Source organism: Urocitellus parryii, chromosome 9 (genome assembly GCF_045843805.1).
Source record: "Urocitellus parryii isolate mUroPar1 chromosome 9, mUroPar1.hap1, whole genome shotgun sequence".
Classification (NCBI taxonomy): Eukaryota; Metazoa; Chordata; class Mammalia; order Rodentia; family Sciuridae; genus Urocitellus; species Urocitellus parryii.
Window position 1 is genome coordinate 93,859,306 of NC_135539.1, and position 111,359 is coordinate 93,970,664.

General features: G+C 46.0%; 1 protein-coding gene across 4 annotated transcripts; it reads left to right on the forward strand.

The window, feature by feature from the left end:
- The first annotated feature begins 2,025 nt into the window (after positions 1–2,025).
- On the forward strand, positions 2,026–102,456 carry Itpkb (inositol-trisphosphate 3-kinase B). Of its 4 annotated transcripts, none has more exons than XM_026405748.2 (8): positions 2,026–2,284; positions 3,615–5,765; positions 86,611–86,710; positions 88,024–88,237; positions 92,992–93,196; positions 95,561–95,662; positions 97,367–97,438; positions 99,143–102,456. In XM_026405748.2, exons 2-8 carry the CDS (start codon positions 3,822–3,824, stop codon positions 99,356–99,358), a joined length of 2,853 nt encoding a protein of 950 aa, XP_026261533.1. In that variant the 5' UTR covers positions 2,026–2,284; positions 3,615–3,821; the 3' UTR covers positions 99,359–102,456. The 4 variants fall into 4 exon arrangements, with proteins under 4 accessions (XP_026261533.1, XP_077658587.1, XP_026261537.1 ...); XM_077802461.1 differs by lacking the exon at positions 2,026–2,284 and adding an exon at positions 2,329–2,388; XM_026405752.2 differs by lacking the exon at positions 2,026–2,284 and adding an exon at positions 2,984–3,096.
- Positions 102,457–111,359: the final 8,903 nt, after the last annotated feature.

A 111,359-nucleotide genomic window follows, 5' to 3' on the forward strand; every position in this document is an offset into this window, starting at 1 on the left:
AATGGCTCACCTCTTTGTACTTTTATTTATTCCTCTGTAAAATGAGGTTTGTAGTAATACCTACCTGATAGTTGTTCAGGGAATAAAAATGTGCAAATATTGATAGTGTGCCTAGAACAGTGTCTGGCAAATAATAAGCAGTATATAAAAATGTTTGTGTTCATTTAAAATCACGGAAGACAACTTGCATCCTGTTGCAGGATGCAAGCCCACCCTGCTGGCTTCCAAACATGGGTTTTGCTCCATCTTTCTCTCATCCTTTGCTGCTCTTGGTGGCACAAATAGAATTTCAGACTGGTAGAATTACCATCAAGTCCTACCTTCATACAAGGCAGAAATCCCTTGTCACACCTGACAGCTGCTGGCTGTTCTGACCAAGAATTCTTCATGCTGAGTGTACATTCAGGAAGCCTGAGTTTTTCAAGTAGACAAGCCTGAAGATGTCTGACTGTGAGGTGACAATGATTGGGAAATTTAACTGTCCAGGGGTTGGGAAGCAAAGTTTCTATGCCTCTTGTATATGTTGCTAGGTCCTTCGGTTGCTTCTACCATGACACCTGACATAGGTATTAAATTAGCCTCTCATAGGATGACAGTCCCTCAGACTGAACTCCAATAAGTGGGTATCCTGGAATCTGAAAACTCCTTTTTGTTATCATTAGAGAGCAAAATTAGGAAAAAAATGATAGGGCAAGCTTCTCTTAGGAACTTCCCAGATTTTAAGTTAACACCTAAATAAACTCAGGGCTCTTTCTTTAGCCCAGCCGAGGGTGGGAGGGGAATTAGGTTCAATCCTTTCATGGCATGTTTTTAAAAATTAGGAGGGATTCAACAGTCTCTGATTTCCTAAGAATCCTTGGCTAGAAGATTTCATGGTTTCAGCATTGCCATGAATCTTTTCCTGATTGAGCAGCAGGTTGCTTTGCTCACTTAAACAGCATTGTTACATAAACAAGTAGCAGATCTGTTTGCTTCAAGCAAAGTCAAAATTTCCATCTGAATTTTAGTTAATCAGAATATAAGGACCAATTCAGGCTTTGGATTTTTAAATCTCCTTGCAGCTGTGTTCCCTGTTTCCACTAAATGCTGTAGTTTAAGATTTAGGGAATTATGCAAAACACACTTGCAGTGCCAGGGCCTAATCAGGGTTGGATACCCTTCCCAGTAATGTTGGCTGGCAGTTCCTTCCCCTCCTTTGGCTGATGGTGGGGCAGAGATCTCTTGAAAATAATTCAGTCCTATAAGATATTGTGCAAGGGGTTTTCAGACATTGCTTAGGCCTGCTTAATTCCAGGACTATGCATTTTCTTAAAATAACCTTGAGAATTAAAGTGCAAAAGTATGCAAATATCCCATTTACTGTGTGCATCTATAGATAAAAGTGCAACATAAAGGCGAGTTTACACATCTAACAATTGCACTGCAAAGCCTTTACAGTTCACAGCCCAACCAATCTTCCAAAATACTACTGTGGTGCACTTAAAATCTGCAACTTTGCAAGGAGGTGCCCACAAAGTACCTTCTTTGCATTTGCATATTTGTGTACAAGAACACAAACCGTTTTGACAAGCTTTTAGTCCATTTTAAATGCCAAAAAGATCCTCAGGAGCTGCTTTGTTTAGAACACACACTCAATACTTTATTAAAAACATTTTTTCAAAAGTAGTTTCATAAAGCTAGCCATCAGCAAGCCTTGATAGAGGGGTGGAAAATGAATCGTATATCTTTAACCAGCAGAAGTCAAAAGGCTTTTTTTTTTTTTTTTTTGGTTAGCTAACAATGGAAACTTTTTTTTTTTAAGTGTTTCCCTCCCTCGGTCTTGCCAAGCAATAGAAAAAAAAAAAAAAAAAAAAGAAAAGAAAAACTTGTTCCGCTGAGTTCAACCCCAGACGGGCTCACAACTTCCTTCCTGCTTTCCTCCCCCTAGCCCCCGCCTTCTGCCTCCTCCCCCCACCCCCGCCACCAACTTTTTTTTTTTTTTTTTTTTTTAATCTTACATTGAACAAACACTGAAGTAGCCCGGAGCAGACACTGACAGGGGTAGTATCTCCACGGCGGAGAAGGGCGTGCAGGGCCGGCCTGGCTTCGCCACCGCCGGGATAGCCTGGCCCCTGCGCGGCGGACCTCCCCCAACCCCTCGCTCTTTCGCACTCTTTTTTTTTTTTTTGGTCTTCCATAGATTGTTGAGGAAATCATTTCTGAGCATTTCTGCTTTAAATGCATCTCGACCCTACTTGGGTGGGAGTGTAGTCCACACAGGACCCGAGAATCTGAGAAACTGCAGGTAAGCTTGGCGGCTCTTCAATGGCTCTGGCCTCTGAGCCCTCTCTCCCCTCACTACGCTCTGGAGCGGATCTGCCATTCCGGGTTCTGAAACTGCGGAAAGGGGTGCGTTAGGGAGACGGTGACGAGGTTTTGATTTTTGGAGGGAGGCGTTGGAGTGGGACCTGGGGCCGGAGAAGGAGAGACGAATTTTCGGCGTTTCTTCAGCCCGCCTTCCGGGCTCTCTCTCCGCGCCGCCTCCCCCGGCGTGCTGCAGAGCACCGGGGCTTGGGCCGCCGGGAGGCTCGGCTGGCGGCGGGCGAGGCTGCCCGGGATGAGGAGAGGCCCGGCCCTCCGCTGCACGGCTCCCGGGGCTTAGATCGCCGCCCTTAGATTGCCTTCCTCGGGGTTTGCGCACCTAGTCACCCGTCTGCAGCGACGCAAACCCCGGAGTTCCTTGGAGGGGCGCGGGTCCTGAAGCCCGCAGGCACTTCGCGTCCTCGGTAACCGGGCGCGCGGAGGGTTGAGTAGCTGTGCGCGCGCGTACACACACACACACACACACACACACACACACACACACACACACACACACCACCGCGGGGGGCGGCAACCAGAGGGGCGGTGAGTATTGGTTCCGGTACAATATACTGCAGAGTCCCCATCCCGGGCGTGCGCAGGCGCGCCCTACACTCAAAAAACACTTGTTTGGGGACAGGCGACAAGGCCAGTGCTGAAAATGCTTGGGCTGCAGCCGGGCAGCTCTCTCAGGCCTTAGCAGGCCGAGAGACACAGCCCCAAGTCCAGGGTCAGGGTCAGGAAGATAAACGGCGGGTACGCAGGCGCCCTCCAGATCCGGGCGCTGGCAGCTATTTGGGGAAGGCAGGTCTTGCTCAGGTTCCCCTGACTCGGTCTCTGATGTCCCGAGAGGGTGGAGCAGGGCTGCGCCGTTACCCTCGATAGCCAGTGGTTGCTCAGGCCGAGTGTGGCGGGTCAGCGGCGCTCCGCGCACAGTACCCTTGGGGACCAAGTATTTGCACATCCTCCCTCGCCCATCCTCACGGCTTCAAGAATTTGGAATTTGAAAGGACTTCAAAGCCGGTCCAAACCCGAGAGTAGGGGGGCGGGTTAAGCACACCGGGGAAACGCGTACCCAGAACCGCGCTGACTCTGAGGGAGCCGGGCATGGGTTCCCCCGGAGCCTCGTAGTCCCTATAGGTGAGATGTCCTATGGCACCCGGTCCCGAACAGATTGGGGTCCTAGGGCTCCCTCTGGGCTTTGCCGGCGGGCTCTCCCCACCCTCTCCTCCGCGCCCTCTGGGGTCCTGACTTTTCTCCTTGTGTCTCCACAGAAGCGCTGTTGTTTATGGAGCTTTGGGCGGGGGCCGAGCCCGCAATTGTGCCCCCAGCCCGCCGCCGAGGCCATGCAGCCCCATCGGCGAGAGGAGCTGCTGCCGCCGGACCTCCGGGACTGATCCTGGAGCCGCGGGAGGAGGAGGCGCCAGCGGCGGAGCTGGAACCCGAGTCGCGGAGGCAGGCAGCGCGGCGGACCCAGTACTATGGCTGTGTACTGCTATGCACTCAATAGCCTGGTGATCATGAATAGTGCCGACGAGGTGAAGAGCGGCGGCGGCCCGGGGCCCAGCGGCAGCGAGACGCCCCTGCCCCCTGGGAGGACTGTGCTTAGCCCAGGCAGCGTTTTCAGCCCCGGGAGAGGGGCTTCTTTCCTCTTCCCCCCCGCCGAGTCGCTGTCGCCAGAGGAGCCCCGGAGCCCCGGGAGCTGGCGGAGCGGCCGGCGCAGGCTGAATAGTAGCAGCGGCAGCGGCGGCGGCAGCAGTAGTAGCAGCAGCAGCAGTAGCATGGGCAGCCCTAGTTGGGCGGGCCGCCTGCGAGGTGATGGGCAGCAGGTGGTGGCCGCCGGTACCCTTTCTCCGCCGGGACCGGAGGAGGCCCAAAGGAAGCTGCGAATTCTGCAACGCGAATTGCAGAACGTGCAGGTGAACCAGAAAGTGGGCATTTTCGAGGCGCACATTCAGGCGCAGAGCTGTGCCATTCAGGCACCCCGAAGCCCACGTTTGAGCAGGGCTCGCTCGCCCTCCCCGAGCCCTTTCCGCAGCAGCAGCCAGCCCCCTGGAAGGGTCTTGGCTCAATGCGTCCCAAGTGAGGAACGAAGGACAAAATCTTGGGGGGAGCAATATTCAGAGGCTTCAGATGCCCACTCTGTGAGAAGAGGAGGGCTCAGTCTGTGCCCCTCAAAGGACAAGGAGGGAGTGGCACCTCTTCCTGGCCAGGCCACCACGAAAGGATCTGGGGCTCAGAGTGCAAAGGATTCCGTGAGGATGGAGAAAGGGACCCCTGCTAGTACCCCTTGTGACTCATTTTTAGCTATGGAAACTAACAAGAGGGTCGCTTCTTCGGGAATTCAGAGCTGCCAAACTCCCCCAGAGGAGCTGGTGGGAACGAGTTTAATGATGAACACAGCAGTGACTGCAACAGCCTCATCCACTGGACCACACCGTCCACACGATCCTGCTCTGGTTGAGCCAGCCTGCAAGCTTGGAAGCCAGCACCCCTGGGAGGCCCTGGTTGAGAGGCAGGGACAGTTCCTGTGCAGTGAGAGAAGCCCAACCCCAGAGCAGAGCGGGTCCCTAGGTGGAGAGCCCCCTGGGAAGTTGGGGAAGGGAAATCTGTCCTGTGTCCTGCCAGGCTCCAGAGAGCCAGAAGTCAGTGAAAGGCCAGAGGATGCGACTGTGAATGCTCAAAGCTCAGAGCCATCTGAAGCCCTGAGCTCGTCCAGGCCTTCTGGAGACCTGGGCTCTCTAGGTCCTGCAGAGACCCAAAGTGAGGTCTCAGTGATCCATGAACGCCCGCAGCTCTCTGGCAGAGTGGGGGAAGGGTCTTCAACACTGGGCCTGCTTGGTGTCAGCTGCATAGCGCAGCCAGGGACTGGAGAAGTGGAGGCGGGAATTTCTTCTGGCAGAATGCTGGAGCCTTTGCCCTGTTGGGAAATGGCAAAAGATCTGAAAGAACAGCAGCGCCTTCCTGGGGACAGGGTGGATGTGCAGCCTGGGAGCTCCAGGGCTTGGCTGGGCCCCATGGAGAAAGATGGTCTGGCTTGGACGCGTGGAACAGGGGTACACTCGGAGGGGACTTGGGAAAGTCAGCTGCAGGACAGAGATGCTCACCCCAACAGGGAGTGGCTGCCCCAGAATCAAGAGGACAAACCTTCTCTGGGAGAGACCTGCAGTGCCAGCAACATACCAGCTATACCTGCAGTCATCATTACGGATGTGGGTGCCCAGGAAGACAGGGGCTTGGAGGAGGTGCAGGAAAGCCCTCGGGGCAACCTGCCTCTGAGGAAGCTGTCCTCTTCCTCTGCCTCCTCCACGGGCTTCTCTTCTTCCTATGAAGACTCAGAAGAGGACATTTCCAGTGACCCTGAGCGCACCTTGGACCCTAATTCAGCATTCCTGCATACCCTGGACCAGCAGAAGCCCAAAGTGGTAAGTCTTGCCTTGAGATTTTTCTAGAACTCTTGCTACTTTCAGCAGACCTTTGAATCCTTATGTGTCCCCAGTTTTATTACTTTCTAATGAGTAATGACTCTGACCAAGGTCCTGTGTCAGTCACAACTAATATTTCTCTTCAAGTGTCTCTGCTGGGGAATATATAGGCAAGGATTTTATAGATTGGACTGTGAATCTGAGTCACTCCCACTGTTATTTCCATGGACATCTTAAAAAACAAGCTTTTGAGATACTTCCCATAGAACATCACTCCTCTTGGGAACATAATATTCATGTCATCCAAAACTTCCTGATTAATCCCCAAAGATAGTGAACAGAGCTGCTGAGTGTAGCTTTTGTCTGAATAAGCAAAACATTCTGTGATTCATTCAGATTGTTAAGGATGCCATCAAATTAACTCAGTACCCACCACTAGGCCAGGAAAATGAGTGATGTGATTCTATGACAAGGCTCTGAAACCTGTAGATGTGGTTGTGGCCCATTTATGTATGAGCAACCTGTGAGCCTTAGTTAGGACAGGACATTGCAATATTAGTGTGGTCAGTGTACTAAGGTGTAATTTGATGTATGAATTAAAATGAAAACCATGCTCTGGGCCAAGCAGTCAGTTTCTTTAAAAAGTTTTTTTGTTAAGTTGTTTTAAGATTTTTTTTTTAGTTGTCATTTTAATATTTTTAGTGGTTATGTGGTGCTGGGGATTGAGCCCAATGCTAGGCAAGCGCTCTACCACTGAGCCACACATGCTAGGCAAGCGCTCTACCACTGAGCCACAACTCCAGCCCCCAGACAGTTTCTTTTGTAACAATTTTATATTAGGTTGAGTTGCTTGAGATAGGCACCTGGGTGGTATCTCCAAAGGCAGGTGGGCTGGAACAGGTTCATTTCAGGTACATTTTCGTGTGTATCTCTTTGGAGTCTCATACAGGCAATCTTTGGAGTCTCATACTGGCAATGGCAATAGATAAGAATTTATTTCTATTACATGGTTAATCTCAGCTGAAGGCTGTTTTCACTTTCCAGAGGTTCAGAATATCTTTCAGAAGACATATGCATTGAAGCTAGCACTTCTGAAAAGGTCTGGCCTTTCTCTTAGCTTTTCCAGAGAGCATGAAGAATTTCCTAGCTCAGGGTGTGAGGGGTTATTGTGCTACCTTGGGTGAAAGGCTGAATGATAGGCAGCCTTCTGATTTCATCTTGAATGCCAAATGCTATTCAGTGTACCTCAATAACTTTATTCACCATAACTGGGTGCTTTATATTTCTACTCAGCAGCCTTTACTATGATTTTGGACTCCAAAACATGTGTTTCTCTTACTCCCACCTCAGAAATCACAGTATGAATTTTTGAAGACCAGGAATTTCTTTTCCTGAAACTCTGCCTTCTGCTGATGATCCAGAGGCAAATATATATGCAAACTCTGATCCCAATCAACCTGGAATTTTGTGGCCAGGACAGGTTCCCAGGCATTGTGCACCTGTTGTCAGGTGTGGGCACGTCACTTTTCGGGGGGTGGGGATCCACCTGGAGGGAATGGTGGTAAACTGCAGGTAGAAAATACTTCTTTTTGAAGGTGTGACCCAGATTTCTCTGCCCTCTTGCCCAGCAGTCAGGGCCTAGGGAATAACAGGTGGTCCTCTATCCACTCCTCCCATTTGCTTTTGAAACCCTAAAGCACTGCTGGCACACCCAAAATTGCTTTAACTTGTTCTCCAAGTTTCCATTTGCCCTTTCTAGTGGTGGATTAGCAGCTCTTGTTGGCTGGTTATTGAAACAGTTTATGTGTCCTGATGTGTGAAAAGAGGTCTTGTCTGGAAATAAGTTAAAGAGGAGACAAATAATGACAGGTGATAATTTTTTTCCCCTTTGCCAGAGGGATGCCAACTGAGAAACCAGAGGGATAAGTGGTGTTTTCAAGTTAGCTAACAGGTCCAGAGGGAAATGAGGGCGACCTGTTGTCCAAACTACCTCCCACTTTTAAACAGGTTTTCAGACATCCATGGAGTAGAACCAGGGAAAAATTCCCTACCATCTCTGCTCTCTGAATCATTTGAAGCTAATGGGGGCTGGGCAGGGGAGGAGGGAGAGGGGAGAATGTGTGTGCTTTGCAGGGAGGATGGATAACAAAGTGGAAATTATGGGATCCTAGGGGCTTTTGAGCTTTATCTGAGTTTTGCAGGATCAGCAAAGTTTTCTTGTACAGATTGTGACACTGGAACCTTATCTGTGACACCAAAACATCTGCTCATTGGGTCAAAAAGTTAACCTGATTACCTGAGATTGATATTTTGTCTACCGAAGTCCAGACATCTTTATTGACCAGGCCTGTTGGCTGGGCTTGTCAGTGTTTGGTAGATAAAACTGAGACTGCACTGTCTGTACCATAATCTACATGGAGTTCTTTTTTGCACTTGGCTGTCTCTATCGACCCTACTGTCTACACGACAGCTGGACACACTCTCACACTGCTCAGGCATGCTCATCCTCACTCTCATGATGCTTGCACCCACTCTAATACATGCTCACATGTGTTTGCACTCACACGTACCCACACTCATATTCAAATTCATTCTTGTGCACACTTTACATGCAGGTTTGAGACACATGTTCAGTGTCCCAGTCACATACCCAATTCCTGGCCCTCAGACCTATATTAGACCCTGAGAATTATTCATTTATACTGCTCTACCTTCCTACAAAGTTACCCCTCTCCTGCGTACCTCCTGTAGCACATTTTTGTTCCTGTTGAAGAATGATCCTGTGCAAGGTGGTGTGCAGGCTGGGCGTGACAGCTTCTAAAGGATCAGACTCTTGAAGTTTGCTCAGAAGTCATATCACACACCTGATCTGCAGTGGCTTAAATTCAGGCACAGTCGCACTGTTTTGAGCAGAACTTGATTGCACTGAGCAGGGATGGTTTCTCTCCTTTAGAACAACTAAGCCTAATCATCAGTTCTTTATTTTCCTTTATCACTCCATGTAAGAGTATCTGGGCCATTAAGACACCAGATGGAAAGTACTATATTAATATATGGACATTAATATAAAAATAGGTTTTATTGATTTGTTCCAAAAGTCTTCTATCAATTATGTGTAAAAACAGCAACAACAATAAAACCTGGGGGTCAGTATTAGGAAGTATACTACTGCCAACCTCCTGACTTCTTGGCATTTAACACTTTTTAAGGGCCATTGGGATTTTTTTTTTTTTTGGCGGGGGGGGGGGCTAGTTTTGCTGTTTTTTTTTTTAATACTGAAAAATTAACTCTTACACATAGCAAAAATATTCAAGCAGTTTAAAATGGCTGTGGTTTTGAAAAGTATATACAAATTTTATTTTTAGGTAAACCAAACTAAACTTTAAGGGGCACTTAAAAGGATGCATCTGGTAGTGAGTATTTTTAAGTGGAAACTTCTTTTATGGATGAGAACGTTGAAGGCCCAGATTTGTGGGATTATGAGTTCAGGCTGCACAAGACTGTTTTCTGAAGGTGGGGTAGCCCTCTCTCTGGAAAGGATTCTTCTGGCAAATCCTCAGCAGCTTCTAGATCTGGGAGGACTCAAGTCATTTATGTGAGTTTCCAGGTGTTACTGGTTAGGGATGACGAAACCAAGACCTGGGAGGCAGCAGCACCCCAGGACACTCATGGGCTCTGCCTCTCTGGCTCAGTTTTCTCCTTTTGCAGGAGTAAGATCTCCTGGGTCCATGTTGTTATAACTCTCTATTTAATTGTAGACATGCTATTTGAAACCCAGTGTACATGAAGTATGCCTCAGGGCGATAAGAGGTGTGACAAGATTGGTCTGGCCCTTGGCACCAAGGCAGAAACTGAGCACCTTTAATTTTGTGCTTTTACTTGAGATGAATTTATTGATCTACCTGTCTTCTATTTCTTTACTGGAAGAATGGTTCTTTGTAATTTCACATTTAAAAAGCATCATCAAAAGAAATCATCATAATATCTAAGGCTTTCATTAGAAATCCAACAGCTCTTAGAGACTGCTGGTAGGATGCCCAAACCATTAAACTAAAATGTATACTCTGTTTACCAAACAAACAAACAAACAAACAAAAAAAAACGGAGAGGGGATCTTTGATTCCCTCCAATGTGTAAGTTTGGAAACTGAGGCTTTGCCAACAGAGTCAAAACATCACTTCAAAGACCGAATCTCATCAAAGATGAACATATTTAGACAGCTTAAAATCCTTTCAAATAAAAAGAGGAGTTGATTCTCAGCATTTTCAGGCAAATGCTTAGATTTTTGCAAAAATATGGCTCAAGACTTATCTAGGCTTTACGTTTTATAAGAAAACATAGTAAATCATTTGGCTGCTGCTTTTAGAGAAATAGATTCCAGTTTGTAAATGCTAGTTTGAACTTTAGTTTGCTGCCGAGTCACTTTTCTAATTTTGTCAGGCTTCAAGTTACTTACCTAAAGTTAGATTTTTAAAGTATTTAATGGAAGGGATTTTATATCTTGGTAGAAAAAAAAACAACAATGCTGTAGACTTCAGATATTTAGCAGGTGATTTCAGAAGTAACTAAGGAGCTCTTCTAAATTATGTTGGGGTACACTATTGGTGTTGCTAGGTCTGTAGATTTTGATAGGAGAGGAGGTTTTGTACATTGTGCTGTCAATCCCACGAGAAGTGTGCCTATCAGTGATTTTTTTTTTCCCTCACTAGGTAAAATTGACACTGGGAATAACATATTTTTTTGTGAGTCATTGCTCATTGCCTTAAAAAAATCACACCAAGCCCAATTATGACCTCTTTGGTCATATGCAAAGTCCTTTAGAGTGCCAGCTGCCTGTTTAAGATTTTACATGACCGACCAGTTCTTCTGAGTGTTCTGTGACTGCATACTGTGACGGTATACTTACTGAACCAAGTAATGATGTTGCTGCAGATGGTTTCCGTATACAGAGCAGAAACACCCAGCATTTCCATCAGAACCATGGGGCCAGACTATGGAAGGCCACATTGGAGGGCTGGAAGAATCTGCCAACCTGGTCTCCTGACTCTAGTCAAACTTAACTTGCTGTAATACTGTCACCAACCCCAAATCTCACCACGATCCTTTCAGACTCCTTGTTATCTGCTCACTAGTCCCCCTTCCTTCACCACATCTTCCTAATGGAGATAGCAGCCCTGATCCACTTTTTCTAGGAGAAAACTCTTAGTTTAAAGAGTTCAAGTCTCTGGCTGAAAAACGTTAGACTATATATGATCTCAATAGGGATTAGACCTTTGTGCTTGCTATGAAAAAACAACAACTTTTCTAGAGTTTCCATAGTGAACATTATCTAGATCTGGCTCTGGGAGAATCTTTAGAGCTCATTTTCTCCAACATTCACATTTAAAAAAAAATACTTATTTTTAGTTGAGGTTGGACACAATACCTTTATTTTATTTATTTTTATATGGTCCTGAGGATCAAACCCATGACCTCACATGTGCTAGGCGAGCACTGTACCTCTGAGCCACAACCCCAGCCCCAACATTCACATTTTAGAGACAAAGAAAGCAAAGCCAGAAAGCATTCAGTAGAGTCACAGGACCAGTGTTTCCATTCTTTTCACTCAAGAAACTTCTTTAGTAGACAAGTTCTTTACTTACCTTGGAAGATCCACATTGGCTTTGAATACAGTGTGTACTCTTGAAACATTTGTTAGAGGAATGAGTGAATGAGTGAATGAATGAAAGAAAGTATCTCACATTACCTACCTACTAACCACCTAAAAGATGAAAAAAGAGAAGACAAAAAAAAAGTCCAGTGAAGGCAAATTCATTGCTAATTCCTATGACCTTGCTGCTATAGTAAGTATGCTGGATTTGGGTTTAGGAGACCCAGATTGAAAACCTAGTCTACACCTGGCCTGGAAGCCCTCTGAAAAAGTGGCACGAGTGAGCATGACCTCATGGGGTGGCAAGAGTTCAGTGACATAATGTTTATGAAAGTGCCTAGCAGAGCATCTGGCACATAGTAGAGGCTCAATACGTGTTAGTGTACATGGAGTTGGGAGACATTGTGAGTACCAGTGAGGCAACGTCTGTCTGGAAAACTCATTGGGCCCCTTGGAAGAAATCCTGTAGTAACCCTAGGATTTTGTTTTTAGTTCCACTTTCATCCCAATACAATCCTGGAAAATTATTCTACCTCAGCCAGAAAGGCTGGGGTGAACTCCATTTCTCAAAGACTTGTATTCACAAGCTGTTGTGGGACCATAGTTGTTTTCCTGAAATGCAATTTCATTGATTGTTTAGAATAAGGCTGGTCTTACCTTAAAATTTCTGTTTACTAGTGTCCTTTCCTTTTGTTTAGTTGCAGATTACTTTAAGGCTTGGACTCAAAGATGGGGGTGAAGGGCTTGGTCAGCAGAAGTGCCTACTGCTGTATATAAATCTCAAGGTCAAGGTCAAGCATGCTACATTATTGCAGAGTGTTTGTGCAGGGCGGACCACTCTGATATTTCTTACTTAGAGACAAGGGCCTTCCAGGCTATGGGCGAGGACAATTGACTTAGGATAATCATTTCACTGGAAAGCCAACACTCCAGCTTGTGATTAACTTGTCTGGTGTGTTTCTCAATAATTCCATTATTCTATTTTCTGTTTACTGTTAAAAATCTGATTTTCTCTCCTTTTATTGAGCTTTACTTGGGCATTTTATTGACTTGCTATCTTGTCACCGAAACCCATTCAACAAAAGGTATGTCTTTGGGCTACTAGCCAATATTGCATTTAAAAAATTTCCTGCAATTTTTATTTCTCTTGTTTTTGACCAGCCATTAGATTTTATAAGTAACCAGTGCTGGAGTGTTGCTCAGTGGTAGAGTCTTGCCTAACATGCATGAGGCTCTGGGCTCAGTCCCCAGCATGGCCAAAAGAAAAAAAAAGTGTTAAAAGTAATCCCAAAATAGGTGCTATAGATGATAAGGAAACAGAATGAACCTCTGCAAGTCATACTTGTGTATGATTCTTTCAGAACATCGGAGGACATGTTTTTATTTCCCCATCTCTGAAAAGAAAAAAAAAAATGGCTCAGTCTACTTGGGGTGGAGATGGTTAATTTTCAGCTAAAGAGGATCCTTCCTCGTGAAGCTCAGTTATCCTGTTAATCTAGCATTTTACTTTTGTGGTAAGATTCTGGGTGGAAAGGGAAAATGAAATGATAGAGGATCACAAACAAAGGCATTGAGATTATTTCCGTTGACCTGGTGACCAAGATTAACCCAGATAGGATGATATGTGTTCATGAGGCACCGGGTAAAGGCCAGACCTTGGCCAAGACTTTCCCCGAAAGGGTGGTCCATTTGCTTACTTTTTCAAGTTGTTCTCAGTGAGTTCATCCCACGAGGGCAGGAATGAGGTGTTTTGCCCTTGGCTTTGGAGAATGGGCAAAATTTTCTTTCATTACCTCTCCGCATTTGGACCCCTCCCACTCCCATCCTTTTAATCAGAATGAATAAACCAATTGTACTGTTTTCCAAGAAGAAGCTGTAATAAATTTTATATTACCAGCACTTAATAGTTTCATACACTGCAGGGAGTGTTCTGCCTACTGTGGGAGGGAGGAATTTGGTTCCCTGGTGACTGGCCATGCACCCAGCTCTGATCTGCAATCTCTCTTGGTATGCTGGTGGGACCTGGGCAATTACAAGGGAGGTCACTGCACCCCCAGGCAGTTCCCAGCAAGTGTTTTTCCAATTTCACTGACATTCTTTCCAGGCTCAGCTCAATTTGTTTTTCTCTTCTCTATGGCAATTGGTGACTGGGTGGTAAAATGTATAATTTGGCAGAATCTCCTCATGAGTGCTGCTTCTGCAGTTGTATAGAGCTGGTATTTGTCTGATCCCCTGCTTAGGCATGGATGTATACTATTTTCTGTTTACAAGTTGGCTATCTAAATACTAGATTAAAAAGAAAGAAAGAAAGAAAACAGGCCTTGTAAATGTGTGGGGAAAGGATGCCAGCTGGTATGCAGAGGAACTTGGGAGTATCACTTCTGTAATCCTTATCTAACCTGCATGTATTAGCAGGAAACTGAAAAAGCCTGTGTATGACAATGAGATAAACAGTTTAATCTCTTAACAATGTCAAGTGGAAAATCCAACCGCCTGCCAGTAGCTTAAGAAATGGCTAGGAGATTTTGTTAGGGACGAATAAGAAATTCTTACAGATTCAAAATGTGCTAGGGTCAGGGACATTTTGAATGTGTTGCAATTGATTTTTCATTCTGTATGAGGCTGGGGAAGCCTTTTCTTCTTTCTCTCATTTTCTTAACCTGTCTCATTCATCATCGTAGTCATCACACCATTAAGCACTTACTAGAACAGAGCATCTTGCTAATTCCAAGTAATTTGGGAGACTCAGGGCCTTCCTCTAAGAACTTTTCTGGATATATCCTAGGTGTGCAGTGTGCTGGAAGGACTAGTGACTCACATTCAGTGCTTGGCCTCTTTGGGCTTTGGTATCCTCATCTGTAAAATGGATATATTTTTGGACTTTATCTTCTTACCTCAAGTGGTCTTTAAGAGTCTGGAATGAATTAGTGTGTAGAGAGACATTTTGGAAGAGTGTATTTTTGCCTTCTTAGTTTTAATGATGAATATTATGATATTGCTTTTAAATTTTCCTGAAAAGAGGATGGACCAGGGCAAGCACCGCACTAGCATGAGGTAGTCTTGCCTCTGTGTGCTTAAAAGGAAATTGCAAAGGACTATATCCCAAACAACCTTTCTGCCCACAGAGAGCCAGTTTTGAAGGGTACTTGGGGTGGGGGGTAGGGGAACAGGGAAGAACAGACATTCTAGATAATACCCTGGTTCCTCTTCAGCAGAGGTATTGTCTCCTCTTGCCTAAGTGACCATTCCAGCCATTTCAGACCTTGCATGCAGCCCCCTCTAGCTGTGGTTTGCTCACTGTCAGTGGGGAGGGACACAGGGTAAGGCTGCCACAAAGCGGGTGGGAGCCACAAAGTGCAGGTCCAATCTTCCTACAACAGGGCTGTCAGCTCCTGAATAATTGAGGGGAGAGTGCACAGAGTGCCCTCTAAGTTTGTGCATACTTCATGGAACACTGATTTTTTTTCTAGTATCTTGTAGTGGTTTGCTCATCTGTGTCCTGGAATGTGAAAGAGGAATTCAGCAAAGTCTTGAGTATTTTAAAGCAAATACTACATTCAGCAACTCTATGCTGGGTGCCTTTTATGTATGGCCTGACCCTGGACTAGATCTAGAAACTTCAGTCTCTTTTTCTCATGGAGCCTGATCTTCCTTCTGGGAGCTGCCCATGTGGAGAAGTGCACATTGCACAGTGAACCCTAGCAGCTGCCTAGACAGTAGGCACTGAGGTAACATCCCTGTCTGCAGGTACCTGTGCTGAAGAGAATGTTTTAATTGATGCTGTCCCTACCCTTGGGGATCTGCCCTCGAAGGCAAAGCTGATGCCAGCAGGCATACTTGAGATTTGCAAAACTCAAGAACAAGTTGTATCACCATTGAACAAGCACATTCATTAAATATGAGTTAATAAATAATGAATTGGTGTGGGAATGTGAAATGCAGAAAATGTTGGTGTGTGTTGTGGCACAAGAAGCAGAGAATTGCATTTGGCAACAGCCATTGGGGAAGAAGTCTGGGGAAAAGGCCTTGGGGAATTTGCTACCTCTGTTAGAAGTGGTCAAACAAAGATATTATTCTGGATTCAGTGGTTCTGGGAAGTTGGCATGGAAGAAGGCTGTGTCCCCAGCAGACCTTGATACACAAATGGATGCTCAGTGGGCGGAAGATGTAGACTGTGGGCAGCTGCCCTGTTCCTTGTGAGGCTAAAATGGGCCTGAGATTGCCCTTACCTCCATTGCAGCTGATCAGAGGGACATGGTCTGGTAGTAGTGGGGCTTCTGCTCAGTAAGTGTTACTGAGTCTATGGAAGAGCACTGAGAGAAGAAGGGGTGGGAGCAGCACAATGCTGGGTAGAGAGCCTGGTCACAAAGACAGGGCAGTCCTGGAGTTGAGCTTCAACTCTGCCAATTCCTGACTGTGTGATCCTAGAGAAATGTTGTGTACCTTTCTGCCCCCAACCTCATCATCTGTAAAATGGGATGGATAATACCAGACTTATGGTTTTGTGGCTTAAATAAGATAATGTGTGAAGTGCCTAGTACACTATCTGGTCATAGTAAATGCTCAATAAACAATAACTGTGTGAACCTGACCTCCCTCAGCCTTTTTGGCTGGGCTTGCAATCTCCACTATTCTCTTCCATTTGAAAGTGAAGTAGGATACTAAGGAAGTATTCTGACTTATTTGCCTCTTCCCCTCCAAGAAATAACAGGGTCTGAGAGCTCTGATGTTGCAGGTTTTAGAAGGTCTGTGTTGGAGTAGGCTTGTTCTGCCAAGCAGAGAGGCAAGATGATCTTGCAGGAGAATGTGCAGCTGGAGCCAGAGAGACCTTCACATCCTTCACACCCTTGCTCTGTTTCAGACCTTGCAGAGACTTAACTTCTCTGAACTTCAGTTTCTTCATCTCTAACGTGAGGATAATGTCCCCATCTCATAGTCTAGGGTGGACATAAAAATGAGATAATATGGCTCAAGTACCACCTGGGAATAGAGGGAGTCCTCTTCTTCTGCCTCTTCTCTCAGTTGTGAAAAGTGCTTCTAAGTGGGTCCCTAACTTGCCTTCACCAAGTACCCTGAGTCCCTGCATGTCACCCCAAGTCCAGGATGCTGACAAAATAGGCATCAGGAATTATTTTTCCAAGGAGGTCCAGCAGGAAAGGCTCACTTTGTTACCAGGCTCAGAACTTGAAGTTTAAAAACAATCCTCGGTATTCAGCTGCTGGTAGTGGGGTGTCAGGTTACACACCCTGGGACCCACTCTTTTCAATCTGTTTTAGAGGTGGAGACTGATCAGATCATCCAGCCATAAAAGGCCCAGCATTTGGATGTGGAAGGCTCCATCTCTGCTCTCTTCCCTTAGTTCCTCTGTTTTCCTCACGGGTCTTTTAGAGTCACTATAGCCATAAGAAAGCAGGTGGCTGAGCTAGAGATTGTGTGTGTGTGTGTGTGTGTGTGTGTGTGTGTGTGTGTGTGTGTGTGCGTGCGTGTTTTAAGTGGCTTTCTCTCCTCCCTGTGTCCAGTCTGGTGGCTGGGTGGGCGTGTGCCCTTCTGAGGTTGGAGAAGCTTTATTTTCTGTAGACAAGGCCCCAACACATGTACCTTCACAGGGACTCAGGACCAGGCGGCTCTTGGGTTTTCAAAGCTCACTTTACACAAGAGAACCTGCCCAGAACTCCCCCAAGTCCCAAAGCTGTGCTTTGCCTTTGTCCTCAGATGGTAGAGTGGAGGCAAAACCCATGCAGGCGACTGGGGTGAACCCATGAACCCCGAGCTCATCATCTCACTTCTGAGTCCCCTCAAGGCCTGTGAGAATGCATGTAGACACTGCAGGAGTTGGCACTGTGTGGTGACAAGTTCCACCGGAGCAGCACAGACTGACTGCAGCCCTGGGTACCCCTGCCTGCCAAACACAGGCGTCTTCTCAGCTGTGGCTACACATGGATGTGTGATGTGGAAATCCCTCTTCAGTTTGGCCCTAGTATGAGGCAGAAAGCCTGGGGTGTTAACCCTTGGGGTTGTCCTCTTTCCTGCGCACAGGTGGTCCACTCAAGAGAGCCTGCTCCAAAGCCCATTAGGCTCATTTATCTGAGTGCGGCTTCCAGGCACTCAACATGCTGTTTGGGGCTGGAGGCTCTTCTGGAGAGAATGACTCAGGCCTGGTTACACATGCACATCTCCTAAACCCCCAGGCTCCTCCTGCCCTTTGCAGGATGGAGGGGTTGTCTTCCGGGAGGAATGAGACCATGGAAAGAGCTGGTTAGCATGTGGCCATGTGGATCTCAGAGGTGGTCTGATGGCGAGTGCACTGGCCAGTAGTTGCCTTATTGCCCCAACCTGGAAATGTACACAAAACAGCAATTAGTTTCCATCTCAGGCAAAAGCCATATGGAACAGTGTGGTGAAGCTATTTACCTTGTGGTATTATACTCTACATTACAAATTTCTCCCCAGAGCTGCTTCCTGCCTCCTGCAGACTATGGGTTAACACTGAGAAGCTACACGAAAGTCCTGCAAGTCTAGAGCTGTGGGTGTAACTCAGTAGTAGAAGACTTGCCTAGTATGCGTAAGGCCCTGGGTTCCTATCACTGAAAAAAAAGACCTGCAGGTCCTGAGGTCTTTCCAGGCAACTTTTCTTTGCTACTCTGACCTGGCCTAGAGTTTTTGGTCTCTCACCATTGGTCTCAAATGTCACAATCCCCAGGGAAGGCAGGAGAATCTCCCAGGGGTTGTTGCAGGGAACACTGAGGACCCATGTAGGTTATCCTAAAGGGAGTTGCCTGAATGGTTCAGGTGGTGGATTGCCAGGTGCCACAGTCTGTAGGCCTCTGACTGTAGTATGAGGACATGTGCCACTGACTTTGAAAAGATTTTAAGAACTTCAGAAAATAATTCAACATGTCTTCAAAGGAAATGTGAATTCTAAATACAGATTTAAAAAAAAATCATTTGCATGGAGGGACAGGATGGCAGAGACCTGTCTCATCAAATATTTCTTAGGGAAACTCCCCTGGAATTACAATTTTATTGAATTAATCTAATCATGCAGCTGTTAAAAATGCTGATCAGCCTTAGGATGCACATAAGCAGAATAATAGGAACTATGATTTTGGAAGCATTTCTTATATGCCAAGCATGCCACATAATTGCTTCATTTAGTTTTTGCAAGGTATGTATCAGTTTTCCTCCAATCACAGCAGGGAAGTTGAGCATTAGAAATTAAATTGTCAGTCCCGAATCCACAGCTGGGGTTTGAACTCATCTGTGTTTCCCAAGTGCCTGCCTGGTTCTCTCTGCCACACACTGATGGTCACTTGGAGAACAGGGGAAGGTGGCAGGCTTCTGTGCAGAGTGAGCCCTGAGTTGGTTCTGGGCTTTGTGCGTTAGCTGGACTGGGGAATAACTGTATTGAATACAAAGAGAGATGAGCAGAGTGCTGAAAGCTGAACCTTTGTGCCTGGGAGATGGTTGAGAAGAATTATAGTTGCTTTGGAAATATTAGAGCTAAGGGGGAAAGTGTGTTCAAATAGTTACCCTGGAGAGTGTTTGAGTCTGGTTAAAGATCAATTTTCTGTTCGCAGAAGTGGGACTAAGAGAGGATTCTTTTCTTTCTAAATGAATGGGCCTTTGTTTAAAAACATGGATTCCATAGATGCATCTATAGAAAAAGTGAACTTCTGGAGCTACCTCGCTGCCCCAGTACTAGTGGAAAGGAAAAGAGAACTCCTAACCCTAAAGGTCAAGAAAAGGTTAAAAGCTCCTGACTGCTGCAGAAAGAGATGCAGTGAGCTGACAGCAGGGCACACTCAGCATTGATTCTGCAGCCCTGGCCTCCAGGAGGTCAGCCTGCCTCTAAAGGGAGGCTGCAAGATGTCTGCAAAATGGGGGGCTCATCAAGTACAGAGGCAAGATAGGGGGGGTCATCAAGTACAGAGCATAGATCTTTGCATGTCCAATTGCCTCAGGCTGTGCTGAGAGAGCACCATGGGTCTCTCTATTGCACAGGGCTCCCTGGGCACTGTCATACTGTGTAGCACCCAGGCATCCTGGAGCAGGGTGGTCCAGGCCCCTTTAAATGACACTGACGTGGGTTTATAACAGTAGCACCTAAATTGGAATTGAATGCCATCCAAGTGGTTTACCTGCTTACAGGTGTCACTTACAGATGCACCACTGACTTTGAAAAGATTTTAAGAACTTCAGAAAATAATTCAATATGTCTTCAAAGGAAATGTGAATCCCAAATGCAGATTTTTAAAAAATCATTTGTATAGAGGGACAGGATGGCGGAGACCTGTCTCATCAAATATTTCTTAGGGAAACTCACCTGGAATTACAATTTTATTGAATTAATCTAATCATGCAGCTGTTAAAAATGCTGATCAGCCTTGAGACTTGGGTGATGGAAGAGAGAAAGTTTCATTCAAAGAGATCAGTAGATAGGAGACCAGGCCTTTAGTAGCCGATCACCTTGGGGTTCCTTACAAGAAGATTGGAGGGCCTGAACTCCAGGCATACCATTGGCCCCTCCTTAGAAAGGAGCATTTCAGCCAATACCATGGTGAAGCGGTGGCTTCCTTGGGGGCATTGTAAAGGCCATATGGGACAGTGAATGACCAGCCACTAGATGCAGTTAGTTCAGGTGGAGGACACCAGGAATTCCTGAATTTTAAGTTGGGTTACTCAGCCTCTGCCTTGTCTTCCTCTGAGGTTTTGATTAAACCATCACTTTTAGAAGGAGTCACCTATGTTATTTCCAGTATTTGGTTATTTTAAGTGAAGCTGCTGTGAACATTTGTGTGCTTGGTTTTGTGTAACGGTAAACTTTCATTTCTCTGTGATAAATGCCCAGGAGTGCAGATGTTGGGTCAGATGGATAGTTGCATTTTTACTTAGTTTTTAAAAGAAACTGCCAGACAATTTTCCAGAGTGGCTGTACCATTTCATATTTCTCCAGTAATATGAAATATTCTTGATCCAGGTTCTCAACATCCTCACCAGCATTTGGTGTTATTCATTTTTAAAAAAATTTTAACCATTTGACAGGCATGTATAGGTATCTCATTGTGGTATTTTTGTTTGTTTGCTGTGCTGGGGATTGAACCCGGACCCATGTTAGGCAAGCACTTTGCCACTGAGCTATATAGCTATAACCCCAGCCTCTCATTGTAGTTTTAATTTGTTTTTCTATAATGACTAATGATAGTGAATACCTTTTTTTTTTTTTTTACATTTTCACAATATATTTATAAAATACCATTAAGGAAGGATTTAAAGAAAAACTGAAACTAAAGAAATGAACTAAATTTTTGGTAAATATTTAGATACTAGTATAAGTATATAATTATGAAAGCAATGGAGAATCACCAGAGATCATAAAAAGTACTCTTTAACAACCAATGAAACTCCACATCATGTACAACCACAAGTATGGGAAGTTATACTCTATGTACGTGTAACATGTCAAAATACATTCTACTGTCATGTATAACTACCAAAAGACCAAAAAATTATGCTTTATATAAAAACTGGAAACATAACAATGAAATTTCAACTTGAATATATATGTAGTATTCCAATCAGAAAGGCAATCACCAAGAATAAAAATAATAATAAATGCTGGAGAGGATATGGAGAAAAAGAAACATTTTTACACTGTTGTAGGATTGTAAATTAGTACAACTACTAGGAAAATCTGTGAGGAATTTCCTCAAAAAACTAGGCATGGAACCACATATGACCCAGCTGTACCACTCCTCAGTATTTGCCCTGAAAAATTCAAGGCATCATACTAGAGTGATACATGCATATCCATGTTCATAGCAGTCAAACTATTGACTAGCCTAGGTGCCCATCTGCAGGTGAATGGATAAAGAAAATTTGGTGTGAACACCTTTCATTAAATAATCTGGCTTTAAAAGAAACAAAGGGCTGGGGTTGTGGCTCAGTGATAGAGAGCTTGCATGGGTACTGGGTTCGATCCTCAGCACCACATAACAATAAATAAATAAATAAAGTAAGTTAAAAAAATAGGGGATGCTTTATTAAAAACAAAAACAAAAACTAACAGACAAAAACAGTTCCATCAAGGTGCTGTGAAAACAGAAGCAGAGTGTCCAAAGCCTTGGGCCTCCAGAGTTCTGCCTCTCAGGGCTTCAGGTGAGGGTGCTTGGTCATTTATGAGGCACCTTTGTGCCCTCCCTGTCTTCAGACTCCAAAATAGAATAGTGCTCCTTGGCGGGCACCCTTGGCAGAGTACAGTGTGTAGGGAGCCAGGGTGGCGGCCCCAGCCCATGTACTGGCACTTCCCAGCCTCCACAGGATCCACCCAGGCTGATTCACAGGTATTTCAGGAAAGTTGTCTATGTATTGTCAGGCCTGGAAAGAAAAAGAAAAACAAAGAAAGGAATGTAGAGTGTCTTTCTGCTTTCTCCCTCCTTCTCCCACTGGAAGAAAACAGCCCTGGAGAGGAAGACAACACTCCTGCCACTTTAGGAAGTCACCGTGTCTCTTCATTCTTCCCTGCTTTGGTGTCTGTGGAGCCTTCTATTCCATGTACTCTCTTCCCTTTTCTCTGACTAGGTGAATTCCTCCAAAATTCAACTCAAAAGTGTAGGAGCAGGCCCCACTGTGTGTGGGGCTCCATTCCTTCCCCTGAGGCTTCCTTGAAAGTCTCTATGCTTGGGTCTGTGATTTAGGTTTAGTTTTGCCACATGGATGTGTGCTAAAAGCCCCCAGAAATGCTTCCACTCTTTCACTGTAATTAAATAGAAAAGAAAAAGTATGCATATAATTCAGAACTGCTAATAACAGTAGCTGGGGACTGAAATCATTTCAAAACCAGCATTGAACTTCAGTTTCACCATAGCCCCTATGAAGTAGTGTCCATCTCTCATCTGTCCACCTGTCTCAAGAAGGGCTGCAAGAAGTGGTCTTGGAATGGCTGCTAATTTGAGAACCAGCTGGAGGGCTTGGCTTCCCTTGGGTAACAGAGGAGATATCTTGTGTTTAAGAATGGATTTGTTTTTCTGCCTAGTCCTGTACGAGGGGCTTCATAAAGAAAAGCATCCTTAGTCCTATTTCAATGAGTCATAAGAAATGAAAAGGTATGTTGTTTGTTCCTTGGTATAATGAAGTATAATATTTGAAAGATCTCCTTTGGTGAATTTGGATAAACAGTCTATTACAGAGAAAGTATTAATTTCTATGTGGACTTAAAGGATTTTTGGAAAATGAGCAGAGGATTTTCACATGTATCCCCTGAGCCCAGGGAGTGGAAATAGTCTCATGAAGACAGATGATCACAGAGTTTCCACACAGTCCTCAGGACCCTTTAGAATTGTCCATCCCATTTTAGCAGTCAGTTGATTAGGCCCAACACCAAAGGTGCAACTGAATCAAATAACGATTTGGGTCAGAAATTTTGGTTCATTACTTTTATTTTTTTGGTCCTGGGGATTGAATGCAGGGGCACTTTAACGACTGAGCCACATCCCAGCCTTTTCATTTTTTATTTTGATTTTATCTTGCTAACTTACCTAGGGTATAGCTAAATTGCTGAGGCTGGCCTCAAACTTGCAATCCTCCTGTCTCAGCTTTCTGAGTTGCTGGGATTATAGGCATGTACCACCATGCCCAGTTCTGATTCATTACATTTTGAGGAGCTAGTTTGAGGTGCCAGTTTAATATTGCTCAATAGATTTTTAAAATTCTCTTGTTATATTCTGATTCAAATTAAAATATGGTGTTTGTGCCATATTGCATTAGGGCTGTTGGTAAGTAGCTCATTTTGATTTGAATCACTACAGATAGCATTACTGGTATAAAATTTATTTGTCATAAACTTGCTTTTTTTTTCAGGATGGTTGTGTGTGTTTATCTTCTGATTTCTTAAATATTCTTGCTGAGAATTTCTGTCCTTGAATTTGTACTTTGCAATGAACTACAAATAATAAATATACTAAAACCAGCAGAGGTTTTGCCATGACAGACTTCGTCTTTTTGGTACCTGGCAGAAGGTTTTACCTCTTCCTTGCAACTGGCTTTACTTTCAGAAAGGAGTGAATGCTTTACTTATTTAGCCTATGAACATTCATTGTGTGCTGGCAGGTAGGGATACAAATGTAAGTAAAGCTTAGTCCTCCTAGGAATTTGCATTTCAATGGAGGAGGCAAATTATAATGTTTAACATCTATTACATATTTATTATGTGGCTGGCGTTGCAAAAGTGACATGCCTCAAATCACAGTAAAACAAGAGTCAGGGTATGACCTCAGATAGTCTCACTTTAGAACAGAGTTTCTCAACCTTAGTACCACTGACATTTGGGGCCAGATAAATTTTGTTGTTGTTGTTGTGGGAGGCTGTTCTGTGTCCTATAGGCTATTTAGCAGCATTTGTGGCCAGTAGCACCTCCCACCACTGTGAAAACCAAAAAACTCCCCATGTCCAAGTGCCATGGTGCTCACTTGAAGTCCAAGCAACTCAGGAGGCTGAGGCAAGAGAGTGACTTGAGCTGTGGAGTTCAGAGGCAGCCTGGGCAACATAGTGAGGCCCTGTCTTAAAAATAAATAAATAAATAAAATTATATATATAGATATAGATATATAGATAGATAGATACAGATATATATGTACACACACATATATGTATATAAATGTATATTCACATTTACATACATATATGAATGTATATACATACATATATATGAATGTGTATATATATATGTGTGTGTGTGTGTGTGTGTGTGTGTGTGTATGTGTACACAGAGATAAGTAAGTACAGATTCCTGCTGTAAGGGGGAGAATTTTGGAATAGAAGGACTCAAATGCTCAAAAACATGAAAGCTTGAGAGAACAAAGCAGGTTCAGGGAATGGCAGGGAGTTTGCTCTGAACTCTTCTTTTTCCTCTCTATTGCCTTTCTCGTTTCCTCCTTGCAAGTAGCAAGCCAGGTTCTCAGCAGGTATATAATTATTACCTCAAATTCTGTGTCAGGATGGGTTAGGTTATATTTCAGTGATAACCAGCAAACTCCATAATCAGTGGCTATAAACAACCCAGGGTTATTTCTTGATCATAATACTGCATACCTGATCTCAGTCAACTTTGATTTTTCTACCTGTTATCCTCACTCCATGACCCAGGTTGATGGTGTTAGTCACTAAGCAGAGGGAATGAACATGGCAGATCACATCCTGGCTGGTAAAGCTGCAGCCCAGAGAATTGACAAATGTCACTTCTGCTCACATTTAGTTGACCAAACAAGACTCATGTTGTCAATTTTAAGTGAGCAGGAGAGTAGAGCCCTACCATATGCCCAGGAGAAGAATTGAAAATATTTGGGGGATAGCATTAATGTCTACCAAGATGTTAAAGTCTATACCTGGAATGTGCAAGCATGCACAACTCATTGTCTTCTCTCAGAGCCTTCTAGCTTGGCTTTCATAGATGGTCTTTTGCCAAACTTGGTGAGAAATTGCCAAACAAAAAGAGAAAATGAGACTGTCAAGATACAAAAAAACTTTGATTTTCTAAATAAGTCAGAGAAGGTCCTTGTGGGTTAAGACCAGTTCACAGGCCTCATTTTTTATTTTTTGGAGTTAGGACATTGGAGGCAGGATTGGTAGATTTTTTTTTTAACGTGAATACAGGCTGCATGCAGTAGATTGTTTTAATGAGGTAGGGTTGTTGTTCAGGACACTGGTATTTATCTGAACACCCAGGATGCATTCTTTGGCTGGGAATGTGGTAGAAAGGACAGCTTTAAAGCCCAAGCCAAGTGTTAAGTAGCAGAATGCAATTCTTTGTGAACTATAAATTTATGGGGCCGTGTCTTAGATAGAAGACATGCCAACAGTAGCGACTGAGATCGTTTTAGAAGCCTAAACAAATTCCTCATAAACCAAGGCGCTTTCTTTTTGCTAGAAACTCCTTCGAAGGACAACTCTGCCCCAGGCCCTGGCTGAGGAGATAGAGAGGGAGCCTGGCTACAGTGGATCTAAAATGGGACGAGACCGGAAACCTGTGGGGAGGGCACAGTTCTTGTCACTCCTGACAGAGGGGGCACAGAGGAGGTCTTAGAAAAACAGATAAAAATAGCAGTTGTTTCTACTTCCCTCCCCAATGAACTGTTCTCTCCAAACCTGGTTTCCACTTTATTTCTGAACTGTTTCTCACCATAATGTGAGGTGGACATGAAGTGAGGGTGTGGGACAGAGGGGACAAAGGGAGACAGAAGTAGGCATTTGAGAACTCCATGGTGTTGGGGGGGGGGGTCAGGACTGATCCAGAGATGAGAAGAACCCGAAAAAGTCAGCTGGGTCCAAAGTCTCCTCACTCTGGGGTCTTATCAGAGTGTATGTGTGTGTGTGTGTGTGTGTGTGTGTGTGTGTGTGCTTGTGTGTATGTGCATGTGGGTGTGTACATGTACGTGTAGTATATACCTGTACACATGCACATGTGGTTATGTATATGGGTGTATGCGTGTGGGGTGAATATATGTGTATGCATGTGTGTTGAATTATGTAATATGTGTGTGCATGTGACTGTGTGTATGTATATGTAGGTGTGTGGCTGTGTTTGTGCATGCACCCTTGAAAGGGGTGAGAGGGAAGCTGTGTGCAGTTGGTGAGCGTTACTGAAGGTCCTGTGGTTTGCTGATAGCTGCCTGAACTGTGTTGCATGTGTTTCCTCCCTCCTCTGCCAGACACTCTAGGGCATGTTGTGATGCACTTAGGCTCCTGCTATCTTCACACCCTCAGCCTGTACTGTTCTTTTCTCATTGAGGGCAGCAAGGCTGACATTGCCCTTTTGGTAGCTTAAGCAGGCTATATAGGACCATATAACACAAGAATTAGATGAATCTGAGAGCTGGGGGCCTGAAACAGAAGGGCCTGTGTAAGGTCACAGCTGGGGAGTGCAGGGCCAGGACAAACACCAACTCTCCCTCCTCCAGGCTAGTGCTCCCCACACCATGTTCTGGTGCCTTCAGCACCTTTGTTTTCTGCTGGAAAAGGGCATGCTGCATGCAGTGAGCAGGCAGTGTTTGCAAATGTCCAGGCTCTGGGAATTTGAGTATAAGAGGCCTGGGAGGGGTGACACGTGCAACCTCAGCTTCTTCCTCAGGTGGCCATCCAATGGCAGTGCTGTGAACACTTGCTTACCTTTGACCTATTCTCAGATTGAGGTGTGTCCATAGTGACCAGGAAGGCCAAGGAGCCAAATGGCTGGGGACCTTACTGGCACCTGACATTCCCAGGAGAAGTCTCTGGGGTGGTGGGCCAGGCTGGCAGCAGGACTCAAAAAGGGGGGTTGCCTTCCAAGCCAGCCTCCCCATGGCAGGAGGGTGGTTAAAACCCTGCTTACCCCATGCTCTGAGGTCTCCGGAAAGCACAGGTGCTATATATAAAACCACGACTGTTATCTCACCCTTGCTAAGTTTCCACCCTCGAGGCTTACTGTACACTGCTGGGGAGATTTCTTGAAGCTCTTGTCCCAGAGCTTGGGGACCAGGCTGAAGGATGCTTTCTGTGAGAAGAAAACCTTTCCTTGGGTGGGGCTAGGGGAAGCCTGATGCTGAAGTGGCTTCAGAAGAGGGAAAATAAAGGTGTCCAGGAAAACAAATGCCCCACCTTTCTCCAGTGAACTTCCTTCCCCTGAATGAGCTGGGGACCAACGCGGTGCCAGCCTGCCGGGAACCTCTCAGAGGAGGTGATGGGCAGTACTCCTGAGGAATTCTGTGCTGCATATGTCATCTTCATGACAAATGGTGGGAGGTCCAGATGGGTAGGTTTCCATTTAAACTTCGTTTACTTAAAGTTTCCCTGGGGTAGTTTTACCAAATTGGCTTGATTGGCATTTTGGGTAGGACAGATCTGGTTGTGGGGGATTGTCTAGTCACTGCAGGTTGCTTAAGGTCTTTGCTCCTTGAGTAACCATCTCAGCCATTGTGCAACTACATCTCCCCCAACCCTTCTTTCTCCCTCTTCTGAATACCCTCTAGAACTTGGGCCAGGTACTGCCTCTGATTAGCAACCACTGCAAGGAATTATTTTGGCAAAATCTCAAGATACCCAACAGATTGCAAGGATTTGGGGGGTGGAAAGGAGGTAGAAGATAGGCCCAGATATGTCCTGTTATCTTAGGGTGTTTGGCTAATTTTTTTAAGTGATAAAGATTTATTTTTCACCCAATTTATGAGCACAAGGCACCTGCAGTGAATTGGAGAATCTTTTGTTTTTTAACTTTGTTTTCATCCTTTTCTCACCTTAATAAGCACTGTGACTTCTGGGGCTGCCTTCTCGGGTATGTGACCAGTGCAGTCATGCAGGTCCTGTACTCAGAAGAAGAGCCTCACTTCTGGGGCCACATGCTCTGCAGTAGCTGACTGGAAATTCCCAGTAATTCTGTCTTTGAGTCTATGTTTCATAAGTGGTGGCCAGTGTGACAATGTAATATAAACTCCCTGGGTTGGGGGCCCAGCTGGCCTCCCTCTTCCAGTCTAGCAACTGCTGAACCTCTGACTCCATCAGGAGAGCCTGGGTAAGGATTCAGGGAGGGACACAGTTTTGTTGGTGTCCCAAGGTAAGCCCTAGCGGCCATCCTTATTCCAGGCTGGCAGGGTCACAAAATGGGTAATTTGGTGGGGCCAAACCTCCACTTCACTCCAGATCCAGATCCCAAGTACGTCCCAGTATGATGGTTGCAATCGCTTGGGTGCTGCCCATCTTCTGGTGGGTTGGTGGGGAGAGATCTCTATTCCTGGCCTGGCACCTTTTGGGAGGAAAGCTCTATAGACATCCTGAACCCTGTAGTGGCCAGAGATAAGGGATCAGCCCCTGGGTCCAGTGAGGGACTGCACTCACCCAGAGAGCATCCTGGTGCTCCAGGGAGAAAGGCATCAAGTAGCAAGTAAGAAACAGGCATCAGGTTTGGGGTGGGGGCTATGGATGTGGCAGAAAGGATTCAGTTTGATATTTTGGTTCCTTTTATAAAAGTTTTCTTGATTATTGAATGAGAGATACTGCAAATTATATAGCCAGCCTTGCTTCTTTCCTTCTTGCCTGCAGTTTCTGTTTGGTTTTCCTCTCCCATTTCTAGAAAGAAAAAAAGACAAACTATTAAAAGGCATTGCTGTGAACATAAGTACTTCCATTTTCTTTTTTTGTTTTGTTTTGTTTTTTTGCTTCTAGTCATCCAGCCCCAAATTTCATTTCCAGTGCTTCCGGTTAGCATAGCAACTTCCAGAAGAAGTGAACCGGGGAAGGAGACAGAGGCAGTGAAAACAAATTTATCTGTCACTGGCTCAATTTCTGGATCTATTGGCGGTGAAGCTTTCTGTGAGAGAGATATGTCTTCACAGGTACTTACTATGTCCTCAGTTCTGGGGTAGTGCTGATCCTGAGCAGGATGCTGTGGGGACATGAAACTGGAACCATAAAGCAGAGTTCCAGGAAATGAAGCTCTGCTCTCATCCCCAAGCTTTATTAAGGGAGTGTTTTTGAACAGGGAGCCAGTGTCACACCAAGCAAGTTAAACATTGTCCTTGGCCCCAGGGGGTCATGCTGTAAGACAAGGCCTGATGCAGAAAGACTGTGAGAACATGACCACAGATAAGGTAAGTCTATAGCCGGTGGCCAAGAGAGCACCAGAGCCCTGCCCACTGCCACTTCTCATCCCTGGTCCAAAGTCATGGATATCAAGGGATGCTCATCTCTTCTGGTTCATCTGAGAAATTCTTTTGAAAGAGGGATGGATGTCAGGAGCCACTGTGTCCCTCCCTGCTGCTCCCAGACCCGTCTTGTCTTATAGCCTGCAGCATAGTTTCCAAACCTCCCAGGACCACAGTAATGTCTGCCCCACCCTTACATTCCAAGTATCAGCTACTTCTTGTCTGTTGCTATAAAATGCACTTCAGACATTCCCAGACTCACTGGAGACCTCAAGTGAGGTCTGGTGTGTGGGCTCAGGCTTTTGTCTGTAGCCTGATGCCTGGAGAAAGCATCACACATGAGACATGCCTGCACTTGGAGGTTATTCATTGTTTATCTGAAGTTCAAGTGTAACTGTGCATCTTGCATTTTTCTGACTTCCCTACCTTAGATGATAGTTTTAGTTGCAACTTTGTGAAATGGGTAAATCCAGAAATTAGAGTATTAGTGGTCAAGAGGGGCCAGACATCTGGAGCTCTGCAGCCCAGTGTTGCTGTCTGCTTGCTATACCATCTGGTGTTGTCCTCAGGCTTGGGCATAGCTCTTTTGTATACTAAGGGTGGACATTCCAGTGTCTTTTCTTCTCCCATCTCTCTTAGGCTCTCTCCCAGGATGGGATACAATGAAGTGTCCTGGCAAAATCCTGGTCCCTTCCTGGGTTGGACTGGCCAGCCAGGCCTTCATCAGACTGCTTGGGTTCCTGCCTCATTACTTAAGATGCTTTCAGCTGTAGGGAACAGAAATCTGCAACTCTACTGATAAACTTAACAATAAAGCAAGCATATTCTTTCACCTTAATTAATAAGTCTCAGCATAGGAAGCTCCAACATTGGCTAATTCTTGGGCATAGAAAAGTTACTCAAAGACCTGTATCCTTTGCATCTCTCTGCCCTGTCCCCAGAGCATGTTGACTCTTCTCGTGGTCACAGGGTGGCTGTTGCAGGTCCTGCTGTCCTCTGGGGATATAATATGATAGCATACCATGGAGGAAAAAGAGGGGATGGCTCTTCCTGATATCTAAGGCTAGGGCATCTTTCTCAGAAGGCTCCCAGCAGGCCTATGTCTCAATGACCAGAGGGTGTCATAGGTTTGTGCCACAGTCAGCCTGTGGTGTAGGAGTGACTTATAATAATTGGTATTTATGCCTGGAGTGATTCCATGCACACACATTTTTGCCGAGTCCCTGGAGAGAGATGTAGACACCCAAACAAAATCAGGTCCCTTGTACTGTTGCCTGTCGCATTCTGGAAAATCTTTTGGGTCTCTTTCTTTATTATTTTTGGTTTATCATAGAATTTAAACATTGCAGGGTCTGAGGATACAGCTCAGTGATAGAACAACTGTTTCACATATGTGAGGCCCTCTATTCTATCCCTAGCACTTAACAAAACAAAACAAGATTGCATAAAAAGAAGCTAATGAGAACCATGACTAAATGAATGATTTAACTCATTCTAAGTACACTTTGGTCTTTGATAAACTAATTTTATAAACTAATTTTACATAATTGTAATCAGATTGTACTAGTTTTATCTGTTGATGTTATCAGTTTAACATAATTTCACATTTTCATTTTCAAGTATTGACATAGGTCATCTGTTTGCATTGTTTTTGCAGTACTGGGAAATCTGCTTGCAATTTTAAATGAACATATAATAATAAATTCAGCTAACCTTGGTCAAATACTTATGTGCCAGGCCCTGTTCTAAATGCCTTTCATGGATTATCTCATTTAATCCTCATAGCAACCCATTTTCAGGACAGGAACTGCACATTCCTCATACAGTAATGAAGCGCAGGGTGTCCAGTAATGAACTGCGATCTGATTCCTGAGTCTGAGTTTTGAATCTCTACATCATTTACATTGTCCTTTTATTGTGTGGGCACCTTCCACTTTGGGTGGCAGTGGTTGCCATAAGCAGCAAAGAGCTTATTCATAAAAATTACCTCTTTTGCTCTCCATTTGGCTCCTTTCTTGAGAAATGTTCCCTCGGGAGTAGTACTGAATCAAAGCCCAGGATCCTATAGCTTTGTTTGTTGCATCTTCCACACTGCTGTCTGGAAAGGCTGACCCAGTTCATTACAGCGGCATCTGCAAAGTCCAAGTGCTGCTCTTTCTCTGCCACCATTGGATCTTCTTTGTAGTTTGCAATTGTCTAATTATCCCTTAAAGTTTTAATTTGTAATTCTTCCGTTTTCAAGGAGGACTGTACATGTTTCCTTGTGCCAATAGCCTTTAATTACTCACGTGTTAACTGTTTATTCCCATGGAGCAACCACTGGCCGCACATGGACAGCATTTTTGTATAGTAAATTATCAGTTACATTATTTACAGTTTTTTCCCATTCAATGATAATCTCTGGAAATTGTACTTCATTTTGCAACAAAACTTTTTTATTCTGGATTACTATAATAGGGCTCCTTTTTTTCTGTCATAAATTGGTTCTAATTGGCCTGGCTTGGCCTGGAAATACAGACCATATGGTACTAGGGGGTGATGGTTTTTACTGATTTTTTTCTTTATGCAACCAACCTTGGTAAAGTGTTCTTGGAGCATTCAACTGTGCCTCACTCTGTAAAAACTGGGCTTTTTGAAACCCCCCGATGAGCCCCCAAAAGTAATTTGGCTAAGAGTTAGTCCCTAGGTGCTAGATGATTGGCTTTTGGCTAGATCCAACCACCCCAGGCCTCTGGCCATCTCTACGCTTTGCAAACAGAATGACAACTGACACACCCAAGCCCAGAAAGCCAGACAGAGTGGCGGCTGGAGACTTCACGGAATCTTGTAATTAGAAATGGAAAAGGCCTGTTGGCTCATGTGGTGTCCTCCTCCTCCTCCCACGGAGCCCCAACCAGCGTTAGAAGGTGACATATAATTTGCTCTGTCACCTGGAGCACTCAATTGAGTTTTTTGGGCACTATCTGTGAAATCCAAGAATTGAACCAGATTAGTGGTTTCAACTCCTTTGGGGTCTGGTGCCATCTTGGAAAATGCTTGAAAGCCAGACACCCTCTTCCTGGAGAGATGAGCACTTCACAGGTCATTCTGCCCTTTCAGGACATTTATAATTAGAAGCCTGTTTCCATCCCAGACCACAGTCTGCGGGTTTAGAACCCAAAGACTTACTGATTTCTGACGTCTCTCTCAGTTCCCAAAACCCACATTCTAGGTTTCCCATCAAGGAACCTAGGGATGGAAGTGGAAAAATGGGAGTCTTTTGTAATTAACTTGGAGAAAACCACTGTTCAGGTCAAAGGGTTTTACTATCAGATATTTTTTTTAATATATTTTTTTAGTTTTTTGATGGACCTTTTTATTTATTTATTTATTCATTCATTTATTTATTTATTTATTTATATGCAGTGCTGAGAATCAAACCTAGTGTCTCACATATGCTAGGCAAGTGCTCTACCACTGAGCTACAAACACAACCCACTATCAGATATGTATTGTTTTATCATTTGTTATTTTTCAGTGTTGAGTTCAACTTTTTGATACCATGCTCTTTCCCTTCAATTTATTCTTTTTAAATTTGGTACTGCTTCTGGCTGAAGCTATTGATATTTTCCAGTTTTTTTTTTTTTTTGGGGTGAGTGGGGGTAGGGGGTAGGGATGGGCTTGATGTGCCCTTTGCCTTTCACCTCACAGAAAGGGGAAACATCTGCTCAGGTGTTCCTGACAACTCCCAGAAGCCTCTGCCTGCTGACTCTTACTTAGCCTCCTCTCAAAGCCCTTTAGCAGCTTGGAGCAAGAGAGAACAGGCTGGTCAGGTTGATGTTTATATGAGCAGATGAGTGCTTAGGAATTGGAAGATGGGAGAAAAATTCCTTCCAATTGCTCCATGACTACTTTCCTAGCACTCTGGGCTTGCTTGCTTAAGAGGCTTTGCTTCAGTTCCCAGAGACTTAGAGTTGTGAATTCCTCAAGTGACCTGTCTGACAGGAATCCTAAGGAATGACTTCCGTCTCAAAGATGTGTTCACAGAGGGCAGGAGGAAACTCCCAGTGTAAGTTGATATTGTTGGAGGGAAAGATGCTTGCAGCCTCCTGCTGTGAAGACCAGCCTAACCTCCTGGCATGAATGGAGGCAGCTCTAGATATGAAGTCTTTCTAATGGGAGATTGAAGATATATGTTCCTGTGGGTGCAAATGTTTGGGTTTGAGCCAGAAATTGATAGGGTGTGGGGTGAGAAGGACAGAATAAGAACCTTTAACTGCAGTTTTATTTTTCTGGAATTTCTTCCCTCCCTCTGGTCACTAGACTATTTCTGAAAAATGTGCAGTGAAAATAAAGGAATTAGCTTTTAATATTTTATAAAATTTTAGGATGATTTTGCTAGGTGTGAGAGTGGCCTCAAATATGGGGAGCCTTTGGGTCATTGACTTTGAGCTTATTTGCTACCTATTCTGGAATTCACCTCTGAACATTTAACACTTTTGGCCAAGCAAGAGTAATGCTGTGATTCTTTTTTAAAGCACATACTTTTTTGCCAGTAATTCTTTCAAACTCTGTGTTTTATGAGGAGTTTGTTCCACAGTGCAAGAGTCTATGACTTTACAAAAGTTCATTCCAGCTCAAGATTTAAAGGAATTTGAAACTGGACAAAGTTACCGGTTTTCTCCTATGGCCTGTGAAGGTGAAAGTTTCTTACTACTAGACAGGGAACAGCATTGTTGAACCGTCCATCACTTACTGTTTAAGTAGCCAATGAACTCTGAATAAAGCTTGGCTGTCAGGTTGCCAGAATTATGCACTGCTTTGTTTCAAGCTGCTGCAAAGACTTTCCTCTGTCATTTTTACCTCCAGTGCTGTTGTCACATAGCTTTGATTGTTTCCCTAGAGAGAAAATATTACACTCTCCAGAAAAGGCAATTTTCATCTGCTACATTCAACTTATCATAATGATCCAGGAAAGGAACTAGCAGGGCTCTTCTCCATCCTCATACATCTTCATCCGGACACACACATTTCATACAGGAAATGTTCACAACATTGATCAGTTAGGTTGGCTGTTGGGGTGTGGCTGGCCTAAGGTTATATAATGTTTTTAAAAGATAAGTTGGTTTCTTGGTCATGTATAATTACATTGGGAATCTAATATAAATTATTAATAAGGGTAAATAATTTATAATTGGTACTTAATGGCATGCCCAACATTCTGAAGCGCGTTTATTCCTAATGTTTGTACTAATTAGTTTAGCGGCTTTTTTTTTTAATAATGCAAAGGTAAGTTTAATACATCTTAAGATTAAATTATCACAAGTTCTCCGCATTCTAACAAATACTGTTTAGAAACTGACTCACATAAATCTGGGGAAACAGAAACTGGGCTGAGTTGTCAGTGGCATTGGACATTGTGGCATCCGAGGAGATGAAATAGATTTTTTAAAAATCAACCCTTGCCCAAAATTACCTAATAGTGGGACCAAGAGCTGTTGCTCCTGGGGTGAAGGGATTGTAGAGAAGACTTAAGATTCAAGGGCCCGCTGACCTACAGTGTTCCTTTCACAAAAACCCTCCAAACGTATTATACCCATTTTACAAATTTACTTAAACTTATTTATTCTTCCAAGACCAGGGAGCTGGCATTAGCCTCACTGGGGTGGTTTCCCTAAGGTGCAGCGCAGGGCTGGACCCTTCTCACCAAGAGGGCGCGGAGAGACCATTCCAGGCCCCTCCCCCGTTGCCTAGGTTACCGGGCTGGGTCCCCTCCCGGCCACGTGACCGCCGCAGCCGCGGAGCATGACGGGAGGCGGTGCCTCCTCTCGGTCGCGGGCTTCCGCGCGTGGGCGGCGCGGCGGGCTGGGCCAGCGCAGGAGGCGGGGGGGGGGGGCCCCGGCCCGGCTGTGGTAGGGGAAAAGCGGCAGAAAGGCAGAGCCTGGGCTGTGCGAATCGCGCCTGAGTTGAGGGCGGAAGGCCTGCGGGTCTGTCGGTTAGTTGTAAATTGGCTAATTGTAAATAAGAGTAATGAGAGATGAAGTCCAGGCCTGTCCCCTGTGCCCGGGGTCTCCTAGTGCCGGATGCGTTTCATTTCAGAGAGGTGCAGTGCTTCACTCATGGGGTGCCGACATGCGGTCTTTCTCATGCTTAGAGGCCAGGAGTATGAGTGCAGTCAGATTTTCTAACAGTATCTGCACATTTTTTTCCCCTTCACCCACTCAGACATTCCCCGTTTTCCCTCATAATCACTTTCTCTCACTTAAACATACACACTTAGCCCTTGGCAAGCAAAGTGGAATCTCGGGTCCTTGTTAGACCTCAATGTTTAAGCTGCTGAAAACACAGGGCATATTTGGTTTAGATATTTTACTGTTATGAAAATAAACCACCTCTTGCAGTTACACCAGCTCAGATTTTTCCTCGATAGGTCAGTGTAGATTATCTATTGGGTGGTATGTGTGTAGGAGAAACGCTTAATTAGAAAGGAATAAAAGTGTAACTCCTAGTTCTTGAGGTTGGGGGAAGCTGGGTCAAGAAATAGAGATAAGCAAAGACAAAAAAACAAAAAAAACAAACCCTGGCCAGATGAACCACTACTGCAAAATCTGCTGGGGAACATGGATGGACTTTCCTTAAGCTTACTTTTTTGATCTTGGCATACTTCCTCATGTTTCCCAATTCAGACTAGTCTTGGAGGGTTCTAGATTGACAAAATGGTTAAGGCATCCTGAGAATGGGTCTTCCTTACCACCGGCTTAGTAAAGAGACTGCTAGGAGATGTGTTTCATGGGTTTCTGGGGTCAAATGCTTAGTCACTTAATTGATTGATTGAAATAGAGATAAGCAAAGACAAAAAAGAATCTAGACCCTTTGAATGCCAAGTTTAGCCCACTCCAATCATCTCTCTGTAGGCATAATGCCAGTTGTTTTGTAATAGATATAATAACTCCCTAAAAAGAGTATAGGCAGCTCAGGAAAACAGAAACTTTTTTTTCACACAGTGAAATAGGGGGAGCCATCAAATTGATCTTTCTCTTGGAACATAGTAATTCTACTCAACACAGGCCTGATCCAATCTTCTTGCTGTTTTCTGTTCTTTGGCATTTTCTCTGCTCTTAGGCAAGAATTTTCTGCCCTTTTTGGTCCCCTCCTTGTGTGTACTTGGGTGTTAGGGGAAGAAGGAGGAGGAAGGGTCTTGATAAAAGAGCTACTGGTGAGCAGGAAATGTCTATTTGGTACTGATTGTTTGGAAGAAATTAGGAGTGCCAGTGCTGGTGAGGAATCAGAAGCTGATTCCCTCTGTTCACAACTTAAGTGAGTGTCCTTTATGCATTCTCTTTCAGGCCTTGTCAGTAGCAGGCTTAGGAATAGGTCTTCCCACACCTCTCTGCTGTCTGACAGTTTACTGAGCTGATCTCTTTGGATCTTTGAAGCATTAGTGTTAAGGTCCTTGGAGCAAATGGGATAAGTAAAATTTTTGAAGTGGAGCTATTGTTAGCAAGATGTAGAGCACAGGGATCCTTAGAGGAATGCTCTAAGGATTGTATTTGTCATACTGTAGAAATGACACTCCTTCCAGAAACAGAAATTCTGGGCCTTTCCAGCAGAGAGTCTCAGTGCAACTCACACAGACCCCACATGGCTGTCTGATCAGTGTAGCTCTGGGGAGTATGTTAACAAGAACAATATCATTGGGAAACTGGGACATGGGGAGAAGTCTTATTCAAGCCCATGTTCATAAAAAGTTTCAAACTTGCTGAATTCTCATTGCAGAGTTGCCTATTGTGCCCTGTGTAACCTAAAATCCGAGTAAAAGGAAAGGTGCAGATGATGAGAAGGCCACAGGCTTTGACAAGGTAGTGAATGTTTTCAGAAGATCCCTGTGTCTCTTTTGCAATCTCCTCTCTTGCTTGAATTCTCTTGGGGAAATTGCTTCTATCTTGCTCTATTCAGGTGTGGGACTCCAAAGGTGTGGTTCAACAGTCAGGCAGTGCAGCCTTCGGGAAGAAGTAAACTTTAGGGTTGGAGGCCAAGTTTCACTCACAGCCTGGCCAATCACCAGCTTTATTTAGGTAAGATACTTACCTTCTCTAAAAACACTTCTCACATTGGTTTTTTGTAGGTACTGAGTGATATAAGTTAAGTGTGTTGCATATATAGTGAATTCTTCTTGTTTATTTTATTATTATTACTATTATTATTTTGATTAATGAGGCTGTGCTACCCTGGGTGCCCTGGAGAATATCCCAGTAAGGACTATTATAAAAAAAATTGCCTGTAGCTGGGTACAGTGACACTTGCCTATAATCCCAGCATTTTGGCAGATTGAGACAAGAGAATGGCAAGCTTGAGGCCAGCCTGGGCAACTTAGTGAGACCTTGTGTCAAAATTAAAAAAGGCTGGGGATATAGTTCAGTGGAGTACTTGCTTAGGATGTGGAAGGCCCTGGGTTCAATCCCCAGTAACACTCCCTCCCCCCCCCCAAAAAAAAGTGGAGCTTTGGGCTAGAGCTGAAGTTCAGTGACAGAGCGCTTGCCTAGCATGTATGAGGCAATGTGTTTGATCCTTAGCACCATATAAAAATAAACAAAATAAAGGTATTCTGTCCATTTACAACTACAAAAAAGAATATTTAAAAAAACAACAACCAACAAACAAAAAAATTAAAGCTGCTAGTAACGATGATACTGCCCCATGTTTCTTGAGTGCTTAATGTATGCCAGGTACTATTCTGAGCTTAATTGTATACTTTCAGTACTTTGACTTATTCAATCCTTAAACTGGCCCTGAAAGGTAAGTGCTGTTCATACGTCTATTTTTCAGATGAGGAAACTGAGACAGGTTAAATAATTTCTTAAGTGTCAGAGAAAATTCTAGAATGTGAACATAGGCTTTCTGGCTGCATAGCCTGGGTTCTTAATGGCTTTCCTCTACATTGCCTTTAGCATAAGTGATTGGGTTAGGGAAACAGTGTTTTCAGCAGCCTGAGGGGATGTCTGGTAGTGCTGAGGCCCTTAGAGATGATCCTCCAGATCCACAGCCTGAGCATTCATCCTTCCTTTCTGTCTTAGTGCTGCTTGACCAGGAGGCTGCTGCCTTTGCCATCCTACCAACAGCCCGTTTTACTTTCCTTTTGGCTGAGAGCTTTCCCTCCCTCTTGGCCCGATATGCCCTTATTATCAGCTTGTTAGAAAGCCAGGGCTGTTTCCTCATGGGAGGTGGTGGGGGCGAGAGGAGGCCAGAGGGCCATGAAGAGTTCAAGGAACCCAGGGAAAACTTAAGGCTTTGTTCCTTACCCAGCAGCTCTTCCCTGTCCTTCCCTGCAGCTGTTAGTGTCCAGATGAGACCGGTTCAATGCTGGTTTCCTAGCTTTTTCTTGGGCTGCAGTAGCTCAGTCCTCTTAATTTTAAGCAACTAGGTACAACAGGTTGGAGTGGGTACCAGCTTGAGAGATGAGCAGAGTAGCAGAGGTGGCCCTGCCCAGGACTCTTCCTGGAGACCCAGTGGACCTGTAAGTATGCAGTTAGCAGGGTGCTGGGCAGGCGAGCAGCCAGTGGGAGGGGGTTTTCCCATCTGGAATTCCACTTTCTACCACCTCCTGCACACCTTGCTTGTCCTTTTTCTGCTCTGGCTTCATTTAGCAGCTACAAAATTTGGGGATTGCCCCTTGGCTCCCTGAAAGTCTTCCATTCTTCTCCAGCCTTTGGTGATTTAGTAAGGACCCATTTATATGTAAGCGAATAATACCTGTCACCTGGGGCTCTGTCTTTTCCAAGGATGGTTTATTTAGTTCAGTCTGTTCTGAGCCTGAGGAGAGTCAAAATGAAATGTTGAGGCCTACACTTCCCAATCTTATGATTCTGAGTGGTGGATCCTCCTCTAACTGGCCCAGAGCACCTGTACTGTATGGGAGGTTTCTTAACACCTGTGTTGCTGGCTCCCTTGCCCTGCTCTTCTGGCCTCTGAGGTCAGCCCTGTTCATTCCAGAAATGAGCTGCTGCTTTGGGGATCTTAAGGAGTCAGTGACCTTTCTCATCTTTCACATCAACAGAAATTTCCTGAACATCTGCCTTATGCCAGGCACCATGCTAGGTGCTGTGGAAACAAAGGTAAATCAAACAGAACTTCTGCCCTTAAGGAACTGTCCAATTTGGGTGATTCTCTTTGGCCCCTTGACAGTTACACCCATGACACTTAGAGGACAGAAAACAAGACTTAAACTGGTAAGGCAGACACTACCAGAGCTGTTTTTCAGCCCACAGTACTGTTTTGTGCTTGGGGCAATGTTTCTTTGTCTGGACAACATGGTGCACGAGACCCTATCTCTGGGTCTGGAAGCTCCCAACCTGCAGGCAGCCCTCTGTGGTGGTGACCAAGATTTCCCCAGGAGGATTTGGCTTCTCTAGGGGACCCCTTAACACATCTGCCAGTCAAGGCAAGAGAACTGTGGCATTCCTGAGGCAGCTTGTATGAACAGTTCTGGATTCTGTGCCTAGGAAACCAGAGAATTCTTTCTTGTACTAATGCCACTTGCAGCAGGTTGCCAGTGTCTTCACCTGGAATCACCTTCCCTCTAGCTGCTGTAGTCACAGGAAAATTAACTTAAATGCCCATCAAAGTGTTAGTTTTTACCAAATGTTTTTACCAAAGTCCAGTTTTTACGTGAAAGTTGTGTTCAGCTTCAGCTTATCCTTCAGTAGAAATATGCAGCCATTGTTTGCAGAGTTGGAGAATTAGGCACAGATTCCCCCACTTAACTTCTAGGTATCCATCCTAGCATTCCAAGAGCGAGGAGAGCAGGAGCTAGGCCCCTTCATGGCTGGTGTGGAGCTATGTCTGCCTTGAATACTTGCTTGTCAAAAGGGGAAAATGTTATTTCTCATGTTTTTTGGCAGTGTGTATTTTTGATCTTTTCACATGTGCTTGTTGGTTGAGAAAGGGGAAAAACCTAAACATTTCTGGAATATTTGCCAAACACTGTACCATGCCCTTAAATACATCATGTCTTAATTATTCCTTACAACAACTATTATTACCTTCACTTTTCAGACAAGGAAACTATTTCAAGAAGATTAACCAAGTGGCAACAGGCACTGTAGCCTGATTCAGTGGATTTATTTCTGGACCTACCAACTTTATTGGATGCTTGCCCATTGAGGATTCTGGTTTGGTGGACAATACTATGTTGCACTCAGATCATAATACCTCCAGAGTAGAATGAACTAGTTTGTTTGGTGGTTGCTGGTGTGATTTGTTCCCTAAAATCCTGGAGTGATGAACTTCCTGGATGTGCCTTCTTCTTAATTACCTATTCTATGTGTAGGAAGTGGATGTTTTGATTGATTCTGGGCCTATGTGATTTTTCTTTTTCCCCTAGTAAAGCAGTGCAGGGAAGACTCAGGTCCCAGGTCAGGCCTCAGGGGAAGGCTCCAGCCAAATCACCTCTGCAGTATCTCAGTTCTGAGATGCTGGGATTTTAGCAAGAGTCATGAAGCTTAGAGCTCTAATTGGATATAAAGGTATTGTGGTGTCATTGTTTTTTCTGTTTGCTAATGCCCGTTGTGATTCTTTGGGGGAAGTCAGCCATCTTAGTTTTGTCTCCAAACCAACCCTAAGAAAAAATAGCAGCTGATATTGCTGTAAGCTAGCAATGCTCCACCTAGGAAATGGTTCCCTCAGGAAACTGTCCTCAGGGGCCAGGCCTATGCTGTTTCCTCTCTAAGACTGGGCCTTATCAGAGGTGGAAACTTGTGTTTGAGATAGTAAAATATACTGTTATTATCTACCTGCCAGTATTGTATGTTATAACTAATTCAAGCTACCAGAGAGTACTTTCTGTGTGCCAAGCACTCTGTGTACACACACATACATGGAGCTGAACAATTGTATATGTATAGATAATTTAATTCTTGTTTAATCCCATGCCCAAACCATGAGGTAGATATTATTATCCTAGCCTCACAGATGCGGAAACTACGACTAGAGAGATTAAATAATTGACCCAAATTTACACAGCTAGTAATTTGTGGAGCCAGGATTTTTTTTTATTAGTTGCTCGAAACATTACAATGATCTTGACATATCATACATTTGATTCAAATGGGGTATGAATTCTTATTTTTTCCACATGTACAGATTGCAGGATCACATTGGTCATACAGCCATACTAGTGTCTGTTGTATTCTGCTGCCCTTCCTATCCCCCCTCCCCTCCACTCCCCTCCCATCACCTCTCTCTACCCCATCTACTATAACACATTTCTTTCTCTCTCTTTTTTTTCTCCCCCCCTCACACCTTCTTATATGTAATTTTGCATAACCATGAGGGTCTCCTTCCATCTTCTGTGCAATTCCCCTTTTCTCTCCCATTCCCTCCCACCTCTCATCCCTGTTTAATGGTAATCTTCTTCTCATGCTCTTCCTCCCTGCTCTGTTTTGAGTTGCCCCCCTTAAATCAAAGAAGACATTCAGCATTTGTTTTTTAGGGATTGAGCCAGGATTTTTTACTGAGTATACTGAGTTACAGAGATTCCCAAGTTAGGGGTTTAATGCTGGGTTGTAGGCTAAGCTGGGTGCCCTGGATGAGACGCAAGAAGAAACTGGATAGGAGAAAAATAATGTGTGAATTGATGTTGGAGGGCAGAGCGGTATCAGTCTTTTCCTTCTGCTCTGCCTTTCTCTCCTCCTTTTCCCTCTCATGGTCCTAAGTCCCTTTCCTTTCTCCTGCCCTCCCTTCTTCTTTCTCTTTACCCTTGTCCTACTGTGCATTGGGGGTTTACTATGGTGTTGTAGGCTCTGCCGTAGTTACTGCATTTTCCTTCTCTTCTCCTCCCTCATTTCTCTCATCTCCTTCCTTTCCTTCTCTTCCTTCTTGCCTTCTGTCTTCTAATCCTGCCATAGGCCATGTGCTGCTGCCACCAGAAGGGCCAGGTTAGGATGGTCAATGCCCCATTCTGTAGGAGAGGTGGAAGACTTCATGGGAGGTGTCAGGGTCTGCTGCTATGGGTGAGAAGAGATAAGAGGTGGTAAGAAATGCCTGTGACTAGCCTGGGTTGGAGTATGGGAGATGCCAGGGTGCTTTCTTCATCAGGATAGCCCAAGGTAATGTTGGCATCTGCAGAGTCATATGGGGCTGCTGCTTATGGAGCTGAGGTTCACTGGATCCCCCACCCCATACATAATTGCTGTGAAACCAGTACCAGCCTCCCTTTGCCCACTTGATCTTCTTAAAACCAGAATATGAGCCTTTGCACTCTTCTGTGGCTGATTTTGGCCTTGCATTTCCATCAAGACAATTTTGACTCTTGCTTCTGTGATTTATTGTATTCACTGTCCCTCCCAGCTTCTTGCAAGGGAAGGAAACATAAGGAGCCTATGGTCAAATACTGCCCTGGCAACGTTTTAATCCTGGACCTTGATCAAGGCTTGATTAACCCAGTGGCTTTCACTTGATAAAATCACTTGATTAATCCAGTGGTTTTCAACTGGGAGTGATGTGGGCCCCTAGAGCATGTTCAGCAATATTTGGCGACATTTTTGGTTGTCACAACTATAAAGGTAGTGCTACTGGTCAATAACAGGTGGAGGCCAGGGATGCTACTACCCATCATACAGTGCACAGGACAGCAGAGAATTATCCAGAATGTCAGTATTATGGAAGCTGAGAAATTCTTGTGGCTGAACTTGAGTGTCTTCAGTTGTAACGTGCGCATAATGATTCCTGGCTCTGTGACTAAACAGGCCCACACGAGATAAGATGTAGAAGTACTTGATGCAACTGTACGGTGTCACCCACTCATCACTTTTTGTTGAGAGCATTCTATGCCAATTAATACTGTTACTCTTCACAAATTAAAGTCATTGATAAACAGGTTGACTAGGATTAGACTCAGGAAGGAACCTTCTAGGTCCCATTAGAAAAGTCTTCAAGGTTCTTAAGGCCTTGGGAGTATAGGTTTTCAAACAATTTTAAAGTTACTCAACTACATTTTGATACAGATTTTATTTTTTCAGTCTTTTATGCAGTTTGATGAAATCTGAACACATCTTGAAGCCTGCAACAGAAGAAGAAATGAGATTGGCTTATTGAGATTTTCTCAGTGAAACCATGAAGACTGTTAGTGATTTCTACCTTTCCCTGTAAATGCTCACAAATCACTTGTTGTATAATCATGTCCTATGTTTGCCAATCTGCTAGAATCCAGTTTGACAAAACATTAGGCAAATATTTACCCATCTTTAACATTTTGACCCTTCTCATATTCTCTATGGTATCTTAAAATTTATTAGCAACAGCAGGGTGCAGTGGCACATGGCTATAATCCCAGCATCTTGAGAGGACAGGCAGAATTCAAGGCCAGCCTGGGCAACCTAATGAGTGTTGAGGGCTAAGGGTGTAGCTCAGTGGTAGAACACCCCTGGATTCAATCCCTAGTACTGGGGGGGGGGGAGGAAATAAGATTGTTAGCAATGGTTTTGTGAACATAAATTCTTTTAGGGCTGCCCTTGGTAAGGTCTCTTTGTGGCTAGGACCACTGGATAAGATGAATTCTCTTAAAAGCATTGGTGGGGAACTTTTGGATAAAGTTGAATTATCCAGGACAGGAAAAGATACAAATCAACCTTCTGTCTGGCCCATGATGTCAGCACAGACCTTTAACTCAAAAAGGTCTCTGCTCCCTCCCTTACCTTCCTTTTGGCTCTCCTTAGATAGTATATTTAGGACATTAATGATTCTACATTTGAAGACTAAATCCTTTGAACAGTGTGCTGCCCTTAGCTATCACTCTTGGGAGCAAACAGGCTGGTGGTTTGCTGTGACTTTTCCTTACAAAAATAGCCAGCACAATTATCACCCAGACCACAAGGCTGTGCGGGTAGGACATAAACACTGGGACACAAGTGCAGCCTCAGCTGCTCTGTGGTAATGGAGGGTGAGAACTGGAAGTGTGTTATGGTGAGGAGCCCAGAGCTATAGACGGGAGAGGGCTTTCTTTAGATGCTTATTCCATTACAGAGGATTTCCACTTTACTATCTGTTTAAGGAGGCTTTGGGACTTGTATTTTTGGAATCTCTTCTTACTATTTCATGTGACTTGAGAGGCAGCAGCTGGGATGATGCTCTTTTTACCCAGATGGAAAATTGGGCTGGGCTGGGGCCTATGGAAAACTTGGAGAAGCCGAGAAGCCAGGCAAACAGGATTAAAAAGAAAAATTCATTCTGAGAAGTAGCCTCATGTAATGGAAAGAGTCAGATGACTTAAGGTTGAATCTTAGCTCTGCTTCTTGGGCACATTGCTGAATTCTTCCATTTTCTCATTTATAGTACTCAAACATTATAGGATTTTAAAGGTCCAATGAAAATATAGTTTCATACACATAATAGACTGTCAGTAAACACTGATTGACTTGCAGATGTATCCTTGTTTCCCCAGGGCTATTATTTTTCATCCTGGCTTATAGGTCACTTGTTTAGGGTTCAGCAGGTACCTGGGAATCTGCAGACTCCTGGGGAGCTCTGGGCCTGAGCCTGGTGACCCTGTGTGTTCGTGATTAGGGCCATGCAACACAATGCTGCTTCCTGAGCTCTTATTGGCTTATTTTTGGTCTGGGGTAGTTTATAATTGAACCCATTAAGTACGATTATGAGGTGAGAAGGGGTAAATGGCAACATAAACAATCTCTGGAGGCAAAGTCAAATTGTTGAGATGTCATGACCGACTACTTAGCATTAGTATAGTATTGTGTTTTTATTAGGAAAAGTTGAAATTGGCCAGAGAACCAAGTTCTTCTAGAAGAGAGAATTTTAGGACTACCAGTTTCTTTTCATTGTTTCTTCATTTTTTTTTTTTTTTTTTTTTGCTCTGCTCTATATTGGGCCAACTGCATTAGCCAGACTACTGTTTTGCAAATTTGGGGGTAGAGGGGGATGTTTGCTAATTCTAGTTCCTCTCTTTCCTGCTACTGATTCAGGCTCAGGCTAAGGAGTCCATATATATTTGGGGGATTTTCTGGGGTGATTTTAGAAAACCTGCTTACTGTGTGTGTGCAGAGATCACCTAGGACTGCCTCTGCCCAGCCTGGTTCTTTTCTCTTTCATTTAAAGCCTCAGGTTGAAAAGAGAATAGAAGAAGCTGGTTGAATGTGTCTGAAGTTCTTTTGAAGAAAAGAAACATTTTTTTTAAGCTATGGTAAAATAAAGAATAAAATTCACCATTTTATGAGTATAGTTCAGTAACATTAAGTCCATTCATATATAACTATCGATCCTACTATTCATAACTCATTTAATGGTACAAAACTGAAACCCTGGGGGCTGAGGGCATATTTTAGTGGTAGAGTATTTCCTAGCATGCATGGCCCTGGGTTTAATCCCCAGCACTGCAAACAAACAAAAACCTGTACCTTTAGTTAATAACTCCCATTCCCCATTCTACTTTCTGTCTCTATGAATTTGATTACTCTAGGTACCTGCACAAGTGGAATCATGCAGTATTTGTCCTTTTCTGTCTGGCTTATTTCGCTTAGCATGTCCTCAAGGTCCATCCATGTTGTAGCATGTGTCAGAATTTTGTTCCTTGTGAGAAGGCAGAATCATATTCCCGTGTATGTATGTACCGCATTTTGTTTATCCATTTGCCTGTCAGATGACACTTGGGTTGCTTCCACCCTTGGGCTATTGTAAGGAACTAGTTTTGACGTGTAGAAACAAAGGCCTGATGTCCCTGCCTCCTTGTATGGTGGGCAAGCTGAATAGACAAACCGTCCTCTGTGTGAGTGAGGTATGTTTGTAAATGTGTCTGTGTGTCCAGCTCTTTCTCAGCTGACGTAAATAGTAGGAGTATAAAAAGCTCTGTTTTTTATCTGAAGAAACTCTCCCTTCCCACTAGGCTTGTCAAAGACTCTTGATGAAAGGTAAACAGGAGGCGAGTGCTTGACGCAGGACGAGACACGTGGCAAGCGACCCAGATCGGGTTGCTCTGCTCTGAGGCCTCTCCTGAGTCAGCCTCCTGCTTGGAAGATCTGTTTATTGCTGGGTGCTGCCCTGGTGTGGTGACAGCACCAGCATTCCTATGACAGCCAGGTCCAGGACCAGTCCTGTAATTTTCTGGTTGTGAAACTTTGGCTAAGTCATTTTAGCCTCTCCAGATCTCAGTCTTTGCTTTTAAGATTTTGGGATGCATATTAAATATAACTTATCAAAATATGTTTCCCAGGACCTGGCTTATGGTATATGTTCCAAAATCCCTTGTTTTCTTTTTCCTCCATCCACTATTAGACAGCCATTGCCTTGTAGGAGAAATCTTGTTTCATTCCCTTGTGGGAGCCCTCCACCCCAGGCCTACTACAGAGCCTGGTACGCAGAAGCTCCTGCCAGTTGAATGCTTGTTAACTGTATCCTACACAATGCTATGGGAAGCAAATATTGTTCCATAACAGGACTTTCCAAAAACATTCTAAGTAACTACAGCCCCAGGGGAATAAGTACATTCTCATAAGCGGAGACCACTTTGAAGAAAACCTTATTTTTTGGATGGATAAATTCTGGCTTGTATGAGAAACAAAAACCTAATACTGGCCCATTAATTTTTGGTCATTCATTGCCTCTTTGTGTGTAGAGTGCTTTTAAGAGATCATTGGTTAGGACTTTAAAAATAGGCCAGTTGTCAGTTTTGGCAAGAGAACATATCCCAGTGGCTTTAGGAATTTTTGTAAAGCTAAACATATCTCCTTAGAGAGAACTGTTTTGAACACTAGTTGTTGAATACCCTGAGGAGGTCACAGAACAAACTCAGTCCCAAGTGAGGGGTATAGACTCTAGATGTCAGTAAAGTGGGGGGAAATTTGAATGTTGGGGGAAACTGAATGGTTATTAATGGAAGCAAGGAGATGTTTAAATAATTTTTTATGGCCCCCTGACCCCCTTCCCTATCCTCATGCATCTGTCTGTGGTTTGGCCAATGAGAGGACCAGCCTCCTTGGGTAGTTTGTGGCTCAGGTAGAGAAAAGGGAACAAAGATTGTTGATGTGGTTCCAAATAGGAAGGCTGAAGAGAAAGCTCTAGCATCAAAACTCTGCTCCAGCACATCTGAATGTCACACCAACCCTGTGGTCTGGGCTGCCCCTGATGCGCCTACTAATTTTGATGGGCATCATTATTAGCATTGGGCAGCCTCTGCCTGCTTGCAGTTGCCTTGGTGATGGAGACTTTCTTGCCTCTCTTGGCTCACATTATTGTGCATTGCCACACAGCAGAGTTAGGGTGACTCTTCTCTTGGCTTACATGGGACCCTAAACAAATGGGCAGTCCTGGCCGACTTGGAGGTTTACATCCTGGGTCTCTAGAAACAGCTCTATTAAAGCAGCTCCCCAAGGGATGTTGTCTGATTTCGTCTTTGCATTACCAGTGCCAGCATGTCACCTGTCACATACAGGGAAATGCAATTAAGAACATTCTTTACTTTTCTGGAACTATCAAGGGCTATAGAGATCTTTTATTACAATAACACCACCAGCCTGGTTTGTCATTTCAGAGGGACTCAGAACACTCTCAGGGTGTTAATGCTTTCAGAAATAAATACTATATCCTTTTTTTCCCCCTTTATTTTCGGCTTAAGACTGAGACTTGGTATTTTCCCTAAGGAAAACAAACTTAGGACCACTTTCTTGTTTAAAATAGGAGAAACTTATAGAAATGTACATTTCAAAAAGCTGGAGGAAAGAATTTTGAAAGTTTTTACCAAGAAGAAATAATACATGTTTGAGGAGACAGATATGTTTAATATGATTTAAGCATTACACAATGCACCTATGTATTGAAACATCTCATGGTAGGTAGCCCATTAAAATGTACAATTTTTATGTACCAATTAAAAATAAACTTGATTTTAAAACACAGAACTCATTCTCTGTGAATGTTATTTGTATGACATTCACATAAAACATACAGTAAAACAGAGAGTAAACATGTAACGTGTACAAAAATAGGGGGCAGGGAAGTTGTTGTAAAGTATGCCTTGGCTAGACTTGGCAAAGAGCCCTGAGGTCTAATGAGCAGCCCTATGTCCCTCCAAAAGTCTGTGGGACTCATAAGCTTGGTGGGTGTCTTTTTACTTCCATCTCTGTTGTTTAGGGAAGAGGACCATATGTAGGTGACCCCTTGAAAATTAGGAGCAATTATGGTGTTGCCCAGGCTGGAGGATTTGCCCCCTCCTTGCCATTGGCATCTGTGTGGTCCTGTGTGTACCAGGAAGGTCCAAGGGAGTGGAGGTGTCTCTGGGTAGGTGCCCAATATGGTGTGGAAGCTGCTGGAACTGGGATTTTACGGAATTTTTCAATCTTCTAGCTCCAAGTTGGCAAATTCAGAGGCAGATTCTGTTGCAGTGCTTGCTTGTGTTCCTTTCTAGTGTGTCTTTGTTGACAGAGCTGTTCTTGGGGATAGAAGGCAGAGTGTAACTCCCAGGCTGGTACCTGAACTGGGAGACCAGAAACAAGGGATCTGTGTGACATAGAATCAGGGGAGACTCCAGGCCCTTGTACCCTCTTTTTAGGCTCACTTTTGGTAACTCCATGTGGACAGTGGATGAGACTTTTGTTTTCATCCAAGATTAGAAGTCGTAGATCCTGACTCTGAAAGTGTTCTGTTCATGAGTAATTTATGGTTCTGGATCTCATGGTCTAAATATTTGGCAGTATTCTGCACTCACTATTTCTGCCTTCTCTTCTTGACCAGAGTTTATTTTGCTCCACACTGAACTTATTTCAGCTCAAGTGTAAATGACGCTATAGAAAGTTTCCTTTTTTAGGTATTCCTTTTTGCTCACTGTCTACAAATATACTAGAAGCCCATGGAAACAAATGAGTTGTGCCACATCAGTGAGGCAGGGAATTGGTCCAAGGTTATGTCACTTTCTGGAGGTTTCAGACTGAGGCAGTTGCTCCAGGGGGCTTGCTTGTCAATCTTCCTGGGCAATTATTCTTACTTTCTTTGCAAGCCTTTGGTCATGTTGAGCTCTGTCTGCTTCTTCTCTTCCCTTCCCATCACCATATAAGCTAGCCACATATAGTCCCTATGGTACCGTGACAAGCAGTCACTCACCACCCCAGGACAACCCTTAGGAAAAATGGACACACACTCAAACCCTTTGGGATATACTTTTTCAACATGGTGCATAGCTACATATTGTTTTATCAAAGAATCCCAGTTAGACAGGAGGCATATGGCCAGAAGTTATCCTTTTACCTCTGAGTAGGTACTGAGGTTTCTGGCTGGTCATCTTTAATAAGGCTTATAATGTGTTAGGTCTGTGCAGGGGTGGAGGAGGATCAAGGCCCCAGAGGATAAAGAGAGGTAGTACAAGATACTTGGGGTTTTTATACTAAGCTTAAGGGTACTTGAGTAATTTGATCCTTTTGAATTTCCCCCATTTTCTCCAAGGCCAAGTTGGATCCCCGGCTTGGAACTTATCACTTACCACTGCAAAATGCTTGAGAGGACCTGAATCTAGTAATAGTAACTCTGTGAACCCCAAGGAATTTTTCCACTTTTTTTGTGGGGGTGGGGGCTGCTGGGGATTGAACTCAGGGGTACTCAATCCCTTAACCACATTCCCAGCCCTATTGTGAACTTTATTCAGAGACAGGGTCTCACTGAGTTGCTTAGTGCCTTGCTGTTGCTGAGGCTGACTTTGAACTTGAAATCCTCCTGCCTCAGCCTCCCAAGCAACTGGGATTGCAGGCATGTGCCACCACACCCACTTTACTTTCTTTTAAAACTAATCATTTCCTCCTTTCCAATCAATTACCAGACATGCCCAGAAGTGAAATTAGGCCCACTGGATAGCTAAGGAATTGAGAGAGATTTTTGGCCAGGAGATCCCCTCTGTGAATTCAAGGGTAGATGCTTCTGTGACCCTCCCCCTGCCCACCCACCTCCAGCACTTCATTAGAGCAGACAAAACCAGTTTGGAAGCCTGCTGGCCCACATGGCTTTCCCCTGGGTTTTCCTCAGGTTCCCTGCTAAGTGCTCTGTGTGCATGTGGATGGGCTGTTCTTGTTCCTGTAGCAACTTGCCTTGCTAATCTGGGGTTGGTTTCAGCACTAATGTCTCCCATTGGTATCTTTATCTTGCCCCATTCTTCTCCTCTTCTTCCCCATGCTCCTCCATTATCAGCTCCTTGTATTGTTCCACATTTCTCTACCCAGAGGAAAACCTTACTGTTGTCCTATAGCTTCCTGAAGCTCTCAGCAGCAAGCTGCTTCACATCTCCAGCTCTAGAGTAACCAACAAAGTGGAATTTTAAAAAATATATATAGGCTGAGCATCCCTAAACCAAAAATCCAAAACCCAACACATTTTGAGCACTGACATGATGTCAAAAGTGGAAAATTCCACACCTGACCTCCTGTAATGGGTGGCAGTTATAATAGGCACACTAAAATGTTGTATAAATTACCTTCAGGCTATGTGCATAAGATGCATATGAAAGAAATGAGTTTCATGTTTAGACTTAGGTTCCATTCCCAAGATATATTTTTATGTATATGCCATATTCCATAATCAGATCAAAAAAATCCAAAATCCCAAACACTACTGACCTCAACTATTTTGGATAAGGGATCCTCAACTATAGTGTCTTCAGGCTTTTAATTAGTTAACTTGTATGTTCATTTTATAAACATTGAACTAAACACCTGTTACATGCTAAACATTCCAGGCTGAGTGAGTCCTAGTACCTGCCCTTGGGGAGCTGGAGGTGTTATTGGTCATAGACTACTGAGTGGTAGAAGTGGTAAGGAGGCCTAGGAGGGCAGGGCCAGAGTGGTGTGGGCACAAACAGGGAGTGGTGACTTCTGCCCCAGGGCTTGCTGGGAGGCATCCCGTGCCAAAGCTCATCTGTGAAGGCTCTGTGGAAAAGGGGACAGGAGCAGGTGTACTGCTGAGTTACACTTCAGTGGCTGGACACGCAGGGTAAATACAATTCCAAACTGAAAGATCTGTGAGAATGGCCAAGAGACCAGAGAGAATTCGACAGGACCGGGAAATGGTGAGTGGGCCAATGCTACCAGGACCTAGGAGCAGGGGTGGGGCTGAGCTGGCATGTGTGGTATAAAGAAGGATACTGAACATTAAACTTGTCATGAACAAAATTTTGAAGTGCTACATTTAAAGCAGTTAAAATATCTTTTGGATGATAAGAGGACATGTCAAGTTTTGAAAGGGACATTAATAGGTAACTCTGTTGTCACTGACTTCTAGATGAATACCACATTGTGTTGTCCCTGTTGAAGGACCTTTTCCCTCCAAACACAGGGAGGAAAGTTACCTCCTTCCTTCTCTACCTTCTCCACCGTTCAATGTCCTTGCAGACTTAAAAGGGAAAAATAATTCTGGTGCAGTGATGGGCACCTGTAGCCCCAGCTAGCTACTCAGAAGGTTGAGACGTGAGAATTACTTGAACCCAGGAGTTGGAGGCCAGCCTGGGCAATATAGGAAGACCCTGTGTTTTAATAAAAATATTTTTTTAAAAGGAGGAGGGGGAAAGAAACAAATAGTTTCTCTTTCTCTGTGGGGAACTTTCAGATGAGCTGATTCTGGGTTCAGTATTCTGCTGCCTTGGGGGATGCTGGCCCATGGGTGTGAATGGTGGAGATCTGGAGGCTGGTTGCCATGATCAGCGAGGCAGCCCAGTGGCCTTGGCAGAGTTGGATTCTGGTTCCACCTGTGTACCTCCAGGCAAGTCGCCTGGACCCAGTGTTTAGGCTTACAAATGAAATCATAGATGAGAATATCATTTTAAAAGCATCAGGCCTGAGACCCTTGCATGCATTCATCTGCATCATGTGGCTGATTGCTCCGAGGAGTTGTTTACTAGTGTCCTCTGTTGTGGAAAGTATTCCACCCGAGAAGAGGAACTCTTTAGGATCCAGGGTCAGGTTTGTATATACTGCAACTGTGAGTGTCCCTCTCTTGATATATATATAGTGCTGATTCTATCTTCCTCTCCCCGCTCACTGAAGAAAGGATGCTCTGTGAACCCCAATGTAGGCATTCCATAGAGGCCCTTGAGAGAGGCCAGTGGGACCTGTAGGCTGACCGCTCTGCTCGCAGGCTGGTATTTCTTTCCTTCTGGAGAATCATGCCAGGCAGGGTGGTTGGAGAGGCTCTGGTAACAGATAAACAAGTGCTTCCCCTGCTCTGAGTTCTTTGGGGTCCTTCTTCCTTGCTCTCATGCTCCCTTCTGGTCATATTTGTGCTGCTTCCATTGCTGCCTTCTTGGTTTTGTTCCTAGTGAGTCTGGCATCAGTACATCATCCCAAGGGTGGGAAGATAAATCCAAGTTAGTGAGAATTGGGGGCCATTTTTCTCCTTTTCCAAGTTCTTTTACTCTTTTGACTAGAAATTTCCCTGCTACTCAGAAAAACAGGTTTTTCATTATGAGATATGCTGTGGGGAATTAGCAGGCTATCTGTACTTTCTTTGAAGGAAATTTAACATTGCATGCTTTGGTCCACCAATGAATAATCTATCTTTGTAAAATATTTTATGATACCCTCATTTCTTGTTTAAAAAGAAGTTTGGTAAGATAAAAGCTACATTCTGGGGCCACAGGTGTTGTAAGATGCTTGGTGGTTGAGTTTTGGTCTTCCTTCACCCTCCTTGGGCAGGTGGCTTTGCCATTTTCTCAGATGAGGAAAGGAGAGAGGCACAGAAAAGGGAGAGTGATGTGTTGCCCAAAAATCACAATTTCAGGACTAAATATCTAACCAAGGGAAATTTGAGCTTGGCTAGAACTTAGATTAATTCCAAATCTATGCTCCCTTGCTTCCACCATCCTCCCCATTTCACAGATGGCTTATACTGTACAGCTTTCAGTAAGGTCTTTGAAATGGGTAGAGGGCAAGGAGGCAGAGCATGATAGAATGGGTTCTCAGTACTAAGACATGGATTCAAGTCCTAGTTCTGCCTGTGATGAATTCTAGGACTTTGACTAAGTCAAGGAAACTGAGATTCTGTTTCTTTCAGGGTAATCTTAATCCTTGCCATCCCCTGCCTCACAAGGCTATTTTGAGCACCACAAGAAATAATGTATGCAAAAGGGCTCTATCAGCTCTGTAGATGTAAAAGGAGAAAAGGAAGAGGAAAAGGAGAAATAGTCATGGTGGCAGCAAGTTATTTTGTGCTGGGCTATTTAAAGCATGAATGGGGAGCCATTGTTGCAGGCTTTGATGAGGCTTCTTCCTCATCCTCTCTGCCTTGGGAAACCTATTACAGATCCCCAAAGTATGTCTCTTTAATCCAGGTTCACACAAATTTATAAAAAACAGGTAACAGGGAGCAGTACTGGCTGCCCCTTCTGGGCCTGGCTTCCCTCAGTACATCTTGGTAAAGGAGGAAGAAGAAGGTAGGCGTGAGTACTTGGGCAGACAGACCTGTCTTAGGCAGAATGGCATAGGATGGCACAATACAGTGTGATTGCCACCTACTTTGGGAGATAGAACTGTTGGACTCTCCCTCTAAATATACACCTCCTCCTGAGGCAGAACTCACAAGTGACCTGGAGGTGGGGAACAAAGGCTGGAGGTGTCCTGGATGCTTGAGCAGTTGCCTGGCCTCCTCCCACACCACTTTTAGTTTCTTTTAGCTCCTGTAGCTCCTGTCAAGGAAGAAGGAATCTCCCTTACTGAAGGGGTCCCCTTGAAAGGGTGCTGTCAGCCCATAGCATCTCCATCTATTTCAAACACAAGTTAATCCCAGAGGCAATTTGTTTATTCAGAATCATAGAATCATTTACTTGAGACCTAGTATGGTGTCAGACAATATCCTAGTACAGCTAATTCTTAACCTCAGCCTTGCCAGGCAAGTATAATTATCATTCCCATTTACAGATGAGGATGTTTAAGTGACTTGTCCTAGGTCACAAAGTGGGCAAAGTGCTGGAATTAGGATTCAAATTTCTGCCTGCTTTGCTCCCAAGGCTTTGCTCTACCTTGCCACTTCACCTTCATTGCCAATACATACAAGTCTCTTTGGGTGTTGCCTGTTCTCAAGAACCAGAATGTCTTGCTGAATGTTATTTATGTTTTTCTAGCTCTCTTAGGGCACTTTGACCAAACACTAAACCAGTGGATCTCACCTAGGCTGCACTGAGACATGCAGGAGCTTTAACAAATCCCTGTGCTAATCTGTACTCCATGCTGATTAAATCAGAATCTCTGGAATTGGGACACAGGCACAGTGAATGTAAAGCTCCTAGGTAATGATGATGAGCAACTAAGGCTAAGGACCACAGTACTCCTCACCTGGCCTTCGGCTGATGATGCTCCTTTGGCTAACGGACATGTGAGCTGTCTGGAATTCATAGTGGGGGGGAGGTTTGATTCATTTTTTTTCAGCCAGCCCTTTAGGTGGCCTACTTACATTGCTGATATACCATTTCCAGATAGTTTTTTTTTAATATTTATTTTTTAGTTTTTTTTTAAGTGGATACAATATCTTTATTTGATTTTTATGTGGAGCCTCAGGCGTACTAGGAAAGCACTCTACTACTTGAGCCACAACCCCAGCCCCCCCCCCCCACTTCCAGATAGTTTTGTGACTGACTTTTCATTTAATGACATTGTTGGTCTTATAAATTACAAGCAGCATTGACCTCCCAGCTTGGACTTCTGAGACACAGATGCTGGAATATAGGCATTTTTTTTTTGAAGGATGAGGATGAGTTATTGCCTGGAAAGTTGGAAATTGTGTTCTGCATGTTGCTAAAAATGATGGCCAGTTAGTAGACCTGTATTTGCTCTTTTTAAATATTGTTGAAGTTGGGAGAGAATAAAGCACAACTGCAAATCTGCACAATGCAAAACTATGTAAACTGGGTTTAAAATAAAAGATCATGTTTAATTTTGGAATCAATCTTTTACCTTGATGTGCATGTTTTTCCATATGCCCCAGGTAATTGCAGGAAAGCAGTCTGACATCCTTCAGGTCTCTGTTGGATCTGGGCTCTGGATTTATCAAATGCTCTACACTTTCTGACTCTGTCCTCTAGCCAGGATGTCTGTGAAGCATAACTTAAGATGCAAGCTCTCTTGCATAATGCCAGGCACGGGGCATGTACCCAACACATACTAATTCTATTCCCTTCTTCCTGTGAATTAATTTGAAGATGGAGATGTCAGCAATAGTCTAACCTAAAGATAACAAAATACAGTCTATTAAGAGAAAAAAGGCTGGTTTTAGATGGGGCTGTTATTTCCTGGTTGGCAAGAAAGGAGCCACCTAGCTTCTCCCTGGGAACCAGCAGCAGGAACTATGGGCTGCAAAGTACACTCTTAGGTCTCTTTAGGCCACTGGGCTTGATGGTGTGAGGGGAAGCTGATGGTTAATTTTTCTGGGCAAGGCACTCAGCTTGAAAGACCACCACCAGTGGCAATGAACAATTTTTGCTAAATGGAGTTTTTAGAGGGCTAGACTGACCACTTAGCATTTGGGGCCTTTTTCTTGGCAAAATGAGATAACACAGCCACTTAGATTATTCACAAGTTGTGTTCATGTTGAGGGTGGGAGAGGTCTTGGCCTTAACCAAGATAGGATAGAACTTTTTCCCTTGTTTACCCTAGGGACAGGCTAGCTCTTCTGTGCCCAGATGTCTTCAACACAATGGGCAGGATGAATCCTCCAGGTGAGCAAAGGCACCTAAAATGTCTCTTTGACAGCAGTGCCTTTGACTTTGGCTTGAGCTGCATCTCAAACTAGGCTGGGTCTCTGAGACGTTCCTATCACAGATGTCGGACTTTTGTCCGTGCAGAAAAACCTGATCATCTTTTTTTTTTTTTTTCCCTTCCTCTCCCTACTGTGGGGTTGTTGCTTTCCATTTTCATAAGAATCGTGGATAACTTCATACTAATCGTGGTAAAGGTCCCTCGTTCCCCAGCTGTTCCCGGGGTGTGTGTGTGTGTGGGGAAAGCCCTAAACCATTTAGCATTTCCTCTTCTAGGGGAAAAGGTGATATATTCTGCTGCTCTTGTTTATTCGCGGGTGCTCAACTCCCACTTTTAAGTAGATTTAAAACTATACTGCCTTTCAGATCTCAAGGAAGGTGAATTAAATTTCACGAGTGCGGCTACTTTCAGAGTCTCGCTGATTCGGGACTCTGGGTCGCCCCGCTTCGCGTGCTCCGCCTCATCCTCCTAGCGCTCGGGCCCTCTTCCACTTGCTTCTCCCCATGCTCCGCCCCGCCCTCCACGTCCTGCGTCATGGAAAGGCGGGGCGGGGCCGCGCTCCTGTGGTTGCGGGAGCCGGGAGGCGTGCCGTGGCCCCTCCGCTTGCAGAGTGGGGTAGCTCCATCCTGATCCCTGTCCCGGACTGGGACCGCGGTAGGGTTGACCCCAAGCTGTCTGTAATACGTGTTAAAGTCAGAGGTGGTGGGTCTTCGTGAGGTGTCCGCATCAATAGGAAGACTACAGAATCTTCGGACTCCCCCCCCCACACACACACACACAGTCCTGCGTGGCCATCACTTTAACCCTCCTTAGGTTTTCTTCCTGCTTGGGAAATGAGAGCTTTTACACTAATAAATGGGATTTTCCAGAAGTCACACGCTTTCTTAATCCTGTCTCTGGAAAAACAAAATTTAAAACAAATAACCTTTATTTAAAAAATGTTATATGTTCATTGTGATAATAGGATAAGTCCAGAAGACTATACTGTGAAAATCACCTATATTTACCCTCTTAGATTTTTCCCTACCATTGAAAACAAAACAAAACAAGAACAACAAAAAAACTGCTTTTATATTGTCAAAGTTAAATTTTAAGTATATTGTTTTTAGTTGCTTTCCTTTTTCTTAAGAATCCTGGATAATGAAGAACATGTTCATTCTCATTCACCTTCAACCACCAGTTGAAAAGGGAAATAGAATATTGACTTAAGTTAGTCCTCACAATTTAATTTTTTTTTGGAAACCATCCCAGGACCACGGGATTTCAGAGTTCAGTAATATTTTTGAGTTTATGTGGCTAATCCTTCCATTTTCTGGACCTCTGCTCAAGTGAAATGACTAGCTTGGGGTTGCCAGATTAGCTGCAGAAGAACCCATATTTCTGCCTCCAAAGTCAGACCCCTCCCCAAACTGTAGGAACCCAGATTATCACAGCTCACTTTTTAGGTCATATTTAAAATAAGATCAAAGGCAGAGAAGAGAGGAGACAAGGCAGTCACATTAGAAAAGGGGCAGTTTTTCTTGGAATTTTGGTACATATTTCAATTCCTTTTTTACAAATGAAGCAGAGTGATGTTTTCTAAAATACTGAACAGATAGATGCTGCCACCATTGGAAGCAAACACCAACAAGGAGATATGTTGAGAGGCAAAGAATTCTGCCTTAGAGAGGGACCCATATCTTTGGGACAGATGCACCAGTCCCCTGAAGATGTTGGCTCTGTGACTAGGGCCAAGTGCTGACACCTGTATGCCTTCCCTTACAAGCCTGCCCTCTGCACAACCAACTTTCCTCCTGTGTCAACAGCACCTAGCAGAGACTTGCTCCCTGGGTTTCACTTCTTGGCATTTGCTCTACTTGATTGACAACTCTGTCTTTTGGGGGAGGACTCACTCTTCACACAGGAAACCTCCTTCCTGAGAGCAGAGCTTGACCTAGAATAAGTCCCCTGTGAATGTAATTGTTGAAATCATGTAAAAACCTCATCAAGCCTTTGCCCAGTGCTGGCTCTTTTAGGAACAGATAAATCACCCCCACCCCCACCCCCGCAACAGGGACTGATCCTGGTGATAATAATGAACCAGTAGTGTTTAGTACTAGACACTTTACCTATTAATACTCAGGTGTCCTGGACTCATTTTACTTATAAAGAAATTGATGGGGACAGGGACAAGTTCACCTGAAGTTACACAGTTAGGAAATGACAGAGGTAGAATACTTAAGCCTCCAGAGACCGTGTTTCTAACCTTTAGACTAGATTAGATTAGTTGGCTTCCTCCAGGACCCCAGGCCCTTTGTGGCAGCATACTCTTAAGAGACTTGTAGCCATCTGCAGGAGATTTTATTTTTTTCTTTTTTGAGTAAGAGTCTGGGGTCTCCCCTAAATGTGCATGACCACTAGTTTTTTCTGTCATTTTATTTGACAGGCTATTTTGTCCAGTTTAATAACTGTCATTTAGGTATCCATCTTTTGTAAAAAGAAAAAAAAAACGAAACTTTTTTTTTTGTAAGAATAAAGTTCTAAAAATAGTCTTTGTTAGCTTCCATATCTTGGTTTGGCATTTGGACAAATGTGACCAGAGAGTATATTCTGGTGTTGCACAAAACTATCTAAATCTAGACTCTGCTATTGACTGGTAACATGTCTTTTTTTTCTTTTTCATTCAAAGTATTCAAGTATTGCCTGCATAGATGTATTATAGCAAGTGAAATAGTACAAGTGAAAATACCTGAACAAATGAAATAATACATTTTAAAGAATATAAAGGTGTTGCCACTCATCTCCCCCTCAATCCTGACCTTCTTAATCAGTGTTAGCTACATTCTTCTCCTGGAAAATTTACTTAATTTCTCCAAGATTGTTTCTTATCTGCAACAGAAGGGTGGTGCCCACTTCTGTACAGGACTGAAGGTGGTATATGTACATGCATATGTTAATGGTTGTGATCAGGTGGAAGGAGCATAAGTATATTATAGCTGCAGTAAGTTGAGTCTTCAGCATGAAAGAGGTTCTCCAACTTTCCCCTTACTTTGTTTTTCTAGGTTTCTCTAGCTTGCAACCTGTGGTGCAATCCAAAGCCCAAAGGTATTGGCAGGGATGGTACTGCTTGACTCTGAGTTGGACCCAGAAGGGGCAGGAGGTGGAGGTATATCCAGGGTGGGTCTGAGTTCCAGGGCTTCTAATCTTGGTGCTAGGCATGTCTGAGGTTCAGATGGGGTCCAAGAGCTGAGGAGGAAGGAGAAGTTGCTTGAAACCCCTGTGTACTCAGTTGGTTGCTCTCCTTCTCTGGAGGAAACCTCACAGTTCACCTGCTTTTCTTCTGCACTTCTTTCTGCTTCCACCCGTTTGACACAAAGGGCTGTCCCCAGCCCTGGTGGCATCTTGCCTGGGTTGCTAATAATAGAGTAGGGTACATCTGCCAAGCAATGAAGCAGAAGGCCATCCCAGCTCTGCTCTTTCACACTGATCCTGGCAGACTTCTGTGGGCTGGATTGGTAAAAATCCTTGTGAGCAGAATAAGTCTTTGTGTGTCCTGGAACTGGGAGGGCTGATGGGAATGTCTTTGGCTTCAAGATCTTAGCTGAACAACGTTTCATATACCTCTAGGCTTCCAAACCATCCCCAGGGCAGGGAAGAGAGGGTTTACAGGTTTGGAGAGAAAGCTGTGGGAACTGGAAGAGTTCTAGGAGAGTATGTTTAATTTGTACCTGAAAGGCAACATGGCACAGTTATGTTGATTCTTTTTCAGGGCTCAAAAGCCAAAAGAAGAATAGTAAAAGCTCTGCAATTTTCCTCTTATCCCCCAAGCTTACTATTCAATTCAGTAGGTTGCTTATGCAGCTTGCTTGGGGAAACATTGTTAGAAATTATTTAAGAATACTGAAGCAGCTACCTCAGTTATTTCCAAATCAAGATGTGATTTTAGTCTTCTCATGAATTAGAATAAAATACTTCCAGATTCTGGGCTGTTCTCAAGGCAATTTTGCTAGATAACAATAACTTGCACTTAGGCCCTGTTTTGTGGTTGCAAGGTACTTTCACATCTGTTTTCTCACTTGGTGTCATGATAACCTTGGGATACAGGCAGGGCATATTTTCTTGTTATCCCTAGTTTGCAGATGAGGAAGCCAAGATTTTTAGGAGGTTGAGCCACTGCTCAAGGTCACATCAGAGTGAGGGATGGAGTGGCAGAGAGGGCCATCCAGCTGTCTTCCCTAAATCATTATGCCCCATGCTGTGATGAAATAGCAGGGAGCCTCTGGGACCTACAGTCCCTTTTAACTCTTATATTAAAGAACTCCTCAGGGTTCTTAGTGAGTTGTGTGCACATGTTTGGAGTGGCTTTTCTGAATTGCCATTCTCTGCTTCCTTAGAATTGCTGTGTTAATATTGAAACCAAGATGGCTGGCTTTTACCCATCAGACTTACCCTTTTATTGCAAAGTGCCAGAGTAGTATGAAGTAGGCTGGGAGTGCACCTGATTATTCTTTCTATATTGCTTTGAACATCAAAATTATCTTCAGGTAACTGAGTTAGAAGACTGTATTCAAAAGTCATCATACAGCAGCCAGATGTTCATTTTACTAAATGGAAAATATGACTCAGACCTGAAGTTAGTCTGACCCTTTAAGCAGGCAAATTAGCCATTGAGGATGAAGTCTTTGCTTTTGGATTATAGAGAATGTAGGAGCAGGGATCCCAAGTTCCAGTGGTTTGGTTGAGTCCTCCCTACTTCTGTTATTTGGACTTGTTTTTGCTCTGACCAGACACTAGAGGATATTCTACTGAAAGTGTGCCAAATTTCAGATGGGGCTCAGAAGGGTAACTGGAAGAGTACTTGAGTGGAACTGTAGCTTGAGGGGATGATAATGAGGAGCAAGGTAGAGACTCAAGAAAACTATGTACATTCTTTGCTCTTAGTTATTGGATGAACCAGCATTTGTACAGCCCATGAGAGCTTTATCTGTACTCATTCCATGTGATCCTCACAGTGCTCAAGGATGTGAGCAGAGCAGCGAATACCATCCTATCATATAGAGGAAGTAGATACTAAGAAGCAGGAAGGTTGAGCAATTTGCCCACATTTCTTCAGCTAGTAATGGCAGAGCTGGCACCAAAACTCAGGTCTGTTGGCCCTTAACTGTTCTTTGCAGGATGCCATCCAGGCTTCTTCCCCTTCCTTCCTTTCCCCACAGCTCCCCAGTGGCTCCTAGCCATCCAGCTGGCTAGTGGTAAGGGAAGTGATAAAGAAAACTTTTCCAGTTCGGATATGTTTCTGGAAACAAGTGAACCCATATCTATATCCCCATCTGTGCTTAGGATTTGGGGGATGATCTGACTGAACCTTGATACTTAGCTCAGGACCTCCTGAGAGTGCTTATGTAAGTGTTTCCAGTGTGGCCAGCTTCTTGAAGGCTGCTAATGGAAAGTAGTAAGAGTTCCATTTTCCTGTTTCAAGCAAGCATTTCCCCCTTGGGTTATAGCAACCACTTCCTCCTCAGCACCCAGTGGGACATGGGTAAACACCCATTACAGCAGAGTATTCCCTTCTGAGAACCTCACTAGGTTCCTTTTTTTTCTCTTTTTAAAAGTCTTTAAACACAGTGGGTTCTGCAGGACAAGTCTGCTTCCCCTCTGGTTTAGAGTTTTCAGAGTCCTCTACAGTGGCCTTGGAAACAGAAAACCCACACAGAGGTCAAATGCAGTTCCCCCATTGTTTTGTCATTCTGCTCTGTTTGGGAGGGAACTGGGCTGGGGTCACCCTGGTAGGAATGTGGAGTCATTAACCATTATGGAGAGTACTGGATCAGCCAAAGGCTTGTGGGTAAACAGGAAGGTGACAGATTTGGCGGGTCATTAAGAATGGTCAGAACACTAGAATAGTGGTTCTGAAAGTGGGGACAGGGAACAGACCAGGCCTGGTGGGCAGGTACTGAGAAAAGGAAACAAATAAGGATTGTGAAGAAATTGGAAGGGCATGAGGGATATTGAGAAAAGATGATTAAAGGATTTGAAGAGGACTTTTAATTTTAGATCTTTTAAAATACTTGTCATTGCTCATTTGGGATCTAAAACAAACAAACAAACAACAACAACAAAATTCTTCTAAATCCACCCCAGTTTTTCTTAGAGCCTTGAAGTCCATGGAATGCTATTACCAGAAAATCATTGTGGTGTGGAATTTGTTACTTCTGAATTTATAGGCTGGCAATTGAGATCAAGTTGGGGAATGGAGGAGTTTGGAGCATATATGGGCCATAAAAACCTTTCACCACTGTCTCTCAGCCAAAAAAGGGGGAAATAAGTCAAGATACCCTTTGTGTGTTTGTGCTTAACCTTTATGCATTATTTCACAGAACAATGAAAGAGTGGGTCCCTGAGCCTATCTGGCAGGGATCTCTCAGCAGTATAAGCAGGAGCTTCCTGCAGCTCTGACCGATTTACTAGACTGTCCAGATATAGAAACTTAACATTGCAAACAGGCTTGTCGTGTTTCTTGCTTTGTGAAGACAGATGATAAAACTGAAAAGCCAGGAAATGTCAACATGTAACATGTATCTAATGTATATGGATGGGTCAGTCTTTATCTACACAGTGTCTGTAGTTTGTATTTATACTATGCCATCCTTACCTCCTATATCTGCTCTATATCTAGAAGCTTCAGAAAGACCTACCTAAGATGCTAGGGAATTTCAGAGGATCCCTTTATAAGTGAGAGTTTTATAGGTGAAAGCAAGATACACAGATATAAGATACAAGATACAAGCAAGATCCAAACAGAGATACATAGGCCCACTTTTTCCCAGAAATATCTCAGGACTGGAAACGTCATTATCACTTTCACTACAGGTTGGAATTGGGCAGTGCTTGTTGCCCACCTGGTTACTGTGATTGTCTTTAGACCAACCAATGGCCTTGTGTTAGCTTTCCTTAAATCATCTCCCCCTCTAAGCAAGACAGAGCCTATGTTTGCATGGTTTGTCCAATTCATCTGTTTTAAATGGGACTTTCTAGAAGAATGTCCTTGCCTTACACTTGGTACTATCTAATGCATGCTTATCACTTTCACAAGCAGAATTCCAGTTAGGAAGGGCCATCATTCTGGGTATGGCAGGTTTTGATTTTTAATTACTGGAATTGAGGCACAGAAGCCAAGGGCAAGATCTCTACTTGGGCTTATTTCCCTTCCCAAGTTCACATCTGTCTTAGGAGCTGCAGTGTGAAGACAGTGAGGTTGCTGCCCAACTTAAGTAAATCTGAGATCCATTCAGTGATACTGCCTCCCACCGAGGAAGGACATATACTTCTTTATAGCATACCTGGCACAATGCTCCCCACCCCTGCCTGTGGATCAGTTCTTTATCTGTGGCACAAAAATGCTCTTCCCACTTCTTTATTGGCCTTTGAAGGCATTTTCTTTCAACAGATCACACCTCCAGTTTGAAGGATTACTGAAACAGAACATGCTTCTCATGAAAGAGCCCTGGTCTAAAGTAAAGGGTTAAAAAAAATCCATCTTCTTTTCTCCTTTGGACAGTTATAGTGGCCTCACATCTGATCTTTGTTGTTTTCACCCTTTCCCATCTGCTTTCTATGCCCCAGGTTCACTCTACACACAGGCAGAATGATCCTTTAGAACGTAAGCTGGATTATGACACACCTCCCTTAAAACACTTCCGTGGCCTTCCACCTCACATAACATCCCAAATCCTATTAACAGCCTGGAAAACTGTGCAGGTACTGATCTCTTTTTATTCCACCACCCCTTTTGCACACTCCATTCATACTCCATTTGCTGTTCCTGCCAGCTTTTAAACTTGCCAGCACACCCAGTCTCAAGGCCCAGGATTTTGGCTGTTCCCTCTACTGCCTTTCCCTTCTCCAGTGTGTGGTCCAGTCCCACATTTCCTGCAGAAAAGGCCCATCAAAGACATCATACTCTTCTCATCATACCCTCTGGCTGCTCCCTTTTCTTCTACCTGACTTTATTTGTCTTCAAAATATTTATTGCCACCTGATGCAATATATGCTTATTTATCATCTCCTCCCTCCATTTACAAGGGAAGCTCCTTCAATGGTAGGGACTGTGTTGTGCTCACTGCTAAATCCTCCACACCTAGAATGGTGGCACATCTGCAAATAAAAATTTGTCTAACAGTGAATGAATGAATGAATGAATGAATGAATGAATGAATGAACGAACAAACGAATCCATGAGCAATGACATTTGTTAAGTCTCTATTGAGTGCTGAGTTTCTAGTAAAGGGTACAAAGATATCATGAACCCTGCTCCCAAGCTGCAGGGTTCCTTTTTTTTTTTCTTTGTGGAAGGATTCCCTATGTAAGTATCTTCCCCATTCCTGTTCTTGCCATGCTTTTGAATGTTGGAAAAGTCTCCTTCACCTTATGGTTCTAGATGTCTGTCATCAAAATGGCCCTTCACTAGTGTTCCTGGGTGTCTAGAGCAGTCAGCCCATTCAGGGAACTTTTCAGTCTTAACTTTGTGGAACCTTCATAGACGGGAGGGAAGGAAGCTCTATTGCTCCCTCAGATGAAGGGAGCTTTTGGAGGGGGCCGTGTTCTCAGAGCAGATACAGGAAGAGGCACCAAAGGAGCTGAGTGAGATATGGCTGCGGTTTCTTCATGTCATCTGTTTATTTGGTGATCTGTATAATTTTTAAATTGTAAAAGTAAGCTAACCACAGTACATAAAATTTGAAAATAAAGAGAAAGAACATCTATTAGTATAAACTTACCATCATAACTAAGCATGTGATTCTGTTGCTTATTAATTAATTGGTCAATTTATATTTTACTTGACTCAAAAAGGATTTGAGGATGCTTACAAATTTACTTGCATGCAGTACAATGGAATATAAATCAATAGGAATCAAAAGGTCAAATGGTTTATTAAAGTCAGTTTAAAATTAATGTGCAGGAATACCTACTACTACAACCATAAATTGGTTTATTTCTACTCAATCTTTGAAGTATGTCCTTTTGGGGGTTGGGGGTTGAACACTGTGGAAGAGTATTTGCCCTAGTATGTGTGAGACTCTGGGTTTGATTTCCAGCAGTGCAAAAACTAAAATATAAAGTATGTCCATTTTTCATAGCCCATCCCTCTCTTCCCCCATTGTAGCAAAAATTTCCATGTTTCTTTTTAATCTTTATCATTAAGGACTGAATGATCAATCCCAAGGATGTACCCATAATTTATTTAGTCATTCCTCTATTGTTGAATGTTGGGCTATTTTCAATACTATTGTTATTAGAAACAATGGCATAATTAACATTTTTGTGCTTGTAACTTTTTCCATATTTTAAAGTATTTCCTTAAGTAGATTTCCAGAAGTAAAATAAGTAAATGAAAGGTTGAGACATTATTATGGGCCTTGAAACATATTCCTGGGCTGTTTTCCCAAAAGATCATGGCATTTGGGATGTGTCCCAACAGTGTATTTGTATATATCCTGCTGTAATCTCCTTACCATCAATAGTCTTTATTATTTTTCTGTTTTTGTGAATTTAGTACGCAGTTTATTGTTTTTATTATATGTATGTTGAATCATATGGATGTTATGAGGTTATCTATTGGCATCTTACAGTTTTTCTTATGCATTTGCTTGATTCTTTATATTCAAAAATCTCTTTAAACTTTCCACCATAATGTTTTATAAGAAAATATCTCCAGTTTATTTGAATTTTGCATTGGTTTGCAGATTTTTTTTGCTTTTAATTCTTAGAAGTATTACATTTTGGAGAGTCAGAGTTCATGGTAATTTTGTCATTTATCAAGAGACTGTATAGTTAATTCCAAGTTCGTTAGCCCAAAGTCAAGGCCTTTGCTGATCTTCACTTAGTTATTCCAGAAACTTCCCCCTCTGTTCTATTAACACCTCATCAGAAATCTGAATCAGTGTAATATCTAGTAGATGATTTTTTAAAAATATTCCCCTCTTCTGTAGTGACAAATTTATTTTCAGTAAATAATTGAGAAATAAAACAAATAATAATGGTTAGAAAAGAAATGCAGGCAGTGAAATTTTTGTGTTATTGAATTTTGTGTATATGATCATGCCAGTAAAAAAGGGGGAAGGGTTAGTAATGGATTTAATACTTGATAATCACATTATGTTTATTTTAGAAAATTATACTTACATATATTAGTCTATGGCAGTGATTAATAAGAACCCTACAGTTTCAGTTTCTGAATCTTCTGTAAACTTGTCAGACTTCATGAAAGTCTGTCTTCTTTGTGTTTTCAACACATTTAGTAGACAGAACCAGATTTGTCAATCTCCTCCCATAGTTGGTTGTAAAGCATTTTTTATTCACACTCATTTTGAAAAGTTTTTCACTAAAAAGCAACAGATATACAAGTAGATTTAAAAAATCTTAAACATAAAGGAGATCTGGCAAAAATTCACAAAAATGCCATGACACAATACTGTCCCTGACTTTAGTTCATCAGGATTTTAGCTGTTGAAAAGTTTAAAACACAAATTGAAACTCCCAGTGGTCTCCTCAGGTGACAGGATGGGTGCAAGTAGGTCAGGCTCAATGTTTTGTCCTTATATATAATGCCTGTGCCTCCACTTTTATGTCTGATCTGGGCATCTAGTTCAGGAACATGTAATAACACAGGATCTGGGTGACAAGCCACCAGAGTGAGCTCTGTTGATATAGAATCCTGTGAACCTCTCAGTGTGTGTCAGTGTGTGTCAGTGGCTGACTATAACTGCAAGTTCTCTGAAAGAACTTCAGTATAGAACTTAATATTTGTTCAAGGACAGGTAATAAGTCCATGTGAATTCAGAGCTCACATATATTATTAAAAGTCTATGGCTGAGGGCTGGGGTTACGGCTCAGTGGTAGAGTACTTGCCTAGCATGTGTGAGGCATACTAAAAAGTCCATGGTTGGGAATGTAACTTAGTGATAGAGCACTTGCTTAGCATGGTGAGGCACTCAAAAGAGAAAAGTTTAAAGTAGAAAGTAGCGCAGTTGTTAAGGATTAGTCAAAATGTTGGGTGAGCTGGAATATGTTAATTTGAATTGTCTGCTAGTCATGATGATAAAAGTCTATCAGTTTTAGTATTGTTTTAAATTCCCTGTAGGCAATGTACCCTCTTATCTCCTGCCTCTGCAGCCAGCTGCTTCGTTGGCCATCCCTGCCGAGCTGTGCTGCTTGCTATTCTCTGTGTGCCTTTCTGTTTTTCTGCTTTGGCTCTTGCTTTTCCCAGGCCTAAAATCCTACCCTCAGTCTCTATGCTTACACATACATGCTATCCATCTTAGCTTTCAAGATTCAGTTTAAATATCACATTTTCCATGAAACTTCCTTAATTTATCCCCCTTTTTCTGAAGTATTACCCCCTTCTGATTTCCTGTAGCATAATATCTGCACTTTTCTTTACAAAAATCATTACTTATTTTTCTACCCTCCATTTCAGTTCTTGAGGCCCATGTTCATCCTTTTAGTGAATGGTGGGCCTCCCAGGATTTAGGCCTGAGCTAGAACACAGTCTAGATTTGAATGGATAAATTATGCAACATGGTAATGTGCAAAAGGAAGGGAAAATGGGCAGCAAGGGCTACTGGAGTTCCTGGACAGGAGGAATGAGTAAAGGCTGTCATAGTCAGAAAGGGGTTGGGAGCCTGGGGAGAGCCTAGCAGGATGGGTTTGCTCTCCCTAGGTGTAGACACCTGTGGAGGGAAAGGATAGGGAAGAGCAGGTGGCCTGCTGTTCAGGCAGCACTGAAGTTCTTCCCTAGCTCCTCCTCTGCTGAGCTGTGGTCCTGGGTAAGTCCCTTCCATTCTCTGGGCGTTGATGGATGTCATTACCCTAGGTATATGTATGACTGCACAGATGGTGGGACACTACATTGTGTACAACCAGAGAAATGAAAAGTTGTGCTGCAGTTGTGTACAATGAACCAAAATGCATCCTGTTGTCATATATACCTATTTATATATATTTATTTATACCTACATATATATTTGTTTATTTGTTCTAGTCAGTTATACATGACAGCAGAATGTTCTTCGATTAATTGTACACAAATGGAGCAGAATTTTTCACTTCTCTGGTTGTACCCAAAGTAGGGTCACACCGTTCATGCAATCATACACATGCCTAGGGTAATGATGCCCATTTTATTCCACCATTTTTCCTGCCCCCATGCACCCTCCCCACCTTCCCTCCGTTTTGCCCAAGGTTCCTCCATTTTCCCCATGCCCCAGCCCCCCATTATGGATCAGCATCCACTTATCAGAGAGAACATTTGGCCTTTGGTTTCTTGGGATTGGTTTACTTCTCTTAGCATGATATTCTCCACCTCCATTCATTTACCTGCAAATGCTATAATTTTATTCTCTTTTAATGCTGAGTAATATTTCATTGTGTATATGTACCACAGTTTCTTTATTCATTCATCTGTTGAAGGGCATCTAGTTTGCTTCCACAGTTTAGCTATTGTGAATTGAGCTGTTTGAACATTAATGTGGCTGTGTTATTATAGTCTGCTGATTTTAAATCCTTTGGGTATAGACCGAGGAATGGGATAGCTGGGTCAGACGGTGGTTCCATTCCAGGTTTTCTAAGGAATCTCCATACTGCTTTCCAGATTGGTTGCCTCAATTTGCAGCCCCACCAGCAGTGTATGAGTATGCCTTTTCCCTCACATCCTCGCCAACATTTATTTTGTCTGTGTTCTTGATAACTGCTATTCTTACTGGCATGAGATGAAATCTTAGAGTAGTTTTGATTTACATTTCTCAAATTATTAGAGATGTTGAACATTTTTTTTCATATATTTGTTGATTGTTTGTATATCTTCTTCTGAGAAGTGTCTGTTCAGCTCCTTAGCCCATTTATTGATTGGGTTATTTGTGGGGTTTTTTGGTGTTAAGTTTTTTGAGTTCTTTATATATCCTGGAGTGCTCCCAAAATGTAGGGTCTCCCTTCACCTCATTGATTGTTTCTTTTGCTGAGAAGAAGCTTTAGTTTGAGTCCATCCCACTTATTAACTTTTGGTTTTATTTCTTGCACTATAGGAGTCTTGTTAAGGAAGTCAGGGCCTGATCAGATGTGATGAAGATTTGGGCCTACTTTTTCCTCTATTAGGCTCAGGATCTCTGGATTAATTCCTAGGTTTTTGATACATTTTGAATTGAGTTTTGTGCATGGTGAGAGCTAGGGATTTATTTTCATTTTGCTGTGTATGGATTTCCAGTTCTACCATCACCATTTGTTGAAGAGGCTATCTTTTCTCCAATGTATATTTTTGTCTAGTATGAGATAACTGTATTTATTTATCTCATATCTAATATGAGATAACTGTATTTATGTGAGTTTACCTCTGTGTCTTCTATTCTGTACCATTGGTCTACAAGTCTGTTTTGGTGCCAATACTATGCCGTTTTTGTTACTATAGCTTTGTAGTATAGTTTAAGATCTGGTATTGTGATGCCTCCTGATTCACTCTTCTTGCTAAGGATTGCTAAGGCTAATCTGGGTCTCTTATTTTTCCAATTGAATTTCATTATTGCTTTTTCTATTTCTATAAGGAATGATGTCGGAATCGCATTGAATCTGTGTAGCACTTTGGGTAGTATGGCCATTTTGACAATATTTATTTTGCCTATCCAAGAGCCTGGGAGATCTTTTCATCTTCTAAGGTCTTCTTTAATTTCTTTATTTAGTGTTCTGTAGTTTTCATTATAGAGATCTTTCACCTCTTTTGTTAAGTTGACTCCCAAATATTTTATTTTTTTGAGGCTATTGTGAATGGGGTAATTTTCCTAATTTCTCTTTCAGAGGATTCATCACTGATATATATAGAAATATATTTGATTAATGGGTATTGATTTTATATCCTGCTACTTTGCTGAATTTGTTTATTAATTCTGGAAGCTTTCTGGTGGAGTTTTTTTTTTTTTTTTTGATCTTCTAAGTAAGTATAGAATCATGTTGTCAGCAAATAATGATAGTTTGAATTCTTCTTTTCCTCTACTTTCTATCATTTAACCCTCTCCTTATCTCTCTACTGGGAAGCCATTGATAGCTGGCCCTCTATGGTCATTTCTGTCATTTCTTTCTCTTTTGGCAGGCTGGTGGGGAAAAGAGAAGATGGCCACACCTTTGGGTCAACACTCAAAATACAGTTGGCTGCTGCACTGTGAAATACCAAGACTTTCCTCTGGCATTTTGAATGTTGAGTTTCATGGCCAACATGTTTGACTTCCTCCTAGGCCTGCCCTAAAGGTTCCCCTGAGAATCTCCTTGCCCAGGCTGGGCCATAGCTGGCAATCCCAAATGCCACGTGCCCCCATTTATAAATTCCCACCTTGGAGGCAGGTCAGTCAGAGTCGTGCACTATGCAGCTGCTATGTGAGGATATTCCCCTTCCCCTACTGAGCAGCCAGTAGAGCAGGAAAGACTGGGTCAGGTGGATTTGGTGGTCTGTGTGCTTTATCCTGTAGACCTTGAATGGTCACGTCTGACTTTGCATGTGGTATAACATTCAGTTTCCCAAGCACTTCCGTGCCTCCCTGCCCAATCCTGCGTACAGTTTAACAGATGTTGCATGGCTGTGCGTTTTCATCTCTGTTTGCATCCCAGCAAATCAGGTGACTTGACTACATTTATGTGGCCTGTAAGAAGACCACAGTGGAAGTCTTATGGCTTTCCTCAGCACTTTCCTTTGTCTCTAAATCCAGTGGCTAACTCCAGATGCTGTCAGAGGCCAGCTGACATGGAAAGAGCATCCCAAGGTGCTGCTGCTCAGCTGCAGCCCTTCAAAAAGGCATTGGAAATCTGGATTTTTTAAATGTTGGCAATGAATTTAGAAAAAAATTAAAACTGAAAAAAGAATGTCTGCTGTTCTTTGGCATGAACCTTTTCCCTCTATCATCTGGCCACTTGTTGCTGACGGATTTTTCGATCCAGGCTTAGGGGGAGCTTTGCTGGCTGGTTTTCCTGTTAAAGGAAAGGAAAGAAGTAAGTTTAGGAAAAGGGAAGAGGAAACAGTTTGAGGGGTTTCTGGTCTCTTCACATCCTGCTGGCCAAGTGGTGTGTACATAGCTTAGCTGCCTGCATTCCCAGGGCACATACTTTCCATTTTCCTCCTTGGTCACCCTGAATTCTGGAATTCTTTGGCAGTTTATTGACTTGCTTCCTTTTCCGAAAATTGAAGTGACGACTGTTTAAAACTATTTTTCTCCATGTGGGTTTTTCCTTGGTGACTTCACTCAAGAGACAGATGTGCCCTATTAATAGCATCAAAAGTTAAGGGGAAGAAGTCATCCAGCTGGTTCTGTTCCCTAGAAATGATGTTACAGTTCTTACATGCTGGCTATCCCCAGAGACCTCGGAGGGGCTGAGCCTGCAAGAGGGCTAGAGTCACTGTGAAAGTCCGGAGTCCCTCCCTCTAGGATGGAGTCCTTGAGTGAACTGCATTGCTCACCTAGCGTAGCTCTCAGATCCTAGCCAGACTCCCAGCTCAGAAGCTGCTCTGTGACTTCCACTGGGATATATATACAGTGCTTAGCAGATGGCAGGTAGACTTGCTAAGGATGTTCGCTGGCTTCATAGATTGTCAAAGGCACACATTCAGATCCTGCTTCCTGAACCTGGAGGCTTGGAGCCAGTTGAGGATGAAAAACCCTGTCTGTGAGAGCAGACCATTCTTCCAAGTTACTCCGTGGTGATTTCAGCTCAGGATCCCTGGCTGCAAGGACCTCAGGGGTCACCTTTCTTTCATCCTCTGCCATTCCAGAATGCATTCTTCAGAGAAATATGTGTGTCCCTTAATAATGTTTCCTTTCCCCTTCTCAGTAGGAAGGACATGGAATGGTCTTCTTTTTTTAAATAATTTTTAATGTTGCATTATAATTATACATAATAGTGGAATTTTTGTGACATGCAAAGAATTCTATGTAGTATACATGCACATAACATAATTTGTCAATTTTATGCCCTGGTGTCTCCTCTTTCCTCCCCTCTGTTCCCGGAATCCCCTTCCTCTACTCAGCTACTCTCCCTTCTAATTTTATGAGATTTCCCCACTCCCCGTGCCACCCCCCTCTTTTTCTCAGTAGCTTCTACATATGAGAAAAGATACATGACCCTTGACTTTCCAAGTCTGACCTATTTTGTTTAACAAAATGTTCTCAAGTTCCTCCATTTTAACAAGAGTCTTCTGTAAGCCATGTAGGCAAGAGGTCCAAGCTTGAAGATCCTTTAGATAGAAAAATGAATGGCATATATGAATGTTGCTGAAGGTTTGTTGATTTTTCCTCCCTGTCAATCTGAGGGGAGGGCAGAGAGGGCCTGAAATGAAGCTCTTTGCCCCTTTCTTTTACACTGGAGAGCCCAACCTCAGTTTGGTGAAAACATATTCTGTCTGTAATAATCCCAGGAACTACTGTATAAAATTGCAATATAAAATATAGCCTAATGCAAAAAATGAGGGAAACTATGGTGAGCTGTCCCTGTTCCCACTGGGTGAGAGAACCTGGCAGCAGTTGAGCATGTGGGCTTTCAGGGTTAGGAGTTTGAGCAGGACCCCCAGGTCTGCCCCAGATGGGAACACTTGCCTGGGAGATCCCTATGCCCCTGTCTGCTTCTCTGAGAAAGGGAGGCCATTGTGCTTCCTGCTTCTTAGGGGGCCCTGGGATCCTTATGCTGCAGGTAATAGTGCTAAGTAAGCACCCTGCTGCCACTACCAGGCCCCAGTTGACAGATGCACGAGAAAGGGTGATGAGTCAATCTGTTTATGAAAATCACACATTCCCACAAAGACGTCACCACCACCCGGGGGACAGCCTCGTTCCCAGGGCTGATGGCGCTTGTTCATACTCAGGGGTTCACTGGTGTGCCTTTTTGGCAACCCGTTTCCTGTGCCTCCAGCAGTCTACACGTGAACAGATGCATGGCTGATGAAGTGAGAAGGGGACTCTGGCCTGCACAGCTCCAGCCAGCCGGGAGAGGGAAGCTAGGTGACTCATAGCACAATTCTGAGCTGTGCATCAGCCTCTACTAGGCCAGGCTGTACAGCCTTCTTCAGAAAGTAGCTTGGGGTTTCTGGTTCTCTGCAAATCTGTATTGCCATATGCTGAGCGCCAGTTAGCCACAGGCAAATCAGTATTATTTTTCTGAAATATGAATTGCACCAATGTATCTTGCTTGGAAATAATTTTCTAAATATAGCTAAATATTTGATACCACTTGTAAGCTCTCAAGTCCTTCCTGAAGAGTTTCCTTGTTAGAAATTCCTTAGGTGGGAGTTTCCAAAATTCCAGCTTTGGAGTTACTTCAGGGTAACCCTCTTAACCAATCTCTTACAAGCACTTTCTGCATTCCCAGAAGCAACTTAAAAGGTAGTATTTTGTCCATGAGTGTCCGTAGCGTAGAGGGGATAAGGGAGTTTCTATTTTTTGGGGGGGTGGGGGGGGTACTGGGGATTGACCCCAAGGGTGCTTAACTCCTGAGCCACATCCCCAGTCCTTTTTATTTTTTATTTTGAGACAAGTTCTCATTAAATTGCTAGGGCCTTGCTAAGATGCTGAAGCTGGCGTTGAACTTGTTATCTTCCTGCCTCAGCCTCCAGAGCCTCCAGAGCCACCACGCCTGGCAAAGAGCCGTTAGCTCAGAAACTGGTTTCCCTCAGCTATGCTGTGCTTATGAGAGTCAGTGGAGCAAAGGTGACATTTCAGATCCTTTAGCATTCTGCATAAAATTCCCTTTCAGATTCCTGAATTTTTAAATGTTATCTTCAGCAAACAATAAAGCAGTGTTTCTACAGGTGACTACCGCATAGAGTTTGGGTCCTGTTGCCAAGCCAAATCTCCCTGGGGAATTAGCTGAGTTACTTACTGCAGGCCACACAGATCCCTGGATGGGGAGTGGGGTCTGCAAGACTCAGTATTATTGGTGGTGACCTTTGTGCCAGGCTACTTCATTGTCTTCATGCTCTCTCACACTTGGCTTAGTGGCTCCTGAGCTGGGTGTGGTGGCACAAACCTGTAATCCCAGCAACTAGAGAGGCTGAGTCAGGAGGATTGCAGGTTTGAAGCCAGCCTCGGCAGTTTAACGAGGCTGTAAGCAACCTAGCAAGACCCTGTCTCAAAATTTTTTTAAAAAAAGTTTAAAAAGGGCTGGGGATGGGGTTCAGTGGTTAAGCTCCCTTGGGTTCAATCCCAGGTATTAAACAAACAGTGGCTCCTGGGTGTTTTGAAGTTTCAGAAAGACCTTGCTTAATTAAAGGAGGAGTCTGCTTTTGTTAGGGAATAGACTGTTAGGAAGGACCCACTTCCTGTCAGCTGTGGCCTTTGCCCTCAACTTTCCTCCCAGAAAGGTGGGATTCAAAGGCTGGGGATGAAATAGAGGAGGAGGTAGTCTGGCCTAACTGCTAATATCCACTGAAAGTCTGGAGCTGCATCCCCTAGGTCTCATCCTACCTGCGCTGTTGCCCTTGAGAGCTCAGAGACCAGATTGTTCAAGTGAGAGGTTGAGCGCTCCTGTAGCCGGCACAACACTTGGTTTTATTTAATCCTGAAAGCCTCTCTGCAGGATAGGTGGTATTCCCACTTGGCAGATAAGGAGGAACCAAAGCTTAGAGAAGTTTGGTAACCTGCCTAATACCACTGGCCAGGAATAACAGGATCTAAACTTGAGTTTAATCTGGCTATAAAGTTACTTATTACAAATGGCAAGAAATGAGGTAGTCAAGCAGGTGACACAGAGCTTGGACCCTGGAACCAGTCTACCTAGATTCAGATCACAGTTTAGATGTACTATCCATAGAACCTTGGATGAATTTTCTAATTCTTTGTGCCACAGTGTCCCCTTCTGTAAAATGGGATAATGAGAACAGTTCTATGGTAGGTTGAGGCACTTTTATTATTGTACATACACAATGCATATCAAATACTTAACACTGTGTCTGGTTGTGGTTGGCTTATAATGCTTATCAGCTGTCACCACTGTTACCAGAACAGCCCATGTACTCTGGCTCTGCTTCACTCCTGCAGGGGATGAGAAGGAAGGATTAAGTGGCTCTAGCTCCCCAGGCCAGCGAAGCCCTCCCAAGGTGTTGGGGTGGGGTTGAGGTCTCACATCCTGACTGGTCCTTTTGAGGGATTGGCCCAGAAGAAACTCTGGGGTGCTTAGCATTCCATAACTTTAGCCTTGATTGTCTGTTGCCAGTGAAAGCCCTCAGTAGATTTCCACCCTATGTAACTCAGGCTTGTTTTTTGCATTTACCAAAATAAAAATAAAATCTCTGGGGAGGAGTGGAAGAGGTTAAGGGTGATGGTGGGGGAGGGGAAGGGGGAGCTGGTGCATGTTGCAGGGGTGGCCCTCAGCAGCTGGGCAGAGCCCCAGGGGCCCTTTCCCAGAGGAAAGGCTGAGACTCTGTGTCCTCTGGGCTTTATCCATTAGGAAGTGTGGTGTGAGAGTCTGCCCACCCTCGGGCTCCCTTCCGGGCCCCCTCCTCTGCTGCTCCCTATTTCCGCCTATTGTTGGTTCCCACCCGGATGGCCTCCTGGTGTGGGAGCCATACTGGGCTCTGTGTGGACCAAGGCATTTCCTAGGGCTCCACATCATTCTCAGATTCCCCTCTGTCCTCTCGCCCTCCATTATTTTTAGTTCTTAAGAGGATGGACTCCAAGAGGGAGGAGGAGGGAAGAGCCAAGCTAGTGACCTTCTCACCAGAGATGGAGCATTTTCTGGGCCCTGTCTGGTGGGGAGGGTTAGGAACATTTCCATTTTGGGTGAAGGACACCTCGATTCTTGGATAACCAAAAAAAGACTGGTTTGGCAAGACTATAGCCCCCTTTGATGCCAGCTCCTGGAAAATGAGGACAAGGGATGGAGGGTGAATCTGAAAGAGTCTCTAGTGGAAGAGCCTTCTTTGCTGGTGTCCCCTGTGTCCTGGCTGTGGATGTTACCCACCAGCAAGGACATCCCAGAGCAAGGGGAAAAGCAAGGTGAACTAAACTGAGTGAAAGGTGATTCTCCAGATCCTCTTGTGTGTGGGGCCAGCCAGGTTGCCAAACTGTGGGGCACATGGAGACAACCCCAGGCAGACAGAACAGGAAGTTTGCATATGCAAGCCCTTCCTGATACCTGGAGGTGTCTCTGGAAAAATCCAGGTGTGAACAGATGAGGGTACAGCAGGGTGAACATTGGTTTGGGTATGTTTTCTCTTCTAGGCTTGAGCCCTTACTGTCTGTTGGACCCTGAAGAATTTTCTTAGGAGTATTGCAGATTTACTGGGAATCCAGCTTGGGGATATACCAAAGGGTTAGGACAGATTCCCAGTCCTCCAGGAGCATTCCCACCACTGACAGGCATGATGTGTGGTACATAAGAATCACTTGCACTCAAGGGTAGAGCTGTGGGGAGGATCCCAGGAATGCTGTGGGGCTGGAACACCCCAAAAGAGGCTTCACCGAGAAGGCAGGGCAAGTTTGCAAATTCCAGAGGGATCTGTGGAAGGAGAGGTAGGATGTGGATGCACAGAAAGGAGAAGGGAGAGTGGGCAGGCAGGGCAGAGCAGGGACCTGGAGGTAGACAGATGTGAGACAAAAAGATGGCCTCCTCTGCTGGATCTTAGAGGTACCTGAGAGCTGAGGGTGCCTAGTGAGTGCAGGGAGGTATCTGAGGTTGGTCCTGTGGCCCTGGTGGAATCTTGCTTCTTCCTGCTCCTAAGTATTCAGGGAACTCAGATGAGACTCTACACAGGCAGCCCTGTCCTTGCCTCCTGGGTCTAAGACAGCCTCCTGGGACGATGATGGAGGAGGGAGAGTGAGCAGGTGGAAGGACCCTTAAGGTGCCAGTTTGGGTGCTACCCATGGTCTAGAAACTGAACTGTGAGTTGTAACAGGAAGAAAATAACTAATCAGGAGAGAATAGCTGGGCAGACACTTAGGATTTTCCTGGATGTTACCAGAATATGCTGCTAGGAGTGAACTGAGCCAGGAGGTGACCCTCAGTAAGAGTTAGCAGGGGCTTGAACATTGCATCCAGAGCTTCTACCTCCTGCTTGACCAGTTCCACACACCGCACACCCAAGTACGGTGGCCCTAATGGTTTGCTAGGAGTGGAGAAGATAGAACACTCACCCCAAGAGGACACAAAGCCAGTACATGCTTCTCATGCCTGTGGTAACCAGGGCATCCTGGCCTGCAAGGGTTGATCTAATACCCACCATCCTTGTTTTCCTGCCCCAGACCAGCACTGATTTTTAAAGGAGGTGTAGAATGAACATCCCTAAACCAAAAATCTCAAATCCGAAATGCTCTAAAATGGAAAAACTTTTGAACACCTAGATGATGCCACAAATGGAAACTCCACACCTGACTTCACATGGCATTTGCAGTCAAAACACAGGTGCACTAAAAATTTGTATAAAATTACCTTCAGGCTGTATGTACAAGGTATATATGAAACAGAAGTGAATTTCATGTTTAGACTTGGATCCCATCCCCAAGAGATCTCATTATATGTTTGCATATTTTCCAAAATCTGAAACACTCCTGGTCCCAAGCATTTTAGAAAACTATCCTCAACCTGTACAAGCCGAGCTGCAGTTTGTGGCGTAATTCCCCCTACACTGGTGTGGCTGAAAAGGAGAGGTGAGAAGAGGTTCCAGCTGGGTGGGCAGCTCTGGAGAAGCTCTGGGCCACCCGGATGTGGGAACATGGTGAGAGGGCTGGGTCAGGGAGGGAATAAAATAAAACATAGACTAAAGTCTTCTTCACACGGCATTTTTGCAGTTGGTTTTCAGGGGATTCTTGTTTGCTAATGGAGGAAGGCAGTTAGTCTTAAATCTAGATTTTATTTTTAGCTGGAGCTACCTGCCCTGCCAAGTCCCTGGGCTTTATTTTTCCAATCTTCAGTGTCTTGGTTTGAAAGGCCTGGCCTTCCTCCTCTCAGCTCAGGGCTCCTTTTTGGCAGAGCAAGTTTTGCATTGGGCCGCCTCCAGGTTTCTGCCCAGGGCCCAGGAGGGAGCTGTTGGGCCCAGGAGGGAGCTGTTGAGCCCAGGGCCCTACCTGCCTGGGCTCGCACTCTGCGTCACTGCAGGCTCTGCCAGGGGAGAGCACAAAGAACAAAGTTGGCCGCTGCAGCCTGGGAGAAGCAGCAGGCCTTTCCCTTGTGAAGGCCGCACTGATCACTAGGGAAACCCTAACTGCTTTTTTAGAAAGACCAAAAGAAGAAGGAGGAAGAAAAAAGCATTTTTTTTCCAAACATGGAAAACTCAAATGACTTTCACTTAGATTTTTGCAAGAGCAGAACAGGAGCTTTGACACGGAACGGACCCTCCCTCCTCTGCTTTTAGCGCTTTGTCAAATGTGCCTTCCCTAAAGCCTGTGTCCGCCAGGACCTTCTGGGAACAGACTTGGAAGAGGGGAAGGCAGGTCTTTATTCAGGCCTTCCCCATCTGAAAGGTCACTCTTGTGACAAAGCACTTGCTTTTTATGTGTGATTTTGTTTTATTTATTTATTTATTTATTTATTTATTTATTTATTTATTGGTACTACAGATTGAGCCAAGGGGTGCTCTACCCCTGAGCTGCATCTCCAGCCCTTTTTATTTTTATTTGGAGGAAGAGTCTCAATAAGTGTTGGAGGCTGACCTCGAACTTTCAGTTTTCCTGCCTCAGCCTCCTAAATCCTGGGATTATAGGTGTGTTGTGTGACACTATTTTATAAATGGAGTAGAGACAGGTAGATGGAGAAACAGGAGAAACATCAGAGGCCCAGTCTTCTGTTTGCTGAAGTAAAAATCCTCAGAATTAAATGGCATAAAACTTGGAAGCTGTGTGACCTGAGGCAAGTTACTTAATGTCTCTGAATGTGTTTCATAATTAACAAAATGGAAATAATGCTATCAGTGCTATAAGGTGTCCATAAGATGCTACCACAATACCCAGAAATGCATTAGGCATTTAAATGTGACTTCTTTGCATGTGCAGACTCAGATCCTCGTGCATACACACACAGCAAAGAGTTACCCTAGCTGTGTTGTTTTTGGAGTCACAGAATACAGAGATTATTTCCCTTTTCTGATATTTGACAGATTTCCCCATCATCTCTTTTACTATAAGTAGATGGAAATTCTTTCTTTATAATTATCTAAAAATAGAAGTTAGCAGAGTTATCAAATTATTTAAATAAAAAGGGAAGTGCTGGAGGAAAAAGTAGCAAATTGGAGGAATGAGTCAGTTGGGACAGGGGCTAAAAATGGTCATAATCCCCCCTTATAAAATGAAATTTGAAAACTCTGACTATTGACCCTAAGAACACTGCTCTTTAGTGGTGCTTAGCAGTGTTCTGTACACCTGAAATGGGTGGTTTGGGAATTCATTCTCTCTCCTTTTTGCAACTTCTTTGACCTTCTGAACCAGAAACTGATATCGACATAGCTGGGCTCACACCAGCTCAGATTCTCCTGGAGTCATAGATTCAGAGGGCTAAAGCCACCCTGTGAGAGTTCTGGAGCTGCTTCTCATTGGAGGAGAAGCTTTTAATCAATTAATCACACAGTTAGCTTATCTGATTGCCATCTGGCAATATGGTCTCCTGGAAGGGCCCCACTGGACTCTTGCCAGTTCACTGTGCCTTGGAGGAAAAAGTATTGCATTAAAAATAATAAAATACACAGAAGTCAAAAAGTGAACAGAAAATTATAAAGGAAGAATTTCCATATACTTATAGTAAAAGAGATGATGGGGAAATCTGTCAAATATTGAAAAGGGAAATAATCTCTGTATTCTGTGACTCCAAAAACAATATAGCTAGGGTAACTCTTTGCTGTGTGTGTATGCACGAGGATCTGAGTCTGCACATGCAAAGAAGTCACATTTAAATGCCTAATGCATTGGTCTGCCCATCCACCACCATATGCAGAGCACCTGTGTATGGTTACTGCCTCCTTGAGTTCTCTCTGTATGGATGCCCAGTTTAAAGATGAGGATGCTCGAGTCTGGGCCCAGCTGCAGAGGGAGTTGGTAGAGCAGAGATTCATTCTAACCCCCAAACTGGAATTGTGCTCTGCTTTATCATGCCGCCTTCTAGAAATGAGTTCTAGGGCTGTGGACTGCCTTTTTAGCTCAGAGGCAGAGGATTTTGGACAGAATCTGCTGGAGGGAGAGAGGGGTCCTAGTTTACAGGGTGAACCAGCCGTGGGCCCATCAAATCTGGTCAGAAGGGTAACTGGAGGAGGGGCAGCCTGCCTCAGGGTAGACTTGGAACTGTAAGTCACTGTCTTCAGGAGGCCTGCTGCAGCTGTTGGGAGAAGAATGACAGGGACTCTGGTAAGAAATACAGCAAAGCCCACACCTGCCTGGAAATGTAATGCTCTCCAGGTGCCTCTGATCAGGTTCCCAGAGGGTTGGGTTTGGTCTCCCTCCTCCTAGCTGGTTAAGATTTGTCTCAACCTCTAGGCCTGGCTGGGTAATGGTGTCACTCAAAAACCCAGAATTGGACCAGGCATAGTGGCGCATGCCTATAATTCCAGAAGCTCAGGAGTCTGAGGCAGGATGATCACAAGTTCAAGGCCAGCAGCAGCAATTTAGTGAGACTGTAAAAAAATGAAAAGTGGCTGGGGATGTGGCTGAGTGGTTGAGCAGTCCTGGGTTCAATCCTTGGTACAAAAAACAAAACCCAGAACTGAGATGGAGCTGTATCGAGGGCAAGTTGGAAAAACCCAGAAAGTAAAGTTAAATCAGAGAGAAAGTTTTCTGAGCTGAGTTTTTAAATACACACAGGGAGGGCTGGGGATGTAGGTCAGAGATAGAGTGCTTGCTAGCATATGCTTGCTAACATGTCCTAGATTTAATTCCCCAGTAACACACGCGTGTGCACACACGTGCAATAGCTTATAAGTACTCACAGGGTTAGCTAAATCCTGTGCAATCTGCAGCCACTCTTGTAACAATCCTTAATGGCAACACCTTTAGGAGTCTGAGGCTAGGGTGGGAAGGAGTGTATGGAACCAGAAGTTAGTTGCCTGCAAAACCTCACAGGCCTGAAAGAGTTCAAGTTTAGTAGACTGCAGATATTTCCAAGTATGGATAGGGGATGGGACCTGCTGGGGCTGCTAAGCATCTTTTAGTCCTCACAACAGAGGAGTGTGCACCCCTAACCTTTCTGCCCGCGCCCCCCACACACATTGCATTGAGAATTTCCATGTTGTTTGCAGGGCAGGAAGTAGCTAGGAGATAGAAGCAGAACCCGAGGGCATGTGGGTCCAACTGAGGATAAGAGAGTGCTGGCCCTGAGTGGTTAGTCCTCCTGAGGGGGGACTGGAGGGGTGTCTACTGAGTGGCTCAGACATACCCCAGCAGCCCAGGAATAAGAACATGCAGGAGATGAATGAGTCGGAAAGCTGAGGACTTGCCACCCTCCTCATCTCCCCTGCTAGGTTTTTTCAGGAGGCTGCTCTGAGCCCCACAAGGAGATCGGAAGGCACCTAGCCTTGAGCTCTCCCCCTTCCCCCAGCATTGAGGAGCTTCTGATCACTGTCAAAGTACACAAGTCAGGACACTGAGACATGAAGACCCAGGGTCACCTGCCACCACCAAACAATGGGACCATTTTTTTCAAAGCTCCCCCCACACCCCCTTGGGAGGCAGAACAGCATCCTGGGCATGCTTGAGAGCCATGCAGTGCAGAAGGCCTGTCAAAGGGCCCCCACACATGGTTAACACCCTGCCCTTCCCATCTGGACACTCTTGTTACATTTTGGACAAGGGGCTCTTCATACTCATTTTGGGCTGGACCTGAATATCACGTGGCTGATCCTGATAATGGCTAAAGTACACATAAGTGGATGGCCCGAGGTCCTTTCTTCCCCACAGCCCGTGGCTTTGGTCCTTGCTTCCCTTCCCTCGCTTCCTGCTCCCCACCATTTCTCTTTTACCTGTGTTATGGAAGACAAAGGCCAGATGTGGAGGTTATGCCAGGTGGCCTTCTTATTTGTTTAAGACAGTGTTTCCCTGTAGCACAACTGGGGATGCCTGACTGGGAGAATCAGCTAGAGGATGGCATATCCCCAGGGACCACCAACCTCATTGGGAGGTTTGGAATTTGGTCTGCATAGCCACATGGAATTGGAGACCCTGTCTAGACTTCCTCCCTTGGGCTTGGCCTGGGCTAGGGCAGTCCCACTGGAGGAAAGATCATTTCTACCCTAGGTTCTTAAGGGCTCTGGGCAATTCTGAGCCTAGGGCCAGAGGTAAAATGGAGAAAATGCTCCCCTATTAATTATCAGGTTGTTGTGAAGGTCAGAACAAGGTCATGTGCCCCTGGCCCAGTGCCTTTCACATAGCCAGACCATGGTAAATGACAGTAGTTACAGATACACACACCAGTCCCTGTGCTGGCTGTGGGGTTGGAGGATTCGTCTGAGAATCTATGGAAATGAGCTCTTTTATCTCCCAGTGAGATGATAGAGCTATGCCCGCCAGCAGTGAGTCCCCCTGTACTTCAATGCTCAGCAGACTTAGGAAGACCACACATTTACTCATTGGATAGGTAGATCCCAGAACTGCATGCCAGCCAGCAACATGACCCAGTAGATCTGGTCAGTCAGCTAGTTAATGGCCTCAGATTCACATTAGGAGGACCCTGCAGCCCAGTATGCCAGTGGGGACTGGGCATGCCAATGGAGCTGTTGGGGCACTCTGGGAAGGGTCCTCAGAGGATGCCCCCGAAGGTTGGGAGGTGATGGAGGAGCCAAGCCAGTGAAATCAATAGGTACCCAGGTACTCTTTGCCAGACCACCATGTTGGAGGCATTTGAAGGTCGCTTTGATGTTGCTGGTTGCTCCGCTTCAGAAACCAGAAGCCTGGGTCTATAATCTGGTTTTGGACTAGAAAACCATGGAGTCTGCTGTTGAGAATCTACCCTGGAGGAGGGCCAGGACTGACAGCACTACGTTCCCCTGGATGAGATTCCTCCAGGTTGTCTGGCTGCCTTCCTTCTTGCCTCACCACCTGTCTTAGCCAGGGGAAGAGGCCCGAAATCCATTTCTGAGGACTGTGGCTTCCTTCAGCAGCATAGGGCTTGGAGGCAAGACCATCTGCCTAACCTGCCCTCACCCACTACCTGGAAAGCAGCTTCTACCAGAAGTAGGTCTGACTTCTGAGCTGGATGCTATGGTCTCAGGACCATCAGAAGGGAATGATCCTGTCATGTCCTCTCATTCTTTTATTTTTCTCCGCCCCTCAGAGTTAGGACAGGAGGGTATGTTTCACCCTGCAGCCTTCCTCTCCCTACCTTGGCCCTGGATCTGGAAAGAACTTTTTCTGCTTAATGCTTGGCAGCAACTTGGCCACTGCCTGGGTGCTGCTATTTAACAGTCGCCCCCCACGCCCCACCCCCCGGGAAAACCCCTGCATGCTGCTGCCAGGAAGAGGGCAGGAGTCTCGAGGGCAGAGGCATGGTATTCCTCGCCAGTGGAATATTCCACAGCCTTTGTCCAGGCGGAGCAGCCTTGGGATGGCCAGACTCTTGAGAATTTCTGCCCATTCTCATGGTGAAGAAATACTTCCAAATGGAGGGAGGAGGTATGGAAAAAGGGAAATCAATTGAAAGGCTGCCCCACCTCCTCAGAGCTCAGGAGTATTGGGAGGCCCTTGAACACGCTGACCTTGACAGGGGCTCCCCACCCTGGAGTACCCCTCTTTCTGTTTTGGACCGCTGGTCTTTAGCCTTGGAAGAAATATTGGGGAAGGAGAGGTTTCACAGCTTCCAGTGCCTTTGCTGAGTCCATGTCCTGCTCTCTTGTCCAGCATGGTTCCCTCTAGCCTCCTGGGGTCATAGGCTCACTATGCCTGGTGTCCTTATGGGACTGCAGGAAGCTTCTTACCAACAGCATGGGTCTGAACCAGTCGGAGGCTCTGTTGTCTTTATTCTCCAGTTCCTATGACAATACCTCTGTTTAGCCCAGAATGATTGTTTCCAGGGTATCTTCAGAGACCCCTGTGTCCCTTCCTTGAACACAGAGACCTAAAGGCTTCTCCACAAATACCCCTGAGCCCATGCAGTCTTCTAATAGCTCCATCTCCTGGGAGAAAAGGGTCTATGCATTACTCCCATTTAACAGACAAGAAAAGGGTCAGGGACTTGTTCAAGGGCCATCAGTGAGGAAGGCCAGGGTCCTAACTGCGGGGTCCTGGCTGCCTTCCCATACCCATCCCTCACTCTCGAGTCCCAGTTTCTCCATGGGGCATCTACAGCTTCCTCCCCTGCTTATACTCCCTCCACTTCCCAGCCTCTGTGCCTGCTTGATCTGGAGCCAACTGCTTCAGGTCTGTCCTGCTGGAGTTGTCTCCTTCTGTCTCTTGAGTCTGTCCCCAAATTACCTGTGACCCCCATGAGGACTCCCCACACAAGATCCTTCTTTTCTGGTTTTGCCTTGTTGCATGAGGGAGTTCATTTTCCAGGGTCCTTAGCATGTCCATCAGTCCCAGGAGCCTGGTGGACCAGCTTTCTAGAGGAAACAGAGGCCCTGAGAAGGGCCGTGAAGGAAGGTTATGGAGTTTAGCTATTCCTTACTGGGGAAGGGCCTGGGATAGGGAACACCCGGGGGACCACATCTTCCTCTTCCTCCTTGCAGCCCACAGCCTGTCAGACCCTTGTCTGCTGCAGGGATATGCCCAGCAGGTGGTGAGGGCCTGTGCATTTTTCCTTTGGACCTACCTTAATGGCCTCTGAGAGCGATGACTGAGCTCCTGCTTGGTTCTCCTTGTGTAATTCTGCCCCTCCATTGTTGCCCTCACCCATTGTCTGCCTGATTGTTTACGCAGCCTTCTGGGAGCTTAGATAAGAAGTGCAGCAGCCTTCCCAGCCTTCTTTGGCCATCTCCATCATAACCATCTAGGAAAAACATCCTTGTCAGCAGAGGCCGGCCCTTTGTCACATGGCCTTGCACTGTGCTGCCCTCACTTAAGAACCTAGTCAGTCTTGGTGGCAGGGTGGAAGTTTCTGGGAAGGGGACGGAAGTTACCAGGTTCAGTGGGGAAGACTTCCTCTCCTTCAACAGATTTTCACTTGAAAACTTGATGACAGAGCAGCTATGACCGAGCAGTCTCACCAAAGAGAAACGCAAAGGAGGCTGATTTCACCTTGAGATTCCTCAGCCTCCACTTCCTCCACAGGTGCTTTTGGGGACTGGGAAAGGAGAGGTCCCCCCAACCCATCATCTCCCTCTTCTGCACAGTTCCTTGTTTTTCCCAGCTCAGAGCCTTGTTTGTTGTGACTTTTGCTCTCTGATTTGGCTGGTCAGGGACCCACTTTCTCAGGACCTTGAAATGCTTCCTGTTACAGGTTCTTTCCCTCCCTTTTGAGCTGGAGTGTTTGGGGGGACATTTGATCCACTCTTTTTAAAGTTAACATAAGGATTGTTTCCCCTGCTGTGGACATATTTCTTTCTGGAGCGAAAGGGATTTTTTTTTTTTTGTAAGGAGCTATATAGATGAGGTTAATTTATTTATTTGTTCTTTTTAAATATACATGAAAGTATACATACATACTTGGAGTATAACTTATTCTAATTAGGATCTCATTCTTGTGGTTGTACATGATATGGAGTTACGGTCATGTATTCATATATGAGCAGAAGAAAGTTATATCCAATTCATTCTACTGTTTTTCCTGTTTCCATCCCTTCTTCCTTCCCTTTATTCCCCTTTGTCTAATCCACTGAACTTCTATGCCTGCCCCTTGTTGTGAGTCAGCATCTGCATATTAGAGAGAACATTCAACCTTTGTTTTTTGGGGGGATTGGTTTATGTCACTTAGCATGATAGTCTCCAGATCCATTTATTTACCAGCAAAAGTTATAAAGTCATTCTTTTGTATGCCTGAATAATATTTCATTATGTATATATGCCACATTTTCTTTATCCATTATCTGTTGAAGGGCACCTAGATTGGTTCCAAGATGAGACTAATTTAAATCCCAATTTTCTCTCTTATGACTTGGAAGCTCAGGGACAAATGGAAATATTAATAACTTCCTGTATGCTTGTGGTAAAAATAAAATAAGGTGCTCAATAAACCTTAGTTCTCCTTTCTGTCCAAAGGACACCCCCTCCTCCACTGATGTTTCTGGCCATTTTTACTTTTTACTTTTTACTCTACTTTCCTAAGAAGAAAGTAGAGTAAAGGAGAGAGCTGTGGACTTTTCACCTCCATGGACACTGAGGTCATGGGTGGGAAGTGCTGTCCCTTTAAATTCCTTTTAAAGTCTTTCTTCAAACCACTTGTAGGCAGGATCTACCTCTGTTGCTACCACATCTGCAAATTGAATGTGCAGTGCAACACTGCAGCTGGGTAACAGTGGCCTGCTGAATCATCCTCAGAGGAGCATCGAATTTGGCATGAGGGAGGTCGTTTTCCAGAGTTCTGGTGCCCATTCATCCCAGAAGCCTGGTGGACCAGCTGTCTATCTCTCACTAGACAGCGGAGGAAACCGAGGCCCTGAGAGGGACCACAAAGAAGGGCACGTCCTGGGGAAGGATCCGAAAAGGGGAGCACTGGATTGGGAGCACTTTGCCTTCCTCCATCACCTATCCCTGACCTTCGTCCCTGGAGACCCCTTGAGCATCTTGCTAAGCCTATTTACAAAATGGGACAATGCCACACGTGACTGCACCATTTGGATGACACCAGGAAGGTGCTTGAAGTGTCCCAAGGGCACCTGTGCTGTGGTCGTGGCACTCCTGCCTTGTAGCCCCAGTGATTTACATCCTAACCAGAAAGTTGTGGCTGTCTTTCTAATGTAGAACTTTTTGTTTGCTTGTTTCTAGAGCAAATCATGGAGAAAAATAAAAAACATGGTGCACTGGTCTCCCTTTGTCATGTCCTTCAAGAAGAAGTATCCCTGGATCCAGCTGGCGGGACACGCAGGTAGACGCGACTCTCCTGGACTTGCTCTGTGTGTGGGAAGCCACCCATCAGCCGTGGGAGGGGAGGGCCTGGCCCTGAGGCTCCTGGAGATGGAAGCATCAGAACAGCTTCCTCTCCAAGAGACTTTCTCGTCTGCAAGTACAGCCACAGCAGTGACAGATGTGACTTTGACACTGCCTTGCAAATGAGCATGGACAACTGACCTCTGTAGAATCCATGCCACCCTGTCCCTTGCCTCCTCCCTTTCTCTGTCCCTGTCTCTGTCTCTATCATCTTCAAGGCTCTCTCTTTCTCTCTCAGTGTCTCTTCCAATTTTACTCAGTAAAACAGATGAAGTTGCCAGTCTTTATAGCTGGGACACCACTGGATAAAGAGACGGAACTAACCAATTCACTGAGCTCCTGTTGTTTGTTTGCATCACTGTGGTGCTAGGGGTTGCGACTTTCATGGACATGTAGTCTCTGCCCTAAAGGAGCTGGAAGCTTTGGAAGATATGGACAGGTCGCCCCACAACCACAGCTTGCCAACATCAGGTGGAAGTGGCTAGGGAGCCTGGCTAGAGTGTGATCTTTATTCCACCCATCAGCAACAGAAGAAGGGAACATCTGACACCAAAGTCCCCAGGATCATCTAGTCCTCTGGGGACCCTTTGGCATGCACTGTCCTCTGGGGTCATTTTAGTGGATTTAGGCTTCATTGGCCTGCAGATTCTTTTGGGCCAGTACATGGGCTGACTTTTTTTTAAGTTCCTCAACCACATTGGCCCAACCAAAGTCAGGCACAGGAATGGACACGCTTTGTAAATACTTACCCAGAGGAGTGGCTTGGCAGGAACTCTGCCCAGGTAACCCAGACCTTAGACCTCTACTTCTCAGCTCACTGTCTCTCCCTTGTCCCGGTACTAGATCCTGTCTTCTCAGGGATTTTCCTCTACTGAGACTGGGAGACACCTTCATGTTGGAGAAGCAGGTTGACCATGAGGATGGGGACGCTAATAATAATACCATGAAGTGAAGAGATCTCTCCTGTAGCCCTGCTAACCCTCCAGTTGTGAGCACTGGTAGTCTCCATCTCAGATGAGGAGATTGAGGTCAGGGAAGCTGGAGAGCCAGTCCAGGGTTGCATTTGGTGAGTGGGGGAACTGGGTCTCATCCCATTCCCCTTAAAGCACTTGTCTTTAACCCCAGGCTTAACCAGTACTGCAGCATCCCAGGGAGACCCAGGTGCTATGATGGAGGAGCTGTCCTCTGAGTGGAGAGTACCTCTGTGGGCTATATCTGGGGACCAAGGGCCTCCTCTCATTTGCTCTGCAGGGAGTTTCAAGGAGGCTGCCAATGGCCGGATCCTAAAGAAGCACTGTGAGTCGGAGCAGCGCTGCCTGGATCGACTGATGGCTGATGTGCTGAGGCCCTTTGTGCCTGCCTACCATGGGGACGTGGTGAAGGATGGGGAGCGCTACAACCAGATGGATGACCTGCTGGCTGACTTTGACTCTCCTTGCGTGATGGACTGCAAGATGGGCATCAGGTGGGCCAGACTCCTTGCTGCAGGAGTATTTACCCCAACACCACATCTGGCCACGCAGCAGATACCTGGCAGCATTTAGGGTGTCTCAGAGATCTCATGTGTGCTAGGACAGGCCATGGGGGCTGCTTGACCAACTATAACCTCTCCCACCCCAAAGTCCACTCCCTTTATGTGTAGAAGGCATAGGGACCCTGGTTTTGTCATGACACCTCCTTCCCCACTCTGGTGAGCTGACCTGAAGCAGCAGGAGCCAGAAAGAGGCCCTGGCTGGATGCCAAGCCCCCCAGGGAGGGGCAGATAAAGCTGCCCTCTGACAGGTGGGATGGCTCCTGGGTGTGGGGGGGTGAGGGAATATCAAGTAGGGAGGTAGGAAGATGGTGACCTCCTGTTATGCAAGCTGCAGGGGGCTCAGGAATAGAGAGGAGTAGAGAGAACTGGCTGGCAACCATGTTGGTCTGCCAAAAAACAAAACAACAAAAATTGTGTGCCCACTGTGAGTATGACTAGGGAGGGAGCCCAGGAGCTTGAGAGGTAGGTCCCCATTGTGGATCAGCCTACAGATGGCCTCAGCCCTGAGTAGGGTGCTTCAGGGGTCTGACCTTCCCTAGACTGGAAGGGTCATTGGACTTGTGGGCATAATTGGCATGCCCTGTCCTCCAGATTCCTAACTACAGGGCCCAGGCTCAGCCTGCCTTCTGTCCAAGGAGATAAGCTGGGAGAGAACCCAGGCAGGAAGAGGAGACAGGAAAAGGGGCAGGAGGAGGCAGGGTGGAGAACAGAGCAGGAGGCCTGAGACCAGGGCAGTCCTGAGCCACTGGTTTGGCTGCAGGGTTTTCTTATTTCCTCTCAAACTTTGGCTATTTTCCAACCCAAGAACCCCCTCATGGCTCCTTCTTCTCCTGGGAGACTGGTGTAACCCCCTGAGTCTATCCGTGCAGGAGGTGTTCAGCACCATGTGCTCACCCTGGAGAGCCTGGCCTTGGCTGCTGATGCCCAGACTGGATGCCAGACATGGGCTCCTCCATGCCACTCCCAAGAGAGGCCAAGTTCAGAGCTGAAGCCTGTGTCTGCTTTGAATGGTCTACTTCTTCTATGAGGATATTGAGAAAGAGGGGTGTGTGTGAGAGAGAGACAGAGGCCAGGAGAGAAGTAGGCCAAGCCAGCCAGGTTTCTTGTTCTTTCTCCTTGCTTCTCTTGGGAGTTGTGTCCTAGAATCAGACCCTGCCAGCTGGCTGCCTGGTGCTCCCTTGCCCTTGCCCCCCAGGGCAGGGACAGGGACATGGAGAAGTACAGGCCTCTTTGTTTTTTTCTACTCCGTGCCTGGTCACCCCCTACCACTATCCAAGGCCCTCAATATCTCCAGCCCACAGGGAGCTGGGCATGGGGGGCGGGCAAACTGTCCCTCTAGCTACCACATGGCTGCTCCTCTTTTCCAGAGTCTTATTTTGTCCCTGGAAGACCCTTCCCTGGCACACCAGGATGTGCTTTCTCAAGGGAGGTACAATCATTCCTTCCAACCCAAACAGCAGAGGGCTCAGCCTACTTGCAGGGAAGGGGCTTTTCAAGTTGCTGCATGAACACATGGAAAATATTCTATTTAGTGTTCACTTGGATGCCCAAATAAGTGTACCCCAAGTGATGAATTTGGGGCTAGTTATTCCTGGAAGACAGAAGCCCCAGAGCTTCCTGCTGCAGCTAATTCCAAGGCCAGGCTTCTCTGTGTGCCTCTCTGCTCCCTGAGAGACTGCAGGGGACAGGAGACCCATCTCCCAGCCCAGGCTGCCCCCATCCCCTGACTCGACAGCATCTCTCCCATTGCACCTTGGGTATTACCAGGGCCATCCGTCATGCCATGACAGACCTTATCTGCAGCCTGGTGCCTGCCACGGACCCAGGTTCCGTGGGGTCTTCTTAGTGTGCTAGTCTAGCTACATTTGGAAAGTGGAATGTGACCTCCCAAATACTTTGATCCAAAAACCTTGGCCTCAGAGTCTGTCCTAAGACCAACACCCATTGGTCATCCCTAGAGTATGGCTCATCCTTCCCAGAGAGAAGCTGGAGCCTGGGGCCATCTTAAACACTGGGCTTCAGAATACTAGGGACATGCTACTGAAGTGGTAGGAAGGCCCATCAGCAAGCCCAGCTACACCATGGAGGGGCTGGAGGGCAGGAGGTGGGTGTTGCTCAGGAAGAGGCCATGCAAGTGCTGAAAGTGTCTTATACTTGGAGCTTCTTTGGTCCTCAGTTTCACATGGGCATATGTTCAAAATGCTCTGGGGGCTGTTCTTTGTGGAGAGTTGGTAGTATCTTCCTGTCATTTGCAACAAGGGACAGAGGGGGAGACTGGAGTTGGGTTTCCAGCACTCTGCCCTCAAAAAGCTGTGGGTGACTTTGGTCTGCCACCTGTTGGCTCCCCATGGGAGCTGCCTTCCTTCTTTTACCTAGTCTTGGGTCACTTCCTCTCCCAGAGTCCAGCCATTGGGTGAGCAGGTTTCTGCTCCTCTGTATGAGATGGAGCTCTGATCTTCCCTCTGGGATGGAGGTGAGTGGGTGCAGGGAGGCTCACCTTTCAGTGGACCCACAGTCCCACTATCCAACTGGCTACTCTTGGGGGCACCTCCTCCTAGGCTCCTTCCTCTTCTGGGGTGTGGCAACTCTGTACAGATGGAGCTGCAGGGTCCCTTTTAGGAGAAAGGTCCATGTGACCAGGGATTCAACACTACTAAAGGCTACTTCCTGTTTAAAGAGCTACTGAGAGCCCTTTGCAGAAGTGCAGCCACCTACCCACCCATCCTGCAGGCCTGAACAAGGCCCTAAGGAGCATTTGGAACCCTTGACCCAACCTGGCTGCCCCCTGTCCCAGCCACACAGTACCTACAAATTCAAGGACAGCCTGTTGTCATTGACTTGGCTTTGCATGTGATGTACAAGGACACATATATGTATGTACATGCTTGCACATGCATGGAAGTGCCCAACCCAAAGCTAATGACTTCCCCCTTACAGTTTTCATCATCTCTCTGAATGAGTAGGTCCAAGTTCATATATCAGAGGCCAGCGTATTATTAGGGCTTCTTCCTTCCCAGGAGGGTGTAAGCTACCCTAAAACTTAAAATCTTAAATAATTAGTGAATAACAGAACACAAATACTCAGAAATATATTTACAAAAGTCGAAGCCCTTGATAGATCTAGTCCACATGGGTTCTGAAACTGGACAAAGGAAAGATGGCTCCGGTGGTTTATTTAAGGGGGTACATCAAAGACAGGGTTAAGGTTTCAAGGGTGGAGTCTTGCTTCTTGATGTCTTGCAGTTGATTGATATCTTGGCAGGTCACATCCATCTCAGGTGCTGTGTGGGCCATAGCAATTGCATTGTCCCTGAGCAATTGACCAGAGGAAATGTCCACTGGACATTCCCAAACACCAGGTGTCTCTGTCTATGAGGCTTCCCATGGACGGCTCCTCCAAAGACTTGGAGATTTAGTTTTCTTTATTTTCAGTGCGATATCAATTGATAAGGTAGTTTCAGAAACCTATCATCTGTAAGATGTAGATTTTCATTCATTCTGTTATGGGTTCCTTACCAGCAGCCTAGAGACCCTGTGTTGGGAAGTGTTGGAACAAGGGGACAGACAAGAAGAGAAGAGTAGGGGACTGGGAAGGAGGGGCACCTCTGAGGGCAGCTCTCACCCACGCAGGGGGGAAGGGGAGACCACTTCCCCAGCCTGCAACAAACACTGCTGATTTCAGCCTCTTTAAGGATCTTGGGCAGAATCTGAACCTGTTGTGGGGGGACAAGGGAACTTTAAAGGAGGATATGGGGAAGAGTGAGTGACCCCCCACTCCAGTTTGGAGTGGTGATGGAAGTTTGGCAATATGTTCTGGAGCATGGAGCATGTCCCCACAGCCCAAGACCAGTGATTCAGCCTTGGGCCACTTAAGACCTGTGCTATCTGCCCCTGTCACCTCCATCAGTGACCTTTGCTAGTTGATCCAGCATGAAGCAATTTAGTGGGATACATTTTCTCAGGCTTTCTGGGCTCAGGGATGCGGAGGGGTCACCAAGCAGGTTTCTGGGACAGAGCAGAAGCTAAGAAATCCAGATCTTTCCTGTGGAATATGGGTTTCTCCAACCAGCATTTTGGCCCCTTCATAGGCCACCTCTGGTCTGTCCTTTGTGCCTAGAAATATTTCCCCCTTTTAGAAAGAGCCAGAGACTTAAAGGCAGACTCAGCCTTTCAGGCTGCCTGGGAATGGGGATGTGGAGGACAGAATGAGTTCTCCAACCAACACAGGTCCTGGCTTCTGAAGTCTTCACTTTATGGGAGGGTTCCAGGCAGCCAGGGGGGCACCCCAGGGGTCCTGAGTGGACCCTGCCATCAGTCGCCTTTCCCACCAGCATCCTAGCTAGAGGAGCTGGACAGTTCACCCAGCTGCTCTGCTTCCTTCTTCCTCCTTCTGCTGGGCCCTGTGGGGGTCTCACATGGAGCTCCTACAGCTTGCCAGATCTTTAGGGTGGTCCTGGCATGGAGGTGCTCTGATCCAGCAGGACCACCCCTTTCCCCTCGGATCAGCCCAAGCTGTACTTGGCTCATCTTGGATGATGAATGTGCCTCATTTCAGGGGCTGCCAGACTGACTGTGGCCCTTGGACAAGGTATGGGCTGCTCAGAGTCTTTACATAGGCAGCCAGAGGAGTGGCAGGTGAGCTGTGGTCCAGGCCTAGCCTTCATGCAGTCTCACCTTCCATGCAGGACATACCTGGAAGAGGAGCTCACCAAGGCCCGGAAGAAGCCCAGCCTGCGAAAGGACATGTACCAGAAGATGATCGAGGTGGACCCTGAGGCTCCGACCGAGGAGGAGAAAGCCCAGCGGGCTGTGACCAAGCCGCGGTACATGCAATGGAGGGAGACCATCAGCTCCACTGCCACCCTCGGCTTCAGGATAGAGGGCATCAAGGTGAGACCAGCAAGACATGACCCAAGGCTGCCTGGGGTGCTCAGTTCACAGTGGGGTGATGGGGGCCCCACCAGCATCCGGCTTAACATTATTAAGTAAAAGAAGGGTTACTTGAACACAAGCCCTGGGATATAGCAGTAGCCACTCGGATACCCAGCTACCTGCCAAGTGACTAACAGGAGGGTAGCATATATAGCAGGGACCTTTGATGGACAAGTCCAGGCCCCCTGAGTAGAAAACGATGCTGTTTCCCTCCCTCAACCCCTGATGCTTGCACTCAGGAGAGGGTGTTCCAGGACAGGCTCAGGGCTCCTGACTGTTCTCAGAACCCCTTAGGGGTTGCAAGCTTTGCCTGGCTCAGGCCCAAGATGCTACCTTCAGCCCCAGGGACAGACATTTGGAACCATTGGCCTATTTCTCAGCCTGAAGTACAGGTGGGGTGGCCATGTAGGGAGTTTAGGCCTTGGAGTTGGGGTGGCTTCTAGCCCTGTCCAGCAGTCAGTCCTGTGAGAAATGGCCACTTAACTCAGCCTTGCCCAACACAGAGAAGCCCAGACAGGAACCAGCTAGTGAGGTGGCAGTTAGGGAACCTGGCTGGTTCATAGGCAGCAAGGAAGGGGCCCTTGGAAACCTCATCCTTCCGTCTTTCCTCTTCAGTGTCCTGAGAAGTGTCTAAGAAGACTCTCTTGTCCCTGAGCTGCTGCCCAGGCCCCTTGCTGTTATATTTGCTAGAAAGATTCAGGGCACCTCCCTTCAAGAGGCAGGGCTGAGAGGCACCCCTTGGGGGTCTCAGGCAGACCTGAGCAGGTAGCAGTCCCCACAGGGGCTTTGGCTCTCCCCTTCTCTGTCCAGTCTCAGCCCACTTGCCTCCAGAGTCCAGCTGTGGAGTCAGGGTTGGGTGTCTTTGAGTCCTCACTCTCCAGCTGAAGGGAGCGGAGCCTCCTGTCAGCCTTTTCAGATGGCATTAAATGTGAGTTTCTGCAGTTGCCAGTGTCTCACTTGCTGCCCACAGTGGCCTGTGGGAGCTGTTTTCACCTTCCCCCAGGACAGCTGCTTTGTGTGCTCAGGGCTGAGAAAGCTCTTTGCCCCTTCCTCATCTTCTGAAACCAGCCTTCCCTCATGTTTGTAGCCTCTGACCCTCAGAGTGGATGCAAGTTACATTCTCTTCATCCCCCTCCTTTTCTTCCTCCCTTTCAGTCTGCTCCCTACCCCTATATCTGTTGAAACAGTGTGCCTCCCCTGCACCCAGCAGGATGTGCTCCTGGTCTCTGTGCAGCTACAGGTACAGGCAAAGCCCATCAGCTGGCTCAGAGACTGGCTGACTGTGCATACTGTCACCTGCACCCGCCTGCTCATGGCCAGCAGAGGAGCCCCATGGGGAAGACTCTTTTTCAGGTCCCTCCACCTAGTACTCCCTCCCATGCATCTTGGGAACTCCCTGAGCCCCAGCCACCCATCTGTTCTTTTAGAGACTGCCATTGTGAAGTTATAGCTATCTCCAACCTGAGGACGGACAGGCCCAAGATCGGGGCTCTTGCCAGAGCCATCTTTTCTTGGGGTAGACCAGGGAACAGAGGCAGAGAGATAAAATTAGATCTTGGCTTTCAGGGAAACTATTCAGCAGTCCTCCCAATCTGTGGGGGTATTCCAAGGCCTAAAACAAATACCTGAAACTGCATACTATACCAAGTCCCTTGTACTATATTGTTGCCTTTACATATATGTCTGGTAAAGTTTATAAATTTTGCAGTTTTAGTTGTAACAGTAAAACCTAGTACAAATTTCTTTTTCCTTCTTCACAACCTCACAGGTAGATTTGTTTTTATTGGAAATCTTTGCAACCTCAGCAAAGAAGTTACATTTTTTTCTGTCTTTATTATGTTAAGAACTTTCATCTTTCACTTATAGGAAGGTCTTATAGTTTCTCTTTGGCATATCCAAATTTATGGCATCACTACTCTTGTGCTTTGGGGGTAATTATTAAGTAAAAGAAGGGTTACTTGATCATAAGCCCTGGGATATAGCAGTAGCCACTCAGATACCCAGCTACCTGCCATGTGACTAACAAGAGGGTAGCATATATAGCAGGGACCTTTGATGGACAAGTCCAGGTCTCTGAATAGAAAACAATGCTGTTTCCCTCCCTCAACCCCTACTGCTGTGTGATAATCACCATGCTCCTGGTTGCACCTGCCTCCTTGTACCATACCTGAGTATTTGGCTGCCTCCATTGTCCCTAGAGCATCTTGAGAGTCAAGATGGGTCTCACCTGCTTTGTAGTTGTTGAGTGGATGAGTACAGTGTCCACCTACCTTTGGGCTCTCTGCTGACTACATCCTGGTGGGGTGTCATTCTCCTTCTCAGAAAGAAGATGGCTCAGTGAACAGGGACTTTAAGAAGACCAAAACGAGGGAACAAGTTACTGAGGCCTTCAGAGAATTCACTAAAGGAAACCGTAACATCCTGGTGAGTCTGGGTCTTGGGATAACCATGACATCCTTGTCCAGGCTTTGCCTAAGTCAGGCCATGGCCACAGTGCCCACGCAGAAAAACCAGGCCCCAACTTCTGCTTGGAAGGTGAGGAAAAAGTGATATGGCTGTTCCCAACATTCATGGGTGCACTGGGAAGCTCTGTGAATAGTCACTCACTTGCCTTGGCCTCCCATCTCAGAGCTCCCTAAAACATTTTCCATCCCCTGTAGAGAGAGAGAGATCATTGCTGGATGTCTTGAGCACTTGCCATCCAGGTATTGTACTAAGTGTTCATTACATCCTCTTGTCAACTCTCTGGTGCCATGGACATTCTTGTCCCTATTTTATAGAAGGGAAACTTGAGAGATCAAGGATACACAGCTAGGAAAGCATAAACTTTATAGAGTCATACCCAAGTCTGCCTGACACAGAAGCCAGGCAGCCTCTGGGACCCCTGCCCAGCACAGCCAGCAGCCTGCTGGTCCCTGCACCCCCAATGCCTTCAGGCCTAGATAGGCTTCTGTTGACTGTGAGGCTGAACGAGAAAGGTATGCCTGTAGGTCACACTGCCCTCCCCAGCAAGACCTGGCCAGCTGTCAGCCTGGGAGGTGGATATACAAGTTTATGATAAACTTATTCCTTTTATGATGGCTGCTGTAACAGCCAGCAGGCTGGGACAGATACTTTGCCCACCAGGATGTGCTGACCCTCCTAGCTGAGTTGGGATGTGCTGGGCCACTGCACCCCAAGCATAAGTGCCCTATGACAGTTGGAGATCCAGGCATGGCTGGGATGTGAGCCCTGAGCCCCTCTGAGATGTACCTTCTGACCAGAACCTAGGAGCTACAGAGGGAGGGGCTCCAGAGAGCTTCTTCTCCAAGAAGACAGTGTCAGCTGGGGCTGGGAAGTCTCCTTCCCTCCCTTTCCAGCCAGGGAGGCTCCCCTTGGCCCCTTGCAAGACCCCTGGTTACAGGCGTGGGGAATGCACTGGACTTCAGGCTCACTGGTTCCTGGGCCACCTGTTGGGGAGGATCTCAGCCCCTCAGCAATGCTGTGACTATGTACTTCATAGCAAGGGGACTCCAAAACTGTGAGCAGCCCTGCCAAGCTGTGTCACTGCTATCCCTGTGGCTGTGGAGGAACGCTGTTTGCTTGTGTGGTACAAGTTTCCTAATTGGCCCTGCAGCCCTGGTGGTGAGACCCACAGAGCGGCACTTGGGGATAACAGGGCACCCCAGAGTCAACATAGCACAACTGGAGTTGTAGGGCTCTGGAGAGAGGCCACTGGCAGACATGTTTGTGACTCCCCCATGTACTCTGTCTTTAAAAATCAGCATGGCAGTTTGTGTTCAGGAAGACATTATGGTCTCTTGTTGTTAGATTCCACTTCCACACTGCTAGTGTTCCAGGACAGCTGGCCTCTCACGTAGGAGCTCCTCAGGGGTTTCTCTGGACTATCTCTCTTCTGTGCCTCCTGCTTGTGAGACAGTGTGGGGTGGGAAAAGGTGGCAACCAAGGCCCACTCGGGGTCTCCTTCTTGGCTCAGTTTCCTTGTTGGTAGATAAAAATGTTGGAGTAAGTGATCAGGGTTAAGATCACTCCCACTTCTAATTCAGGGATTCTGAATGGGGTCAAAGGGTCTGAAAACCCACCCCCTTGCCTTCAGTGTGTAAAGCCTGACCATCTTTCTGTTCCCAGATCGCCTACCGGGACCGACTGAAGGCCATTCGAGCTACCCTTGAAGTTTCCCCCTTCTTCAAGTGCCATGAGGTAGACGTTTGGCTTTGTGCTCTTGGGCAGAGAGCATGCATGCTAACAGACCCCATGGTTGCAGAAGCCTGAGAGACATTTAGGATAGCTGTAGCCATAAGCAGGCCACTGAGGGTCAACCCCCTCGCTACAAGAAGGTAGCTCATCTGTGTGACTGTGCTGGGATCCATGATGACCACATAAGTTGTCCTGCCAAAGATTAGTTGTCATTGCCCCTTTCTTCTTTCTGACCCTGCTCTGAAGTTATGTTCAATTCTGGGCATCTATGGCAGGATGCCTGTTCCACCACCCCAGGAGTCTCAGGGCAGAAGCATTCCCAGATGCTTCCTCCCCACTAACCTAGGATCTTCAGAGGAGACCCCGACAAAAGTGGGCGGGTCTTAAGATGCCACTCAGAGCTGGTCTGGAGCTTTCCACCTGCTCCCACCTTTACAGATGTTGCTCAACAGCAGGCTGGGAACTGAGTCACCTGGGAGAGGCTTTGCAAGTCATCGGAGGATCCCTGAAGGGGTTTATATGATCCTGACATGGGAGTCCAGGACCCCTAGCCCCATGCATGCACTCACACTGGCAATAGCGTGTGCACGTACATATAGAGCTACAGCCTTCTCAGCTCCCAGCACTCCCTGAAGTGGTTAATGTGGTAGCTGGCGGGGGGTGGGGGTGGGGCTGCAAAGCAGGACCCCAAGGCTCGGTGCAGGCTTGTAGCTCTTTTAGGACACAGTCCCTTAAGGGGTCTTGCATGGAGGGATTCTCAGCCTGAGCCCCACCTATGGAAAAGGTTGGGGATCCACAGTGGGAAATTGCAGACGGGGGTCTTGGGGTACCTACCTGGGGGACCATCCCCAGAGGGCAGAGCACGTTCCTGTACCTTCATGCAAAACTTACCACTGGCTCTTCCCAGGGAGAGACCACAGGCCTTGCACTTGGATTGCATTTCCCACTCACCTCTCCACTGGGTACACCTATCCCCCTATGTGACAGCCTTGACGGGGTACCTAGACATGGGGTGGGGTACTGGGGGGTCCCCAGAGAGCTGAGCCTAGCAGGACTTCAGGCACTGAGCCACCCTGGCCTCCCTGCACTGGGTGGAAGGATCTCCATATTCCCACACTAATGCTTTGACCTTTCACAGAAGGGAAAGGGTCCTCTTGTCCCTGAAGACACTCCATAGTTGGGGCAGACTGAGGAGGCCTTGCTGGGCATGTCTGGCCAGAACCTGCGGGGGGCCATGCTGCTGGGGCAGGAGAGTGTGCACTGGCACAGGGTCCTTCCTTGGCCCCCATGGTTAGAGTGTGGAATCTCCTTGGCACCTTCCCTTTCACTAGAGCAGTCACCCATTACTCATCACATGGGGGTCTCAAGGTTGGGGGTTGGGGACTTGGCCCCCAGGTTTAGTTATGATCTAGAAATAGTGGGAAGAGTGCAGGCCAAAATTGGGGGTGGAGAAGTGTTGTCTGCCATTCCAGACTTCCCCATGCCCCTGCCCACACAGAAGGCTGGTCACCATTCTCAGAATCTGATGTCTCCTGCCCCCAGCATGGCCCACTCTTGGGCCAGCTCCACTGCCCTGCTGAGAAAAGGGGACAGAATTTCTGGCCCACACCCCTCTTAGCTTCATGCAGGCTACAGGCCTTTCCTAGGCCCCCTCAGGTGCCAGGGTGTGCCAACTGGTCCCCCTCCTCACTGCCTGTTCTCCTCCAGGTCATTGGCAGCTCACTCCTCTTCATCCACGACAAGAAAGAACAGGCCAAGGTGTGGATGATTGACTTTGGGAAAACCACGCCTCTGCCCGAAGGCCAAACCCTGAAGCACGACGTCCCCTGGCAGGAAGGGAACCGGGAGGATGGCTACCTCTCCGGGCTGAACAATCTCATCGACATCCTGACAGAAATGTCCCAGGGTTCCCCACTCGCCTGAGGCGCCCACTTCATCCCTGCCCCCTCTTCCTCTTCTCTTCTTCCTCGCCTCCCTTCTCCTTCCTTATTGTTCCTCCAATCCTTCCTGGGTTCAAGCCCCAGAACTGACCCTCTTGAACTGCACTACAAGACACTTTGTAGAAGAGGAGCTAAGATGAGAGTTTCCAGTTCTTTTCCTAACTTAAGGGCTTGGAGGTGGTGTTCCCACTTCTCTTTGTAAATAGAATCACCTTCTGGAAGAAAACCTCCCAAACCTAGGCTCAGTTTCCTGTACAAGTCAGTTGGGTTTAGAGTTTGGGGGGCCCTGAAATCCCTAGCTGCCAAGGGAACCCTAGGAGATGAACCTGCCTATGGGTGGCCCCCAGAAAGTGCAGGCCTAGATGGGCTACCTGTGGGAGTCTGCTGCCCCCTGGTGGCCAGTGCCATCAGCGCTGCTGCCAAGCACATTTATCTCTGCCTCACACCCAGAGCCCAGCATCCCAGCCAGGTTCCTGGCTTCCTGGTAGTTGGGACACAAAAATCTCTGGGAAATCGCATATTGTTTGTGAGCACAGTTCCTTCCTATGAGCAGCTCCAGAGGCTTCCAGAGTTGCTGTGGTGGCCCTTCTAGGGCTACTAAATCACAACCCCCACTCTTCTGATATTGAAACCCTCCAACTTTGGGCCAGACCCAACTGGGAACCAGGAGAAGGCTGAAGTCAATTGGCTGTGTTCTCTGACCTAGACCTTCCCAGAAGGGGGCAGGCAGGAGCTTCATTCTTCTATCTGAAGTTGCTACCCAAGAATGCAGAGGTGACATTCTGCCAAGTTGAGCTTCCAGGGATGCCACTCTGATCACCCCAGAGCCACTGCTCAATGGCCTCACTGCCCTGCTGTGACAAGATCTAGGTGGCTGGGTAGGAGAAGTCAAGGTGCAGACAGCCCCTTTGAAGTTGGGCATGAATCCTTCAGGATCTCTGGGACCCTGGCCCCATCGAGGGGAAGAAGTTGATCTCTTGTTCCTTCATGTCCCTGGTGCTAGTTGGTCAACCCTATCAGCATATACAGGGTCCTTTGTCCTAACAGTTACAAGGTCTGGGGGTGGGATTCAGGGCAGCACCAGGCCAGAAAGAAGCAGGATTTGGGGTTGCTGGCATCATTTCTAAATTTCCCCTGCAATAAGCCTGACTGAGGGCTTAAACCTGTTTCCCCATGGAGTGTGGATGGCTTCCAGGAACATATTGGGTACCTGGGGGTGTCCCAGGCCCCTCTTCCTGGAGTCCCTGTGCTGTGTGAAGATTCATGGAGAGCCATTCTAAAGCTTCATTTTAACTGTAAAGCAAGGAAGTCTGTATTACTGAGAAGAATATACAATTTGTATGACTTTTTAAGAACAAAACTCCTAGCTCTGTTGCCATGTGGAGCTCTACATCAGGTCCCTGGGGCTTACCACCCCCTGCTTTGCAGAGTGCAGTCAGAGGAGCCCTACTGGGTACCAGGCCACTTGGGGGACACGGAGGGAAATCATGTGGACCAAGAACTGCTTCAGGGTTAGGCTACCCACCCTGGCACCTCAGGGTCTGGGGGGGGGGGGACGCTGTTGACCTGCCCACGTGACACATATGTTTCCTCTTCCATGCTGGGTGGGTGAGTGACAGTTGGCTGGGGGTGGAGGGCGGGACACATGAGAATGTATAAGTACAGATTTTAAAAAAGGAAATCACTTAAACTTCCTGGCTCTTGTTCAAAACGGTGGTGAGCTCCTGCGTGGGCTGACTTGCTAAAGGTCACACCCCCGCCCCGGCTGAGCCTGAGCCCTTGTGACAGCACGTGATCTGGAAGGCAGGCAGCATGGGGGTGGCATTGAGTGCCACATTAAGCTCTGGAATGCCCAAGCTGCAGTCACAGGATAGAAGGGACCCTGGTGGTCTGGGCTTCAGATCTGTGGGGAACAAGACATGTTAATTCAGACACAAAAGATTCTACAGCTATGAACTGGCCAAAAGTTACCCCCATTCTATGTATAAAAAAACATTTGCTAAAGCAAATTAATGATATGAACAAAAATTGCAGGGACCAGTTTAACCTATGTAAGTGAACAAAACTTCCCAAGCACTTTAAGAAGGCACCAATTGTTTTCGAACAATGTGATAATATGCAGACGACCATTTATTCACCCGTGGAACCTCTTATGGCAATATTTTGCATTGGGTTTAGTGTGTGTGTGTGTGTGTGTGTGTGTGAGAGAGAGAGAGAGAGAGAGAGAGAGAGAGAGGTATAAGAAGGCATCTTTCTAGGCTCATCCTATTACCTAGGGTGTTTTGTCTTTGTTAGGTTTTATATTTACCAGACTAGCTCCCACACCTGCTCTGTCTCTCAAGCCATTCTCCCACTCTCTTGCTATCTGGCCCTTCCCTCTCCTCTTGGTGGAATAGATAGGTCCTGAAATAGAATTTCCCAGAACCTATTTCTTGGAGGTCCAAAAGACCCAGCCCTGGTCCTGGCAGGGACTCCTTAGATCCTGGTCATGCAGGTGCCAGGAGGTAGCGCATGAGTGAGAGGGTGCTAGGCCCTCCTGCTCTGTCCTTGTGGGCCCTAGGGGTTCTTGGCAGTGAGCACTGCTTGGAACGCTTGGAAGGTTTCCTTGACTGTCCTTCCCAGACTCACCTCTAGTGTCCTGTAAGAAGTTTTTAAGTTATATTTATTTTGTTGGTTTTATTTTTAAAATTGCACAAAACACTAAGATTGAAAGGCTGAACTCTGTTTTATCCTTCAAGCTTGGCCTTCTTTCTGAACTTCCTTTCCAACTTGGTGGGAAGAGTCCGGAAGCAGCTCTGCCCCTGCCCCCGCTCCAAGATGGACAGTTTCCCCTTTGGCTGTATTTAGCTTTGAGTTGCATCTGGTCAACCCATGTGTATAGAGCCCGGTCCCTTTGCTCTAGGATGTTCATCCCGCCAGTGCCTTCCTTCTGGAGGAGAGGACCCCTCTGTCCTGCCCAGACAGGTGTCCCTCCTCTGCACCCCTGTCCCCATGGATCTTGGGGAAATGGAACTGTTACACTCCCTGCACAGTGCCTGTCCAACAGACTGCAGACGCTCTCTACCTTCCTGAATAAAGACCTTGGAGACCAGTGCCGCCTGGGTTTCATCCTTCAGCACTCGAGCCACCCTGGAGACGCCCTTGAGTCACCATGGCTGAGGATGGGCTCAGGGTGTCTTTGGAACTTGGAGGAGCCACATGGGGGTTATGACCATCCCCAGAAAGAGGCATTAGATTAATATTTTAATCTGCAAAGAGTTTAAAACACTTTCCTACCTTGTCCACAACACCTTTAAGTAGTCACCCCGGTATGTCAATCAGTAATGAAGAAGAGTCCCCCTGCCCCTAGCTGGAGGGTCTCCCGCATGGCTGAAGCTTGTGGAGCTTTACTCTGTTCTGGGCTCGGGCTGAATGCTCATGTTTGTGCTCCCATTTTACCCAGATCACCTCCGTGAACATGTTTCCATTGTACAGTGGGGGACACTGAGGCCTAGGCAGATCAATTTGACCTGGGAAATAAGTGGGGATTTGAACCCACAGTGTGCCTGGATTAAAAAACATTCCTGGGGCTGGGGATATAGATCAGTTGGTAGAGTGCCTGCCTTGCATGCACAAGGCCCTGGGTTCAATCCCCAGCACCACTGGGAAAAAATACATAAGTATACTGACTACTAAAAAACATTCCTGCTGTCGTCCTCACTCAGGGAATGTCTGGAGGGCAGAGACAGACCTTGACTTCTCTGTGTCCTGGGTCCCAGACACCAAGCACCTGACTGTACATTGTAGCAACCTGGTGGCGAAATAATGGCTGTGTCCACTGGGGGGTACCCTCCAGTAAAAGCCTCTGCGACACATCAAGGATTCAGCGTCATCTACGCTCACCTCCTTTCAGCTTCTCTGCAGCACTGGATTGTTGGGGCTTCATTTGCAGAACTGAGAATTCTTTATTTGGGGACCGGGGTATATTCTTTCTTCATTGCTGTGAGAAGTTTAAGATGGAATTACAGAAAGTAAACGCCTCAGAGCCTTTGCAGGTTCTGCCCTTTGCCTGGGGTGTGTGCCCCAGGTTAGCCCATGGAAACTGCTCACTTCATATGTGGGTGCCTTCCTGTGGACCATGTTCCTGGATCCATAGCAACCAACTCTGGGTTCCAACCCATCTTCACACAGGTATAACTTGACAGCACTTTGAATGCTACCCACCCTGTACCTGAGTTGCTTCCTGCCATAAGGTTTCCCTGTTGTGTGGTCAGGCCTGACCCTACATAACCTTAAAATTTAGGGGAGCTTGTCCTCCATGGTACAAACCTTTCACCAATAAGAGACAAGAACAGGAAAGAGATTTTTTTTTTTCTTCCTTCACTTCAGGCCCAACTGATGGCTGCAGTCTGACTGCTTCTCAGAGAACAATCCCACAGATCAAGCAACCAGCTGGACCAAGTAGTGGCCCCTAGATCATTATCCCTATATCGGGGCCCCTCTGTCCCCATCCCTGTCCCTAGGGCACTGAAGGAAAGATTCCATCTCAGGTGTAGCTAACAGGTGAATCAGAGTCAGGATCTTTCAGGGGTTGGCTCCAAGGCTGCCTTCTTGTGAAGGTCTCTCAGCCCCCAGGCTCCTACCCCCAGCCTCAGCAAGACCACCCCAGCCCTCTATTGCATTGCCCTGCCTTCCATGTAGCCCATGACTCTGGTCTGTCCCCTGTATATCATGCTGCCTGAGGGCACAGACTGGAGCTGGTAGCTGCTGTTTCTTCAGTGTCTGCCAGTAAATGTTAGTTGACTAAAGTGCCTCTGACTGTCCCTGTGACCACAGCAGTCAGGTCACCAGAGAAAAAGAACATCTCGCAGTGGGAGTAGACATTCCCTGGCCTCTCACTTCCTCTCCTCCAGTGAGCTCTTCCAGCACCCTCTTTGGCCATCTGCTCTCAGGGTCCCACTCTAGACCTCGTCCTCACCAAAAACCCATCTCTGGATTGTCATTCAGCAAACACTTTCTGGTCTGCATGAACGTCACTCCCCTACTCATAGACCCTTTCCCCTGGAGCACCCCAGGGTTTTATGATCAGCCCCAACCCACGTGAAGCCCCTGAAGTCAATAGACACCACCCACCTGCGTCTGCCTATGGCTCCCTGCTTAGCCTCCTAGTGCCAGGCCACTGGGTGACAGGGACTCCTCTCCAACCCTCATTCTCCCAGAGCCTCAGCCCACTCCACCTTTTCTTCCCAGAATGCCAGCTGCCCACTGCATGGAGTCTCCTAACTGGTGCTGTAATTAGGGGCTAAGGAGCATCCAGGATATCTCCCCTTCCATATCCTCTCAACCTGTAGCCTGGGGCATCTGGACCCACGTGTACCCCAGAGGTTCTGACCATGGAGAAAGGACCAGTCCCCATCTTGGGGGAGGGACCTAGATGACCCAGCTACCCACAAGGACACATGGCCTGGCATGGGGCAGAATTATCCCGCTGGCTCAGAGAATGGAACCTTGGGGCTTTCTGGTTACGAGTCAATGCCCAAGGCTGTCCACAGAAAAGCTCTACCTGCTCCTGGACGAGGGGAGTCACCGGTTATCCCAGCTGTACACAGGCACCCTCCACATCCAAGGGTGGATCCAGGTGGAGCCTGTGTCAGAAGAGTCTGACCTTGGTCCCCATTTGCTGCTTCTCTCCTTCATCAGTCAGCACTGGTGTCTTCAGAGTCAAAGCCTCTGTGCATGCGCTCCGAAGACAGCATGCCTCCAGTCCTTAGGTGAGGAGGGATGTGCGAGCAGAATGCTGCTGGCTGCAGGTGGACCTAACGCATCTGGGAACCGAGGAGCCACAGATGGCTCCATGGACCCACTGGACTCCCCACAAGATGAATTGCAGCCAAAACTCCTGTACCCCATGGGCTCTGTGAGCTCCCCTCTAACCAGAGGCCTTCAGGTCGCTGGGAGCCTTGTCATTCAGACCCCAGCCCACTGACATGGACTGCTGGAATGGGAACCTGCAAACTCTTGCTGAACTAAGCTCACAGACTGGAGACATTAATTAAAGGCTAGGCCAGGGCCCCTTGAGGAACGACCCTGAAACACCCTTGCAAGTATATGACATTGCCCAAGCACCCAGGCCCTGGGCAATGGGAGCCCCTTTGCAGCAGGCCTATGTTGGCCATGAGTGGCCATCGGTGCCCCCAGTACTGTCGGAGCAGCCAGACCACACTCTGATCCTCATCCCTGTCACACAGAGCCAGGCCTTGGCCACTACATGCCCCAATGCCTCACTTTCCACCTGCGCCTCAGTCAGCTACCCACAGATGCCATGATCACTGGCCCACCTCCTAGCTTCCACTAGCAATTCAGCCCTTCTAGTCTGCACACAGGGACAGTCCAGCTGAAAATCCCACCCTGAGGGCCACTGACTATTCCAGGACAGGACTACATGCATCTTAGGAAACCTCCAAGGTCAGTTACCTGTTCCTTATCTGGACCACTTGTGGCATCAACTGCCTTAGCCTGGGTTCCCTAGAAATGGGTCACTGTGGGCACTGCTTAGCAGGAAGTGCCATCAATTCCTCAGTCTTATGGGATGTCCTCTGAGAGGCCATTGGTGAGTCTGCTTATGAGATGGATTCTGGAGTGGAGCACCGCCTCTCCAGTAGCCATGGGACCATTGGCACAGAAGCGGATGAATGGTCAGGGCGGAGGTGGCAGCCACACTGATGATCTGGCTGAGACCCACTGAGTTGCTCCAGCTTCCCATGTCTTGTAAACTAAGTTTGGTGAGTACCCTTCCTGGCAAACTCGAGCAGACCAGTCTATCCTTGATGTCACTTGAATAAAGGCCTTATCCCATCAGTCCCTTGATGTCACATGAATAAAGGCCTTATCCCCTTTCCCCATTGGACAGGCAGCTGGGATCACATGGGACTGCCCCACAATTCTGCAGGAATGAAAATGGGAGAGAAGTTGAAAATAAGCACTCTGTGGGGGCTGAACCATAGGTTAACTGGGTGGCAGGATTCTGTGTCCAGCCAGGAGCCACTGAAAACACTCTTTGAACCAGCGATCAAGGAAAGACCCCAAGAGACCAGGGTACTTCTAAGTAGCTGTGGGCCCTCTCAGTCCTGTGACCTCTTCTCCCCACATCTGTAAGGACCCCACCATCACTGGGGGTCCTCACTGAAGTCTGGGGAGTTGTTTGATTTATCTCAGTGGTTCTTCACCTCTTAGGATCAAGACCACTTAAATAATTGAGAGGAAGCTGTGAGCCTTTTCTCTAGAAAAATACCTGTATGCATAGACACAAACAATATCATATACAACTTGAGGGGTGCATCAACATCCCCAAGGCCCATTGGTAAATTCCCAGATGGCGTCTGGGTCCCAGCTGAAGAATCCTTGGCCTATAACAATGTTTCTAAGAATATATATGGACAAGTGTCCCTTTTGCCTGCTCCCTGCACTGCATGGGCATCTCTGTGCATCGGAGACCTACCTGGCCCCTGGCCCCTCCTTCCCACTCCCTCAACCATCCAACCTTCTGAACATATATCACCTGGAAATATGGCCAACCTGATTTTATAAATAAAGTTTTATTGGAAACAACCATGTCACTACTTTCTGCATTGCCTACAGCTGTTTCTGCACTACAGCCAGAGTCCAGCTGAGCAGTTGCCAGAGACTAGATGGCTGAAAAGTCTAAGATATTTACTGTTTGGCCCCTTCAAGAAAATGTTTGCCGACTGCTGCCTGAGAATAATGGAAACCAGCAATTAAGAATCATGTGTCAGGCAACATAACAGCTGATTTAAGGCAAAGTAGTTTAATGCTCTTAAAAACTTGAGATGAACTTTGTCAGCCACATTTTGTACATAAGAAAACAGAGGCTCAGAGAGGATCACATGAGCCAGTCAAGATCTTTCCGTGACTGCATGCTCTATTCCTGAACAGTCCAGGGAGTCTCCTAAGCAGCAAGGTTTGTCCTAGCATCTGGCTGTGTCATGGGATTGCTGGGACAGCCCATTGGTAAGCCATAAATCCTGCTATGGGGCATGATACACATAACCAGCCCTTGGGATAGGAGGCTGAGCTGCACCAAAACTTGGCCCTAGCCCCCAAGGTTGACCAGTGGGACGTGCTCTTGAGCAGGTCTGGGGAAGTGAGGTGGGGACTCTGGATCTCTCTAATAAGGCACTGTTTGTTCTGGGCTCTGAGCGACCCTTCAGGGAAGCACAGCCTTGGTGCCTATGACACCCCAACCCTCTGTTCCCCCAACAAACTGATTATGCAGAACAAAGTTTACTTGCCAGTTCGCAGGCTGGCTCACATGCCCTCCCACAGAAAGAGAGAAGACACATCCTAGTTCCTGCGAGTGCCAAGAAACAATGTATGTGTCATTTTTCTAATTTTTTTTTTTCACGATGACAGCTGTGGCCTCACTCCTGGCATTTAGTGCACCATGCACAGGCCTGAGATGACACATTCAACAGAGAAGTGAGAAAGGGAATGGAAAACCAGGAAAGAGAAGACGCATTTCATGCTTTAGCAAGATCTGAGGGTTTGCAGATAGATTTTTTTAAAACAAGAAAACAGGGCTGGGGTATAGCCCAGTGGTAGAGAATGTGCCTAGCAGAAGGCCTGGATTCCATCTCCAGCACCACACACACACACACACACACACACACAAAAGAAAGGAAATAACTAGTTTATATGATAATGACAAAATAATATAAAAGAGAGCCAAAGCACCTTCCCTGAAGAGGTGCCTTTCTCAGTGAGCTTGGGCATTAACAAAACACCACACACTTTGTGTCTTAACTGAAATTTGCTTTCTCTCAGTTCTAAAGGTTGGCAAGTCCAACCTGAGGGTCCAGCTGGGTCCAGTTTAGGCAAGGACCCTCTTCCAGCCCACAGACAGCTAGCTTTTCACTGTCCTCACATAGGAGAGAGGGCTCTGACATCTCTTCCTCTACTGAAAAGGGGCCGGCCTTCTGGGAATAGGGCTCTGTCCTCATGATCCCCCATAGAGTCACATGGGTGGGGGGAGGGGGAGTTAAGGGCTTCACTATGAATTTGGAGGGACCACAAACATTCGTTGGGTGCCCTGTTGTTAACTAACATCACTGATGTTCCCACCTTCCATCCTGTACCTTTCCAAACTTGTGAATGAGTAACAACATTTTGGGAGGGAAGTGGGGGCAGAGACGTGCCCTGTTAATTTCTGTGGTTTTTCAATGTGGCAACACGTGTTTGGTCTAATTTAAAAATAGCTTCTGCAAATTATGGACAGACAGTATCTGACTGCGACCGTGTACTGTCGACAGCAGCCCTGCTTTATTTAAATGGAGGGGGGAAATGCCCAGTTTTAGTCACAGTGACAGAGAACAGCGCGCTGGAGTGACTTCAAGACCGCAGCCGCTGTAGGGGGACCCCACCCGGCGAGGCTGCCCCCTTGTGGACGGTCTCGCGCACTACAAGGTACCCAGGGAAGAGGAAGGTGGGCGCGGGAGTGCCTTTAATTTACAAAAAGTCTGGAAGCTGCATTGTTCAGAGAACCTCCTCTTCTGTGCCCCGGAAGTACCTCGGGCAAGATAGTTTCCAGTATTTCATGGCTTCTTCTAACCTGGCCACATCTATGGCCTGACACAGGTGCAGTGATCTTGGCAAAAAAGAATCACCAATAACCAAAGGGCAGGTGGTAAGCATTGCACTTACATTTCTAATTTCATCCTGAAAACAACCAGTTGTCGGAGGGCCTATTACTGTTGTTATAATATAATTATAAGTGATTTAATAAGAAACTGATGGACCAAGGTCACACAGAGCCAGGTAACTACCAGAGCCAGGATTTGAACCCAGGCATAAGGTTTAGCACAGGAGTGGCCAGGTAAGCCGGCATGCACAATGTATGTGAAGGGTATCATGGTGGGAAAAGCCTAAGGCTCCGCAGGGCAGAGAACCCAGGACAGGGACAAGAAGGTCACCAGGAGAACACTTTGTAGATGAGGTGCCATCAAGATTGGATTAGTGGTTGGCTGTGAATTATCCAGAGGATTGAGGGGAGGAGGGAACATATTCGAAAAACCTTAGTGACATATGGAAGGACACTACATCTGGAGCTGCTCCCCTGGTGTTGGAGCAGAGGGTCTGTGTGGGGCTGGCGCAGTGTTCGGGGCCAGATCGCAGGCCTAGGGAACCAGGGTGAATGAAGCATTTGGTTTCTGGAGTCTGGGTCACCACAGGAACCACTCTGAGGGCCTGTGCTGGAGGCTGGCCAGATGTCACACAGGGTGTGATCAAAGGGTGACCTGAGTCCCCAGGGAAGTGAGGGTGTTTTCTAGGAAACTGACCAAAGGGAGATCAGGATTAAACAGTGCAGGGTCAAGAAGCAGAGGAGTTCAGGAGGCAGGAGGTGGGGACAGCTGCTGGCTCGAGAACTGGACAGGTTGTCACAGGTGAAGGGCTCACCATGGGAACTTTGTTGGACCCCATAAAACAGAAAGAGGGTTCTTTTTCACCATTCTCCCAGAAGCCGCCTGGAATTTTCTCCCAGGTCTTCTAAGCTGCTGAGACCTGGGGGTCTCTGGATCCCAGGCTGCAGGAGATAGACATTACGATTCACAGGCCTGGCTCCCGTGGGCTTGGACCACCAAACACCAGCATCCCTAGGGAAAAACCTTTGTGAATTATGATTTCGGGGTCTGTACAAGCTCTCACTTTTGAGGCGTGTATGTCTGCAGGAGGCTGGGACTCAGGTCCAGGTCAGCCTGGACGGCAGTACAGAAGTACACTCAGCCTCACTCCTGGGGTTGACGTAAGCTTAGAAGGTCACTGAAAATGAAGCACACCAAGAGTTAGGGTTAGGGTTAGGGTTAGGGTTAGGGTTCCTGTGTCTCCTCCTTGTTGCTGGGATGGTCCTCCGTGCCTCCTTAGAGACTTGCAAGTGCTCCTGTGCAACCTCTCTTTGTGCTTTTTGTGTCCAAATCTACCTCTACCCCAGATAAGTGGCCCAGGAGCTGGGTGAGGGATGGGTAGCCTGAAGAGCGTAGATGTTGCCTGTCTTCGTGCCCTACCTGCTAGAGCTGGGGGCAGGAGTGGGATGAGAAAAAACAAGAAGCCCTGACCTGAGAGATGTGGTAACCCAGAGAATGGAGGAGCACCTTGGCTGTTGCCAACTGGAATGCGGCTTACCAGGGAACTCATAGGTGTCCTGGTGCCTCTGGGGGACAGCAGCAGAACAGGCCTGGAGGGCTATCGGGGCCACCTGGAGAGCAGCCAGCCCCACCCAGTCCTATGAGAAACCTCCAGACATTGGATGGAGAACAAGAGCAAAGGTGAGAGTGAACAGGAGAGTCCCGGATGAGGATGCGGGGGGACCACTGACCGAGCACAGATGAAGAGCAGGAGCATCTCAGAGGCTTGCCAGCTCAGAGGGTGGGGGTGGGGGGCCCAGGACCACAGAGACCAGTTACTTCTCGCAGGAGGTTAGTGAGACTGATGGAGTCTGAGAAAGAGACACCCCCTCCCACCTAGAAAGACACCCTGCCCTTAGTCTCAACTGAGGGGGATGAAGGTAAAGGAAAAAACGATCCTGAACGTGACAGGGTTTTCAACCTGAAGTGACAATTAAAAAAAAAAAAAAATCACTGAAGTTGATTGAGTTCATCTGGAAATGACTGGATTAACTTTTCTGCCTTAGACAGAGTGGGGAACATGGATTAAAAAATAAATCCTTTCATCAGATAAGAGTTAAATGAGATTTTTTTTTCACATTTGACTTTGGGATTTAAAATCCATACCCCCAACACATGCCCTCCATCATTCCATGGGTCCCATGGTGCTCCCTGCTTGGTCCCAGGGGATCTTGTGTTCTCCAAGTGGCCTTGCCCCAGGGGTCCTTCTCCCAGATGTGGAGGGAGGGAGAGAACAGGTGGTAACTGGGTCCTTCCTGCCACCCGCTTTTTGTAAACCCTGACACAAGTCCTGGACACCCCAGCGGCAGA

Bases quoted from the DNA above. Each gene is read 5' to 3' on its own strand.
- Itpkb (XM_026405748.2), top strand. From the start codon at position 3,822: ATGGCTGTGTACTGCTATGCACTCAATAGCCTGGTGATCATGAATAGT. The intron at 86,711-88,023 runs GTAGACGCGACT...TTTGCTCTGCAG, and splicing joins CCAGCTGGCGGGACACGCAG to GGAGTTTCAAGGAGGCTGCC. The intron at 95,663-97,366 runs GTGAGTCTGGGT...TTCTGTTCCCAG, and splicing joins AAGGAAACCGTAACATCCTG to ATCGCCTACCGGGACCGACT.